Source organism: Oncorhynchus masou, chromosome 1 (genome assembly GCF_036934945.1).
Source record: "Oncorhynchus masou masou isolate Uvic2021 chromosome 1, UVic_Omas_1.1, whole genome shotgun sequence".
Classification (NCBI taxonomy): Eukaryota; Metazoa; Chordata; class Actinopteri; order Salmoniformes; family Salmonidae; genus Oncorhynchus; species Oncorhynchus masou.
The window spans coordinates 29,958,555-30,102,733 of record NC_088212.1 but is presented as its reverse complement, the minus strand read 5'-3'; the positions used below and the strand labels follow the sequence as shown (position 1 = coordinate 30,102,733).

At 42.3% G+C, this 144,179-nt stretch overlaps 4 protein-coding genes and 2 long non-coding RNA genes across 9 annotated transcripts in view; 3 read left to right on the top strand and 3 right to left on the bottom strand.

The window, feature by feature from the left end:
- The window catches only part of LOC135541758 (uncharacterized), a 10,605-nt gene extending 687 nt beyond the window's left edge, over nt 1-9,918 (bottom strand). The window contains exons 1-4 of the long non-coding RNA XR_010455992.1: nt 9,504-9,918; nt 9,277-9,381; nt 7,957-8,594; nt 1-3,885 (exon numbers count right to left, since the gene is read on the bottom strand). The exon at nt 1-3,885 is cut by the window's left edge and continues 687 nt beyond it. This is a non-coding gene — a long non-coding RNA (uncharacterized LOC135541758). The remainder of the gene's footprint in view (nt 3,886-7,956; nt 8,595-9,276; nt 9,382-9,503) is intronic.
- An 846-nt stretch (nt 9,919-10,764) lies between these two features.
- On the top strand, nt 10,765-14,202 carry zgc:153044 (uncharacterized protein LOC751678 homolog). 2 transcript variants are annotated; one of them, XM_064968083.1, is made up of 2 exons: nt 10,765-10,833; nt 13,310-14,202. In XM_064968083.1, exon 2 carries the CDS (start codon nt 13,389-13,391, stop codon nt 13,929-13,931), a length of 543 nt encoding a protein of 180 aa, XP_064824155.1. In that variant the 5' UTR covers nt 10,765-10,833; nt 13,310-13,388; the 3' UTR covers nt 13,932-14,202. The 2 variants fall into 2 exon arrangements, with proteins under 2 accessions (XP_064824155.1, XP_064824163.1); XM_064968091.1 differs by lacking the exon at nt 10,765-10,833 and adding an exon at nt 10,899-11,234.
- LOC135541756 (uncharacterized) lies at nt 14,195-18,305 on the bottom strand. The gene is made up of 3 exons (XR_010455991.1): nt 17,841-18,305; nt 16,767-16,850; nt 14,195-16,579 (listed from the first exon to the last, which is right to left on the bottom strand). It is a non-coding gene; the product is annotated as an uncharacterized LOC135541756 (long non-coding RNA).
- A 13,760-nt stretch (nt 18,306-32,065) lies between these two features.
- LOC135541733 (transcription factor 7-like 1-B) lies at nt 32,066-83,323 on the bottom strand. Of its 2 annotated transcripts, none has more exons than XM_064968062.1 (12): nt 82,403-83,323; nt 82,147-82,219; nt 81,903-82,030; nt 54,733-54,816; nt 38,707-38,842; nt 38,406-38,508; nt 36,411-36,494; nt 34,626-34,772; nt 34,212-34,374; nt 33,982-34,089; nt 33,700-33,751; nt 32,066-32,999 (listed from the first exon to the last, which is right to left on the bottom strand). In XM_064968062.1, the coding sequence occupies exons 1-12, from the start codon at nt 82,586-82,588 to the stop codon at nt 32,512-32,514; spliced, it is 1,752 nt and encodes a 583-aa protein (XP_064824134.1). In that variant the 5' UTR covers nt 82,589-83,323; the 3' UTR covers nt 32,066-32,511. The 2 variants fall into 2 exon arrangements, with proteins under 2 accessions (XP_064824134.1, XP_064824143.1); XM_064968071.1 differs by having other exon boundaries at nt 34,212-34,371.
- Nucleotides 83,324-103,691: 20,368 nt separating this feature from the next.
- Nucleotides 103,692-116,233, top strand: LOC135541725 (ubiquitin-conjugating enzyme E2 D4). Its single transcript, XM_064968051.1, has 7 exons — nt 103,692-103,931; nt 111,134-111,197; nt 111,422-111,453; nt 111,562-111,639; nt 111,738-111,843; nt 113,029-113,122; nt 113,350-116,233. The coding sequence occupies exons 1-7, from the start codon at nt 103,908-103,910 to the stop codon at nt 113,393-113,395; spliced, it is 444 nt and encodes a 147-aa protein (XP_064824123.1). The 5' UTR covers nt 103,692-103,907; the 3' UTR covers nt 113,396-116,233.
- Nucleotides 116,234-123,450: 7,217 nt separating this feature from the next.
- LOC135541717 (drebrin-like protein B) lies at nt 123,451-140,734 on the top strand. 2 transcript variants are annotated; one of them, XM_064968027.1, is made up of 14 exons: nt 123,452-123,638; nt 124,561-124,616; nt 125,055-125,167; nt 125,265-125,339; nt 126,026-126,172; nt 129,736-129,813; nt 129,981-130,132; nt 130,243-130,297; nt 130,566-130,640; nt 134,707-134,815; nt 136,650-136,763; nt 136,951-137,030; nt 137,244-137,328; nt 137,555-140,734. In XM_064968027.1, exons 1-14 carry the CDS (start codon nt 123,556-123,558, stop codon nt 137,689-137,691), a joined length of 1,359 nt encoding a protein of 452 aa, XP_064824099.1. In that variant the 5' UTR covers nt 123,452-123,555; the 3' UTR covers nt 137,692-140,734. The 2 variants fall into 2 exon arrangements, with proteins under 2 accessions (XP_064824109.1, XP_064824099.1); XM_064968037.1 differs by lacking the exon at nt 136,650-136,763 and having other exon boundaries at nt 123,451-123,638.
- Nucleotides 140,735-144,179: the final 3,445 nt, after the last annotated feature.

Genomic DNA, 144,179 nt, shown 5'->3' with positions numbered 1-144,179 from the left:
AGTATACTACAAAAGTATATAGTAAGCACTACACGATCAAGGGATACTACAGTGTGCAGTATACTATTCTACATTTTAGACATTTAGCAGACACTTTATCCAGAGCGACTTACAGGAGCAATTAGGATTAAGTGTTTTACCTTGTCGACTCAGGGATTCGAACCAGTGTCTTTTCGGTTATTGTATACCGAAATGATATAGTAATTTCTACACATGATCCAGGGATACTACAGAGTGTACTATAGTAAAATGTAGCATTGTTTTATGTGGGAAGATGCAGTATGTTAGTAAGAGCAATGAATCAATGGCCACATTGTTAGGCCTCATATGGGGTGGTTAGTATACCAGTCAGTTAGTAGTAAAGCAGGGAAGGGTTGCTATTTCCTTTGGTTTATCTTATCAGATAATACACATCAGTGTCTATGCAGACAGCAAACCAAGCACTGAGCTGCAACACCTTTGAGGTTGGCCACACAATGGACAGAGGGACAAACATTTGTCAGCAATTTAAGATGGAATACTTCAGCTTTAATGAAATACAATTCTTTAGCATAGTTACTGTATGATTTGTAATATATATATATATATTTTTTTTTTAATCAATCGTCACCCTGAGCAGAAGTGTGTAGTCGACCCACTTTTTCTTTAAAATCTATTGGTTGATCCAGCTTTCCATCCCAGATCCTGGAATCACTCACCATTGTGCTTTAGGGTGCCAAAAGTAACATGTCTCAAGAAACATATCACACTTAAGGTTATAACAGATTGATAAATACATAGTTCTTGTATATGATTTTGGGTGATCTGTGTCTGGCGGAGAAGGGATTCAGGAAAATGTGAGAGGACTGTCTCAGACTCAGGGCACAAAGCAAAGGGTTAGTGAGTGTGTTAGAAATTACAAGTCCAGCCAACATCATCCATAGTAGAGTTGAGTATTAGTAACAATAGGCCTGTTAGCAGACATTAGTACTGTTAGGTATTAGAGTGTTATTGTTAGTGTATTTATTAAGGAATGACAAGAGAGCTGTTGGCAGTTGGGGGTTTGGTTTCAGAGTGTAAGAATATTAATGACAGTAACAGCCCCACTCTTAAACACACAATGTACACCCACACACACACACAGTGGTTTTAACAGACCATTAGGTTAAGGATGGTTTTAACCAGTCAGACAAGGCACTTCTCCAGTGCTTGGGTTTCAGTTTGGTTGATTAGTGAATGTTAGACTGTTAGTCCAGGTTAGTAAACCAGGATTACCCCAGTGTTGGTTAGTTCTTTACGACTCCAGCTAAGGTTACTCAGAGTTACCAGTACATGCAGCAATCACAAGACAAACCAGGCCTCGGGAAACCATCTAAAAACTAGGGTGGTAAGATTGAGAGATAGCTACACACACTGACAACTAACATCCTCAGCACTCCTGTAACGTTAGGGTAGACTAATGTTACCAAACCATCCGCACAAGCTTGTCATGGGTATGCTCCCTGCTAGCTTGGTTAGGAGCACATCATTGAAATTAACAGCAAGGCCATCCCAGCAGACTCAATCTTGTTAGTCATGTTAGACGTCAGAGATCGGAGGTGAGTAAGGCGTTAGTGTTGCCAAGGTTACAGAGAAGAGAAAGGACAGTGCTGACAGCATGAGGAGAAGCAGGCATCAGAGAGAGGTGTTAGTCAACTGCAGTGTCAGTGCTTTGATCAGCTGAACAGTGTGGAAGGGGATCAGAACGTGTTAAGAGTTATTTTACAAAGGAGGGGAGAGAAAGCATCCCTCAGTTAAACAGTATTTCAGGGAAGGAAATGCGAAGCACCAAAGTGTCAGACACACAACACTACAACCCCACCCCTTATGAGTCTCTTATGGCATGAAATGTGGTCCTATCCAATAAAGTCCTGAGCAATGTGGCATAAGATGACAAGTAGCCCTTTCCTGCAGTCAAATGACCAAATCTCCATCTAAATGGACTCATGGGTGGAATGTTATTCATATCTTTTATCATTAATAAACATTATTTCAAAAACCCGCCGACAATTCTGTGTTTCTATGATGTTGTAATGTTTGTCTTCTTTGATGTATATAAACTGTAATATTGGGATGCAAACTCAAAATTGAATACAATTCAAATGTATTTCTAATATGGTACAGGTATTTTTTAAAGCCCATAACCATGTGTGTGAGGTGTATACTCTTGTTTCATAGTAGATTTGTTTAACTTCTTGGTGACAGGGGGGGCAGTATTGAGTAGCTTGGATGAATAAGGTGCCCAGAGTAAACTGCCTGCTACTCTGGCCCAGATGCTAATATATGCATATTATTAGTAGTATTGGATAGAAAACACTGAAGTTTCTAAAACTGTTTGAATGATGTCTGTGAGTATAACAGAACTCATATGGCAGGCGAAAACCTGAGAAAAATCCAACCAGGAAGTGGGAAATCTGAGGTTTGTAGTTTTTCAACTCTGCCATTCCAATATACAGTGTAAATGGAGTCATATTACACTTCCTAAGGCTTCCACTAGATGTCAACAGTCCTTAGAACGTCGTTTCAGGCTTCTACTGTGAAGTGGGGGTGAATGAGAGCTGATTGAGACAGTTGTCTGCCAGAGTGCCACAGGCTCCGAGGCACGGTCACGAGAGAGTTAGCTCTCGTTTTATTGCTTTTCTACAGACATAGGAGTTCTCCGGTTGGAACATTTATGATAAAAACATCCTAAAGATTGATTCTATACTTAGTTTGACAAGTTTCTACGGGATGTAATATAACTTTTTGTCCACCATTCGGTTGGACCTGAACGCGCGTTTGGATTTGTTTACCAAACGCGCTAACAAAAGAAGCTATTTGGACATAAATGGACATTATCGAACAAATCAAACATTTATCGTGGGACTGGGATTCCTGGGTGGCATTCTGATGAAGATCAAAGGTAAGTGAATATTTATAATGCTATTTCTGACTAATGTTGACGACACAATATGGAGGATATATTTTTGCTGCTTTGTTGTCTGAACGCTGTACTCAGATTATTGCATGGTTTGCTTTTTCCTTAACGTTTAAAAACAAAAAAAATCTGACAGTGGTTGCATTAAGGAGAAGTATCTCAAATTCCATGTATAACACTTGTATTTTCATCAACATTTATAATGAGTATTTCTGTAAATAGATGTGGCTCTCTGCACAATCACCGCATGTTTTACTACTGAACGTAACGCACCAATGTAAAATGAGATTTTTTTTATATAAATATGCACATTATCGAACAAAACATACATGTATTGTGTAACATGAAGTCCTATGAGTGTCATCTGATGAAGCTCAACGGTTAGTGATTAATTTTATCTTGTGCTTTTTGTGACTACTCTCTTTGTCTGGAAAAATGGCTGTGTTTTTCTGTGAGTTGGTGGGACCTAACATAATCGTTTGTGGTACTTTCGCTGTAAAGCATTTTTTAAATCCGACACTGTGGCTGGATTAACGAGAATGTTATCTTTAAAATGGTGTAAAATACTTGTATGCTTGAGGAATTATAATTGAGATTTGTTGTTTTGAATTTGGCGCCCTGCACTGTCACTGGCTGTTGGCGAGGTGGGACGCTACACATCTCCCAGAGAGGTTAAGACAACGAAGAAACACTGATTTTGCTCATTGCAGTAAAAGGTTAAAGGGGAACCAGCAATGTGCCAATGATAATCCCATTTTAAGTAGGCAAAGTAAAATATCCAAATAATCACAGCAAGGTGATACACTTCTAACACATATTGATAACTAAAGAAGTGTGGCTGTGCCCCATCAGCAGTGGGTGAATGCCAATGTTGTGCCCCTTTCTCAGTGGGTGAAAGCCATAGGTCCCAGTTCCCGTCCCAGTTCGGTAAGGATGAACCACGTTGACAACTGCAGGGGGAATGACATGACAACACAGTCACTGAGTTCTGTTTTACACAATACTGTAAGATGTGTAGAAAACTGAGCAACAGAGAAAGATGAAGACGAACTGAGTAGTACAGTTTGACAGGCTCTGAGAAATAGTCATTGTGGCAGTTTTATTGAGGACACCTCAACTAAGACAAATGGAGGGAGCAGAAAAGCTGGCATTGGTTCTGGTGAAGAGGACAACAGACATTTAGTCTGCACATGAAATGTCACTAATTTTGTCACAAACAAGAGGGCTTGTGTGTGTGCAATCAGGTTTTTGCCAATTGGCGGGATTCTAAGAATTACTACAGTTCCAGGACATGTGTTTTACCTTGGTAAACCACATATGTAGGTTACACTTCCAAATGCAGCCTCTATTTCTCTCTAGCCCTTAGTTGACCTGACACAACCAAACATTTTATAGGCCGATCTGGCATATGTCAGACATTAATTTATCAGCCATGAAAGCAGATTAGACTAATCTGATTTAGTTATGGTTCTGCTTTCAGGTTGCTTTGTTCTCCACCTTTTTTCTCTGGCAGTATAGGTTGACTGCTCTGTTAAAATGTGGTGGATTTATATACAGTTGAATTCGGAAGGTTACATTCACCTTAGCCAACTACATTTAAACTCAGTTATTCACAATTCTTGACATTTAATCCTAGTAGAAATTCCCTGTTTTAGGTAATTTAGGAACACCACTTTATTTTAAGAATGTGAAATGTCAGAATAATAGTAGAGAATAATTTATTTCAGCTTTTATTTCTTTCATCACATTCCTAGTGGGTCAGATGTTTACATACACTCAATTAGTATTTGGTAGCATTGCCTTTAAATTGTTTAACTTGGGTCAAGCATTTTGGGTAGCCTTTCACAAGTCTCCCACAATAAGTTGGGTGAATTTTGGCCCCGTCCTCCTGACAGAGCTGGTGTAACTGAGTCAGGTTTGTAGGCCTCCTTGCTCACAAACGCTTGTTCAGTTCTGCCCACAGATTTTCTATAGGATTGAGGTCACGGCTTTCTGATGGCCACTCCAATACCTTGACTTTGTTGTCCTTAAGTCATTTTGCTACAACTTTGGATGCATGCTTGGAGTCATTATCCATTTGGAAGACCCATTTGCAACCAAGCTTAAACTTCCTGACTGATGTCTTGAGATATTGCTTCAATATATCCACGTACTTTTCCTCCTCATGATGCCATCTTTTTTGTGAAGTGCACCAGTCCCTCCTGGAGCAAATCACCACCACAACATGATGCTGCCACCCACGTGCTTCACGGTTGGGATGGTGTTCTTCAGCTTGCAAGCCTCCCCTTTTTCCTCCAAACATAACGATGATCATTATGGCAAAACTGTTCCATTTTTGTGTCATCAGACCAGAGGACATTTCTCCAAAAAGTACAATCTTTGTCCCCATGTGCAGTTGCAAACCGTAGTCTGGCTTTTTTATGGCGGTTTTGGAGCAGTGGCTTCTTCCTTGCTGAGCGGCATTTCAGGTTATGTCGATATAGGACTCGTTTTACTGTGGATATACAGTGGGGCAAAAAGTATTTAGTCAGCCACCAATTGTGCAAGTTCTCCCACTTAAAAAAGATGAGGCCTGTAATTTATCATAGGTACACTTCAACTATGATAGACAAAATGAGAGGAAGAAAAATCCAGAAAATCACATCGTAGGATTTTTTATGAATTTATTTGCAAATTATGGTGGAAAATAAGTATTTGGTCACTTACAAACAAGCAAGATTTCTGGCTCTCACAGACCTGTAACGTCTTTAAGAGGCTCCTCTGTCCTCCACTCGTTACCTGTATAAAAAACACCTGTCCACAACCTCAAACAGTCACACTCCAAACTCCACTATGGCCAAGACCAAAGAGCTGTCAAAGGACACCAGAAACAAAATTGTAGACCTGCACCAGGCTGGGAAGACTGAATCTGCAATATGTAAGCAGCTTGGTTTGAAGAAATCAACTGTGGGAGCAATTATTAGGAAATGGAAGACATACAAGACCACTGATAATCTCCCTCGATCTGGGGCTCCACGCAAGATCTCATCCCGTGGGGTCACAATGATCACAAGAACGTTGAGCAAAAATCCCAGAACCACACGGGAGGACCTAGTGATTGACCTGCAGAGAGCTGGGACCAAAGTAACACACTACGCCGCCAGGGACTCAAATCCTGCAGTGCCAAACGTGTCCCCCTGCTTAAGCCAGAACATGTCCATCTGAAGTTTGCGAGAGAGCATTTGGATGATCCAGAAGAAGATTGGGAGAATGTCATATGGTCAGATGAAACCAAAATATAACTTTGGTAAAAACTCAACTCGTCGTGTTGAGGACAAAGAATGCCGAGTTGCATCAAAAGAACACCATACCTACAGTGAAGCATGGGGGTGGAAACATCATGCTTTGGGGCTGTTTTTCTGCAAAGGGACCAGGATGACTAATCCGTGTAAAAGAAAGAATGAATGGGGCCATGTATCATGAGATTGAGTGAAAACCTCCTTCCATCAGCAAGGGCATTGAAGATGAAACGTGGCTGGATCTTTCAGCATGACAATGATCCCAAACACACCGCCCGGGCAACGAAGGAGTGGCTTCGTAAGAAGCATTTCAAGGTCCTGGAGTGGCCTAGCCAGTCTCCAGATCTCAACCCCATAGAGAATCTTGGGAGGGAGTTGAAAGTCCGTGTTGCCCAGCAACAGCCTCAACACATCACTGCTCTAGAGGAGATCTGCATGGAGGAATGGGCCAAAATACCAGCAACAGTGTGAGAACCTTGTGAAGACTTACAGAAAACATTTGACCTCTGTATATAACAAGGGTATATAAAGTATTGAGATAAACTTTTGTTATTGAGAGCATTTATTTTCCACCATAATTTGCAAATAAATTCATTAAAAATCCTACAATGTGATTTTCTGGATTTTTTTTTCTCATTTTGTCTGTCATAGTTGAAGTGTACCTATGATAAATTACAGGCCTCATCTTTTTAAGTGGGAGAACTTGCACAATTGGTGGCTGACTAAATACTTTTTTGCCCCACTGTAGATACTTTTGTACCTGTTTCCTCCAGCATCTTCTTAAGGTCTTTTGCTGTTCTGGAATTTATTTGCACTTTTTGCACCAAATTAAATTTATCTCTAGGAGACACAACGCGTCTCCTTCCTGAGCGATATGACGGCTGTGTGGTCCCGTGGTGTTTATACTTGTTCGTCTGTACAAACAATAGTACACGTGGTACCTTCAGGCGTTTGGAAATTGCTCCCAAGAATGAACCAGACTTGTGGAGGTCTACAATTGTTTTAATGAAGTCTTGGCTGATTTTTTTTATTTTTCCATGTCAAACAAAGAGGCACTGCGTTTGAAGGTCGGCCTTGAAATACATCCACAGGTACACCTCCAATTGACTCAAATGATGTCATTTAGCCTATAAGAATCTTCTAAAGCCATGACATCATTTTCTGGAATTTCCCAAGCTGTTTAAAGGCACAGTCAACTTAGTGTATGTAAACTTCTGACCCACTGGAATTGTGATACAGTGAATTATAAGTGAAATAATCTGTCTGTAAACAATTGTTGGAAAAATTACTTGCGTCATGCACAAAGTAGAGGTCCTAATCGACTTGCCAAAACTAGTATATTAACAAGAAATTTGTGGAGTTGTTGAAAAACAAGTTAATGACTCCAACCTAAGTGTATGTAAACTTCCGACTTCAACTGTATAAACACACTAAACTAATCCCTTACTTTGTCTCACCCTCCCTTTCATATTCCCCCTCAGCACGAGGAGATACTGTACAGCACAATGGTAGCACTGTTCTTTGTGTGAGTATAAGGCCCTTGAACCAGTGTGTAACGAGATGTCTCATTGCTCAAACGCCTAGCAAAGCCTCAGTCATATCTAGAGAACAGAGAAAACAGTCTACCTCAATGTAGGTTACCAGATGGTCTCCTTAATTAACAAGGTCATTTAGCAAAAAAATGGTGCCGTCTTAGTCAATGACTTCAATGGAAATCTACATTAGCTTGATAAATAGTGTTACCTGTTTAAAAACAGCTTTGTTGACAGCCTTGTCAGTCAGGACATGTTGTGGACTCATCTAAATAGGCTCTGAGGGCTGGCACCTTCCCAGCATCTTCCTCAGGATATATCTGGAGATAAACACAGAGCAGAGAGCAGCAGAAAGTGGAACGCAACCCCCTGGAACACCTGTCCCCAAAACCCTACCAAGGACGTACTGGACCATTGGCCTTGACCACTGCCAATAGATACTATGAACTGCAGTAGGCCTGAGTTACTAAATTAATCTGCAAAATCACCAAGAATCATAGGCATTGAGGAACAGTATCTAATGGACCTGAATAACCTTTTTATCTAACTTATTTGACATGTTTTACCTTGAACTAACCTAATTTAAATGAATAACTTGTTACGGCAGCCCCCACTAATACCAACAAGTCAATAAAAAAATATCAAGGAATGGAGCACACAAAACAGAATTACCATCAATAACGGCTGTTAAACCTCTGTTAAACAAGAACCCCCTCCACAGTATGAGGATATACTGGACACATACCCATCTGTCTCTCCCTACTCCTGTCACCAGGCCGTCAGGGACACCAGGGCACCCCAGTCCTCATGGGGACTTGCATCCTGCCAGCTGGGCTGTGAGTTTGGCCACTGTATACAGAGGGCATCCATTAGCACCATTTAAACATCAGCAGTGGAGGTGGACAGGGTGAAATAAGAACTGTTTGTAATAAAACTAGATTGATGCACACTACCCCTGCATCATCACATGCTGATGCCATAGAGGGGCGGCAAGCATGAATGTCTGCCCAAAGAAAAATACATGTTGATTATTCCTATCCTATGATTACATTTTTTAAACTCCATCGTGGAACAGCAGATTGCCAAAACGGACAAGGCACATGATGCTGTGGTGGCTCACACACACTCACTGCGCTGTTGCTGCATTCAAATGTCTCAAATATTAATGTAGGGTTAGACTAGTTGGTCCTGCGGAGCTTTGTGTGTGCGTGTCTGCTTGTATTAAGTGTTTGCCTTTAAATTTCACTGAAATTGGTGTTGAAAGGGTATTTAGCTCTTATAAATCTGTCGTGCTACACGAGCGCATCATAAAACATAATTTCAAAATGCACCTCGCAATGACGATTTGTCAAACCCAGCTTGAATGATTAAACACCATACATTATGATTGTTTTAATGTTCTCCTGCGCATGATGTAAATGGGACAACAATTGTATGTCTGAGGCTACGGTCTTGGAAGCTAATCACATATTAAAATGTAGAAGGAAATGTTATTTAACGAATATCAGAAAATCGGTCAATGGTCTCCCACCTTTTGCAATTATGTAAATTTGACCGCCGGTCCACAATGCACCAGTCTCGCAGCATCTGTTTCAGTCAGTAAGGGTGCGATGAAGCCCTCGAGCTGTCCGATCCTCTTCAGGTAGGATGAGAGATGTGCAAAATTATCACTCATATAGTGGAGATATTCTAAATTAAAAGCGAATCCTTACCAATTGTTTTGTGAAGCACAATGCACAAAAACCAATTCCAACTTACCCATGCGTCGATCTCCTCTAAAATGAGGACGTGCTATGGAGCGCGTCACGTTGCTTGAGCAGAGGTCTGGTAAATGGCGAGCAGCTGCCTCTGATGGGCGGTTAAAAGAGAGTAAATAAAAAGACTGGACAAAGGAGTGCTTGGATGGCATGAGGAATTACTAGTATGCAGATGTCTGTATGTTGTATGCAAGCGCGTGTAGGCTACGGACTCCAGCTGCCATAAATATACGTCCTATTGTTACTGCAAACTCGTAACAGAATGCCCGTAGGTCTCCTCCACCATCTGCGTCCCCTCTAATCGAAACGTGTCAATGCGCATACCCAACCTTTTCAAATGGGCTACAACAACAACAATCTCTGCGGTGAGATAGAATATAATGAAGCATACTGTAAATATGGGGCCTATCCTATGCCACAATGTAATCCGTGTCCAGTTTTTTTTTTAAAGAAATAAATCACATTTAATAGCCTTGCCTGCACAACGACATTGAGAAATTAAATGTAAGCACACTCCTGTCTGTGACCACCTATAACCTAATCTCAATAAGAACTTAATCTCATACAGAAAGCAATTATATGCACATACACTACAAGTCAAAGTTTGGTATACAGAAGTTACCAAATAGGGCTAAAACCAAGTCCATATTGTGGTAAGAACAGCTGAAATAAGCAAAGAGAAATAACAGTACATCATTACTTTAAGACATGAAGGTCAGTCAATACAGAAAATGTCAAGAATTTTGCAAGTTTCTTCAAGTGCAGTCGCAAAAACCATCAAGTGGTATGATGACTCTCATGAGGACCGCCACAGGAAAGGAAGACCCAGAGTTAACTCTGCTGCAGAGTATAAATTCAAGTCAAAAAGGCAAAGGGTGGGTACTTAACACTTTTTTTGGTTACTACACGATTCCATGTGTTATTTCATAGTTTGTCTTCACGATTATTCTACAATGGAGAAAATAGTAAAAAATAAAAACCCTTGAGTGGGTGTGACCAAGCTTTTGACTGGTACTGTATATACATACACACAGCACCTGTTGCTACCAGACTTAACTATTGCTAATACTGTACAATTTAAAACACTTGCCCCCCAATCCCCCTTCCCTGATACATGTGTAAATATTATACTATAAATTGGACCTTTCTGAATTATACTTATGCTAAAATGTCTACTTCATTCATCGCACACAGCACTTTGTAATTTCGGTAAACTATCCCTTTAAAAGAAACGCGTTGTAAAATGGTCACTTCTGGATTCCGTAGCTGAGAAATTAACAGACGTCACTTTACTTCTTCCTGAAAAGAATGTGAGCCCGCGAACTGAAGAGGTAGTTTATTTATTTTTTCAATGTTTATAATTGGTAAATTATATTTTGGCAAAAGTATTGAACTATTTTAATAAACAGAGCTATGTAGAAGTTGCTGTTGATTAGCCGCTTCCTAGCAACTGGCTGGCTATGTTAGCTGCATGGAGATATTTTTACATCCCCCCCGGCTGCTCCCCATTAAAGCGCGTTAAAGGGGCACCCGACGCCCTTGCAATTGAATGGAGCATGTTTAATGCAGAGCCGGTCGCCGGGGGGGACGTGTGTGTGTGTGTGTGTGTGTGTGTGTGTGTGTGTGTGTAGCCGGCTGCATTTGTTCCAATCGGACGCAGATGAATCGACGTAAAAAAAGAATCACGCAGTCACCTGGTCGGTTGAGGATAGAGATTCTGGCTACGTTCCAGGTAGTTAGCTAAATATTTCAGACTCGTTGCACAAATGATTACGAGGTTAGTCATACAGAGAACTGATCATACATTTTAGTATTTGGGATGCAAGGTCAGGGGACTTGTTTTAGTGATTCTGCTCCGTTCAATCCCCTCGAACGTGGTGATAAAATCAGTTAAAGCTCATTTCCTGAAATTCTACACTTGCCTTGTTAATGATATCTGATATGAGTGACTAAATCAATGGGGTTCCCAAGCCCGGTCGTTATTCGGCCATAATTACTTCAAGTTTAGGTAGATGACTAATTTACCAATCTAAAATATTGTTGAATGACTGACATAAGACCATAACCACATCTCGAAATTGCACCTTGTGAAGTCTATTCTAACTCAATAAGTTGAGCCCCTGACTGAGTTCCTAAATATTGTTTCAAAAGCTGCAACATATATACTTTAAGGCCAACTTACACAGCTCTAGCACAATATTAACTAGTGCCCCAAAGCCTGTTTTAGCATGGTCAGTGCCATTGAACACTTGTCAAAGTTAGTGGATAAATGTCTTACTCAGGCTGCTTACCATTGAAAATACATACACTTGTCTGCTCAAAGCAGAGTTTTCCAACCCTCTCCTTTGGGCCCCCCCATCCCCAGATCTTTCACATTTTGGTTTAAACCCTAAAAACTGGCACACCTGATTCAATTAGCCAACTAATCATCAAGCCATTGAGTCAGGTCTGCCAGTTTAGGGTTAAAGCACAAATGTGAAAGTCTGCGGGGGCCAGGGGAGAGGGTTGGGAAACCCTCTCTTAAGGGGCTACTGTCCAATACGATTGCAGCTGGGTCTGGTCTGCTTAATTCAGGGGTGTCAAACTCATTCAACAGAGGGCCCAGTATCTGCGGGTATATGTTTTCTCTTTCGATGAAGCCCTAGACCACCAGGTGTGGGCGTTCCTTACTAATTAGTGACCTTAATTCATTAATCAAGTACAAGGGAGGAGCAAAAAACCCACAGACACTCGGCCCTCCATGGAATGAGTTTGCCACGTGCTGTATATGAACCAGAAAAAAGTGAGTGAGATGTCTCTTCTGTCTCTGGACTTGACTTTCACCATTTTGAAGTAGTCAACTGGATGGGACTTCCTATGGGTTAAGGAATAATCACATAATTCCCTCTAAGGTCATCAGGAGAGATCGGCCAATAAATTATACTCCAGAGTAAACGTTCCATAATTGTAGAGGGCAGTAAATCAGCAACCTTGTCTTTTATACCTGTTCAGACAACACACTTCAGGTGGCAGTACACACACTTGACTACTTTAAAAATGGAGAAAGCCCTCAATGGTGCTGCTCATTTTAAGGCATAGCTGCAAAGAAAGGCCCCCTATGTGGTAGGCCTACCTGTGATGTTCAACACCTGGCACATATTCATTACGCCGTTGCAAAAAGTTTCTTAAACGAAACTGAGGAATCTACTTGAATTAGCAAGCTGCGTGACGAATGGCGCTTTGACTCCGATCTGCAGTTGCTCTCAGCTCAACGCTAGGATTGCTGTGGAGTAAGTTTGAGGGGTGAATGTAGCACATGGGGATGTCCACATGCACTGCAGAATAACTAGCTTTATTGCGTGGCATAACTGGTAAGACACTTTGTGCGAGCGGTCACATGTGCTAACAAGGCAGAGGTCATGGTGTGAGCCTAATCAGGAGTAGGGGGTACTTGCTAAGCAGGCATCGTGATGTCCGCTACATATGGCCATGACACACTTATTTACTTCCCTTCAATAATTTGAAAGGAAATGACTGGTCTAAGAAATATAGTGGAAACACCCCCCTAGCCCAGCCCATGTGTGCGTCCCAAATGGCACCCTATTAGCTGCCTTTTATAGGTAGCTACTTTTGACAGGAGCCTTATGGGCATTGATCAAAGTAGTGCACTACATAGGGAGATTTGTGAAAGATGGAACCCATGTCTCCACCAAGCCAATGCTTTTAGATTTGTGTTAAGTAGTCTGCAGGTGCTTGGAATGCAGCCAGATTATTCTATCAATTCATGTGTTGTTGTCTAACAAGTATCTTTCTCCCATCTATTTTAAGTGTCATCTTGTCTGCCAGTCAGCTATCTGTGGTCCACACACAACACTGCCTACGTACTTCCTTTGGTTAACCTGTTTCCATGCATCAGTCTGGTGAACAGAGACTTGCAGGTTTGTGTCAAATTACCGAACACCTTTTCCTCAGCAATGGCAGAGCTGCAAATGATAAGGCTGTCATATCTCGTTTCAACATCACCTGCATCATCAATGCCACACAAAACATCACAAACACTTCCACTGCAGAGGTGGAATATGTCCATATACCTGTTACAGACTCTCCATCTTCTCCTCTAAGCGACTTCTTTGATGAGGTAGCGGATAAAATCCAGCTCGTTGGGGAGCAGTGTGGACGCACATTGGTTCACTGCAATGCAGGTGTGAGTCGCTCAGCTACATTATGCTTGGTGTATCTAATGAAGTACCATGGAATTACACTTTTGGAGGCACACAAAAAGGTCAAATCTTGTCGACCTATTATTAGACCAAACAGTGGATTCTGGAAGCAACTCATCCGGTATGAACGCAAGCTCCGTGGTTGTGCCACGGTCACAATGATCACATCCCCCATGGGTGAAATACCTGACATTTATGAAGAGGAGACCAAAGATATGCTTCCTCTTTGACATGCACTGTTTGTTAACCCCATTGTGAAAATGCATTAGTACTCGTTTTATATCCAGTATGTTGAGTTGGAAGTGGTCCTCTCAAATGTATTTGTAAACTTTGATTCAGAAATAAAAATTACAATTGTACAATGTCACTTTACGATTTACAACTAAACAAAGGTTTGTCTGTTTTGTAAAGGCTACAACTTCAATAGTGTCATCCAATGTAAGAAGTGTCCACGGGTAGAAAAGTTCAAAATAAATAAATTCAAACAACAATGAATTGTTAAATACATTTTATTCATTTCAACTCCCACCAAAAAAGAAAAACATTTGCATTGTTGTGACAGTGACAAAACCACGGCAAGTATAGTATAAAATGTAATTTCTAATCCAATTTAGCTTAAATTGGTCCAGCATACAAAAAGGATCTGTGCAAAATGACTACTTCCATTTGCCATATACTCAACTGACTATTGAAAAGCACATTGTACGGAAAGATCTCTCTGAAACAAGGCCCTGGGTAGAAATATAGTGATCATTTAGGACGCAGCCACAGGAGAGAAATATACACTGGCTCAGTCTTACATATTCTTCAATTGGATAATATTTTTATCTTCTACATTCCTTGGAATGTTCATCAATACTCTTAATTTTGCCAAAATGTCTACCCTACCAAAAGCCCTCAAAGGACAGCTTTGTTGAGACCATGAAAAGTTTGGGATAGATCAGCTATTTTTGGGTCCTGAGTGGCGCAGCGGTCTAAGGCATTGCACCTCAGTGCAAGAGGCATCACTACAGTCCCTGGTTCAAATCCAGACTGAATCACATCTGGCCATGATTGGAAGTCCCATAGGGCTGCGCACAATTGGCCCAGCATCGTCCGGGTTTGGCTGGGGTAGGGGGTAGTCATTGTAAATAAGAATTTGTTCATAAACTGACTTGCCTAGTTAAATAAATAAAAATGTCCCTCTTTAGAAAGAACAAATTACATAATGCCCCCCTTCGCATGCAAGATAGCTCAAATCCCGGGGAGAGCCCTGCACGTGCATGAATTTTAGCACTAGCCTACCCAGTCCCAATTACTTCTGCCAAATTTAAAGGCCCAGCCCTGCCCGAAACCAGAAATAACTAAATAGTAAATCCATTAGCTGCTCCTCTCTGTCAGTCTCGCGCAAGCAGCACGCTCTGCATGCACTATGCTAATAGCGGCTCAGTTTGTGTAACCATAGCAACGGCTCCGTTGGGCTGCTCTGCTCAATGACAAGACATGCGAGAAGTGTTAAAGCCGTTGATCAATCATGTCAATGCAGAGCTATAGGGAGCCCTCCGCATGGATACAAAATCTGGGAGGCGATGCGGCTTCCGCAAGAGCTGCATCACACCCTCTGTATAGAGCCTCCGGAGGCCGCATGTAACAATGCTGGGAGCTCCGTACCACTCCACATTGACATGATTGGTTGATGGTAGGTGGGGGCGGTACATCCCGTATAAACACAAACGCACTTCCTTGACAACAACTCTGCTCTGCTCCTCAAGAATTATGAATGCCCTGACTTCTGCAGAGACCGCATCGCAGTAAAAGCTCTACGGCCAATTCAGATGCCAGATTAACCATACATTGGCTTTTAGCTACTTTTTGTCACTCTAAACTTCTACAAAACTCAAGGAACATTATTTGTGAAATAAGCTCTCCCGTTATATTTGAAGCACTTCTGGCACCATGTTATGATCTTAGATATGACTGTACGGAGCAGAAAAGCACAAGCAAATGGCTCAGCTTCAACATGTTACTGATCAATTTAGTGATACCCGAGCCCTGTCCGTACCCTAGTTATTGATGGGGGTAAAAACAGGCCTACCAGGCTCTAACCGATGTATAATGTTAGGGCCCATCAGGCTTGGGTCAGGTAGCAGAGCTCTAATTCAGATTCTGACAGCTAGGAAATATAACACATTTTACGTGTGGCCTTCCGAACTTCGTGAAGATAATGCGTTTTGACACCCCTGCCTCTAATATATTTGGAACTTAGGCTTAGGTTAACTTCAGTATCATTCATCCACATGCATTATCAATCACACAATCACCTTCACTGTTTTTCCACTTACTCCACTCCAACCAACACAACGCAACTAAAACGTCCCTTTCCTCTGCCATCTCAGAAGGGATCAAGCTAAAAAGAAAATACAACACTCCAAAACATACAAGAAGTACAATTACATTCATCTGGCCAACATTGTGGTCATCATATCAGGTGTCAAACTACTGTCCAATATTACTTGCAAACACTAAGGGACCAGTTGGAATCCTCACAATACAACTTCTTCTGTGACAAACAAAATCATCCTGAGTCAGTACATCAAGGTATTATCTCAGTCAGTTGGACTGACTGAGAACACAAAGGACGCCCCAAAGTACCACAATAACACAGGAGTGCAAACACAAGCATGCTTATCAGCAACAGTATCCTCTGCATAGTCATGCAATAAGCATCGAAAGGCAAACATCTATTAAGTAATACCCATTTGTAAAAAAAAAAAAAAAACTTTTTTTTTTGATTAAACCAAGCAAGTCTTCTTTCCCCAGGAATCAGTTTGGTGCCTTATTTCATCTTAACACCTATATCCACAGTTTTCTGGCAATGACTTCATGACATACTTCACTACTGAAGAAGAAAATAAACAAAATTAGTGCCAGACAGGGAAAGAACCTACAATCTGCTTCTGAAACCCTACAACACACATAGGGAGCGTCATATCTTTATTCAGAACCCTCCATGTATGGACAGAGCAATAAATAAAACAATAAAAAGGGATTGAATTGACTTTGGAATCCATATTTGTCATACTTACATTCTGTTCCAGCTTGGTGTACTCTGTGCCTTTGGGCCGACGTCCCGATCTCGACCTCTTTCCCTCCACGCAGTAGGCAATGATCTGACAAAAACGGACAATAATAGGCCTGAGTCACAACTTGTTTAATTGACTGTTCTCTTACATGTTTTTAGCTAACACATTCATATCACTAGTGTCTTGGATGTGCTTGTTCTGGAGGTATCTTTTTATGGACTAATTCATATACTGAAGAAAAATATAAAAACGCAACATGCAACAATTTCCGAGATTTGACTGAGTTACTGTTCATGTAAGGAAATCAGTAAATTGAAATGCATGAATTAGGCCCTAATCTATGGATTTCACATGACTGGGCAGGTGAGCAACCATTGGCCCACTCACTCAGGAGTCAAGCCCAGCCAATCAGATTTAGTTTTTCCCCCACAAAAGGGCATTATGACAGACAGAAATGCTTCAGGTTTATCAGCTGCAGGTGGCTGGTCTCAGATAATCCTGCAGGTGAAGGAGCCGGATGTGGAGGTCCTGGGCCGGTTACACATGGTCTGTGGTTATGAGGCCGAGTGGACGTATGGCGGCTTATGGTAGAGAAATAAACATTAAATTCTCTGGCAACAGCTCTGGTGGACATTCCTGCAGTCAGCATGCCACTTGCAAATTTCCCTCAAAATGGAGACATCTGTGGCATTGTGTTGTGTGACAACACTGCACATTTTAGTGGCCTTTTATTGTCCCCAGCACAATAAGTGCACCTGTGTAATTATCGTGCTGTTTAATAAGCTTCTTGATATGCCACATCTGTTAGGTGGATGTATTATCTTGGCAAAGGAGAAAAGCTCACTAACTGGGATGTATACAAATTTGTGCACAACATTTGAGAGAAATGTGTTTTGTGCATATGGAAAATTTCTTGGGTATTTTATTTCAGCTCATGAAACATGGGACCAAAACTTTACAGGTTACGTTTATATTTAGGTTCAGTATAATAATGAATGTATTTTATATAGAATCTCAGACGGTCATTATGACCAAGAATCGAAAGCTGTAATGTGTAAATCGATATTAGCCAAGTACCTTCCGCTTGTTGTGGTAGCTAATGTAGAGCACTGCCACCAACACAGCTGAACACACAAGATAAGCAAAGAAGTGACTGCTCTCTGCCTCATCACGTGTGCCGTGGGTTTCCTTTCCAGCCGGGTCTACTGGTGCCGTTTCCTTTCCAGCCGGGTCTACTGGTGCCGTTTCCTTTCCAGCCGGGTCTACTGGTGCCGTTTCCTTTCCAGCCGGGTCTACTGGTGCCGTTTCCTTTCCAGCCGGGTCTACTGGTGCCGTTTCCTTTCCAGCCGGGTCTACTGGTGCCGTTTCCTTTCCAGCCGGGTCTACTGGTGCCGTTTCCTTTCCAGCCGGGTCTACTGGTGCCGTTTCCTTTCCAGCCGGGTCTACTGGTGCCGTTTCCTTTCCAGCCGGGTCTACTGGTGCCGTTTCCTTTCCAGCCGGGTCTACTGGAGCCGTTTCCTTTCCAGCCGGGTCTACTGGAGCCGGGTCTACTGGTGCCGTTTCCTTTCCAGCCGGGTCTACTGGAGCCGTTTCCTTTCCAGCCGGGTCTACTGGTGCCGATGTCGTTTCCTTTTCCTTTCCAGTAGATACTCCTGCTTCTGGATTATTTCCAGTAGATACTCCTGCTTCTGGATTATTTCCAGTAGATACTCCTGGTGCTGTTATGTCCTTTGCAGGAATGTTCTGTGATGGCATATCGCTTACAGGTAGAGAATTTGGTGACATATCCTTTGAGTCTCCTTGAAGAGGACATATAGATTTAAAAGATTAAATGAACATTTTGAGCTGATTTCAAATGTTTTGAAAAACATTTGCTGGACTGCTTAGTGAAAACTAAACTGACCGCAGCACTTATTTATAGTAAAACCTGGAGCGACCCCACACCCGAATACATATGGGGAAGAAATCTGCAGCAGAGTACAGTGTGTTTAAACCAAAATGTGAATTTAAAAAACTTATGTGGCACTGGCAGTATAGTGTCTGATTTTAGCTAGCTCCCACCATTCAACAATTATTTGATGATGAATTAGCCAGTTCAGTATAACATTAGGACACTAGCAAATCTAGCTTTCAAAAACACTTCTCCGCAGGGTTTTCAGCAGTTAGCGTTGCCCACAGTTGCCTGTGTTTGAACTACAATTCAGACGCTGTGTTTTAATGTTTAGAAACGTTTTTTTAAAAACTTGCGAAACATGTGCTGATATGCCCCTTATCTTTCATATCAGTGAGAAAGATACTTTCAAATTTAAAAAAATATACACTTCATGTAGCAGTTTTGTACAGATCCACAAACTGTGTGCCTCCAGTTGACAAACCACACTTCCTCCCCAGTTATGCTTACACACAGGTGTTCGGAGCACACTAGATAGTACAGGTGAGCACCTCTTGTGAATCGCAGACTACTACCTTGCCCAAGTCTCTCATAGGGCCCTCTGTCGTCACCTGTTGCTGATGAAACTGAGGGTAACTTCCAGAGAAGGGTGGGGGATCAATAAACCCATGACACACTCTTGACTTAAATGTTGCAATTCCTGTTCCACTTTTAAATAATAAAACAAGCATAAAACTCAAATGAACAAATATCCTGTCGTTTTACAAAATGTAAACCTCAGTAACAGTTAAACATTTAATTTGGGAGGTATTTATCTTTTACGTGTCAAGTCTCGACATCAGATGTAAACAAAGCAGGTGTCATAATTAGGCACGACCTCTCCATTATTTTGCATCAAGTTGCGCAAACTCGCGGGATTCAACTTTACTAAGAAGCCGGCAGCATTGCAGGCTCAGTCAAAGTTCATACCGGAGGGGCTAATTAGTCCTTGCACCCTCAATCATTTCCGCTCCCTCAGCTTTCGCAGATGCCTGAGTGAATGTGCAAATGGAGGGGCGGAGGTGATTTGGGATTCAGCCACCGTCTTCAGTCTGTCCACGGTAAACAAGCACTGTAACATATGGCCAGTGTGGGAACAAAACCCTATAGAAAGGGGCCTCCTGAGTGGCGCAGCGGTCTAAGGCACTGCATCACAGTGCTAGAGGCGTCACTACAGACACACTACAGTTTACTCCTGAGTGGCGCAGCGGTCTAAGGCACTGCATCACAGTGCTAGAGGCGTCACTACAGACACACTACAGTTTACTCCTGAGTGGCGCAGCGGTCTAAGGCACTGCATCACAGTGCTAGAGGCGTCACTACAGACACACTACAGTTTACTCCTGAGTGTTGCAGCGGTCTAAGGCACTGCATCACAGTGCTAGAGGCGTCACTACAGACACACTACAGTTTACTCCTGAGTGGCGCAGCGGTCTAAGGCACTGCATCACAGTGCTAGAGGCGTCACTACAGACACACTACAGTTTACTCCTGAGTGTTGCAGCGGTCTAAGGCACTGCATCACAGTGCTAGAGGCGTCACTACAGACACACTACAGTTTACTCCTGAGTGTTGCAGCGGTCTAAGGCACTGCATCGCAGTGCTAGAGGCGTCACTAGACCCGGGTTTGTATCACAACCGGCCGTTATCAGAGTCCCATAGAGGTCGGCGCACAATTGGCCCAGGGTCATCCGGGTTAGGGGAGGGCTTTACCTGGCTCACCACGCTCTAGCGACTCCTTGTAGCGGGCCGAGCACCTGTAGGCTAACCTTGGGCGCCTGTAGGCTAACCTTGGTCGTCAGTTGAACAGTGTTTCCTCTGACACATTGGTGTGGCTGGCTTCCGGGTTAAGCGGGCGGGTGTTAAGAAGCGTGGCTTGGCATGTTTCGGAGGACGCATGGCTTGATCTTCGCCTCCCAAGCCTGTTGGGGATTTGCAATGATAAGACAAGATCGAAATTGGGGCGAAAAAAGGGGATAAAATATAAAAAATATATATCTAATACAAAAAAATATATATAAAGACGTATTAATTTTAGCTTTTTCAAAATTGTTGATATGCAAGATACATTCCTTAATGTTTCCAAAACCGTTCCGCAAGCGATGCGTTTTAACGTTCAGAAGGAGTGTCTGGGCTGTTAAGAAATTTACACTGGACAGAAGATACTACAGATGGGCTGGCTGACATCACAAAAACGATGTGCGCTTCCATCGGACAGAAGTCAGCGTGTTGTTGTTATTCTGGTTGGCCAGATTACTAGCAAGAATGACAGGAAACTCATGTGGGAAATCGTAAACTGCTCGTTTCAGCTCGTTATTGCTATCATGTCTTCTTTTGACTGATTTCATGTCAAAGCTAATATGGCTAAAATTCACTAGCTTGCTAACTAACAACTGTAAATGTATTTTAGAGATATGCTTATTGTGAAAATGTATTTATGTTTTCAATAAACATTGGAGAAGAAATATATAGCTTACATGTTGTCAACAGTCTAAGGGTGTGTTTGTAAATTCACTCTGTAGAGCCAGAGTGCGCTCTGGGCGTTCGTAAATTCAGAGTGTTTCGCTTTAACACACTGGACGCTCTGGCCGAGGAGTAGGGTTGATCGAGGGTTTTAACCTCAGGCAGTGTATCTCGTTGTCATCAAACGCTAGTCCAGAAATAGTCAGAAGTTACCATTTTTTTCCTACTTCCTCGTTATGCAGACAAGCACACTTGGCACCATTGAGGTGCGGAGGTTTACTTTCTACACAAGTTCTTATTTTTCAGTTTCATCCTAGAAACAGATTGTCGTGGTGAAAAGAAAAGGGATACATGTTTTGGTGCCATTTAGACTAAATGGAATTCTAAGCTTCACTCCAGTCAAAACAGGCTCTGCGAACGTTCGATTCCATTCATTTGCTATGGGCTGGCACTAGTTGTTCCAGCTTAGCCAACGTTCTAAAGCCAATGTTCAGCCTTGGGTGAATTTTGACTCGTTCTATTGTCCAGCCTTAACTCAAGCTTCATGTCCAGCAGATGCATTCGACTTTTTGCGTTCCTGCGGAAGTCACGCCTCAATCACCCCAACAGTGTTTTTGCATTTTGGTACACCAGAGGTACATTCATTTTCAATTGGACATTACATTTGCCTTGCAGAAGCAGTTGTCCCGTGTGGTGCATACGTTGGATTTATCAAACATATGCATCAAACGGCTTGACAGAAATGGTAGAAGGTAAATGTCGAACTTTTGTTGCACACATATCCAGATGATGCTGTGTACCATTTTGCGTAAGGATGCTGTCGGTGTGATCAAGGCGTCATTAATTGTCAATGGAGCAGTCTGCAGCGCTACGTTTGGGATGCCGCACTAGGGTGCGGTGTATTCCGTGTACCGCGTGCAATCAATATTTTCAACTTGTGCACTGCATGACTCTGCGGTGGTACAAACGCAATATCATAAAAGTTCCCATGGCGGGGGTGACAACATACAGTTCCAAATGATGATGACTATTGTGTAGTTAGAGAAGAGACCGGCTGAACGACTAGAAAGTTGTCTCAGGTAAGAATGACACAGACAATTCATCATTACTACACTTGGGTAGTGCGCCCTGTTGGCTAGTTTTCAGGAAACCAGCAAACAGAATGGTGTGCAAAATTAATTACGCACAGAACAGTTCTGTGCACAATTTAGCCTGCCATCATGCAGGACAAGCTAGTGATTTGAAATCACTACTCTATATGTGAACAACCAATTCAATTTATTGATGTCTCTAGTAATAAGTGACAGAAGAATAGAAACAAACTAGATGAATTGTTGCAATGCACCCTTCTGTTTACCAGCCTGTTGGTAGCTCTGCCAGCCTAATAAAAAACTAGGTGAATAGGATAATAACTTTAATCTGTTCAAATTATTAGCTTTGGTCGAACAGGGCGAAAATTATTTTATCCCATGCTTCAAACCGCTATGAAGCCTTGTGAAGCACATGTGCAGCAAATACACATCTGGCAAAAACACACAGCAAAACGCATGTGCCTCTGGTGGGCATAAGGCATCAGACGAGAGTGCTCTGAAATCAGAGTAGATAGCCAGAGTCAATTTAAGAACGCACCCTAAGCTAACCCAGTCTGTTTGGCCCCAACCGGTGTTTTGTCAAAAGGCGCTAAAAAGTAGTTAGCGTCTATTAATGGGTTCTAGCAAAACTATGTAAATTGGCCCACGTCATTGGGGTAGCTAGCTAACGTAAACTCACCCCATTCTGTACAAATGTGCACAACCGCAACATTCAAACGAGGCTACAAAGAAAACTAATGGGACTGTGTTGACTTCAAAATCAGGGGTGTGAACTAGGTTTCTATTCAAGCGTTGATCGACATGGTAACGGCTCTATAGTATTGGAGAAAAGTTGAAAAAAACTGACCCTCTGTTACATCTTGACGTGTCATGTCGTAACGTACAGCACGTATAAAGCGACTATTTATGTCTTACAATCTCTCTCCACCAGGTGTAGCACTTCTCTCATCCTTTAAAAACAAGAAATGGACAGTGACGGGGTAAGGGAAGGATACCTAGTCATTTTTTGCGTCATTGCATGCAATCATCATTCTCAAAGCCGCTGTTTACTTCTAAGATCACTTTAGCACCGCCCTAAAAACCAGATTAAACACAAGTTCGACACAAACCTTCAAATAGGTATGTAATGACACATTATATAAACTCTTTAGTGTTTTATTTACATTTTAGAGGTGATAAATTGGACAGCTCAAGTGAAAAAAAAGCAATTTTCCCACACATATCCTCTTTTCACTATCACGCATTAGTTTCGCTTCCCCACCTGACATTTAAAAAAAAAGACCCAATGGGGCTCATTGCCTGCTTGAATTATGCAGAAACGGGCAGCGTTTAGGTCATGTAATTGATTCTGTTGGCAAGGGGAGAAATTGTGCTTTACAATGGTATTAACAATACAGTTGATCTGGAAGTATTACGTTTTGGGGGCGCTAAAATAAGGGCAATTGTACTGATCAAGGCGATGTACGAGTTTACGTGAGTTTACTATAGCTGTCTCATGTTCAAATATCCCTCAGATCAAATCGATTATCTAATGTATAGCCAGTCTCGGTACACAACACACATAAAAACAAAGATTGACTGTTCAAAGTTATTGTAACGTTACTTGAAGTAAAGCATTTGTTTAAGTAGCGTTATATAGTAGGTATGGCAAATTAAGATTAGCAGATTGAGCGCTAAATTAGCTAGCTATCTTTTAAAAATATTTTACAAAAACTCTCACCTCTGACACCACCAGACAAATAAACCAGCACGATAAACAACATAGATATTGTTCTCATTGTAGCTTTGAGGCAAAACAAACCTAGTCAGATATAAGAAATTTCTACGAAAATAGTTCCCAATAATGCTTGGCTCAAAGGTGATGACTCAAATCCTGATATAAACACTTCCTTCTTCCTCCTACTGTTCAAGTCTGCCAAAACCAAGAGTGTAATCATTAGTCCAAACAGTTCCGTTTTGCGAGTAAAACGACAGTTTCTATTGGACAAATTCAGCTAGATCCCGCCCCGTTTCTTTCCGTTTGCTTCCGTCTAAGAAACGTTTTGCAACAGAATAGGCGTAATGAATAAAACTCTGATTTTACGTCACAGATTGAATCATTGTCAAATAAAACAGATGATAAACTCACGATTTCCAATATCCGATTTTTGTACATTAAAAGTTAGCTATGCAACTGAATGTGATGTGCGTTCACACAACTCCAAGCGCTCCAAAATGTAGATTTTTTTTTGTCTGCCAATTGCAATATTTAAAGGAATCCAGCAGAGATCAGTACAGGCCTACTGATGATATGATAAACCTTGAAGTTGATCACCAGTATCATAGAATATTTACATTTACATTTAAGTCATTTAGCAGACGCTCTTATCCAGAGCGACTATCACATTAAACCATGTTTTCCAATATGTCTTAGAAGTGGTTTATATTTATACCGGTCTGTTTAGACGCCTATATATATACAGATTCATATTACATTTGTGAAACATTTCCAATAAGCATAGGCCTGCTAGCCTGTCACAATCTGTATAGGAGAAAGGCCAGTTTGCAGCTAAGGTCTAATGGGAGATGTTTACAGAACAAAATGCTACCTGGTCTCAGAGCATTTCGTATTATTCTGTATGTAAATCTGAGACACTCCATTTAGTATAAAATGTTACATAAGACAGATGGTTACTTGGTCAGCATGGATGGATGGGTGGGTGTATAACGCAAATGTATAGTAACGCAAATGTATAGTAACCCAAAGGTTGTGAGTTCAAATTTCATCACAAACAACTTTCCCAACTACTTTTTAGCTACTTTGCAAGTTAGCTAACCCTAACCTTAACCCTTTTAGCTAACCCTTCACTTTTAATGTTTTTAATGTAACCTTTATTTAACTAGGCAAGTCAGTTAAGAACAAATTCTTATTTTCACTGACGGCCTAGGAACAGTGGGTTAACTGCCTTGTTCAGGGGTAGAACGACAAAATGTCTTAACTTGTCAACTCGGGGATTTGAACTTGCAACCTTTTGGTTACTCTAACCACTAGGCTACCCTGCCGCCCCACATTGATTCTGTACCGGCATCCCCTTTATATAGCCCCGCTATTGTTATTTACTGCTGCTCTTTAATGATTTGTTATTCTTATCTCTTACTTTTTTTTGTCTTTTTTTTAAACTGCATTGTTGGTTTAAGGGCTTGTAAGTAAGCATTTCACTGTAATTTCACCTGTTGTATTTGGCGCATGTGACAAATAAAATTTGATATATGAGTCATAATAACAGTCAGAATGAGTAAGTAATCCACATTCTACATGGGCTCTCTAGGAGGGGTAGGGCTGCAAAAAAATAAATGTAGTGCTGCTTATCTCAAATTTCAATTATGTTACTGTCTACAGACAGAATGGAAAGAGTCTACCAGATTATCAAATAAAGTAATACATGCATACAGGGTTCAAATATAGGGTCAAATATGTCATTATTTCTGTACTTATACAATCACGCCTGCTTTTTCCTTTGCTATCATTATCTTGGTGCCCATATCGATAGATATCAGGATGTTGGAAGTGTCTGGAAGGTTCCAGTGTGTTTGTTTCTACCCTGCTTTCTCAACATGATATCAATTGATTGTTTCCCCCCCAGTTTGACAAGACTCAGCTGGCACCTCTATGAAGACAGGTATCACTTGCTGTGAGCTTAAGAACCCCATTCTTAATGTATTATTCATACCCATTTGACCTTAAAGAAGGGAATGCAAATGTAACTCAAGAATGAGATAGATGATCCAACTTTCTAAATGTCAAACACCATAATGAAGACACATTCATGACAAGAATCCACAGGTCTCTCGTTTCCAGCTGAGATGTAAAATACCTCTCATTAACATTTGGATGATTATCACTCCCACAATCTCAGGTTGTGTGCTCAAACAAGTTGCATTTTATTGATGATTCCGTAAGGAAGATTATCTCAAGGCTTTTGCACATATTGAATGTTTACTTTGAATGTTTACTTTTCTGCACCTAGGAGGATCTAGAGCTTTTTATCGCACAAATTGACAAACAGCTCCATGGTAGTAGTCAGACCCCACTGAATCTCTCTGCATTTGCATATGAATGTGTTCACAGTAAGATCGGCATGGATCCCAATGTAATTTAATATGACACCATAAAATGATTATTATATTTGTCCTATTTCACGCAACTAGCAACTTTTCGTTCACTGGCCCAACACTCCAACTGCTAGGCTCTGCTGACAAAATACATAAGAAACCTTTACTTAATAGAAACAATGGATTTCTTAAACCAAACCACCTTGAAGGATAAAAAAATGCTCCTTATGGGATTTGAACCAACAACATTGTGAAACCTGGTCTCAGCACATTTCATATGATTCTGTACGTAAATCCGGGACACCCATTTAGTATGATATTTACATTTCGTATGGTATGTATTAAATTGTATGATATGTTACGAACAACAATTTGTGTTATATATTATGAATTTGCAAAACTTGATATACACTGAACAAAAATATAAAACGCAACATGTGAAATGTTGGTCCCATGTTTCATGAGCTGAAATAAAAGATCCCAGAAATGTTTAATACACACAAAAAGCTTCTCTCAAATTGTGTGCACACATTTGTTTACATCCCTGTTAGTGAGCATTTCTCCTTTGCCAAGATAATCCATCCACTTGACAGGTGTGGCATATCAAGAAGCTGATTAAACAGCGTGATAATTACACAGGTGCACCTTGTGCTGGGGACAATAAAAGGCTACTCTAAAATGTGCAGTTTTGTCATACAATACAATGACACAGATGTCTCAGGTTTTCAGGAAACGTGCAATTGGCATGCTGACTTAAGAAATGTCCATCAGAGCTTTTGTCAGATGATTGAATATTCATTTTTCTACCATAAGCCGCCTCCAACATCATTTTATGGATTTTGGCAGTACGTCCAATCGGCCTCACAACTGCAGACCACGTGTATGGCATTGTGTGGGCAAACGGTTTGCTGATGTCAATGTTGTGAACAGGGTGCCCCATGGTGGTGGTGGGGTTATGGTATGGGCAGGCAGGCAGGCAGGCATAAGCAACGGACATCGAAACCAATTGCATTTTATCAATGGCAATTTGAATGCACAGAAATACCGTGGTGAGATCCTGAGGCCCATTGTTGTGCCATTCATCCGCTGCCATCACCTCATGTTTCAGCATGATAATCCAAGGCCCCATGTCACAAGGATCTGTACACAATTCCTGTAAGATGAAAATGTACCAGTTCTTCCATGGCCTGCATATTCACCAAATATGTCAACCATTACACATGTTTGGGATGTTCAGGATAAACGTGTACAACAACGTGTTCCAGTTCCCACCAAAATCCAGCAACTAATGCACAGCCATTGGAGAGGAGTGGGACAACATTCCAGAGGCCAAAATCAACAGCCTGATCAACTCTAAGAGAAGGAGATGTCGCGCTACATGAGGCAAATGGTGGTCACACCAGATACTTACTGTTTTTCTGATCCACACCACTACCTTTTTTAAGGTATCTGTGGCAAACAGATGCATATCCTTATTCCCAGACATGTGAAATCTATAGATATAGGGCCTAATTTATTTATTTCAATTGATTGATTTCCTTATACGCATGTTGCGTTTATATTTTTGATCAGTATAGATTTGTACAATATGTTACGAATTTGTTAAATGTATGGTATGTTACGAATTCTACCTAGGTGGCTAATGTTAGCTTGCTTGTTAACGTTAGCTAGGGTTTAGGGTTAGTGGTTAGGGTTAAGTTTAGGAGTTAGGTTAAAGGGTTAGGTTTTGGGCTCCCGAGTGGCACAGCAGTCTAAGGCACTGCATCTCAGTGCAAGAGGTGTCACTACAGTCCCTGGTTTGAATCCAGGCTGTATCACATCTGGCCGTGATTGGGAGTACTATAGAACGCACAATTGGCCGGGGTAGGCCGTCATTGTAAATAATAATTTGTTCTTAACGGACTTGCCTAGTTAAATAAAGGTTCAATGTGCTAGCCAGACCTGAATATTGTAGCCTATAAGCTAGGATTTTATGTCCATGCTACCTGCATATAATAACAGGATGTTACAGTGTCTCCTGAATACCAATCTGAATGGATCCTCTATAATCAAATAGTATTATTTATTGAATTCAAGAATGAACCACTGATGTTCTAACCTGAGAGGAGTCATATTAACTCCTCTGTCTAATGGGGTACTTATTTGGGTCTCTACAGTGGAGACTTGTCTATGCAATGTCTCCATGTCATGCATTTGAAATATCAAAGGGTTAACCTGGAATGAATTTGAGATCAAAGGAGGGCCCAAAAAAGAATCTCGACAAGAGACTGCAAGAATTTAATGAGCAAAATTAACATGTATTAAATCTGACCTTGTGCACATGGCAGATATCTAGTAGAGGCAACCAAATACAATACTTATTATTCGATAAACAGTGACAAGTAAGGGCTAGGGATGCACACTTACAAGGGGTGACAATACCCCCCCCCCTTTCAATACATATACAGTACTAATATCTGTTATTTTCAAATGGGATCAGGAAAATGTTTATAGGTAGAACGCTATTACAACATTTTTAGTTCCATCATAAGATTTTAATTGCCATTCTATTATAGTTAATCAACGACGAGGGGCTAAGGATTCAGACTCTACAATGTTGTGCAAATAAAAACCTAAAATACTAATATCAAGAAAAATACATTCAGTTTCTGGCCTGTATGTATGAAGCAACAAATAGGATAGCATTTGTTCAAATATGAATTTTATACATTGCAGCTACATGCACTACATGACCAAAAGTATGTGGACAGCTGCTCGTCGAACAACTCATTCCAAAATCATGGGCATTAATATGGAGTTGGTCCCCCCTTTGCTGCTATAACAGCCTCCACTCTTCTGGGAAGGCTTTCAGCTAAATGTTGGAATATTGCTGCGGGGATTCAGCCACAAGAGCATTAGTGAGGTTGTGCACTGATGTTGGGCAATTAGGCCTGGCTCACAGTCAGTGTTCCAATTCATCCCAAAGGTGTTGGATGGGGTTGAGGTCAGGGCTCTGTGCAGGCCAGTCAAGTTCTTCCACACCAATCTCAACAAACCATTTCTGTATGGACCTTGCTTTGTGCATGGGGGCAATGTCATACTGAAACAGAAAAAGGCCTTCCCCAAACAGTTCCCACAAAAATGGAAGCACAGAATCCTCTAGAATGTCATTGTAGGCTGTAGCATTAAGATTTCTCTTCACCTAAACTAAGGGGCCTAGCCCGAACCATGGAAAACAGCCACAGACCATTATTCCTCCTCCACCAAACTTTACAGTTGGCACTAGGCATTTGGGTAGGTAGCGTTCTCCTGGCAACCGCCAAACCCAGATTTGCCTGTTGGAATGCCAAATAGTGAAGCGTGATTCATCACTCCAGAGTCCAAAGGCGGTGAGCTTTACACCACTCTAGCAGACGCTGGGCATTGCTCATGGTGATCGTAGGCTAATGTGTGGCTGCTCGGTCAAGGAACCCATTTCATGAAGCTCCAGACGAACTGTTGTGTTGACGTTGCTTCCAGAGGCAGTATGGAACTCAGTAGTGAGTGCTGCAACCGGGACACACAATTTTTACGCGCTACTCACTGGTCCCTTTCTGTGAGCTTGTGTGGCCTACCACTTCGCGGCTGAGCCGTTGTTGCACCTTGACGTTTCCACTTCACAATAACAGCACTTTCAGTTGACCTGGGCAGTTTTAGCAGGGCAGAAATATGACGAACTGACTTGTTGGAAAGGTGGCATCCTATGACGGCTCCACGTTGAAAGTCACTGAGCTCTTCAGTAAGGCCATTCTACTGTCAATGTTTGTCCATGGAGATTGCATGACTGTGTGCTCGATTTTATACACCTGTCAGCAATGGGTGTGGCTGAAATAGCCAAATCCACTAATTTAAAGGGGTGTCCACATACCGTTGTATATATAGTGTATGAAACAAGGTACATCGAATACTATTGCCTCATCACAAAATCTGCACCTGTATTCCTATGATAATTTTTAAACAATAATGCAGTGATGGATATTGACTGAAATTCATTGACATTGCTTGTAGCAGCCATGTTTTGAAGCAGTATTACATGGGTTGGAGCCAGCCTGAAATAGCCAGCATATTTTAAGTCATTCACCTGGAGTCTCTCAGTTTTATGTGTTACTGACTATAGAGACTGCAACATTACAATAGATGTATAGCCTTGAGGAGACAGTTTCATCGGCTGTTTTTGACAACTCATTACCTGTCATTTCAGTGATGGATTGGAGAAGTAGCTGAGGGTAGGCGGGCATGGCACCAGAGACCACAGCCTCTGCCTGTGGTGACATAAACAAGCAGAGACTAATAATTAGTTAAAACATTGCTGGGAGACTGACATCTCAGTATCTCACCGCAGGGCAAAAATTTAAACAAATCCTCTGTGTGCACACGTCCGTCAGTCTGTCGTTCGCAGTTCAGGCCATAAAGAACCCTTGTCTGAGGGTATTGTCCTACAGCTGTGTTTAGGAAAGGGTTCAAGTTATCGATTATGGATAACACTAATGAATGACAGCTATTGGTTGCATACATATAGAATTAGAATAAAACTCATAATTTTGTGTACAGAGCCATATTATTTTACTCTGCTCAATCAGAACTAGGTTAATCTGTATGTTCATAGCCTCTCAATCAGAGCTGATAAGGATGCTGAGCATGGTAAGCAAATGAGTGTGCATGTTGTCAACTATCGTTAGTGTGACACAGGAGGGGATACCCTGGGGAAACCAAAGAGGAGTGGATTTGGGACAGGAAGGCTGGTCAGTCTCCTACCATCTGGATGTTGCAGGAATACAATGACTAATTGCTTACTTCTTCCATTTGATTTTTAGAATACCCAAACTACCAATTATCTCAATGGCAATCTAACTGTAGCTCTCCTCTCTCTCTTCTTTGTGAGAAGTGTGGTTAAGGACAAGGTAAGGTCTAAAACAGAGTCACAGGGCGAAGGAACTTAAATGTGCTCTTCCAGGCTAGTACCAGAGCTCGAGGCTAATTGGACCATCCCTGGCACTGGTCCTCATCTCCAAAGCCGCCAAAGACTGTAACCTACCGTGTGTATTTTTGACTAACTGAATATCCTAATTAGGTCCCAGGAGCTACATCCCATTACCTCAGAGTTAAGTAAGCCTCAGCACTGTGCCAAACGGTGAATAAAGATGCAGTAAAACTGTGCGAGGGAAAGGGGTTTGGTGTGCTGGGGAGGAGGCTGACCTGCTTGTTTGTCGTTGTTATGGAACTCTACATTCCAGTATGTCTTTTATTTTTATTTATATTTGGCTTAAAATGTTGTTACCTTTGCACAGGTTCTCATTTTCCAGCATGGTTAGCCTAAATTCACCCTATTAAAGATGAACTAGTGATTCGTCCCCCACAATCGTCATGATATATTTATTATCCACAACTAAAGTGCCCAAAATACAACATATCTGTTACTAACCGATGAATGACCACTTCCAATATTTATCTTGAAGAACTTCATAGTGCCTCCATCAGCTGTTGATAAGTTTTAAAACTCCCAGCAAATAGGCTCCTTCCAACTTAGCATCTGCACCTGTATTTACATCTACCGGTTTGAATCTGTAGGAAATGTGTACATTGTTTCAAAATTCATAGAAATGTAACAATTATGTTATTGATTCATATTCAAAGGAATGTGCATGATCAGAGAGTGATGAAAATAACACTCATCTTGCAGAGTGCATGGAAGAAAAGAGAAGCAGGCATTTCTAAGAAACAATCTCAAAGGTTTATTTAACATGTCAAAAGGAAGGTCACACACTTGGGAATTTAAAAGGGATTGTTGAAATTACTGAAATAATTGGCAAAAACTATGAATTAAACTCAATACTAACATTAAATCAGGTTTTGGTTAAAAGGAGAGAGTTTTTTTCTTTTCCTTGTTTTTTCTTAAAGAAACATTTTATACATGGGTTATTTTATACAACTGGTTCATTGGATAAATGCATCAAAAAGAGAAACCAGTTCTGTAGTAAACTTTACAAAAAAATACACTTTGTTTCATTGAGAGTAGAAAAGGACGGGATCAAATATTGACCAATAATATTTCTTCCTTTTCATCATTTAAAAAAAAGTTGTTCTAATATCTATTTTTTGAAAAGTAAAAGCAATATACAGCACAATAAAAGAGAAAGGAATTGCTTTTGTAGATTTAATCAGACGATTTGGTTACCAAGGAGAGGGGCTGTGACTGGAACAGGGCATGATGGGAATGCAGGGCTGCTTGATGGAAAGGAGAGGGCGGGGAGAGCATCGAGTGGTGTAGGGAGCTGAATGGGATTGGCCGAGAGAAAATTGGTGCGGAGTGGCTGGAGTGGCTGCCTGAAGTACCAATAGGGATAGAGATGCTTGGGTGGGACGAGGAGGAAGAGGAAGAAGATGAAGATGACGAAGAAGAAGCAGATCCAGAGGGCTTGCCAGTTAGGAAATGATGGTGCAGGCGTCCCTCTGGTTTGGTGGTGAGGGACAGTGGCTGGGCCTGCTCTGAGTGGGTGGCGGCTGGCGCAGCCGGTGAGGCCAGAGCTGCAGAGGGTGTGGCTGGAGAATCCAGCATGCTGCCGTGAGACGAGGCAGGGCTGTCACACATCTTCTCTGAGGGTAGGTACTGCACACACTGATTCTTGTTCCTGATTGAGAAGTCTGAGTAAACAAAAGGAAGGGGCTTCGTCAATATTGCTGTTAAAAAAGCCGACAATCGTGTCCTTCAACAGTGCCCATTTTCTTGTACACATGATAGCTGGCCAAAAAATACAAAACATTCACAGACAATGTACAGAACATGGAAAACCAAAAGGTCTCGGACAAACAGATAAACTTGAATTAATTTATTTAAAAAAAGGTGAAGTTGCAGAAGTGAAATTAACAACAAAATGGCATATGCATTTCTAAATAAAACTAATCGGGCGGAAAAACATCTGTGATCATATAAACAAAGTCGATGACACGTTAAATGCCTGCATGTAAATGAGGTTTGAGTGTTGTGCTGCAACAGACCAAACCACTGCGGGTGGAGTGGAGAGCAGTGGCCTGCAGTTCAGCCACACTGGTTCATAACAGCAGACATACCTGCCACAACGTCACTATTAGCACTGAACCTCATATGCTGCTTGTCAAAGTATAGAGGGAAGAGAGGAGTTAGTAAAGAAGGAAAAAACTGAAGTCAAAAACATAAAAGGTGTTATTTTGCATATTGCATGTTGTATTGGACCACTGTCAAGTCACATGACCAGCAAAGTGAAGCTTGAGGTACTATTTCACACAGGCCTATAGATGGAGTTCTTTCTGCCCTAAATCGAGAAGTACGGTCCAAGAGAAGGACAGAGAGAAAAGGGCCCCTTACCCTCTGGTGTTGAGTCTGGCTTATTATCTCTCTTCCTCTTTTTCCGCTTTCCCTGAGCAGATAAACAAAACAATGTGTTTAGAAAAAAACTGGTCTCTATCCAAGTGACAGCAACATGCTTCAGCACTACCTCATACAACTTCAGTGTATGAGAACAACAGTACAGCTATTATTACAGATACAGTATTGAATCATTTTTAAACCAAGTGGAAATGAGGGGGCGCTTAAGCAACCCACATTTCCCTCATTGTTAAAAGATCCATGGAAAGATGTCCTACTCACATAGTTATCTCGTGCTGACCAGCCTGGGTAGAGTTGGGAGTGGAGTTGCCTCTCTTTCCTTGCCAGCTCATAGTATTTCGCTTGCTCTTCTCTCGAAAGTGAGTGCCACTGAACACAAACATGACAAAAGTCAGAGAACTAGTTGAAGCATGTACAGAATTTACATCCACAAACACATTCCCAAACTGTTGTGTGTGTGTTTGTGTGGTCAGGCAGTGTGCTGTGCTCACCCTTCGACCCAGTATCTGGTTGATGGCAGCGCTCTCCTTCAGAGTGCACTCAGCCACCACCTTGGCCCTCATCTCCTTCATGTACAGCATGAAGGCATTCAGAGGCTTCTTGATATGGGGCTTCTTGTCCTCCTCCTTCTTCGCTGGGCCCGGAGACTTCCTGCTGAGACAACAAAACACACATTCAAATGTCACTTAAAATAGTCCTTTTGTGTGAGGTCTGATTCCCTTCCAGAAGACCTGGCTGACCCATTACAACGGTCAGGATATTCTTGAATCCTGGCCCCTTAAATGGAACTATGAATAGAGACTGGATACTCAGTCAATCATCCATTTGAATAAGATCAGAGTATAAAGAGTTTATATGTTTGGCAATAAGTAAATGTGAAGAATCTGTTAGTTAATGGTCCTTACGAATGCATAGAGGGGCTCATGTGTTCATGACTGTTGGGCTCCTGCTTGATGGCTGGTGATACGATAGCAGGATGAGGGATGCCAGTCTGGTGCATGCCGTGAGGGTGGTGGGGCATCATGTGGGGGGAGAAACGGCTAGACACCAAGCTGGAAAACAACAAAGACAAACACCTGTTAAACTTTTCACAGGCACTTTTTGTCTGGCCTGTCAAGTCAACTTCGACTGCTTTGACTGTCTGGAGTCTAGACTAAAGTAATGTCCAAAGTTAGCTACATATTTTTTTTCTTCTTCAAATAAAGGCTCAAAAACCCCTTTATCCGACCATGCCACCGTGGAGTGTGTGGTAACCATGGTGACCAAGGGGCCCTGACACCTGAAACCACTTTCCTCCCTGTGTTCCAAACCATGGAGGGACTTCCACAGCTACCAGAACAGAACATTCAGATAACTGTCGGAAAATGAGAGTGGTGCTAACACAACACAATGGTACATTGTACATGGACAAAGGGGGAAATTAAGGTCCGTGCTCCTCTGCCACGCATTCCTGTTAAATACATGATTGAATGGAAAATCCTTTAATGCTTCATAAAAATCTCCTAACATTTAAGACAGATATGGTCCATGATTGACTATAGCCTTGTACCGTAAGTTTGTGAGTGTGCAGACACTTTCCTTGCTTTACTTCCCCAGAGTCAGGTGAACTTGTGGATACCATTTTTATGTCTCTGAGTCCAGTATGAAGGACGTTCGAGGTAGTTTTCCGAGCGGTTCCCATAGACTTCCAGTCATTGTGATAATGCTAGTTAGCAATTGTGCAAACGTTAGTTAGCAACTTCCATCAAACTGCACCCAGACAAAATGGTATCCACAAGTTCATCTGTCTCCAGGGAAGTAGATAAAGGGCTTCATTGCCAAAATTCTGAAGTATCCCTGCAACAGTAACAAGTCAAATTGAGGATAACCCCATAGGGTAAATTTTATGAAAATAATCTCTCCAATATTTTTTGACTTAAAACTATAATCTCATACGTAAGAGGGGCGGGCCTCTTTCAACCATTACCATCCCAGCAGCCCAAAAAAACAATGAGGAAAATAAAATATAAAACATAAAAAGTCAAGCAGACATTTTGCTACATACTGTATGAGATACCGTACATAAAGTAATATAGTTATGACGAAACTGTCAAGTATTACCTGACACACGTATCAAGTCTTGTTCAAGGGGGGTGGATGGTAAGACAAACTTTGTAACAATGTGGCAGGAACTGAGAGTACTATTGATCCCATTGAGACCCTGATGAATATTTCATCCCATACTAGCACCGGAAGGCTCGCTACAAATCTTTCACATTTTGACAGAGGGCAGAGAGTTAAATCAGATGGGAGTTGTCGGTTCAGATTAGCTTTGATTTGTCCTAATCGATTCTTAGCCCTTTCATCTTTGTGTGTGTGCGTAACAGAGCAACTCAGAACATTGGCCTGAGCGAGAAAAGACAGTGCTGTCTACCGGGTAAGGTTTTGAATGCCAATAGTCTGTTCGCTTTCTCTTTGGAAGGAAGGCTGATCTCATCTTTAAAAGCCCCCACATTCCTTTGTAGTCCCTACCCCACTGGCTGTCCATGGTTGGATACCACTGTCCTAATACTGTTATAAACTAATGAGCAATGACAAGATCAGAAACATGACTACAGAGTGTAATGTAACCACTAGATATTGAATATCTCAATTTTTAGGGAGGTTTAGGGGTGAGACTGGATGACAAAAAAACAGAGAGATCCACTCACCTGGACATGGATGCATTCATTGCGAGGGCGGGATAGGGGTGCCGGAACCCCCCTGGGGGGATAGAGTACATGTGCTGGCCCTGCCTGAGAATGAGAGAACGAGAGGGAGGCAACAGTGAGAAGAGGATCCGACACAGCTGAGAAAGAACGCAGCAGTACTAATCCAGCCCTCATCAACTGCAATCCCCTGCGTGAGGAACAGCACCATTCAAATTGATTACAAGACCCATGGCAAAACCCATCAAATGTAAAGTATGTATCGTAAATATGACAGTGTTTTAATATTTTTAATATCAGAACGTGCTTTAACGTTTAAGAAATGCATCAGATTGTAGTCAATGTTTCTCCTATACTAGAGTTGAAGTTGGAAGTTTACATACACCTTAGCCAAATACATTTAAAATCTTGGTTTTTCACAATTCCTGATATTTAATCCAAGTACAAATTCCCTGTTTTAGGTCAGTTAGGATAACCACTTTATTTTAAGAACGTCAAATGTCAGAATAATAGTAGAGAGAATGATTTAGTTCAGCTTTTATTTCTTTCATCACATTCCCAGTGGGTCAGAAGTTTACATACACTCAATTAGTATTTGGTAGCTTTGCCATTAAATTGTTTCACTTGGGTCAAACGTTTTGGGTAGCCTTCCACAAGCTTCCCAAAATAAGTTGGGTGAATTGTGGCCCATTCCTCCTGACAGAGCTAGTGTAACTGAGTCAGGTTTGTAGGCCTCCTTGCTCGCACACGCTTGTTCAGTTCTGGCCACACATTTTCTATAGGATTGAGGTCAGGGCTTTGTGATGGCCACTCCAATACCTTGACTTTGTTGTCCTTAAGCCATTTTGCCACAACTTTGGAAGTATGCTTGGGGTCATTGTCCATTTGGAAGACCCATTTGCGACCAAGCTTTAACTTCCTGACTGATGTCTTGGGATGTTGCTTCAATATATCAACATAATTTTCCTCCTCATGATGCCATTGATTTTGTGAAGTGCAGCAGTCCATCCTGCAGCAAAGCACCCCCACAACATGATGCTGCCACCCTCGTGCTTCACGGTTGGGATGGTGTTCTTCAGCTTGCAAGTCTCCCCCTTTTCCTCCAAACATAACGATGGTCACTATGGCCAAACAGTTGTTTCATTAGACCAGAGGACATTTCTCCAAAAAGTACAATCGTTGTCCCCATGTGCAGTTGCAAAACGTAGTCTGGCTTTTTTATGGCGGTTTTGGAGCAGTAGCTTTTCCTTGTTAAGCGGCCTTTCAGGTTATGTCGATATAGGACTCATTTTACTGTAGATGTAGATACTTTTGTATCTGTTTCCTCCAGCATCTTCACAAGGTCCTTTGTTGCTGTTCTGGGATTGATTTGCACTTTTCGCACCAACGTACGTTCATCTCTAGGAGAAAGAACACGTCTCCTTCCTGAGCGGTATGACAGCTGCATGGTGTTTATACTTGCATACTACTGTTTGTACAGATGAACATGGTACCTTCAGGCATTTGGAAATTGCTCCCAAGGATGTACCAGACTTGTGGAGGCCTACATTTTTTTCTGAGGTCTTGGCAGATTTCTTTTGATTTACCCATGATGTCAAGGTTTGAAGGTAGCCCTTGAAATACATCCACAGGCACACTCAAATTATGTAAATTAGTCTATCAGAAGCTTCTAAAGCCATGGCATCATTTTCTGGAATTTTCCAAGCGGTTTAAAGGCACAGTCAACTTCGTGTATGTAAACTTCTGACCCACTGGAATTGTGATACAATGAATTTTAAGTGAAATAATCTGTCTGTAAACAATTGTTGGAAAAATGACTTGTGTGATGCACAAAGTAGATGTCCTAACCGCCTGGCAAAACTATAGTTTGTTAACAAGAAATTTGGGGAGTGGTTGAAAAATGAGTTTTAATGACGCCAAACTAAGTGCATGTAAACTTCCGACTTCAACTTCAAGATGAGATTTGGACTGTATGATTTAATGCTGTGTGTTACTCACTGTGGCACTAGCCAGCCCAGAGGATGAGGGATCTGTCCCACTGCACCTGGAGACAGGGGGTAGTATGGAGAGAGCTCTGATGGGTGGGGAGTCCGAGGAATGCCTGAAGGGAACACAAAAGGGGACAGTTTAAGCATTTAGGTCATTATACTAGTTACAGTCAAGGTTCTTTTCTCTAAGAAATTAACCAATGATTAAGTCAGACATACCTCAGTTAAAGTTGAATGCAAGCCATGCAATGCTTTTGGATCAGAGGCGGTATTAGGCAGCAACATGATATTCCATGAGGTTGTGTGAGTACCTGTCTTTGGGTCAAGGATCTCCGGGGAGAGGTGTGAGGGAGGGGTTCCGGGGGAGAAGTGTTCGTTGCTGTAGGTGATGAGGGGGGTCAGCGGGTGGACGTGGTGAGCATGCTGCACCACTGGGACCTTGTTGGACTGTAGGAGAGAAAAGAGGAACACACAGAGGGACTTTAGACATGGGAAAGAGAGGATAGGTTAGAGCAGGGGTTTACTGGTATTCCTGGGTCTCCAAACACTCTCACAGAAATTGGCTCATTCATAACTTACAGATAACACCGTCTGGCATTTGTAACACGTTGTGCATGATGTTTGACATATTCATTGACATATATGTATAGCCTTCTGCATCATAATGTTCCAAATCCATCATGGAGCCAGTGAGCATGAAGGTACAGTGCATTCAGAAAGTATTCAGACCCCTCAACTTTTTCCATATTTTGTTGCGTTACAGCCTTATTCTAAAATGGATTAAATTGTCCCCCCCCCCCAATCTACACAAAATACCTCATAATGGCAAAGCAAAACAGGTTAAGAAATGTTTGTTAATATCTAAAAAATAATAATACAAAATCGTAAATATCACATTTACCTAAGTATTCAGACCCTTTGTTGAAGCGCCTCTGAATGCTATTACAGCCTCGAGTTATCTTGGGTATGACGTTACAAGCTTGGCACAACAGTATTTGTGAGTTTCCCCCATTCCTCTCTATAGATCCTCTCAAGATCTGTCAGGTTGGATGGGGAGCGCTCTGGAGCATTTTCAATAAGGATCTCTCTGTACTTTGCTCCGTTCATCTTTCCCTCTATCCTGACTAGTCTCCCATTCCCTACCGCTGATAAACATCCTCAAAGCATGATGCTGCCACCACCATGCTTCACCGTAGGAATGGTTCCAGGTTTCCTCCAGACGTGACGCTTGGCATTCAGGCCAAAGAGTTCAATCTTGGTTTCATCAGACCAGATAACCTTGCTTTTAATGGTCTAAGAGTCCTTTAGGTGCGTTTTGGCAAACTCCAAGCGGGCTGTCATGTGCCTTTTACAGGGTTCAGTCTGACCACTCTTCCATAAAGGCCTGAATGGTGGAGGGCTGCTGAAATGGTTGTGCTTCTGGGATGTTCTCTTATCTCCACAGAGGAACTCTGGCGCTATGTCAGAGTGACCATCGGGTTCTTGGTCACCTCCCTGACCAAGGTCCTTCTGCCCCGATTGCTCTGTTTGGATGGGCGCCCAGCTCTAGTAAGAGTCTTGGTAGTTCCAAACTTCTTACAATTAAGAATGACGGAGGTCACGGTGTTCTTGGGGACCTTCAACTGCATTTTTTGGTACCCTTCCCCAAATCTATGCCTCGACATAATCCTGTCTTGGAGCACTGTGGGACCTTACATACAGTACCAGTCAAAAGTTTGGACACACCTACTCATTCAAGGGTTTCTCTTTATTTACTATTTTCTACATTGTAGAATAATAGAAGACATCAAAGCTATGAAATAACACATATGGAATGATGTAGTAAACAAAAAAGTGTTTTGTTAAAAGTTAATGCGTTTGAGTTAATCAGTTGTGTTCTGTCAAGGTAGGGGTGGTTTACAGAAGATAACCCTATTTGGTAAAAGACCATGTCCATATTATGGCAAGAACAGCTCAAATAAGCAAAGAGAAATAACAGTCCATCATTACCTTAAGACATGAAGGTCAGACAATCAGGAAAATGTCAAGAACTTTGAAAGTTTCATCAAGTGCTATGATGAAACTGACTCTCATGAGGACCGCCACAGGAAAGGAAGACCCAAAGTTAGCAGAGGATGAGGTCATTAGAGTTACCAGCATCAGAAATTGCAGCCCAAATAAATGCTTCAGAGTTCAAGTAACAGACACATCTCAACATCAACTGTTCAGAGGAGACTACATGAATAAGGCCTTCATGGTTGAATTTCTGCAAAGAAACCACTACTAAAGGACACTAATTAGAAGAAGAGACTTGCTTGGACCAAGAAACACGCACAATGGACATTAGACCGGTGGAAATCTTTCCTTTGGTCTGATGAGTCCAAATTTTAGATTTTTTTGGTTCCAACCACCATGTCTTTGTGAGACACTGAGTAGGTGAGTGGATGATCTCTGCATGTGTGGTACCCACCGTGAAGCATGGAGGAGGAGTGATGGTGCTTTGCTGGTGATCCCGCATGTGATTTATTTAGAATTCAGGGCACACTTAACCAGCATGGCTACCACAGCATTCTGCAGCAATACACCATCCCATCTCGTTTGCGCTTCGTGGGGCTATCATTTGTTTTTCAACAGGACAATGATCCAGCACACCTTCAGGCTGTGTAATGGCTATTTGACCAAGAAGAAGAGTGATGAGTGCTGCATCAGATGACCTGGCCTCCACAATCACCCAACCACAACCCAATTTAGATAATTTGGGATGAGTTGGACTGCAGAGTAAAGGAAAAGCAGCCTTCAAGACGGTTGGAAATGAATTCCAGGTGAAGCTGGTTGAGAGAATGCCAAGAGTGTGCAAAGCTGTCAAGGCAAACGGTGGCTACTTTGAAGAATCTCAAATAGAAAATATATTTTGATTTGTTTAACACTTTAGTTACTACAAGATTCCATATGTGTTATTTCATAGCTTTGATGTCTTCACTATTAATCTACAATGTATAAAATAGTAAAAAAAATAAAGAAAAACCCTTGAATGAGTATGTGTGTCCAAACCTCTGACCGGTACTGTATATTTCCCGAGTTGTATAATATCTCCTAGATATAGGACAGACACTTGTGTTGTTTTCTCTTTGTTATTATGGGGTATTGTGTGTAGATTGATGAGGAAAATAAATAATTTCATTGATTTTAGAATAATGCTGTGACGTAACAAAATGTTGAAAAAGGGTCAATGGGTCTGAATACTTTCTGAATACCCTGTATGTTGTTGGTAGTCACCATGGCACTGAGTCATGTGTGTAAAGGTGATGGTGAGCCCCTATGTCTGTGTCTGCCTGTCGCTCTTCCTCCCTGGTAAACAAAACAGGCTGTGGCAGTGCGCGTGACAGGCCCTATGATGCAATCTGGATCCCCACCAAGGCACAGTAAAAGCCTGCGGATACATGCCAACACCATTACGGCCATTTAGTGGCGGAGAGAACTGTTTGTTCAGCCTAACAGACAAAACAACAGGGCCCAATATCCAAAAGTCACACCTGTAAGTACTCTAGGTACCTTAATGCCCATACACATGACTGGATCCCTTATCTCACGCTAACTCACCCACGTTACGCCTATACACATTTTTAGGATCTCTCATTGATTTGGTCTGAGTACACTACACTGGTATTAGATCGATCTTTATGGTCTATGGGAATAAAATCCTATATACACTCAAAGCACTCACAATACAGCATAAATCACAATGGGAGTTGGGAAATACACTTCAAGAAGTCTTTTGGAGCAGACTCATTGTTATTTCAGCTTTTTTAATAAAGCTGTGTGGTGCCAGAGAAACTCCAGATCCCAATAGTCTGCTAGCTAACTGCACTAGAGCTGGCCAGGACAGCCAGGAGGATGATGATGATGATGATAATAATAACCAGCGTCTCTACTTTCATTAGGCAGCGTTCAGCCTCAGTCATTTCCCCTGGCTGCCCCGCTCAATGGAACGCTTGTTGGCCCAACTCGTCACATGGGAGGGTCAGCGGTGGGGGGGGAGAAAGGAATCTTGTTCCTCCAGACCTAACCTTTCTTCAGTATCCCTCCCCAACTCCTTCTCAACCTCTCGTCTAACCAATGAGGTCCAGGAGGGAACAAGGTTTGCATTGAGATGGCTGTACGCTCTCTTACTTCACGCTGCTTAGAATTGTTCCAAATATCAGGCATGCTTTTTCTGCCCTTTTTTATATCACTTCCAACCTTTCCCCTTTTTAAGTCTTAGCAAACTTGTTTCTCCTGCTCCCAAAGCCTGCTTTGATTTCAGAAATGCCAGTTGTGTGATGAGGATAATATGCAAAGCAAAACGAGATAAAATTAACTTAAAATGTTTAACGCCTTGTAAAAGGTGAAGTATACATTTATTCAAAGTGCACATTAGGTGTAAACAAACAAAGAACCCATGATACGGATAAAGCTTTCATATTATATGATGGTTGCATAAAGCATTATGTAGAAAACCCAGTGCTCAAATGTCATGTATACTTTAGGCAGGCTTTGTTGTTCTACTTCATGTACAATGTGATAAAATGTATCCTATATTGTGGATGCTGTTTGAGACCTCTGGACCTGAGTGCCAACACATTTTGGGAAGCACTTCAGTGAGAATTGGAAATGATCGGCATTAATAATTTGTACTTTGGAATACACCAATCGCGTGTTCACTTCGAACGGATTTTTAAGTTTAACAGCGCCAGCTTCAACATGGATACCAGACTCTGCATTTTAGTAAAGTGTTGCCAAATAATGCGTGGAACAGAAATATGTACTGTAGGTGTGGGCTGTTCACATGCAAAACCATTTTGGCCAGCAGCCTACCTGCTTAAACCATCTCCAGAGGAGAGGTCCCTCTTTGGTCTACCTTAAGGGACATAGATGGTTACCTCATCAACTTCTACTGGCTTATTAGGTACTGACTGAAAAGTAAGTAAGTCCCTCCCACTAGATCTGAATATTATGAGTGGCCATAATTAAATAAGAAAACTTTTACAAATGAAGGCAATGGTATTACACTTCTTCAGCCTGTCACCTGAACGTTCAGCTGGAATGCAGTTCAACAGTAATTACCAGTTAGTAAATGTGAAATTCCCACAACAAGTCATCTTAACATGTAAAAGTGATTTTTTTTTAAATACTGATTAAGTTAGTTTAAGATGTTGGGGGGGGGAGGTTCTAAGCTGACATATGGAATTGTTTTATGAAGGTCATACCATGGATCATTTAGCCATTTGATTTTGAATTTTAGGACCCCTTTACGTAGGCCTCAAAAACATTAAATTTGATAAAATATTGAATTTGGCCTTTACTATTATAGCCCATAGATTAATACATTAATGAATTGAAATATAGACAGTCAAAATAATACATCATAAAGAAAAAGGTTTTGAAGTGTCTGTCCTATATCTAGGAGATATTATAAAACTCAGGAAAAATACAGTACCAGTCAGAAGTTTGGACACACCTACCTATTAAAGGGTTTTTCTTTATTTTTTTACTATTTTATACATTGTAGAATAATAGAAAACATCAAAGCTGTGAAATAACACATATGGATTCATGTAGTAACCAAAACCGTGTTAAACAATTCAAAATATATTTTCTATTTGAGATTCTTCAAAGTAGCCACCCTTTGCCTTGATGACAGCTTTGCACACTCTTGGCATTCTCTCAACCAGCTTCATGAGGGATGCTTTTCCAACCGTCTTGAAGGAGTTCCCACATATATTGAGCACTTGTTGGCTGCTTTTCCTTTCCTCTGCAGTCCAACTCATCCCAAACCATCTCAATTGGGTTGAGGTCAGGTGATTGTGAAGGCCAGGTCATCTGATGCAGCACTCCATCACTCTCCTTCTTGGTAAAATAGTCCTTACACCGCCTGTTTTGGGTCATTGTACTGTTGCAAAACAAATGATTAACCCCACGAAGCGCAAACCAGATGGGATGGCGTATCGCTGTAGAATGCTGTGGTAGCCATGCTGGTTAAGTGTGCCTTGAATTCTAAATAAATCACAGACAGTGTCACCAGCAAAGCACCCCCACACCATCACAAATCCTCATGAGAGCCAGTTTCATCATAGCACTTGGTGGTTTTTGCGACTGCACTTGAAGGAACTTGAAGTTCTTGACATTTTACATATTGACTGACCTTCATGTCCTAAGGTAATGATGGACTGTTATTTCTCTTTGCTTATTTGAGCTGTTCTTGCCATAATATGGACTTGGTCTTTTACCAAATAGGACTATCTTCTGTATACCACCCCTAACTTGTCACAACACAGCTGATTGGCTCAAACGCATTAACTTTTAACAGGGCACACCTGATAATTGAAATGCATTCCAGGTGACTACCTCATGAAGCTGGTTGAAAGAATGCCAAGAATGTGTAAAGCTGTCATCAAGGCAAAGGGTGGCTACTTTGAAGAATCTCAAATAGAAAATATATTTTGAATTGTTTAACACAGTTTTGGTTACTACACCATTGTGTCCAAGAGTGTCTCCCCTTTCTACAGTGGTGTCATATTAGTTTGTAGCCCAAACGGTTTGGAAGCAACAGACAAATGTTGGGACATCAACATTAGCATCTTCAGATGAGTCCCGTGGGGCTTGTAAGAGCAAAACAGAGAACACCACCGTGTTTGTGAGAGTCTTCCCTTTCGATAGAGTGATCATATCAGTTTGCTGACCAAACTGTTTAGATGCTACAGTGCTGTTTGTGAGAAGACCAAGACGTCTCCTGGTCTGACAAACAGTAGCTCTGCCACTTTCCACCGCAGGGCGACGTGGGGATGCAGCTGATTGAGACGCAGCCCATTCAAAAAGCTAGACACTGTATTTCTCGCTTAAACGGACAGATTTTGATGGGGATTTTTTTTCTTCTTATGCTGCGTTTAGATGGTACGAGGTAGACAGCAAACCAGATGTCATTCTTTTCAATGAGACCCCGAATGTAAATGCTGTAGAGGATGGCGGCGGAAGACGAGACTTGCCGCCAGAGTTCAAATATTTAAAGCTTTGCCGTCTGCTGCAGCATTTGTTTTCTACCGGATGTTGATTTGCACTGTTTGTTTACTGAAATCTCCGTAGCAACACATACTGTCGTGCTGGCTTGCTTTTGCTGTCACCCTCTTTCATGCTTTCTTGTCCCGCTTTGCCAACAGGTAGTTTTTGCATCCCTCGTCTAAACGCAGCATTAGATTCCAGGTGTGTCAATAGACACGAGGTCAATAGACTCTAGCCCATCAATACCTCTATTCATCCTCGAATAACCCTCCTACCCATGACAGCTTCACATGCTTGGCTTCATGATCTCACGGGCAAGGAACATAAGATATGTTTCAAATATAAACATCTACATGACGGCCCGGGACAGAGAAAGTGCAATCTGGAGCCAGATGGGCACTGCATTGACCTGCCTACATGTTGACAACTGCCCAATCCACTGTACCAAAACACAATGCCTTCACAAATGGCGTGTGGCAACACTGACTGACTAATGATATTAGATTTGAGTCGACACGGTAACAGGAAGAAAAGTTGCTGAGCCAGTGCAGAGACAAGGTCGCTGTCTGTTAAGCGGTATGAGGTGAAGTAGGCCGAGGTGGCAGTACCTCACTGGGCCATTAAACTTGGAACACTGCAAAGAAAACCACACTCCTTGGTCAATGTGGGTGTAGGGGTGGATTTCATTCAAGCAAACATGTTTTTGGATCCTGCACATCTGAATTGAATTACTACGCAAACAGCCGATGGGGAAAGAGAGCACAGAACAAACTTTGTGTATGCCTTTCTACTACGCAATCCCTTCAGGGTGGGAAGCTCAGTGGCCTTTCAAAACTCCAGGAAAGAAAGAGTAAAAAGATCACATGGCATGCTGAGAAATCCAAGCCTTGTTTGTCAATGACAAAAGGAAACAGACGTAAGAGTTGACTGACCGTGACACATGATTTTAGAATCAACCCACCAAAAACTATGCCATTAATCACAGAGGCGCTACGCCACTTTGTCTGACCAGTCATCCCCTCTGAAAGGGTCAATTGCAAGAATGTTTAAGGTTAAGAAAATGACTGTGTCACTTTTCAGTGGCACGACTCAGCACCATACTCTACGGACCAGTGATGCATAACCAAATCAGAGCTGCACTATCCTTATATGCAAATAGACCATTGCCATATATGGATGTGTGCAATTCACTTTTAACCGGACTGTCTTTACAGCATTAATGGTGGCGAGTAGATGCGCTTGTTTTGAGATCAAAGCGAGAGCAGCATGTAGCCACGCATGCACATTTGTTCATATAATTTGCTAGTTAGTAAGTTATTAGCACAGTTATAGCTCATTTCTAAATCAGCAATGAGAGAGTGGTTGCTTCCTACAAGAGCACAAAAAGTATGCATTTCTATCCATCTTTGAAAAGCGAGTCAGGTAAAGATAATTTTTTTTCTGTCTTAAAGGGACAGTGTTGTACTTTGAGACTAAAGAAGCCAATAGGCAGAAGCTAGCATAATTGTCTGATTTTCTGTAAAAATGGTATGGGAATAATAATTCACTTTTTTTGTAAAGTCTTGCATTAAACAGCACATTTTCAGTCACCTCCTTGTGTCACTTTCTGACCTTAGTTCCTTTGTTATATCTTTGTTTTAGGTTGGTCAGGGCGTGAATTGGGGTGGGGAGTCTATGTTCTTTTTTCCATGTGTTTGGCCTAGTATGGTTCTCAATCAGAGGCAAGTGCTGTTTGTTGTCTAGGATTGAGAATCATACTTAGGTAGCCTGTTTTCCCCATTTTAGTTGTGGGTGGTTGTTTTCCCGGACAGAACTGTGCGCTTTCATTTTCTCCGTTTTGTCATTTTGTTTGAGTGTTTTTTTGTAAACATTAAATATGAACAACTTCCATGCTGTGCTTTGGTCTCATTCCAACGACGATCGTTACAGAATCACCCACCAACCAAGGATCTCCAGACTCATGGATATGGGAGGAGATTTTGGACGGAAAAGGACCCTGGGCACAGGCTGGGGAAAAATCGCCGCCCCAAAGCAGAGCTGGAGGCAGCGAAAGCAGAGTCAGGTTGGAGACCTGAGCCCACTCCTCGTGCTTACCGTAAGAAGCGCAGTACTGGCGCAGTACTGGTCAGGCACCGTGTTATGCGGTCAAGCGCACGGTGTCGCCAGTACGCGCTCATAGCCCGGTGGGCTATAGGCCAGCCCCCCGCAAGTGCCAAGCGAGAGTGGGCATCCAGCCAGGGCGTGTTGTGCCAGCCCAGCGTGTTTGGTCTCCGGTACGCCGTTTCGGCCCATGGTATCCTGCGCCGGCTCTGCGTGCTGTGTCTCCGAGGCGCTGGGAGGTTGCAGTGCGTTCTATGCCTGCGCTCCGCCTATGCTGGGCGAATGTGGGTATTGAGCCTAAGGGAGAGGTGCGAGTGGTATGCACCAGATCTCCAGTGCTCACCCACAACCCAGTTCAACCTGTGCCTGCACTCTGGATGGTCCGGGCTAAAATGGTGATCCAGCCGGGTGGAGTGGTGCCAAGGCTGCACACCAGGGCTCCAGTGCTCCCCCACAGCCCGGTCCATCCGGTGCCTCTTCTAAGCACCAGGACTCCTGTAGGTCTCCCCAGCCTGGTGGGTCCTGTGGCAGCCCCACGCACCAGGCTGTCTCTCCGTCTCCTCCCTCCAGGTTCTGCCGTCTGTTAGGAGCTGCCAGAATCTCCCGTCCATTTGGGACCCACAGCTAGGGTCCCCAGTCCAAGTTCGGCGGCGAGGGTCGCTGCTCCCAAGGCGCCACTTAAGTGGACCGAGACTATGGTGGAGTGGGGTCCACATCCCACGCCAGAGCTGCCACCGCGGACAGACACCCACCCAGACCCTCCCCTATTGGTTCAGGTTTTGCGGCCGGGGTCCGCACCTTTAGGGGGGGGGGGGGGTACTGTCACGTTCTGACCTTAGTTCCTTTGTTATGTCTTTGTTTTAGATTGGTCAGGGCGTGAGTTGGGGTGGGTAGTCTATGTTCTTTTTTCTATGTGTTAGGCCTAGTATGGTTCTCAATCAGAGGCAGGTGTCGTTCGTTGTCTCTGATTAAGAATCATACTTAGGTAGCCTGTTTTTCCCATTTTAGTTGTGGGTGATTGTTTTCCGTTGGTCTCATTCCAACGACGATCGTTACACCTTGTCTGAAGGACAAGTGGATAAACAGGTTAATGTCAAGCCCTGCATATTTTTTTCCAAAAGTCTTAAGGAATGTTTGCCTACAATGAACACCCCACATTGGCTGCTACTGTAGGCTGAATGATAGAACAGCTATTTCCATGTTAAAATGTTATGGGATGCATTTTCTCTATTGTTTTTGATGGTAGGCCACTTGATAGGCCTACATTATGATCACAAAGCCACAGTAGTCTACTTGGCCACTGTTATAACTGTAACTTAAAGCAAGTACAGCCTCAGTGTTCACAATAAACGCATCCCAGAAGTTGCACGGAATTTTTACAATGTTCAAGTTTGCACTCAGCAGACCTGAAATTTGCTCAGTGCCCCCAAAAATTGAGGGAACAAGTGCACTTTATTGTTTATTAGTGGCTATGTACTTGGATATTGGGACCTGATTCCTATTAGTGTGTGTCTATAAAAGCAGTGTTTCTGCAGAGCCATGGAAGGACTGCAGCCTTTCCATCAGTATTCAGTTCAGGCTTCCCAAAGCCTTTGATTTCATGATGGACTCTGGTTGTTCAATGCGTAATGCAACACTGGCAAATCTCAGAGGACACCCAGTCAAAGGTCTTTCAAACTATTTTGGACTGCGAGCTAGCAGAAAGTATCTTTGGCAACACCCAACCTGTACCATTCTCTGTCGTCTTTACAAAAACTTCTACTCAGTCTAATGTGCTGAAAAATGCACGGGCACTTCATGGAGCAGCCATCTTTGGAATGGAAATCCATGTCAGTGCTGAGGTCTTACCACTTCAATTCAATTAACAAGCAACCAGGTGACTGCCATACTCCACTAAGTGAATTATGACATGCTGCTGACACACGGGGAACCAAGACAGCGCTCCTGTCATCATGATTGCGCTGTAATGGGGTATTGAAACATTCAGAACAGGAGGCCATATTTGAGCTGAGAGTACTGATCATCTGATGACTGAACTGGGCAGATAGACACTGAAGTCAGGACTATCAGACCTCGTTAGGAAGTCACATTACTTCGTAAACTTGCTTAACAGTGAGTCACTTGTTACCAATGACATGTCTAACATGGAAAAATCAGTAGGAATGGTAGAATGACTTGAATGAGCGGAAGTGTGTGCTATTGACACAGCTTGATCACCATGGTGATGATTAGGCAGAGTTAGTCTAGTTTGAGGAGTGTGTTATTGCTGCTGTGATCTGAGGAGGCAGAAGGCAGGCAGCTCTCTCCCTGTCCAGTCTAGTCCGATGGCATACCGCTACTGGTGACTGACAAGGCTGAGGCTGACACCCACAATGCATCACCTGGCCTTGCATCGCCTTTGATGTATAATACATGAATAGGCAGCTCTCTGAACACAGGGTGTGATATTGGGGCGGTGGGGTGGTATTCACAGACAAGCTTGTTCCCTTCTCCATATCCAGCCCCCCACCCCCACCCCAACTCCAAACCCCACCCCCATACTACCAAAAGCAATACCAACTGAATGCTAAATAAACCTGTCGTCTCGTGAATAATTGAGGATCTCGGCCGGAGCAGGCTCTGATTAGCATACGGGCCTTATGGACCCAATCTGCACAGCAGCGACAGGACAGACAGCCTTCCCTGTTTCCGGGCTTCTCAAATGCACAGAAGGGTTTCATTTCTATTTCAGACTCCTCTCACTCCTGGTCCACTAACACAACGAGAGACCAGCTCCATCATTCATTATAATGCACATTGTCTGCTGCAGGCCAGGCACTGTGAGGGACAATTGGTGATCTGAGGCACCAGGAATATGATCATAACCAATGGCATCACCATCTCATCACTGTTGTAGTGATGCAGCTAAATATTAAATCAGCAAAGACACTAAGGGGGAGAAGGGCTTTCAACAAACACATTTGAGGGCAGATAAGTCGTATCAACAGTGGAAGATACTTGACGGTCATCCCCAGAAGTCCCACATAATCAATACCAGACAAAAACTCATCTCCACACCAGCCGTCATGAATATACAATTATAACATGTAATGAGTGCTTGCAGAAGAGAGCAGGAATACATAAATATGCTGCTGTCCCCTGGATCCCTCTCCTCAGGTCCCTCTGACTGGCTGGCCCTGGCCCCTGGGCAGTAATCCCTGGACCCCCACGGACCCCATCCGCTCCCCCTGCTCTCATTAGTGCAGTGCTGGGGCCCTGCAGGCCTTATGGAGCCTGCCTCCTGCTCCCCCTCTCTACTGCTGGGGTAATGAGCACATAATCAGCCAGGCTCCCTGGCAGCAGCTCACCAGAGGGGCATGTGGGCATATGGCCATGGTGTGTGTGTGTGGGTGGGAGGTGGTGGATGGTGGGGGTAAGGGCACAGTGGGGTGTTTCAGACTGAATGGGTATCAGAGGACGCTTCTGCTCACACATCTGATGACCTTGTCTCTCAGATCACCTGATTTTCTCTTGGCTACATCCTCTTCTGGTTAACATGACCACTCTAAAATACTCTGTGGACCGAAGAGATTGAGCTGAAGGGCAAGAAAATATAAACGAGAAAGGAGACAGTGACTTGAAATGGGAACAAGCAAACTGTCCACTACAAAATTGAAAGTTAGGCAATTAAAATAAGTAAAATATTCTCCTTCAAAATCAACTAAATCCTTCACATCTGAATGTCAAAGTCGTGGTCCTCATTCACTATAAGTCTCTCACTATCAACCTTCCTGGTTCAATGGACATTCAATAAAGATGAAGGTCGCACAAATATAGAAGGCTCGTCACAGAGAAACATTAGTAGGTTTCTTTCATGCGAATCTTGAGTTCAGCCAAGGTAGGGCAGCATGGAACCAAGCCAAAGACCTCAGGTTCCTCGTCAAGTCTTCAATAGCCCCTTTCATTTCCTCCTAATTCAATTGCAATTACCCTGCTCCTTATTCACATTTTTTTGCTGCCCTAAAATACAGGCCCGTGCATTTCATAATGTCATATATTAAGTAAATAAAATAAAATCCATCGGCAGGAACAAAACAGGGCACAGCGAGCCCTGTGTCCCACAGACAAACGAGCCATACTCACAGAGAGTCACTGACAGGTCAGCAATGACAGGTCAGCACTCTAATAAAATATATTTAATTGGCTTCCAATTGAGAGGGAAGTCAGCCACAGAGAAGCTCTGGATTCCCCAGGGCAAGGCCTGCACTGCACCCACTGACAACAGCTTCCCATTGACGCCACTCAATGAAGACTTTGTCAAGTGCATCATTGTGTTTATGCGATCCGACAAACACACCAAACTAAACAGACCCGTCTAGCCGGAATCACTAAGGTCACAGGCTGAGTCACTGTGATTATTTAACCACAGTGTGGTAACCATGGGTGGCTCGTTGAGCACAACTACCAGATCACTTCCCTAACCCCAGATCACCCAGATATGAGGTACAATACTGGGAGCCGTTACTAGACACAGTGAGTGGCTGGATGGATGGTATGGTGTACTCACTAGGTGTCCTGGGGTGGGGAAGCGGGGGTGGCTGGATGGTGTACTCACTAGGTGTCCTGCGGTGGGGAAGTGGGGGTGGCTGGATGGTGTACTCACTAGGTGTCCTGGGGTGGGGAAGCTGGCTGGATGGTGTACTCACTAGGTGTCCTGGGGTGGGGAAGTGGGGGTGGCTGGATGGTGTACTCACTAGGTGTCCTGGGGTGGGGAAGCGGGGGTGGCTGGATGGTGTACTCACTAGGTGTCCTGGGGTGGGGAAGCGGGGGTGGCTGGATGGTGTACTCACTAGGTGTCCTGGGGTGGGGAAGCGGGGGTGGCTGGATGGTGTACTCACTAGGTGTCCTGGGGTGGGGGAGCGGGGATGGCTGGATGGTGTACTCATTAGGTGTCCTGCGGTGGGGGAGCGGGGGTGGCTGGATGGTGTACTCATTAAGTGTCCTGGGGTGGGGAAGCGGGGGTGGCTGGATGGTGTACTCATTAGGTGTGCGGGGGTGGCTGGATGGATGGTGTTGTGTACTCACTATGTGTCCTGGGATGGGGGAGCGGGGGTGGCTGGATGGATGGTATGGTGTACTCACTATGTGTCCTGGGGTGGGGAAGCAGGGGTGGCTGGATGGTGTACTCACTAGGTGTCCTGGGGTGGGGGGAGCGGGGATGGCTGGACGGTGTACTCATTAGGTGTCCTGGGGTGGGGAAGCGGGGGTGGCTGGATGGTGTACTCATTAGGTGTCCTGGGGTGGGGAAGCGGGGGTGGCTGGATGGTGTACTCATTAGGTGTCCTGGGGTGGGGGAGCGGGGATGGCTGGACGGTGTACTCATTAGGTGTCCTGGGGTGGGGAGCGGGGGTGGCTGGATGGTGTACTCATTAGGTGTGCGGGGGTGGCTGGATGGATGGTGTTGTGTACTCACTATGTGTCCTGGGATGGGGGAGCGGGGGTGGCTGGATGGATGGTATGGTGTACTCACTATGTGTCCTGGGGTGGGGAAGCAGGGGTGGCTGGATGGTGTACTCACTAGGTGTCCTGGGGTGGGGGAGCGGGGATGGCTGGACGGTGTACTCATTAGGTGTCCTGGGGTGGGGGAGCGGGGATGGCTGGACGGTGTACTCATTAGGTGTCCTGGGGTGGGGAAGCGGGGGTGGCTGGATGGTGTACTCATTAGGTGTCCTGGGGTGGGGAAGCGGGGGTGGCTGGATGGTGTACTCATTAGGTGTCCTGGGGTGGGGGAGCGGGGATGGCTGGACGGTGTACTCATTAGGTGTCCTGGGGTGGGGAAGCGGGGGTGGCTGGATGGTGTACTCATTAGGTGTCCTGGGGTGGGGGAGCGGGGATGGCTGGACGGTGTACTCATTAGGTGTCCTGGGGTGGGGAAGCGGGGGTGGCTGGATGGTGTACTCATTAGGTGTCCTGGGGTGGGGGAGCGGGGGAGCGGGGGAGCGGGGGTGGCTGGATGGTGTACTCATTAGGTGTCCTGCGGTGGGGGAGCGGGAGTGGCTGGATGGTGTACTCATTAGGTGTCCTGCGGTGGGGGAGCGGGGGAGGCTGGATGGTGTACTCATTAGGTGTCCTGCGGTGGGGGAGCGGGAGTGGCTGGATGGTGTATTCATTAGGTGTCCTGCGGTGGGGGAGCGGGGTGGCTGGATGGATGGTATGGTGTACTCACTAGGTGTCCTGGGGTGGGAGAGCGGGGGTGGCTGGATGGATGGTATGGTGTACTCACTAGGTGTCCTGGGGTGGGAGAGAACGGGGGTGGCTGTATGGTGTACTCATTAGGTGTGCGGGGGTGGCTGGATGGATGGTGTTGTGTACTCACTAGGTGTCCTGGGGTGGGGGGGGGTGCGGGGGTGGCTGGATGGATGGTGTTGTGTACTCACTAGGTGTCCTGGGGTGGGGGAGCAGGGGTGGCTGGATGGATGGTGTTGTGTACTCACTATGTGTCCTGGGGTGGGGGAGCGGGGGTGGCTGGATGGTTGGTATGGTGTACTCACTAGGTGTCCTGGGGTGGGGGAGCGGGGGTGGCTGGATGGTGTACTCATTAGGTGTCCTGGGGTGGGGAAGCGGGAGTGGCTGGATGGTGTACTCATTAGGTGTCCTGGGGTGGGGGAGCGGGGATGGCTGGATGGTGTACTCATTAGGTGTCCTGGGATGGGGGAGCGGGGGTGGCTGGATGGATGGTATGGTGTACTCATTAGGTGTCCTGGGGTGGGGAAGCGGGGGTGGCTGGATGGATGGTATGGTGTACTCACTAGGTGTCCTGGGGTGGGGGAGAACGGGGGTGGCTGTATGGTGTACTCATTAGGTGTGCGGGGGTGGCTGGATGGATGGTGTTGTGTACTCACTAGGTGTCCTGGGGTGGGGGAGCGGGGGTGGCTGGATGGATGGTATGGTGTACTCACTAGGTGTCCTGGGGTGGGGGAGCGGGGGTGGCTGGATGGATGGTATGGTGTACTCACTAGGTGTCCTGGGGTGGGGGAGCGGAGGTGGCTGGATGGATGGTATGGTGTACTCACTAGGTGTCCTGGGGTGGGGGAGCGGGGGTGGCTGGATGGATGGTTTGGTGTACTCACTAGGTGTCCTGGGGTGGGGGAGCGGGGGTGGCTGGATGGATGGTGTTGTGTACTCACTAGGTGTCCTGGGGTGGGGGAGCGGGGGTGGCTGGATGGATGGTTTGGTGTACTCACTAGGTGTCCTGGGGTGGGGGAGCGGGGGTCTTTGAGTCCGGCAGCTCCAGGAACATCCAGTAGAGGCCATTTCATCTGCAGGTACTGTGGGGTGAAGAATAGGTAACATGAAACACACATGTCTGGACACTGAAATAATACAGTAAGGACAAGCATACAAAAACACGTGGGGCGGGTGAAAAGAGTGAAAAGGAATGTATTTCTTATACAATGATACCAAATATGCTTGGTGCACACTCAAATGTACCACTCACACATTTTTACACCACATGCTATTATCGAACTTGCTATAATGTGTTTAGACCAGTCCTTCTCAAATAGGGGGCGCACCCGTGTGACCCCCGGGGAACTTTTTTCTGCTGCAGGGAGTAGTTTTTTTTATTTCACTGAACAAGAGCACACAGCACAGAGCAGGAGGTATGAAGTGCAGATAACAAACCCTTAAGAGACACCATGGAAAAATATTTAACAGGGATGAAAAGAAAGGTGGAGAGGGACGGAGATAATGAGACAAACGTAAGTCTCCCGAAAGCTAAGACGAAGCGTATGTAGCGCTTGGCTTCACTGTGACTGCGGTGGGAGACGAGGAAAGACCGGTATGTTTACTGCGTCTAGAAATGTTGGCAGCGGACAGCATGAAGCCAAATAAATTAAGACGTCACTTAAAGACATTACACCTCAATCACGCTGATAAGCCGCTTGAGCAGAATACTGCCAACAATCGTCCCGCTTTGTGAACGCTACTTCAGTAAACCAGCACTGTTAGCATCATATTAGGTGAGGTACCAAATTGCTCAGTGAAAAAAAAACCCACTCCACAGCAGAGGAGCTGATACTGCCTGCAGCATTAGACAGGGTCTCTGTCATGCTGGATGACTCAAGTGCTGCAAAAATAAAAGTACTTCCCTGAAAACAGTTCCCAATATGACTGGGTGAGCGATCCTTTCAATGCACCAACTCCAACTGGTTTCAGCTCCTCAGTTCCCAATATGACTGGGTGAGCGATCCTTTCAATGCACCAACTCCAACTAGTTTCAGCTCTGCAGAGGAGGACCAGTTCATTGATATGACGTCTGACTCCACATTGAGACTGAGGTTCACATCGCAGACACTGAGTGAATTCTGTCTGAGTGTAGAGAGGCAGTATCCACTCTTAGGGCAGAGGGCCATGGGCATTCTTCTTCCTTTTGCAACATCTTATCTTTGTGAGACTGGCTTCTCTGCTGTTGCTGCACTGAAGACAAAGTACAGATCCCAGCTAAACATTGAGCAGGAGCTGAGAGTTGCAGTATCATGCTTCAAACCCCGCTTTGAAAAGCTGTGCTCTGCAAAACGTGCTCCTTGTAGCCATTAATCCTGACTTCCTCATTTTGATTTTAAAAAAAATCTGCAAATTGTTTTATTCATTTTTGTTTTATAGGTCAAAGTGTTTCATATATTGTGCTCCTGGGTTAATGTTGCTGATCAATTTTAATGTATTATTTATTGATTATATTTCATTTTATTTATTTTTCAGTATCAAATACAATGGATACAATGTTATGCAGAGGTGTACTTATAACAATTTTATAGACAAATTATACTATTTACAGTCGCGGCGGAGAGTTGGGGGGCGCGAAATGTTTACTTCTTCCTAGTGGGGGGGTAACAGAAAAGAATTGAGAAGCACTGGTTTAGACCAACTCGCTAATACTTGTTGAGACTGAACTGCATGAAATATGGTTGAGCTATTCCAGAGCAGATGTCATAAATGGTGTGAGAGCCAGCAGAAAGACAGAACTCTGACAGACACCTGTATGAGACTCACATGTTGTTGGAGTCAGACACTGGCTTTTGGCAGAGCGGGGGAGAGGGAAGTGAACACAGCAGACTGGAGGGGGACTGTGAAATCTCCGTTTGTCAGAGAAAAAAAACAAGCGTCCAGCTGTGGGCGCCCATCGACTAGCGGGTGGGAAGGGACAGCTGGAAGGAAGCTCCATCAGAACGGGCGGGAAAGGCAGGGGTGGGGTCTCAACACTAAGCCTATGGCATCCTGGTGAATTGTTTTGGCCTTTTGACCCAAACCAAACTAATCCACTTTCCTTGTTAGCATTTTTCATCTTGTTATCATAGTCATCATTATATGGAGCATTAGTGTTTTCCTTTAATTTTGAGGGGGGGGCACTAATTGTTATTTTATGGCAGCCCAGCCCATGCATCCTCACTTTGGAACAGGATCATGTATACAGGAGTTGTTCTATCTCCTCCTGAAAGCAACACGTTTCAAATATATTTTCCCTATCAGTCTGGGGCTGTGTGGAGCTGCTGATCTGTTCCATGCAGAGCTCCACCATCTGCTTTGTGAATCTGTTTAAATACCGGATACAGCAGATTGTCATGCATGTGGATTTTCTCCATGGTATCCAACGACTTCAAATTCATTAAAAGGGTTTTCATTTCAGTTTATAATGCATTTGTGCGAGCACACATAGACATGTGGTATCAAAGTTCATCTGAATACCAACATGATTCCAACACCTCTGCATGTGTCATTAGTAATGTAACAGCATTGCTGTTTAGTAATGGATCCACTAGTTGCGAGAAGTTTAGCACATTACTCAGTAGTTTAATTTATGTTGTGTATGGCACTCCCCAAAATGGCTAGGTCGGAAGCAGGCTTTATAGAGAGAGAATGATGGTCCCTGTAACCAACCTCAGCCACCTATGCTTAGGCCTTATCAGTGGACCTTTGACTGTTTCACTGCACTGATCAAAAGGTTAAGACCATTTTAACAGCTCAGCTGTTTCAGGGGCTAGTGCACTTAAACATACATGTTCTCTCTCTCTCACACACACACACACACACACACACACATTTGACTCGTACCGTAATTGTGTCCTGCTGTTCAACTTCTCAAATCCACATCCCAGAATCAAACAAATGAAAGAGTATTTTGCATGGGGAAAGGCCATCTTGTACAATAAGACACGTTTCTCATATTACATAAACCAAGGCAATGGTGGGGAAAACTCACTGCACGCATGTGAAAGATGACAAAAGCCTATTCAAGGCTTAAAAGACTTATCAATCATCTGTGCAGGATTTGATTTTTAAAGCTTCATTCATCACTCTGAGTTTGTAGAGAGGAAGGAAACTTGGATGACTGCGGGTTAAAAATGGAAAAGACATTATAGCAGCAGGGGGAAAGGGAGAGAGGGGAAAAAAACATTCAGGAATGAGTTTGTCAGAGCAGGCAGAGGGTATTGTTTCCTGACAGCTGGGGTCCAATAGAGTACTGAGGGAGGAGGGGGGACCCTTATTCCCATCTAAAAGGGGGGGAATTCTTGGAGTTGACATCAGCCCTTTTCATTTTCACCACACTGCTCAAGGCTGAATCGCAGGTTCCAACTAATGGGCCCAAGTCCATACAACTGTCAGAAGGCCCTTGCTTTTAGAGGCTGCTCGCTCCCCATTGAACATGTATTATGCGCTGTGCATACTGCCTAATGAATGCTGCTTTCTGGGGGGAGAAAACAAAACAATACAGTTTTCACTGTCTAATCTATGTCATTCACGAGTCCCTCCACAAATGAAACAAGCCCTATTGTGAGCATTTGGTCTACCCTGACCATGCCTACCCCCAGCTCCCTCCCCCCCCCCCGTTCCCTTATTTGACCGCTTCTGGCAGGACTGGGGAACATGCCCTAGGGCACTTTTATATTCAGAAGAGTCAGCCTCCTTTAAATAATTGCCACTGTACACGATGGAGCGGCTGGTCAGAGAAAGAAACCCTCAAACTACCATCTTCCACTACCCTCCCTACAAATGTCTACTCAACCTTACACACCCTACCTCACTGTAGTCAACTACACACAACTCACTCACTCACTAACAAGAGAGAGAGAACAGTCCAGTGGGCTGTGGTAGGGGAGACAAGGAGAGCAAGAGGGAGAAAAACAACTCAGGAATCAACTCAGAGGAGCCTAAGTTATTCAAATGCTTCTTATAAATCTTTCCTGACACAGTCTTACACACACACACACACACACACACACACACGGAAAGTATTCAGACCGCTTAACTTTTTCCACATTTTGTTACGTTGCAGCCTTATTTGAAAATGGATTCAAATAAAAAAATAGCACATTTACATAAGTATTTAGACCCCCTGTACTTTGTTGAAGCACCTTTGCCAGTGATTACAGACTCGACTCTTCCTGGGTATGACGTTTCAAGCATGGCACACCTGTATTTGGGGAGTTTGTCCCATTCTCCTCTGCAGATGCTCTCAAGCTCTGTCAGGTTGGATGGGGAGCGTTTTCCGGTCTCTCCAGAGATGTTCGATCGGGTTCAAGTCAGGGCTCTGGCTGAGCCACTCAAGGACATTCAGAGACTTGTTCAGAAGCTGCGTTGTCTTGGCTGTGTGCTTAGAGTCGTTATCATGTTGGAAGGTAAACCTTCGCTCCAGTCTGAGGTCCTGAGCACTCCATTGCTCCATTCATCTTTGCCTCGATCCGGACTAGTCTCCCAGTCCCTGCCGCTGAAAAACATCCCCACAGCTTGATGCTGCCACCACCATAGGGATGGTGCCAGGTTTCCTCCAGACGTGACACTTGACATACAGGCCAAAGAGTTCAACCTTGGTCAGACCAGAGAATCTTGTTTATCATGGTCTGAGAGTCTCCAAGCGAGCCGTCATGTGCCTTTTACTGAGGAGTGGCTTCCGTCTGACCACTCACAATAAAGGCCTGATTGGTGGAGTCCTGCAGAGATGTTTGTCCTTCTGGAAGGTTTTCCCATCTCCACAGAGGAACTCTGGAGCTCTCATCGGGTTCTTGGTCACCTCCTTGACCAAGGCCCTTCTCCCCCGATTGCTTGGCTTGGACGGGCAGCCAGCTTAGGAAAAGTCTTGGTGGTTCCAAACTTCTTCCATTTAAAAATGACAGAGGCTGCAGACATTGCTGCAGACATTTTTTGGTACCCTTCCCCAGATCTGGACCTCAACACAAGCCTGTCTCTGAGTTGTATGGACAATTCCTTCGACCTCATGTTTTTTATTTGTATTTATTTTTTGCTTTGACCTGCACTGTCAACTGTAGGACCTTACATGGACAGGTGTGTGCCTTTCCAAAACATGTCCAATCATTTGAATGTACCACAGGTGGACTACAACTAAGTTGTAGAAACATCAAGGATGATCAATGGAAACAGGATGCACCGGAGCTCAATTTCAAGTCTCATAGCAACAGGTCTGAATACTTAAAATAAAAAAATTATTTGTTGCAAACATTTCGAAAAACCTTATTCGCTTTGTCATTTTGAGGTATTGTGTGTAGATTGTGTGTAAAGTAATCAATTTGAGAATAAGGCTGTAACGTAACAAAATGTGGAAAGGGGAAAGGGGTCTGAATACTTTCCAAATGAGCTGTATATTGGCAAAAGATCAGTGTTCCTCATGAAGAACTTTACTTTACTCTAAGTACGGGGAGGAAGCTTCAAATCCAAATGGGAATGGCATGTTCTCTCTGCAAAATAACAGAACAATTAGGCCAGAGGTTGCTAAAATTACCAGGAATTCTGTTAAAAATGTGTTTCATTTAGAAAATTGGTTCTCCAAGTATTCCCATGAGAAAAAAATAAAAAGAGACAAGTGATCATGTCTCAATGTAATCTAGTTATGAAATGATTCTTATGTTCAAAACAATCTATTTTTGGACTAAGACGTGGTCAATTTGCAGTGAACAAATTATTAGAATTATGTTCCTGCCCCCTGACCATCCACTCCGGAAAACAATCAGCCCGTGGCTGAATCTAGTGTCCCTCCCTCATTCAATCAAAATCAAATCCAAATGGTGTTTTTGACTAGAACACAGAAACCTGGTTAGGAGACTTCATTAAATCCCCCCCAAATAAAAAAGGTACTTGAAAGGATGACACGGTAAATAGGAAGATACTATTGAAAAGGAGGTTCCCATGGCTGCAGTCTTATTGAATAGTCTGTAATAGATTGAAAACACTGCTAAACTAAAATCAGCAATTACATTTTACAGTAAACTTCAGGCAGTCCTGTAATGCTTGACAGATGTCCTTAATTTCATTAGAAACAATTTGAGCAGGCCTATGTTTGGCCTCCATCGAGACGCTGGTTTCACTGTAGAGACTGCTCTAGAGAAGAGTGTCAGATAAAAAGCTGTGAGAGCTGTGCAAATAGTCAACTTCTGCAAATATCTGATCCATTTCCATGCCTCTCTGTCTTCCAGCCTCCAGAACTCAAAATAGACATCAGTAGAATACTGTGCTACATGTCAGGGACCCAGATGCAACAAAGGTGGCAAAGTCGCCACAGAAAATTTCCAAAAAGCCAAGATTAACTCTTTGGTTTTTCGAACAGAGAGAATACAGCATATGCTCTGGGGCATGCGGACTGCCAGAGTTGGGTTCTAATTGTTCAATTTCTCTCACAGAGCAGGGGGGGGGGAACATGGCCAAGTGTCTTTGTCATCTCTGAAGTGTGTGGTGCCATACTGCTGGCCAGGCAACATCAGAGCATGGAGGAGAGGAGAGGCAGATGTCTGGACATTTGTTGTCAAAGTAAAATCAGACACTGCCAGAGAGAGAATTAAACAGGCCAAACTTTTCCACCAACTATCTGCAGACTGGAGTGTTTTAAAAAGTGTTATCAATCTGATGTCAATCACACCCTCAAGAGTCTTCTGTTCTAGTCAAACAAAACTACAAAAATGTGTCTTTGGAGTGTCTACAATGTCTATTACAAAGAGCAATCTTGCCTAAAAACCCTATTGTAGACCCATGTTTTATGGTTACAAATTACTAACCAAATGACTTTAAAATGTTAATACACTGTTCTAAGATTTCAATGGCAACAGATTAATTGACAGTGACACTCCAGCTCAGACCTGCCCTAAAGCTGCCTTGCACTGTGGCATCAAGCCCCCTCGCACCCCTCTCCTCTCCAAACAGCAGGGCCAGAGGAATGCTTCCAGGGATTGCTCCAGTAGATAATGTCAATCACCTACTGTGTGGAGAGCCCCTCCCTATGGTTTCCTTTTGCCCTCCAACAGAAAACAAATGGGCCACACAGCTTGGGCCACACAGCTTGCTGTTAGAGTGAGGTGTTAATGATCCTCTACCCATATGAATAGCAGCTCCACACATTTGCCACATTTGTCAACCTTACACCATAGTCTTCCCCTCCCGTTTCTCTCCGCTCAAATCACCTGCTTATGCGAGCCATTGACACTTCCACTTGATCTATGCATGACTTACAATTATAACCTTGCAGAGCAAAGACAATTGCTGTAAGTAGTCCCACCTTGTCACCGAGTTTGAATTAAGACCCATTGTTTGCAGACATTGCGGGCAATTACATAGACATAGGCCAAGTCCAGCCCTCATTGTGCTAATTAGTGGTTAATTGATGGGGAAATGACAAGCAGTTCCGCTGGTCAGCTTGGCTGCTACTGGGCACAGAAATAGTTGTTAGTGGGTCGTTCCACCTCATAAAGCACAAAGAGGACCCACAATCTCAGATTGTTCTGAAATTGTTTCATTATTTTGTTGAAATATAATTTGATCTGAGAAGCTAATTTATTGCACCCAAATTGTCCATTTAAATGTATAGGATTTGTTTAATTTTAATTCAATATAGTACCTAACATCTGATTTGGACCCTTTTCTAACAATGAGTTAGACATGAGGAATCCAAAGAAAGGGGGACAAAAGCCACCCATGGACACTCCGCACCCCACCCCAACAACGAGTATATAATATCAGTTCTGAGTTCTCTATGTCTCACATGTAGTATGGTGATGTTTATTTCCCCTGTTCAGAGAATTAGTCATTTAAGTTAGGTTTATGTCCCATCTTACATCCTGATATTACCAGGTTCTGGCCACTAGATGGTGCTGTTCTAGGTCTTTTCAAAGAATCCCCACACCTCAATGTTAAAGGGATAGATCACCCAAATTCCAAAAAGACATTGGTTTCCATACCATGTACGCATCCTATGGTCAAGGTATGACAGAAATCCATGCGTTGGTTTTGTTGCCCATTGTTTCAAATCCAATTAAGGTAAATTGTACCTAAATTACAATTTTCACGCTTCATGTCCAAATTAAGATGTAAAAAATTAAAATGTATTGTGTAACTCGAGAATTTTACTTATAGAGGATTTGGAAATGGAGCACGCAAATGCCAATATAGGTACCATTGATTTTTTTTGTGCCACAAATACTAAAGTATTAGCATTTGAAACAAAGGCCAGTTAAACAAAACCAAAGCATGGGTTGCTGTCATACCTTGTCCATAGACTGCACATAGAAACCAATATGTCATTTTAGAATTTGGGTGAAATATCCCTTTAACATTTGGACCAAACACTGGGGTGTGGGGGGGATTAAAAAAATGTTATAAAAATCACCTGGAACAAAACCATCTAGTGGTCAGAACCTGGTAACATCAGGATGAAGGATGGGACATAAACCCAATAACTTAAATGAGTAATTATCTGAACAGGGGAAAAAAACGAAATACATTACATAGGATAAATAAATAATACTCCGAGATGCCTCTACACTGAACAAAAATATAAACGCAATTTGTAAAGTGTTGGTTCCATGTCATACGCACAAAATGCTTATTCCTCTCACAAATTTGTTTACATCCCTGTTAGTGAGCATTTCTCCTTTGCCAAGATAATCCATCCACCTGGCAGGTGTGGCATATCAAGAAGCTGATTAAACAGCATGATCATTACACAGGTGCACCTTGTACACAGATGCAAAATAAAAGGCCACTAAAATGTGCAGTTGTCACACAACACAATGCCACAGATCATATCTCAAGTTGAGGGAGCATGCAATTGGTATGCTCACTGCAGGAATGTCCACCAGCGCTATTGGCAGAGAATAGAATGTTCTGAAACAGAGCTGAAAATGTCCCAGTTCTCTGGCCTGCATACTCACCAGACATGTCACCCATTGAGCATGTTTGGAATGCTCTGGGTTGACATGTACGACAGCGTGTTCCAGTTCCTGCAAATATCCAGCAATTTCACACAGCCATTGAAGAGGAGTTGAACAACATTCCACAGCCTGATCAACTCTATGTGAAGGAGATGATTTGCATTGCATGGTCACACCAGATACTGACTGGTTTTCTGATCCACACCCCTACCTTTTTTTAAGTATCTGTGACCAACATATGCATGTCTCTTTCCCCCAGTTGTGAAATCCATAGATTAGGGCCTAATGCATTTACTTAAATTGACTAATTTCCTTATATATAACTTATATCTAACTCAATACAATTTTGCATGTTGCGTTTAGATTTCTGTTCAGTAAACATACTACTTGTCAAACATAGAAAACTGATATTGTATACTTCTTATTAGAGATAAAATTACGCTTCAACAAAATAATGTTGCGGGAATGGTAATATCTGTTTCTAACTACAGAAATGATTTCAGAAAAATCGGAGATGGTGGGTGTCATGGCTTGCTGAAATAACATGGAACGATCCTTGTGGAAAAACAGCCCATTATCCAGTCTGACTCTCTGCAGTAAAGTGGATTATCTTGGGAGGAAGTTGTCAATGAAAACAATCCTGAGGAAAACTAAGGAACTTACAAGGAGAAATAAAACATGGAGAAAATATTATGGTACGTACATAATTGATGGAAATAACAATTATTTACTGTGAATATATCCACACACTGTATTTATCATGTCATACCTAAACATAGATATACACTGGCCACCTTTATAGGGTTGTCAGTAAATAACAAGATGCTCTTCACATTAAAAGACAAATATTGCCTTAAAGAGTTATATTCTTACACTAAACAATGTAGTGTTTACATTTATCTTGGTGTCTCCTACAAATGTATGAACTACTCCAAGGCAATACAAAGAGACATTATCAAATCACTTTCAACACTTTCAGTGTTGGTACCATAATCCCCCCCAAAAAAACAGTATTTTCAGGAAAAACTTTGTTCCAAATGCACATGCCATAAAATGGATACAATACCAACTACGCCATTTTGAATATGAGTACATCAAAAACTATAGATGTGTGTGGTAGGATATGTGAATAACAGAATGATATTGCTCAATGCCCCCCAGCCCAGAGCAAACATCCAGTTTATGTGTGGGGCTAACCCTGAGAAGGTCGCTGTTTCCAGCAGTGTCACTAGCATCCTGCTAATGGCTAGCACATTTGAAGTATCCATTAGTAAGTAGAGGAGTGAAGTTAAGTGACTGTGACAGGGGCACTCCCTCCGCTCGTTGGGCCTCTATTGTGACCCGGTTGGTCGCCCTGCTCTCTTATTCACAGCCGGGGAAAATGGGTCAAAGGTCAGCCATCCAGAGTGCACTGGTTTCTATGGTAACGTGGCCTATGAAGGCCAAGCTCATTTGCCTCTTAACATGCTCTTGTACACAAAATAACTATTAGTGCAAAGCTGGAGAGAGGAGAGTGAAGAGGGAAGGCAGGCTGAGGGAGGTCTTAAAAACACATTGGAGGGGCTTTTCGAAGATTCCCCAACAGACTGTGCCAAAGAGTCCCAGATAAATCCAACATAACATCCATCGATGCTTTCTCACAACTATCAATCTTAGTCCAATACAGAGCTGACATCATTGCCACAGTCGCTACAAAGTGGAGGTTTAAGACACAGACAAACAACTTGCTAATTCATCCACACTTTTGGTATTGGTTTGATACTCAACAGGGAAAATACTTCTAAATATTTCACAAACATACCAGAGATTCAATTTCATTTAACTCAATGAGCTTTCGTGTCATATGACTAGCTCATGCATATTTTGAAAAGCGCCAAACTGGTCTTCAAGCCCTGAGTTATTTAGGATGCAAACATTAGGTTTTGTTTGTAAAGTCCCACTAATGAATTTAGACTTCAGTCTCAAAACACAATCTTTTTTTACATGAACATGAAGTGCAAGCCCAAGTTATGTGTTGGATTTTGCTTACTCTTATGTTGGCCTTTCTGAATAGTGCCTTGGGGGTTTTACTAGAGAGGAAAATACAATGGCTTTAGTGAGACTATGCATTTTTACAGCTCACGCAGTTATTTCAGGGTTAATTTTGGGGGTTTTGATGTGATCCTGAATTATTGCTTCCTGTAGCCAGAGCCTAAAGTGTGTTGCTACGGCAGCAGAGTGAATGCCTTTTTTAAAGGAAGCACAGTATAGTTTTTATTCTATTTAATTGACTTTAAGACAATTTCTATAAAATGTGGTTAAGGAAAATAAGCATTTGTGAGGCCTTGTTGGGGCGAAAGTTTGTAATAAGTGAGCAATTGTATTACAGAACACAACAACAGGCAGGTCAAATAAAACAGAATGTATAATTAGAGCCACAAGAAAAGAATGATGTGTCTGGCATGAGAGGACAGGAGGCTGCCATGCTGTTGTAGTCAGTTATGTGGTTTTCCATACCTGGGGTATCTGGTTTCTGATAGGCTTCTCTGTTAAGCCTAGTGTAAATGCAGTCCAATATCAAACCATGCTACACCAATAACGAAGAAGACGTCGTCTGTCTTTCGCATCATTTCTACTGGCATTGTTTGTCCAGTGTGTGCAGGAACACAACATTTTATTGTTTGGGGAGCAGCCTACTTTCATTGAAATGCACGGCCGTAAACCTCTGTGTAATTAACACCAGAACATGTGGTGGTTAACAGTGATTGGCTGGATGTTTACTGTAAAGCGCAACAGAGAAATCAAATGAACTCTATGTGCATGTGTGTGTGCATGTGTGTGCGTGTATGTGCATGTATGTGTGTATGTACGTGTGTGTGCGTGTATGTATGTGCATGTATGTGTGTGTGTGTGTGTGTGTGTGTGCGTGTGCATGTATGTATGTGCATGTATGTGTGTGTGCATGTGTGTGCGTGTATGTGCATGTATGTGTGTATGTATGTGTGTGTGCATGTGTGTGCGTGTATGTGCATGTATGTGTGTATGTATGTGTGTGTGCATGTATGTGTGTGTGTGTGTGTGTGTGTGTGTGTGTGTGTGTGTGTGTGTGTGTGTGTGTGTGCGTGTGTGTGTATGTGTGTGCATGTGTGTGTGTATGTGCGTGTGTGTGTATGTGCATGTATGTGCATGTATGTGTGTATGTGCATGTATGTGTGTATGTGCATGTATGTGTGCATGTGCGTGTGCGAGAGCGAGGGACAGAAACAAAAGTGCAACATCTAAACAAATTGCACATCATTGAAACCTGCATTTTTCATGTTTAACCAAAACACAGACTAAAAGGGACAGCATGGGTTACCAATATAATGGGGAGTGTGGTGCCTGCCAAGCTGATTAAGACGCAATAATAAGTCCACCATGCACCCTCACACGACAGGGAAAAAGTCCACTACACAGTAATCACTTCTAAACTGAAGGAGAAACATAGGAATACACTTTTTACAGAAAATGTAGATAAATATTTACACCTCAGAGTAAATTTGATCTTAAATCGATGATAAGTCTGCCAACTTTTCTATAAGTGCTTTCTGACAGAGCAAACCAGGCCGATTTTGTCTAGTCTTTTAAAACTTCCACAGAGCAGCGGACAGAGGTAGGAGGCCATGAAGCATCTTTTAGAAAAAGCACGTTTGAAAAAGTGGGGTCAGTGGGTGGGGTGCTGGGGAGAAGGGGAGAGAGAAAAAGGGCCTAAATTAAACACATTTGTTTCTGCTCTCACATACCACAAGTCTTATGAAAACAGAGGGATGATTGTGTTCTCTCTGCAGCCCCCCCCCCAATGCCACCCAGCCTCCTCCACCAGCTCCACCCTCACCACACACACACACACACACACACACACACACACACACACACACACACACACACACACACACACACACACACACACACACACACACACACACACACACACACACACACACACACACACACACACACAGCTGCCTGCAGATGCCTCCAGTGTTTGCACTGCTAGCAGGCCCAAATCTCAGGGCCTGAAGTCTCAGCCCTGCCTCGTCTCAGTTTTACTGCCTGACATCCCTCTCACCCCACTGCTAACTCTCTCTCCCTCACACACACACACACCACACACACACACACAGCGGGTATGTATGCCTGAACACTATGTTTGTCTTGCGGTACTTCAGCCCATACATCCAAGTCACATTGTTCAAGTTCAATTTTAATATGGCAGGATTTTGGACATTGTATTCATGTAAAAAGTATTAATCAAACAAAGTTAGACTGTGTTGCTGACTTATCTTTCAAGACGAAAATGTTAAAATGGGCTAAACAACGGTTACCATATAAAATCATTCAAATGTTCACTAGTACAATTGTAAATAAAATGACACTTTCTTAAGAAAGTCAATTTAAACCCAGAGCAAGCAGTCAGCACATACTCCTGCTTGCCAGTTCCCTAATTCCAGAAACATCCGCCTTAAGGAGGAACACAGAGCAAAACGAGCCTGGGTCATAAGGTCATTAAACCTCTTCAAGGATCACCAAGTCGCCTGACAGCTAAACAATGGAGTAGTAAACATGTGCAGGGGAATCTTCACCTTCCTAAGCACACATTAACCTCTCAGTCCCTGTCAATACTTAGGAAAAACCTCTTGAACAAATCATTTTGAAAGGGTTTGGAGGAAAAGGGAGGCGGATGAAATTCAGTGATTTTAAAGAAATCAAATCTTTACAGATAATAAATGCCATGTCAAATGAAATAAAATGATCTGTATCTGAGAGGAATGACGGGAAGTCCCAAAGGCACAATGTTAGCCAGTAGTCTTGATGAATGCCAATGATATCATGGAGGCTTTTATCAGGGAGAATAGAGGGCCACTAAATGCCAATGATATCATGGAGGCTTTTATCAGGGAGAATGGAGGGCCACTAAATGCCAATGGCAAGATATTGAGATCCATAAAGATGCTGTAACTACACCAACATCAACTAAAGGCTGACCTTGCATTTTGCAAGAAAATTCCAGTCGCTGCATATTACTATAATTCGGAACCGTATACATTCTTATGAGAGGGGCAAGGTGGTTATGTTCAGGGGCTGTATATTACTATAATTCAGATCGGTATACATTCTTATGAGAGGGGCAAGGTGATTATGTTCAGGGGCTGTATATTACTATAATTCAGATCGGTATACATTCTTATGAGAGGGGCAAGGTGGTTATGTTCAGGGGCTGTATATTACTATAATTCAGATCGGTATACATTCTTATGAGAGGGGCAAGGTGGTTATGTTCAGGGGCTGTATATTACTATAATTCAGATCGGTATACATTCTTATGAGAGGGGCAAGGTGGTTATGTTCAGGGGCTGCATATTACTATAATTCAGATCGGTATACATTCTTATGAGAGGAGCAAGGTGATTACGTTCAGGGGCTGCAGCAAATATCAGATTCCCAGGCAGGAACAGGGCAGTGTACCAATTACACTGAGAGTGTTGGGGAATGTAGAGCCAAGACCACGCAGCCACAGACCTGAACACGGACCACTCTCCACAATCACCACTGGCCATAGCAATACCGCACATGCTGTTTAGCTCACGTAGTAGTTTTGTTGATGGAGAGTGGAAGAAAATATATTTATTTCCAGATATATTCTTTCCAAAAAAACTAAACCTATCCTACTTTACAGTGTAACAAACTTCTTCCAAATCCAAAGTGCTCACTCCTGCAAAAAAACATGGAGATGACCCAAGCACTGTAAGCTGTGTCTCAGAGTGAGACAGAGACAGAAAGAGAGAGGGGGGGGGGAGCTGATGGAGGAAAGAAGGGGGAGGGTGGAGAGAAGGGAGAGGGGAGCTTGTGCACAATTACAGTAGGGATTTATGGCCTGAGAAACAATTTATAAATCACATCGCCTGAGATAATGTGATCCAGATTGCTCTCCATGCAGCTGCAATTTTGGTCTGCGTGAAACTGCATAATAAACCTGACTGGAGGACATTTTGGGGGTGGGGGAGGTGGGACGGAAAGAGGCTGGAGTTGTTGGTGGGGGCTGACGAGAGAGGTCTTTGGCTCACAAACTTTGGAGGTGTTATGGACAAAAAGGCTGAGAGTCTTTTATATGTGTGGTGTGAAATTTTGCTGAGGTGCAAAACAAGATTGTTGATTTGGAGACGGAGAGTCCTTGAGTAAACCTCACAATATGACTTTTCACATGCAAATAATAAGTCAGACGTTTATGAAAAGCTCAATCAATCTAAATGCCATTATGTATGGAGGTGAAGGGTAATTATTGAGGGAGAACCACAAAGTAGGCCTCCAGCAAAAATACAAATAACAGTTATACAATGGCACTAGCGTAGCCTGCAATAAGACACCATATCCATATCTCAAGTTCTAAGCCAATGTCCTTACATCCATGTGAAAGTATTTAACCACCATGATCACATTAATGGATTAGAGTGAACCCAAACATTTATTTGAAATAAATCATTGTGATATAATTGTTTTTTTAAACAATAGAGTGGCTTTTTCCCTCTCTTTTCACAGCTTAGAGCTGGTCCGAAAAAGGGAACGGATGTGCTCGGTGGGGTTTGGTGCCCACTCAGCCAAGTGGCCCTGAACCTTGACCTCTCACCCTTCACCTTTGGGGGGCAAACAAAGCTCTGAGTGACATCTGAAACAGGAGACCCTATGGGGAGAGAGTGTCTGGACAGGGCTGAACTGACCCATTAACGCTGCTGATAAGATTGTGCCTTTTTCTTCTTATGAGCATCTTAAACCATAGGTTAGCAAGCACACTGCTCAATCAAAATAACGAAGCAAACAACTAATTTGAGGTCAAAGTCTTCATCTCATTTAATCTAATTTATTTGCCAACACCTCCGTATTATCCGAGAGCAAACAAAACTGTTCCCTAATGAACAACTTCACCCGCCTGACGCCAAGCAAAGCTGTGGTTACCAACAACAAGCGAGAGAGAGGTTCCATGGAGCTAGTTATACATGTTTAACGAGGGGCTTTGCTAAGCCAAAACTAATATGAGTTATAGCAAAGAAGGAGAAAAGAAATGGAATAACATAGCAAAACATATTATCGAAAAATAGATTAAACAAACCAATAATAACCAGTCTGTTTAAAAGGAATTCACTGAGGCATATGCACTGCTCTTCCAAAGATTCAACACAATGTCTCACGTAAATAGCCTCCAAGCAGTAGCATGTTGTAAACAAAAACACTGGAGAGTGTTGATAGCAAATGTGGCATATAGAAGTGGATCTAAGCCTTGGTCTCCAGAAAGCTTAAAGCCACTGTAGTATTTAAATCAGGCAAGGAGAGAGGAACATTGGGCGAAGGCAGCATTCTGTAGCTCAGCTGTGAGGCTCGAAGTAGTTGCCCTGGGGTCTTTGTCCTGCTTTTTAGGGCAAGTCTGAGGTAGTCAAAGACCCTATTCATGACCAGCGCTCTCGCTGCCAACACATCCATACAGCCCCAGTCAACTCAGCCCACAGCTATAGATCCTTCCCATTTCACACGAGAATCAGACCTGCCCCCCAAAGCCTGCTTCAGGGATTTCCAATAGCAGGCCTTTCCAGCCCATGTACAAATCAAACAAAAGGACTCCTTGGCTTACTCCATGTCATATAGGCTTGATTAGAGATTTTTTAATGTAGCTAACTGGTCTAACTATGCAGCAAAAAAGTCATTCACGTTTGTAAGGATTTTGTATCAAACCATGTAAATGGATGAGAAATTATACCAATGGAAGGTGTGGAGGAGTTGGCATCTTATCATTCCAACTCGCCATATTGCAACTGCACCTATAAAGACCCCTCTCTTAAACATGTTTAATTCTGGACATTTTTCCAGAATAAATTTGAAGTCTTATCTTTTATTATAGTATTGATCATGCTAGGGGACAACTGTTTCAAAGTTTTGAAAACATCTTTAAGCCAAATAAGGACAAGCGTCAAATGAACAAATCACAAGGATAATCTAAAGAATCAAAAACACAGAGAATCTCACTTCCGCTAGGTATTTATCACAGTAGGAAGCCATTTCTACTCTTGCTAGAACAAAAGTGGTACCTGCTGCGTGCCGACATGGTAGTGGCCAATCTGACGTTCCCACTTGTAGAATCGCAATGCTAGTCAGTGGCCAACAACTTGACTTTGAGTCAATCAGTGAGCACAACCCCCCATGTGGGGGAGCCAACAAAAAAAGAAGAGGGAATTCTCAGTACATTCACGGTTAAATGTCATGATCCAGTCAAACTTCATATTTGACATTTTAGTAATTTAGCAGACGCTCTTATCCAGAGCGACTTACAAGAGCATTTCGAGGTAAGTGCTTTGCTCAAGGGCACAGACTGATCTTTCACCTAGTCGGCTCTGGGATTTGAACCAGCGACCGTTCGGTTACTGGCCAGCTAGGCTACCTGTCGCCCCATATGAAATGTAGGCTATGGGATGGTAGCTAGCTGAGTGCACAGACGCATTGCAAACAACAATAAATACTTCCTCCAAGCTAGATAACCACAGTAGCTAGTATTGCCATTATAATTAAATCACAGTGTATTAGTTTCCTGGAAACAACTGCCTTTGTTAGCTGCCGAGTTGGTGCAATGTCCTTAGCTAGCTAACCAGCTATGTTGTGCTAACTAATGAATATGCTAACATTAGCTAGCTAAACATTTGGCTATGGGCTGGCACTGGCAGTATGTGATTATGGAAAGTGAATTAAATAGTTTCTTCGTCATCTTGGTAGGTAATTATCTAGCTTGTATCAACAAGGGCTTTCTACAAAATAGCAATATTAGTGCAGCTAGCAAACTAACATTTGAATCTAGACCATAAACTAAGCAACACAAACGGACAAGCATTGCCAAACAATGCTACAGCCACCTTCTGGTTCAGAGTACTTTAACCAGGCTGAGTGACTGACGACCAAGGTCTTTGCTGTGTGAACACAAAAGAGAGTGACTGCTGATACTGTTCAGAGGTGCTATTTATTTGCGGCTGGCGAACGTTAGACAATCCTATGTGCATGTCCCTGCTAAAAGGCAGGAGGAGGGGAAATCCCAAAATCACCTGAAACCAAAGCTTGACGATCTCAGCTGGAATTCATCAGCGTGTATTATTCATGGTAATCAAGTACATTGCATAATGGTTTGAAATATTCCATGAAAGGCCATAAAAACTACAAATCAAAACAATTAAAAGCTGTGACCATTTTACAACTCGTCTGACTAACTAGATCCACAAGTGGAGACAACGAAGCTACACATTTCAGGTGAATTGTGTCTTTGCTTTAATCAAATGTGATGCTCTGCAGAACATTGTGACTCCTTAACAAGTACAATTGGTTATACAGGGGTTACATGGAGGCAGCTAAGGCAACCAGAGGCAAATGGGGAATTTAAATGTTAGGACAACATCCACATCAACAAGCTGAATGATAACTAAATAACCATTTCAGTTATGGCATTACACTGAAAGCCCTGTCACAGGTCCAAAAGTGATGTTCCACCTACATGCCTTATCCAAAGAACCTTGTTTGAAAGTCTTGCATCTTCCCCAGACATCCTCCACTGAACAAGTTAATCCTTATCTCCAGAAGCTTAAAGTGATTTAACAAATGTTGACATTCAGTAAAATGGGTAGCAGCTACTCTCTTCCAGGAAACATTCCAATACATCCATCTGCTGCTTGTAAATGTATGCAAGCTTACATTACACTAGTGTACTATAAACACTAGTGTTATTACACTGTAAATATGTATGAAATTGAATAAGAGTTGAAATGGGAGTAGCACACCAGTTCACACTTTAGTGAACTTGTTTGACATTGTATTGATTACATGGACTGCATGTTCATTAACACATGTTTCTCACAAATCTTTCAAAGTGTCATGTAATCACCAAGTACGTAGGTCTTATGACAGAGGGACACTATGTCCAATGTCCATGTATGTCCAAGAAAATATGTCCTCATCTTACTGTGTTACGGTGGTATCTAGGACCTTTAGAATGCATGCAGGTGCAACGTGATGGCTCTACAGCCCTTCACCAGGAGACTTAAGCCAGGACCAGCAGTGCTGGAATGAGACACACTGATTTACATCTTCAACATGAACAACAGCTGCTCCGCTCACTGACAACTAAACTCATGCTGGAAAGATACCCAGCCATTTCTTTATATAGTATAGATTGGAGAGTCTAATCTGGCCATACTAGTATATACACTTCACAATTAACCTATGGTAACCTACCAGTAGTTACTTTACTTACTTTATCCTGCGTTCCTGAGAGTAAAAATTGCAGAGTAAGCCTTAAAAAATTATTTCCATGGCCGTTATATGAATTTAAGTGAGACCAGATTAAGATCTAAGTACTAAGTACCAGTGAATCTAGATCTGTAGGATCTGACAGTGTCCTGCAGCTCTCTGATTGGCCTGTGAGGAAAGGGCAATGCATTCTGGTCCATAGCAGAGTAGTGCAGCTCTGTGGGGGAGAGAATCCCTCAAATGAGAGCCTCAAGGTCTGGAAGCTGGCCGACCTCAGGATAACAAGCAAAGGAATAGTGAGGCCTATATCTGCCCCAGTTTATGCTCCCACCACCACATCTCATCAACAATCTCTCCTCTTACCTTCTCTGCTCCCCTCTCCCTCTTCTGCTGCATGCACAACTTAAACTGAAAACAGCTGTTTGTAATACCAGACTGATAAAACCTATTTAGATTAGATTTTGTTTGCTGTACAATCAGGTTTTATTAGCATGGAATGAAAACTTTAGTGTACACTTTGAGAGCTAACCTTAGTTAATATAATATAAACAAGTCTCTGCAAAGTGCGGGGCCACGTACAAGGAACCCCAAAGCTGTGAGTAGTGGTGTCATCACTGTGCCCCCTTCCCCATCAATCAGCCATTGGCCTAATCACCTGTGAGTCAGATTGATTACTCAGATCCCCTGTTAAAACTAGGGAGAAATACTCCCTCCTAAACGGAGGCTTACTCCTAATAACGGAGACCATAGACATTAGTGAGCTTGAGACATGCTGGCATTCATATGATATATGATCCAACCCCCACAACCTCCTGCTCATGTCATGGCAACCTTTCTACTTTCAATACAGTTAACAGCTGTATGGCCTTGCTGGGAGCTCCGTTGTTTAGTGGGAGAATTCCACATATCACACATGGCTTAGCCCTTACCTTCATGCCAAAGATGACAGGTTTGTCAATGAGAATCATATTGCATTTCCACTACCTTGACTCCTCTGACTCTCTGAACCCCATCATGGCCTATCCTAAAGACAGTAGAAAATAGGAGAATCTGCTACAAGAGGGCTGCAAATATCAACACGTCCATGTACATCAAACAGTGCTGTGCTGTCTTTCTTTTCAGGCATGGAGAGGGTCAGGAAACTGCCTACACAGTAACAATGTTCAAGATATTAGGTGAAATGAGTGATAGACAGGTATATATGATCAACATGTGGTTTCTTGAAACCTGCTGCTGGGGTTTGATGTTGCACAACATTACATTGACTCAAGCCATTGACTCATGGTCATAAAGACTTACTAAGATGCCTTCTAACCTGCTCCTAACGTAAACCTGGAAAACTAGGCCAGGTGACTTGTTTCACAAATAACATATACATTTCTACTTACTGTATCAAGTAAAACAGATGCTATCAAATTGGATTTGAAAGGTATCCATGCTTTGGTTGGCAAAATATCTATCAGGTTTGACAAAAAGTAGTCCCAATTTTTTTTCATGAAGACAAGTACTGTACTACATCTCAAACTCTGCAGTAGTTCTGGTTAGACCAAAACACATATCTGGAATAAATTGATAAAAACACATTTGCACACATTCATATGGGCACTTCAAAAGGATTCATTGATGTCACAGAACGTAGGGAGTCTGCGGCTGAGGGGGGGGTTATCCTTTCCTCAAAGGGTGCCGAGATGCTCCTGATGGGCCCTGCTCTTGAGAAGCCAGCGAGTGCTATAAACAGAATTTCTAATGGCAGGCGGGAGGGAGGGTATGTAGGTGGTGAGCTCGTAGGCGAGGGGATGGCGGTAGGATTTGACGCCAGCTCATGCTTTCCACAGAGACCAAAGAGGGAGGAATAGAGACCAGGACTGGCACCATTTCACACACTTCAATACAAGTGCTGTTATGAACTGAACATGAACAACCCTGAGTCCGAAAGATGAAATACGGAGAAATATCCATCCTCCCCGAGACACAGGAAGATATTTGAGCTGAGAATTCAGAGCAAAGACCTAAGTAGCACCTTCACCACTGCATGAAGTAATCAGTAGAAAACCAAAATCTAAAAAAGTGTAAAACATGGTTTATACTCTATTCATTCAATTAATATGGGTGGGTACTAGAGAAAGGTTTTCAAACCGTCTTTAAGACATATCAGAACTTAATCTGGGTTAGAGCTGTATATTCAAGGGTTAGTAGAACACCGTTCTTCAGATCTGTAGTTTACTTCAGTTTAGCCAAATAATAATGCTTTTTGAGCATTTAATTTCCCCCCATTGCAAACAATAAGACCATTTATGACAAATAAATCATTTTAGTTGTGAGATGTTAGCTGGTCTTGACGTCCCTGAGGGCGCGTGCAATCTTTTTTTAATCAAAAAGCTGCTACTAAATTGATGTAGACTTGTTTGCCTTTGAATAATTTTTTTTTTCTAAAACATAAACCTAGTAAAAAAAATGTTAGCTCTGTTTACACAGTCCTTGTAAAAAAATATTTGCCAGCTAACATTGAGATGACTTTCAGCAGTTGCACAGTGTCGAGGCTTGTCAGAATGAGCGTCCTGGACACTGTCCCCTCTGTAGCAGAGCAGCCACAGAACCTCCCCTGATGCTCGTCTCCTCAACCGCCCCTCAATCATTGGGACTGCAAGGTTAGTGGAAAAGGCAGTGTCTTACCTGATGAAAAGACTGCTCCACACAAACACTGTTTGCTTATACAAGGAGAGGTCTGTTTATTCAATAGGACAATGCCACTGTTTACTTGTCTTTGTCTGCCCATTTTTAAACACCAAAACCATCAGCAAGGCTGGAAAAATGAAGACCTCAGTGAAGCATGCAATTGTAGGAACTGACATGTTCAGACATAGTAACACCCCTATTTCAAAGCCCATGATTGACTAGCATACATGCATTTGATTTAGTTGTATTCAACTGACTTTAGCCGAAATGACAGACACCTCTCACATGAGGTAAATCACTGTTACTGACAACATTGTACAAAGGGTGTCCCTTTAAAAAAGAAAACAATCTTGACTAAAATATAATAGGGCCGATGAACATCGTAGTCTGGAACACCTCCCCCAGCACTCGTCACTGAGAGTTCTTAATTACATCTACACTAGGCCTAAAAGCAACACCGTCTGACATTGTACCTCACAGGGGACAGCCTCCTTGGCCCTCCACCCATGACAAAAGTCTAGTGAAACGGAATTCCAAAAGCAAAGTTCTTCCTGAACCCTCAGCGGATTACAGTGGAATGTCAGCTCAGAACAGCCACTAAATCAGTTATGCTTCTCCATCTAGGGACTTGTGTTGTGCTGAGCCAAAGTGTCTTACCATTGCTCACGTTAGGGTTGTCATATCCACATTCTCAATTTGTGCCTCAAAACAATTGACATACAATACTAGATTAAACCAGAAACACTAAAAGAAACCAGGCGTATTCTGAGAAATCATGGTGGTCTCTTGAGAAGCCTCTGTCCCTGCTCTCTTCGTCTGGACATTACACTGCTTCTTCTACAACATGGCATATCAATTTACTGAAAATGCCCATGTATTATCATAGTATCTATATTACTGGGGGAGGCCAGAAGGGGGAGTTGTCGACAGCATTGTCCCAGAGACAGAGAGAATGCACCTTGGGGAGAAAAAGCAAGACTTCCCAAACAATTCCACATAAAGGTTAGAGATATGAAGCATTCACTAATTACTACTAAAGTTATGATACATCCATTACGCTTGTTATCAATTGGTTGATTCAAAGCAAGGAAGACCGTGTTGTCAATGTACCTTTACTACTCCAATATCTGTGTTGACATTCCTTATTCTGAACTCTGTTTTAACTGAGCTCCAGAACAGAATATTTGCAACACCAAACTACAGTATGAAACTGATTTGAAATTGAAGACATGCTCCGGTACTTTGGTAACTAGTAAATCTTGTTTTAAACCTCCCGATTTAGGCTGGGATGTGCCAATGTGTAGTTCATACATGCATAATCTAGGTGCAGAATTACAGTTTTACCTCAATTAGCCACAAAATCCCTAGTTTGAAAGCAACATTTACTCCCCCAACGTGGGTCTGCCCCCTGGCAATTCGAGTTTCAGCCAATGAGCTTCAGCCGTCGCCATTTGAGTGACAGCTAATAAGATGCACACACAGTAGAGAGAGAAAAATGATGTGGTGCACATATCTGCACATTTGTGACGTAGTACGCAATTTCCGGGGATCACTTTTGGCTTGTGGGCGCTACTTTTAGAACTAATGGATAAAAAGTATACAAAAGTACTGTAGAATATCTTTATGCCCTTAATTCATTTCTGCCCAAATCTGGAGCAATTCTGTCAAACTCAACAAGACTAATTATCTACTCTATGAGCCTGTATAGAGACCTCAGTCACACTCTCCAGCTAACTAACCAATTAGGAAACCTTGAAGGTATGTACAGAGCAAATGTTACTGTGGAACTCATTAGTTTAACAAACTTGTTAACCCAATGTTTGAGTGGAGACCAGTAACAAGTATTCTCTATTAAATGCAGCTGTATCCAACTTGGCATAACGGTTCAATATCTGTCATTGTAGTCTTAAAAGATGATAAATTATCAGATTATTCGAATTCAGAGCATTTTTTGTTAGATCCCAGGCAATGAGTTTTATTCAGCTCAATGGGGCAATACCAGTAAATGTGCCGTTTAGGACTACTTGTTCAGTAAATATCCTGAGTATTCCAGCCAGCCATTGTCTCACTGTAGTTTCTCTACCATGGTTGTGCTGATTGACAGAGTGGGCTCAATACATCCCATTGACCTGATTCTGTCCTCCCCATGTCATTAAGGGGATATAGCTCCAAATTGGAAAGGCTTAGAAGGAATGTGGATCCCTCCCTAAAGCGTATAACATTGAGAAAGAAAACTGACAGCTATCCTAACTAACTTTTTGTTTAAGAGTTTGTTTTTCTAAAACAAATCAAAACCATGCGGAGGTGGAGCTCTAGGTCCCAGCATGCTTTGTGTGAGGGATCATGGAGGAACAACGCGAGTTCAAGACAGGGTTAAGTAAAATGTACTTACTTATTATTTTGCTAACGAAACATAATAAATAGGCTATTTGATCACAAGTTCTGCTAAAATACCAAGTGCTGCAAGGAACACAACATGGAAGGTTAGTAGTAAATAGGGCCTGGCACATTTGCAAAAAATAGCTATATTCTTTTCTGATATCACTGACCTTGGATAGGATTGACATTTTGGTCAACTCACACAAAAAAAAGAGAAAGTGATGAAAAACATCAATAAGGAAGCAGTGAGAAGGAAAATATTGTATATTTGTCCACACAATTCATATTTTTGTGACGTGAGAGAGCAGCATGGATTGCTTGCACAAACATGGACCATACAACATTTTGTAAAGAAAATTATCTTAATTTGAAAAACTTTTTTAATCTCATTGCCAAATTCAGGCAAGGAGTGTACAAAAAAAATGGTATGGTTCAAACCATACATTTACATTTACATTTAAGTCATTTAGCAGACGCTCTTATCCAGAGCGACTTACAAATTGGTGAATTCACCTTCTGACATCCAGTGGAACAGCCACTTTACATCGATTAAAGCAAGAATTGGAATAGATCTAGATAATGTCCATCAGATTGAAATTTAAACATGGAAAAAACACAGGCATGCTAATTAAATGCAACATTTATGCTAATTGCCTATCCCTACAAATGGCTTGAGGAACAAAATAGGATCTCCACAGTGGTATGCAACTTGTGTGTAGAGAGTAGCCATTTAGTTAATGAGCCCCAATGGAGACCTCCAATGAAGCCATCAAGCGCCTGCTCAGAATAACAATGGTCAACAAACGCCTCCCTAATTGAATGGAAGGTACAGGGAGGCAGGGAGAGTTGGTATGGAACAGTGAAAAGGAGGCAGGGAGAGTTGGTATGGAACAGTGAAAAGGAGGCAGGGAGAGTTGGTATGGAACAGTGAAAAGGAGGCAGGGAGAGTTGGTATGGAACAGTGAAAAGGAGGCAGGGAGTTGGTATGGAACAGTGAAAAGTTGGTATGGAACAGTGAAAAGGAGGCAGGGAGAGTTGGTATGGAACAGTGAAAAGGAGGCAGGGAGAGTTGGTTTGCAACAGTGAAAAGGAGGCAGGGAGAGTTGGTATGGAACAGTGAAAAGGAGGCAGGGAGAGTTGGTATGGAACAGTGAAAAGGAGGCAGGGAGAGTTGGTATGGAACAGTGAAAAGGAGGCAGGGAGAGTTGGTATAGAACAGTGAAAAGGAGGCAGGGAGAGTTGGTTTGGAACAGTGAAAAGGAGGCAGGGAGAGTTGGTATGGAACAGTGAAAAGGAGGCAGGGAGAGTTGGTATGGAACAGTGAAAAGGAGGCAGGGAGAGTTGGTATGGAACAGTGAAAAGGAGGCAGGGAGAGTTGGTATGGAACAGTGAAAAGGAGGCAGGAAGAGTTGGTATGGAACAGTGAAAAGGAGGCAGGGAGAGTTGGTTTGCAACAGTGAAAAGGAGGCAGGGAGAGTTGGTTTGGAACAGTGAAAAGGAGGCAGGGAGAGTTGGTATGGAACAGTGAAAAGGAGGCAGGGAGAGTTGGTTTGGAACAGTGAAAAGGAGGCAGGGAGAGTTGGTTTGGAACAGTGAAAAGGAGGCAGGGAGAGTTGGTTTGGAACAGTGAAAAGGAGGCAGGGAGAGTTGGTTTGGAACAGTGAAAAGGAGGCAGGGAGAGTTGGTTTGCAACAGTGAAAAGGGGGCAGGGAGAGTTGGTTTGGAACAGTGAAAAGGAGGCAGGGAGAGTTGGTTTGGAACAGTGAAAAGGAGGCAGGGAAAAGCAGAGGAAGAAAGGGGATAATTGCTTTTCACTGAAATGCTTGACTGGTCCCATCCAAATCATTTGCTTTTTAGAGTGAGAAGGACTGGGGGATGGAAATGCTCTTAACAACAACATTACTTCATTGGGTGGTATGTTAATGACGTTTACACTATTATTTAATTGATAATGATGCACATTATTTAATTGTGAATTACATACACAATGGATAACATTATCTACATGAAATGCATACAGATATCTAAGGTGATAAGTTATATTATTTCTTAAAAATATATATTTTATGCAGAAAACTAGAATTTACCTGAACAAGCAGGTCTCAGTAGTTTTACAGTGGGCATTATTTTAAAGAAGAAAATGACTTTCTAAGTCATGTGCATATGATTTTGGGTAAATAACTGGGCTAAAACTAATTTTGACAGGACAGTCAACTCCTGAAAATAAGCACATTCAGAATGACAGGTTATTGGACACTACTGTGGCCTACTACATCATGTTTTGCTCAGGTCTCTTTGACTGCAACATCTGATGCCCTGTGCATAAAGTGTCTGTTTGTAAGAGTACATGTTGGCTATCACCCACAAGTTATCATTATTGCAAAGTTTTCCTTCATACTTATTGTTGAATTTGGGCTCTATGGAACATTAGATGGACTTTGGAATTCATGGTTCTCAATGTAGTATGTACTTAGTACCTAATAAGTTGTTAACCACCCGAATGCCACAGCTTCCGTTGAAGAATCACATTTACAAAACACTTAACTGCTCATATTTATCATAATCACTTCTGCCTCGAAATAAATAGACCAACACATAGATAATCATGGACTTCATCTGAATTAGAGATTGAGCCTAAAAATGTGAAGTTAGTACCCTACAGAAGGCTGACAGGAGGAAAAAAATCCCAGAAGAACAAAGAACTAGTTAGCCTACTCCTTGAGAGGCCACTCGAAGGGAATATGGCGGTCTGGTTGTGCATAACCAATTTTTACACATGCCTTCAGTGGAAAGCAACGCGGATAACTGTCAACACTAAAGAGTAGCCTACATTGTAGATTAATTTTGTTATGGTCACTCACCGTTCTTGCGCTAGGGGAGAGGGCCCCATTGGATAGGTAGGGGTTGGTAAGATCTGGGATCATAAGAAACGGGTACCCAGGATAATGGGGACTTTTGAAAAAGCCACCATCTTGCTGTCTTCTGAGGGCTGCAAGGACAGAGCATGAATATCAGTAAATAGAAGGGACATCACATACATATGAAATGCATTAAACAATAGCAAAGCAAATGTAACAATGTAGCATTGCAAGTGACAGATTTTACCTTCACTAAAGTAATCCCTGGTTTTCTCGTAACTGTCCAAGTCTGGTCTTGGTTGAGGGCGCCGCTCTGCTTGCTGACAAGGACAGAGGCGCACACAGAACAAAAAGGAGAAAACATGTATTAGTAGTCTACTTCAGCAATAGGCTATACCTAAAAAAAAAAATGTTTTTTAAATGGGCATGTAGTATAAAGCCTATAGGCTATAGACACGCGTTTGCAATAGATCAGACTTCAGATCAGCATACAACGGCCTTACCTCGGAGTCTGACGAGCTACTGTTGTTTTCCGATTCGTTCACTAACGAAGACTTCAGATCATCCAAATCCCTCTCCGCTGATACATTTTCGGATATTTTTTCATCTTGCTCGCCTTCATCTTTGAATGATATCATTTCATCATTCGCCCCCAAATCATCACCACCACCTCCGTTAAGTTGTGGCATTTTGCTGATGAAAAAGTTTCTCCCTGATAAAGTTGACAAGAATGCACGATCGCTCCAACAAACCGAAATAAATCGACTATCTGCAAAGGGGGGGGGACCGTCCAGTTTACGCACTAGAATAAACCCAAAATTGACAGTGTGAAAACAAAGTGCCACGTTTTCACATCTCCATTTTGATATACTGAATAATCTCCAACTTTTCCATGATGATGAACTCCCCAATAATCCACCAAATGCAACTGTTTTAATTTCGGCGTCAATAGCCGGATAAAGCAACTTCCCTGAAGTGTCTTCTTCACTCTACCCAGTGGGCTAGTTGCAACCCACTCTCCCTCCGTATGGGTGCTGAAGAATGCAACTTCGATATTCTTCCCGAGACGCTCACAGGCAAACAAACTGGGCACGAACCAATTTAAATTCAAGGATGACGTCCCATTTCACTTCCTAATATCATATGTGAGTTTCAATTCGACAGGCAAAAGATGAGTCTTATTATAAGCATGGAAATCGAACCACATCTATTGCTTTCTTCACAGGACACTCGTTCAGTCAAGAGTTTCGATCAAAACTATATTTACTTCGATGAAGTTTACCTTTAATAACCGACCTTCGTATGTTCTTATATTAACTGTCAAGTGATATCCGGTGCCAAATCTATATTTTCGGGTAGGTAAAAAAAAAAAACCTCTTTCCCTCCACATTAGCTAACGGGGAATGCGCTTAGAAACTACTTGGTTGTTCAAGTGTAAGAAACAGCGCAACTTGTTCAGAATGCAAAGGAGGAGTTAACGCTGAAAAACGACACTTCATTCACCATGTAGACGGGTATGCTTAAAGGAACAGTTTGACCATATTATACATTACAACGTTACCATTCATATGGTAATTGTATCCTGTTGTTTCAACATCAGCAAGATAGCAATGGTTATTATGTGACTAACAATGCTTCCAAGATCCATGACAATGTCAACTAATAGGTCTATACTTTAATTTAAATCTTTAAAATTAACGTAGCCTGCCTGCAGTAGTTACTTTTTGTTGTATCTTGTTTTTAGGTAAATTGTTCTACGAAATAGAGAAAGTAATATTCATAAACTTTTGTTCCAGTGGGCACTTACAGACAGAACTTCACTTTCTGACAGAGAAGTTGGAGTTTCTATCAAGCAGACCAAATATTCTGATATGATAATACTATACAGTTTATTTCCTTCATGCTGCTGTATCCATCAGCAGCACTATCTCTCATGCTCATGTCATCCCATGTATCCCTGTCTCCTGTCCAAGCTGTGAACCCAGCAGCAGCACTATCTCTCATGCTCATGTCATCCCATGTATCCCTGTCTCCTGTCCAAGCTGTGAACCCAGCAGCAGCACTATCTCTCATGCTCATGTCATCCCATGCATCCCTGTCTCCTGTCCAAGCTGTGAACCCAGCAGCAGCACTATCTCTCATGCTCATGTCATCCCATGCATCCCTGTCTCCTGTCCAAGCTGTGAACCCAGCAGCAGCACTATCTCTCATGCTCATGTCATCCCATGCATCCCTGTCTCCTGTCCAAGCTGTGAACCCAGCAGCAGCACTATCTCTCATGCTCATGTCATCCCATGCATCCCTGTCTCCTGTCCAAGCTGTGAACCCAGCAGCAGCACTATCTCTCATGCTCATGTCATCCCATGTATCCCTGTCTCCTGTCCAAGCTGTGAACCCAGCAGCAGCACTATCTCTCATGCTCATGTCATCCCATGTATCCCTGTCTCCTGTCCAAGCTGTGAACCCAGCAGCAGCATGCAGGAACCATGTTGGGCTAAAGCCATGTGATAATGATAGGCTCAGAGAAAAGAGTCTTAATTACATGCCGCCATGCTAATTGTGTGTTGGTGTGTTCCTGGAACAATACACTTGGAAAGGCAAGGCTCAGCAGCATGGGATAAGCATGGTCTGTTAGCAGAGCTTAGGTTTAGTTTGGTAATGAAATCCTCTTGTTATGAGGTTGGATCTCCAGCCCTCCCACCTAGACAGGACTGTCCTGGCCATTGCACTAACCCCAGCTGCATGATGCCCTCTGCAGTGAGTTGGGGCTTTTGTAGGTACCATCGAGGGGAATCTACATGTGTGATGTTGACTAAACAGGGACGACGCCAACACGTATACCCACTCCAGCTAATATAAGGAGAAATAAATGATTAAATACATTTTTCTACGATACTTATATATTTCCAAAGAGGTGTGCTATATTCTCAAAGATAAATAGATTACTTCTTTTAAATGCACCTCCCCCTCTGACCATCACCTATTACGAATCATGTCTACCGCTGTGACTATCAGATGAGTTCAGAAATGTGGCAAAAGAAGAAAAATTGTCAAATGATACCTGTCACTGTGCATTAATATTCTAGTACCTGTCTGTCGCATGCGATCTTTTCCTAACCCTGGAAATTGTGCATTTTTCTATGCTCAGCATTATATACTGGTGTAGCCTAGTGCATTTAAGTGCACAGCTGTGAAGCTGAAGCTGACCAATGAAAACTTTATATATTGATTTCAACTCTATATAGTCATTTTTTCCCTGTATGGAATCTATGTACAGCATCTATTGATCTGTACTGAAAATAAAAATGGCGAAGTATCATTGAGGAAGGGCATAAATGATTATAACTGTCAGAAAGGGATCTGTCTGATCATCTAGTTGAAGTCAGAAGCAAGTTTCCCTCAACTGAGTCACATACTTCACTCTCTTGCACTGTCTCTATGCACACTCACTGGACTCTACCCACACACATACTACACTGACACTCCAACACACACACACTACATTCGCTCACACACACAAAACACACACATGCATATTGACGCCACACTCACATAAACACACTTTCACACGGTTTATTATCTATCCTGATTACCTAGTCACTTTTACCCCCACCTATATTGTATGTACTGTACAAATGACATCAATCACATCAATTACCTCGTATCCCTGCAGATTGACTAGGTACCGGTACTCCTTGTATATTGGCTCCCGAGTGGCGCAGCGGTCACAATCGGCAGTGATTGGCAGTCCCATAGGGCAGCTCACAATTGGCCCAGAATCATCCAGGTTAGGGTTTGGCCTGGGTAGGCCGTCATTGTAAATAAGAATTTGTTCTTATCTTACTTGCCTAGTTAAATAAATATAGCCTCGTTAATTTATTGTGATACTGTTTCCTTTTTTTATTTATCTACTTTTTATTACTTTTTAACTGCTTTGTTGGTTAAGGGCTGGTAAGCATTTTACCGTTAAGTCTACACCTGTTGTGTTTGGTGCATGTGAGAAATACAATTAGATTTGATTTACTGAATGATTCATAGTAAAGAGATCTACAACATTATTCTGGAGGAGTGGCACAACAGAAAATACACTACATGACGAAAAGTAATGGACACCTGCTTGTCGAACATCTCCTTCCAAAATTATGGGCATTAATATGGAGTTGATCCCCTTTGCTGCTATAACAGCCTCCACTCTTCTGTGAAGGCTTTCCACTAGTTGTTGGAACTTGCTTCCATTCAGCCACAAGAGCATTAGTGAGGCCGGGCACTGATGTTGGGTGATTAGGCCTGGCTCGCAGTTGGTGTTTCAATTAATCCCAAAGGTGTTCAATGGGGTTGAGGTCAGAGCTCTGTACAGGCCAGTCAAGTTCTTCCACACCGATCTCGACAAACCATTTCTGTATGGACTTCGCTTTGTGCATGGGGGCATTGTCATGCTGAAACAGGAAAGGGTATTCCCTAAACTATTGCCACAAAGTTGGAGGTACAGAATCCTCTTGAACAGGCCTGGGCAACTCCAGTCCCCGGGGGCCTGATTGGTGTCACACTTTTCACCCATCCCTAGCAAACACACCTGATTGAAACTAATTGCATTTTTAACTGAGGGTCATGAATAGTTGATTATTTGAGTCAGGTGTGTTAGATGGGGCTGGGACAAAAGTATAACACCAATCAGGCCCCTGAGGACTGGAGTTGCCCAGGCCTGCTCTAGAATGTCCTTGTACGCTGTATTATTAAGATTTCCTTTCACTGGAACTAAGGGGCCTAGCCCGAACCATGAAATACAGCCCCAGACCATTATTCTTCCTCCACCAAACTTTACAGTTGGTATTATACATTGGGGCAGGTAGCGTTTTCCTGGAATCCGCCAAACCCAGATTCGTCCGTCGAACTGCAAGATGGTGAAGCGTGATTCATCACTCCAGAAAACGCATTTTTCCTGCTCCAGAGTCCAATGGCAGCAAGCTTTACACCACTCCAGCCAACGGTTGGCATTGCGCATGGTGATCTTAGGCTTGTGTGCTGCTGCTCGGCCATGGAAACCCATTTCATGAAGCTCCCGACGAACAGTTATTGTGCTGACATTGCTTCCAGAGGCAGTTTGTAACTCAGTAGTGAGTGTTACAACTGAGGACAGACGATTTTAACACGCTACACGCAGCACTCAACGGTCCCGTTCTGTGATCTTGTGTGGCCTAGCACTTCATAGCTGAGCCGTTGTTGCTCCTAGATGTTTCCACTTCACAATAACAGCACTTATAGTTGACCGGGGGCAGCTCTACTGACTCGTTGGAAGGGTGGCATACTATGACGGTGCCACGTTGATAGTCACTGAGCTCTTCAGTAACGCCATTCTACTGCCAATGTTTGTCTATGGCGATTACATGGCTGTGTGGAGATTTTATACACCAATCATCAATGGGTGTGACTGAAATAGCCGAATCCACTAATTTGAACGGGTGTCCACATACTTTTTGCTATACTGTATAGTGTACATTTGGAGGGAAGAAAAGTTTCACCATCATCTTCTCTTCCATGCCCACAATTTCTTTCTCTCTGGCTTTTCATTCATTTTCTTCTCTTCTTCTTTTTTTACTCTTGCCCTCTTTCCTTTTGCTTTTACTCTTCTTTCCTCATGTCCTCCCTCAGCCCTCCCTCTTCGTCTTTCTCACTGAAACTCCTATGGACTTCTGATCCCCTTCTCTTCTGATGCAATCTGACAGGCTTTTATCTGTTTGGGAAAAATATCATTGATGTTGTCGACCGCATGTCAGCATGCAGAGGCTTGATTGACAATCCAGCAGTCTCCAAGGGCCTCATTAGAGCCCCACTCCCCTGTGTGTGTGTGTGTGTGTGTGTGTGTGTGTGTGTGTGTGTGTGTGTGTGTGTGTGTGTGTGTGTGTGTGTGTGTGTGTGTGTGTGTGTGTGTGTGTGTGTGTGTGTGTGTGTGTGTGTGTGTGTGTGTGTGTGTGTGTGTGTGGTTCGCACATGCGTACCATATCACTATGAATTGCAGGTATGGTGATCATGAACAATAGACTCAGCTTAGAGTTCCACACATGCAGATTAATTTTTGCTCCAAGGGCTACATCCCAGTGTCTTCTTGCCCTACCGCATGCCCAGCACATAACACAAAACCCTTTCCCCATGATGCACAGGAAACTCTTGCTCTATTGTATGTCAAAATGGAAAACCTAACCACAACCCCAATACTTACTCCAACCGATTGTTGGCGCTTACACAATTTTTCAGGCATAGATTTATTTTAGACAAGTCAATTATCATGAGGAAAGGTACAAATTATTTTCTATGTTTTATCCAATTGTTTTCAAGGATTTCAATTTCTAATTGAAGGGCACCTTGCATCACATTACATAATAGTCCTTTGACTCCTTCCAGAGTGTGTGGTGTGTAGTGTGTGTGTGTGTGTGGTGTGTAGTGTGTGTGTGTGTGGTGGTTGAGCAAGCGTGAATGAATGTGTGTATGTGATTTTGATCCTGTGTCCCAGTAGATATAACCACACACTTATGAAGGATTTACCCAATCAAATATTTAATTAATTAATTACAACGACATAGATTTTAGGTCTTAGATCCTCCTGAGCCAAAAATCTCCAACACACTGACAATTCTCATGGATGCATTAATGTCACTGAGCTATGAAGTACTACTGATGAAAAACATGCTGTTATACACGTAAGAACCAAAAGCAACACACTTATACCTGAACGATGAAGTGAATACTCAAGGGAGTATACAGCAAGGTAATGATTAATACAGTAGTGCTTCATTAATATGTACTATATATTCTTGAATAAAATTGAAGGCTCTTTAACCCATTACAGCACTTCTACAGTTGATAATAGAATCCCTCTCTCTTCTAAATATCCACTCTTATCATGTTTTTCATCTCTCATTTTCTCCATGTCTTCCTTGTCCGTGAGGGATTCGTTTTAACTGGGAGCTCATGAGGGGTCAGGAGAGATGCGAACAGCCACAATCTTAGCCTGAGGGCAGATCGACTGGTGGCCAGAAAATGTATTCAGATGGTGCTGTCCCTGCATATGCCTTACTTTGAAGTTGTTCTCTAAACTCTGGCTTGTCTTACGTGACTTTATGCCCATTTTTCCTTTCTGAAGAGAGAGAGAGAGAGAGAGAGAGAGAGAGAGAGAGAGAGAGCAAAAAGAGAGAAATAGAATGTGTGTGTGTGTGTGTGTGTGTGTGTGTGTGTGTGTGTGTGTGTGTGTGTGTGTGTGTGTGTGTGTGTGTGTGTGTGTGTGTGTGTGTGTGTGTGTGTGTGTGTGTGTGTGTGTGTGTGTGTGTGTGTGTGTGTGTGCGAGAGAGGAAGAGAGAGAAGGGGTGGGATACTCTGTGCCTATCCATCCTTGCTTAAGCAAATTCAAGGTCATTCTATTAGGTTTTGCCGATGTTCACTCAATCAGTTTTCCATCAAAGTAATGTTTAATTCAGAGCTAATTCCGGCCTCCCAGTCACGAATTTGCCTCACTGTTTTCTAGGTGCTCTGATCTGCAGTGTTATGTTGAGCACATTATGGAATGCAGAGCCCACCTAGTCACTGTGACATGTATGTATGGCTGGATAGAGACATGTCAGACTCCACTTTGGCTGTCCCCTCTGTCTCAGTCCTTACAGGCTCAAGTCTCACGCCACTGTCCACAACTTCAAAGCTTTCCTAAATGTACATGTTGATCCACACATGAACATGACACATGTTTTATTAACCCTTAGGGCCATTCAGTGTGTCACAAATTGAACAATGAAGCCAGTTAGCAACTGTGAATATAAAGCAGGTTGAACTTATTCAACTGGTTTCACAGGTGGAAAAATGAATAAGTTGTTCTTTCTGTCATACTGATCTTTGATTTGATTTACTTCAGAACGTACAAGTTCTCTCTTCAAGTGGGATTTTTCCATAACACCTTTATTGTTATTCAAAGACCTTGTTTATTAGAATTGTTGCTGGAAGTTACTCAAGCATTTTCCCTTAGTTATTCAGAGGAAACCACATATTTTTTCCACTTCATTGAGAATGTTTTCTGATGTTTTGTTGATTGACAGGGCTACCCGCAACTCATACAGCCATGTCCCCATGTTTATTTATTTGTCTAACTCCCCCTCCTATCTCCTTCACAGACAGCACTCTGACTTTTAGTGGGAGTGCCTCATGCAATCATATGTTTTATTAAATAACTTCATATCCGTTTTCTCTAAAGAAAGGCCCCTTTTTCAAGCTAGTAAGGGCGTACGTGGTAGTTAAGACTGTATGATGACACTATATTAGATGACAGTTTTTACTGCCAAGAGGGTGTAACTGAAACACTAAACTGTGCAGAGAAGAGAAAATAAAATACTGTTTCAGCGTTTTATTAATTCAGTTTCTCTTGTGTTGCCCTTAAAGTATTCATTTTCAAAAGCTATATTTTTCAAGATACAGTAAGGTGTTTATTTCTACATTGATTCAAGCTATGTTTTGTTCACACGCAAGATTCACATTATCTCTGTCTAAAAACAGTGAATCTTAACACTGAATATAATCCCAATTTAGCCGCTTTTAAAGCTCACATGAGCACGTTTTAATTGTTCATACTGATAATCCTGTCATACATTATACAGTTTTGCTTTATAAGACTCCCCAAAAACACAGTCAAAAGGAAAAAGAGGAAAAATGTATCAGTGCATCTTCCATTGTGTGTTTACGGTTTACATGGCTCCCTAAAATTGTGCCCGGTCCTTTGATTGAAATACCTTTTTGTGTTCTCTGTAATGCAGAGGTTTCTTTTAAAGTGCATTATTGCCAAGAACTTCAAAGCCTGCCAAATGCACTCTCCTCTCCTCTTAAAAACATCCTTATATTTTCCAAATGGACAGGAAGAGGCACTCGCTGGTATTGAGGTAATGTTAATGCAGTGCAGCACTTGTTTTCCACATATCCCTGTTTGTCCCCGGTGACTGAGCCAGTACTGTACTCTGCACTATTAAGATCATTCATGTACAACTCTAGATTAACCCTATTTTCACTCTAATGAAAACTGAAATGGGAAGAGTTCCATACATGACAACAATTTTACTAAATTGCTTGAAGCAATTCAATATTTTAAAAACTGAAAAAAGCTCTGGTACACAATGTTAAGTTTTACAATCCAGTACAAAATGTAAAGTTACGGTAATATTAACTATACCCTCTGGCTAGTTTATTCCCAATTAGTGCAGTTGGCATCCCAACGCAAGATTACTGTAATTTACCTAAATCACTGTTAAAAATGTAATATACTCTACTGTCCCCTGTATTGAACTGTGCAAAATAAATTTAGTCTCTCTCCAGATATGGGACTCTCCCATTCTGCCATCACACATTTTATTGATCCAGTTAGCAAGGCAAGCACTTCTGAACTGTCTGGTGTTTTGTCAGCTGAGGATGCACAGCAGAGCTCCTTGGAGGATTGGAGGACCTTTCCTGTGATGTAAACCCTATACAAGTGAAAGAATGTTGACTCCATTTAATATGTCCTCCAGATTTGAGGAGTTGTATGTGTATGAGATGGTTTTCATTATGCATGAACCATACGTTGAGCAGAGGCATGCATAGCTGTAGACAGCTGGAAGTAACTCGAGACTCTCAGTCACTTATCAGTACTGGCATCCCTGCCATTTCCCATAGCCATCCTCAACCACGAAGAATCCACCCATTGTTTTCATCTCTGTGGGCCCTGTGTTAACCCAGCAATGCCTTGCTGATTGTTGCAGAGATATTTAAGAAAATGGCTTTGTCCACATAAACCCGCATCTTGTGACATTCAAGCTGTGTGTGCATGTGTGTGTGTCAGTGTGTGTGTGTGTGTGTGTGTGTGTGTGTGTGTGTGTGTGTGTGTGTGTGTGTGTGTGTGTGTGTGTGCGTGTGCGTGTATTGAGGGGGGTTAGTTGATAGGGTTTGAGGGAGCAGCTGCACCTGTCCTGTATGTCAACACAGGGGACTGGAGCAGACACTGAAGTAGAGAGATGGTTTTCACACCACTGCCCTCACTAAAGTTGCTTACTTTGCAAAGACAACAATAACCATGGTGCTCTGCTGTAGAATGGCCAAGGCCATACAACAACACCATTAACTGGGCGCCTGGTCTGTGTGGGCCACGGATTATCTCTTGACTGAGCCCTGCTATGTACAGGCTTACTGGCCTTCCTCATGTCCCCTGATTCTTTTGGGTTTAGAGTTTCCAGGATGCTTTTTGACTGTCTGTTTTACACATAGAGACAGGATCCCCCGTGGGGGTTGTTTAGAGGTTACAGGGGTAGTAAAGAGGTCAGGGAGAAACTGTCAGACTATTTCCTTTCTCTGTCCTTGGGAAACAGCACCACAAGTCGTTTGCATATTTTTAGTGTCCGAGCTGTTTTTCTCAGAATGAATCCACAGGAGAAGTTGCAGTTATTCCCAGTTTATAGGATCTTTCATTTCTCTCATGGATTACTTTTTATAGTTTTTTCTTTCTTTCCCTTTTTCACATAAGATCCTGTCCAATATAATGGACAGTCTGGAAGCCATCATTTTTATGTGTTAGTGTGTAAAACTCTGGACCATAAAATTACTACACAACCTTCTACAGGCATTTGCCTCGTGCTCCTGGGTACCAACCATGTGTCTACAGCTGTGATTTGGGTGTGGAAGGAATGAATGTTGTGGAAAAATAGGCCTGTGTTATTTCTAGGCTTTTCTCTCCACCTTTGGTGAGACTATACTAATGGGCACAGGAAAAATCTCTGTATGCTGATCTACGATAATACAGTATCTTTATTTATTAGCTCAGAGAGAAAACACTCTAGGTGAAAAATAGATACAGGGGTTATTTTCTGGTGATGTGGAATTATACTGAAGGCTCTCTTCAAATGTCGAGGTCATCATGTTTGAATGGACAACTTGTTTTTATTTTTCAGCGTTTAAAGGCTGGCATAGATATTATGTTTTGGTAAAGAGCAAACCAGGATATTCAGTGAAAGGCTGACCCCCTTTCCCTCTGTGATGGATCAGTCCTTCCCAAGGCCTTGCCAAGTATTGAGAGGGTGCATTCAGATGTGAAGGTACTCATAAACCTGCTGAGCGGTCATGCTCATTCACATTCAACCTGTCAGAACCGTCTGACCAATCGCATGGAAGATAGTCCTACCTGCTGCTCCACATTCCTTCTTTGTGTTTAGGAATCACACATGCATCACAATACCTCCCACAACTTCATCACGTTCTGTCTTTATCTGATGATGGACACACTGACCAATCACCCCACAGTAATAGTTGATAGTGTTAAAAAAGAGTAGTTGATTGTGTTAAAAAGAGCTACTGTAAAAGAAACACACAAAAAAACATATATATATATTTATTTATATTTAAATGTATATATTTATTTACTAACAGCATAAAATACTCCAAAACACCCCAAAACAGAAGACATATTTGCGCACATTAAAATTGTCTTAGCCAGACTGTTGTTCTTTTCTCCACTAATTTTGCAACACAATTATCACTTAGTGAAAGGGATCGTACGTGCCAATAAAAACAAGTAATTTCTGCTTAGCACTGGCCTACTTACTTTTAAATGCTTGGCTGTGCAGCTGCACCGTGCTCTGAAAAACAAACAGCGCCGTGCAGCTGGGCTCTTCAAGACACAGCAAAAGGGGAATTTTAATCCCATGTTTTTTTTTGTTCTTTGGCACCGGTCAGATTTATTTGGTCATAAAGAGAGTAAAAGCAGCCCACCATCTGAAGGGGCTGGGGAAGTGGGAAACCAAGTCATGCCAGACCCAGTTGTAGACAAAGAAACACAACGGGCCAGGAAATGTATTCTGAGGGGTCAAAGTGCACCCAGAATATTCAAACCATACATAGACTAATCAGCTCAGATAGTGGCACATTACTAGCATACCTGGAGATTTTAGGCAGATAGCCCAGACCACTCATGATGATGAATACTACTCTGGGTTTGTTATCAGTGTAGAACAGATAACATGCAGAAATACAGGTTTTATAATAGTGACATCAATGACAGTGTTGTTTGTCTCATTAAACATTTGACAAAGTACTGAAACCAATAGTTACATGTCCCTAAGATCCATTTCCTGCAGCCTGATATGAAAATAAACTATCCATGTATCCCCCCCCCCCAAAAAAAAAGCAGGGTGAGGGCAAGAAGGGGTGAGGGTTGGAGACTCGAGGAAAATACAGGATATGTAACTCAAACTACAAGTACTATGCTCCGAATCGCTGTTGGATGAAAACAAGCCAAGTGTAACACATAAACTGAATCATATTTCAGTTGCATATAACTTTAAGCCTTCACACAGATACAACTACAAAGCACAGAATCATTTTCTGTATGCAAAAAGTTTGAATGCTTGTTCAAAGTAGAATTTCAATCTATTGAGTAGCAATTAGTTCATAGCAGTCAGAGCTTTAAGGACTTTGAGAGCTGCATTATTATTACACAAATACTGTTAACAAACTATTTTGCATCTTTATAATTTACTGTAATGTACCATAACAACCTGTGTGTTGATGACACAACAGATAACATGTCAAGATAAACATGAAGTAACCTGACAATATCTTGACCAAAGAGCATCTGGAATATCACAGAAAGCTCAAGTCCTAGTACCATAAAAAAATATGGATGTGTCTCTGAGAATGTCCAGAGACCGCACATAGACTCATCCAAATCCCTCAAGACAAGGTTTGAGGACAGACTGGAGGTCTTAAATCTCTCTTTGGTTAAAGTGCACTAAGCTCAAGGGCAAGAGCATGTGTACACTGAGCAATAGAGTAATAATTCACCTATTCCCCTGTAAATCAAGAAGGGCATTTGAATCCCACATCAAACTAATTTTAGATTAGGATATGCACAAAAATTTATGATAAACAATTTAAACATTGTACTCTACTGATTTAGATGTATTCTTAAACCTCTGCACCACAACCACTCTGGCTGTCATACACTTCTGCCACTTCTGTCTCTCTTTAGAAAATGACTCTTACCCTTGTATATTTGGCTTCCATTATTCTGATTTTACCCGAGGTACCCACAGGTACCCACTGTGGCTAAAAAAGCGCCTATGCACTTCTATCCCCCTGTACACTTCAGTTGAGTGCAAGCATAATAGCGTTGGCATACGCCTCAGCTTGAAGAAAGGTCTGGGAGGATGATGTGTTATTGTTTAGATAAATGCAAATTATTGGGAGAGATCATTACATTATCATACTGTATATAGGGATGCATGACCGCAAGCAGTTACAGTCAGCTGCTGTGCATCAACCTTCATTTTGCAAAGCATAGCAGTTTCAAGAGAGAGCAAGTCTGAGACATTTCTCCCATTTTTGTAATGGTTGTCTGCTTCTTCTTTGTATGTACAATTCCAAGTCATACTACGAGATTCAAAAACGAGCTTTGTATACACAATGTCACACATTGTATTTAATATTCTGTTGATAAAGCTGTTAATTTATCAACGATTCAGCATGATTTTCAGACAGAACCTTCCAGTATAGACTTTGCCAGGCCTGTCGTTCTGTAGCTGAGGTATAAGCAGCATTGTATGCTAGAAAACCCAAGACACAAGCAGTCCTTTCTTAGTTGTTTTTTCTATTTAATGATCTGCATTACCTCCAATTTGGTCAAAATGTAATTCCCATACTTTTGTGGGAAAGCATGTATACTATGTCCCCCTTTGAAGGAAATCACTATATTGAAGTACCTAATTAAGACATACATAGAACGCGAAGAGGGAAGAGTGGTCTACTCAGATGAGAAAATAACTAAAGGCAGTAAAGTCAGGAAGTTTATTAAGAAATGGTCGGACGTTCTATTCTAGCCAGAAACTCTACTTTAGTTCGAACAAAACTCTTGAAATAACGGTGTTTCAGAATAAAAGAGAGAAAGACAAGAGAGCAAGAAGAGTACATTTTAATGTTTTCTTTTCTCTAGAGGGGAAGGCTCTTTATCATGCTTCACATCCAACCTCTCACCTCCCCCTTTGGGCCTTTAGAAGCATCCTGTGACCCCTGACCCCTGGACAATAGAGGCCAGGACGTTTCCCAGTGATCAGCGACGTAGCCAACAACAGGAACATGAGGGGTGCTCCTGGGAAACAAACTGTTTATTGTGCGACAGGATGGACAGGGCCCTCACTTACTTTCACACAAACCCGTACACATACACACACACTCACAAATGCCTCCTGTTGATTCATAAAATGCAAGAACAGCTCCACACGTCTTGTCAGCTGATGTATGCACCGTCCAAACCTGCTGCTCTGAAATTAGCTATAGATTACTTAATGTTTGGATGTGCTATTGTTACACTAAATAGGGACACGCCCGTCACTTATCTGTGGGCTTCAGTGTCTGCTCATGTGGGGGATGGTCCCTGGTAAGGAGTGTGTGGGGGGTAGGGGTTATGGGGACAGAGAGAGAGAGAGAAGAGAAAGAGAGAGAGTAATAGATGAGGACATGGCTAGGGAAGACATGTTGTCTCTACTCACAAAAGATTGCATCCGTCAGAGTGCATCATCTAAACAAGTTTAAGGATTTTAGTTATTTTCTTTTTTGTTTGCCTTTTGCCTTTCTTTTTGTATAGGTTGACTGTGCCCTTTTTTTTAAGGTTGACTCATGAAGTAATTGGACTTTCTATCTTTTGTTGTTTTTATTCAACAAGACATAAAAAGCCCTCTGTCATGGACACAGTGAATAGAGAGGGTACTTATTTTGTGGAGAAATAAAGCGCCTTTTCTTACCAACCCCCCTGGTTCATATAGAATATATCCAGTTGAGAACTACATTTGTCCAAGCACTACATTTGAATAAGTTGACGAATACGACGGCCAATTCATATATCAAAAATTCTGTCCACCCTTTTGAAAAAATATAAACATCATCAATAGGAAATACGAGTAAAGAAGTAAATCAAATCTTCCAAATTCCACACTTGTGTGGTGGTAGTATTCAGAAACAGATCTTCTACTCAGAATGGAAGGCGAGAGCGGCAGCATGGTGTCAATAAGCACACGGAAAAGTGTACTAGTACCGCCTTCTTTCTGCCTAGCACCAAAACATGCCTGAGAAAACGAAGATGAGATGTACTCTGGTCTCATGTTACTGATTTTTTTATTATCACGTGGCTGGGTTGGCTCAGGTAGTCAACCGTTTACATCTCTGACTGATGTTTTTTCTGATTAGACTAGTACCAGGAGTACTTGGTACTGCCACCGTCTGTCTGTTTAAGAGGAAATCCCTTCTTTGTTTCTCAAGGAAGCTTAGCGAAATGAAAACCTGAATAAGACATCAGAAGTCAAACGGCTGGAAAGCATTTACTAATGCTCAGGCTGTGATGGTTCCAGATACAGTAACAACTGTGTTAGTTAATGCAAAGGACTATACCTTACCTAAGGCTCTGGAGACTACTCATAGCAATGGCAGTGTAGTAAAACAACTTTTCCAGCAGGCACGTTGTCAGCTTTGCAGTTAAAGACAGACAGAAAGACAGACACAGGGGGTACAAGGCTCCTCCCTAAAATGCTTACCCCCCAAGGATCACTGGCTATGGTTGAGTGTGATTAAAGTTGTCCTCCTTTCTCAACATGCTCAAAGTCTGCATGTGGTGGGTTGAATATCAACATTAACTACCGTTCAAAAGTTTGGGGTCACTTAGAAATGTCTTTGTTTTTAAAAAATAAAAACACATTTCTATCCATTAAAATAACATAAAATTGATCAGAAATACAGTGTAGACATTGTTAATGTTGTAAATGACTATTGTAGCTATAAATGGCAGATTTTTTCATGGAATATCTACATAGCCGTACAGAGGCCCATTATCAGCAACTGTCACTCCTGTGTTCCAATAGCACATTGTGTTAGCCAATCCAAGTTAATACAGACGCCTCACAAGTCCTCAACTGGCAGCTTCATTAAATAGTTCCCGCAAAACACCAATCTCAGCATCAACAGTGAAGAGGCAAGCATCCCGGAGTCGCCTCTCCACTGTTGATGTTGCCAGTTGAGGACTTGTGAGGAGTCTGTTCCTCAAACTAGACATTCTAATGTACTTGTCCTCTTGCTCAGTTGTTCACCGGGGCCTCCCACTCCTCTTTCTATTCTGGTTAGTGCCAGTTTGCGCTGTTCTGTGAAGGGAGTAGTACACTGCGTTGTACGAGATCTTCAGTTTCTTGGCAATTTCTTGCATGGAATAGCCTTAATTTCTCAGATACTCAGATACTCAACTAGTCTAAAGAAGACAAGTTTTATTGCTTCTTTAATCACCACAACAGTTTTCAGCTGTGCTAACATACTTGCTAAATGGTTTTCTACTGATCAATTAGCCTTTTAAAATTATAAACTTGGATTAGCCAACACAACGTGCCATTGGAACACAGGAGTGAAGGTTGCTGATAATGGGCCTCTGTACGTCTATGTAGATATTCCATAAAAAATCAGCCGTTTCCAGCTACAATAGTCATTTACAACATTAACAATGTCTACACTGTATTTCTGATCAATTTTATGTTATTTTAATGGACATTAAATGTGTTTTTCTTCAAAAAACAAGGACATTTGTAAGTGACCCCAAACTTTTCAACTATAGTGTATATAGAATAGGATTTGGCTCCCTCTCTCCTCATCCAGTGTCTAGGAGGTCTGTGTAGGGCCGTAATGTGCATAGCTCCTTGGGGGGGATGGGTACTCATGTCTGTCTGAGACTATGAGGGTCTGTCAAATAATCTTCGGGGAGGGTGGGGCGGCTGACTGCTCTTATTGTTGCTACAATGGTCTCCCTGATGAACATGCTGATGTAATCCTGTAGAGGACAATGGGCTCTTATTTAACAAAAAGGTGCTAAAATTGTTTCTGATGGCCTTGTTTGACTTGGCCCACCTCCTCTTTTGCACATCCCCTTCTTCACTTTGTATTAGTCAGTTATGGTGTTATAGATTATACCTTTCAAGCAAGCGGTGTGTAGGCTAGTTGTTTTTTGCATAACATATTTGTAACACTTTTACCAATGTGTAATGCATTGCCATATTATAAAAGCCAATGAGTTGTTATGATTTGTTATAAGAAGTCTTACATTGTAGTGCAATATGGGTGCAGTAGAACGCAATATAGATTCATTAAACAAAGGCGGTTGGAAGAAAGTGTTACTTTAAAAAGTTATCGGAATGCTTTTGATTGATCCAATTATGAACTTGTAAGCACAAGAATGAATGAAAAGCCTTCTTAAGAAATGTCCATATTGGAATCTCCAAAGTAAATAATATACCCCCACTTCTACAGGGGGGAGCGGTCCCGCTGAAACTATGAAAATACCAGGGGCAGATAGCGGGTCTCACCCCTGAGTTGTGTCTATAAATGGCATGTCTGGGATCATGGGCTTTTAACTATGTTAATAAGGTAAACAAATAAATGAGGCGTTATTGGGCAAGGACCCCTGCTTCTAAATGAGACACCCCCTCAACTGTTCACCAATTAATCCAATTAAACACGGCAGAGTTCACTCTGGTAACTGTTAAAGCAAATAATGCCATTTAATGAGTACATCCCTGAGGCCATAAATGTTTACACCACTGTATCATAACAAGATTTGAGCATGCCCCTCACACAACAAACCAATGCAGGCTAATGCTTAGTGCTGCACCAGCTGGTTTGAATTTCCATTGTCTAAGATAGGGAGTAACTTCTGTAGACTTTTATATTGCACCATTAAAATGGATATATGAAAATATATACAGTGCCACAAAAGTTGTCATCTATGCCTTGGAAGTATTTGTTCTATTGTTTTGTAATTTTCATACTTCACAGTAATGTGTGGTATGATGTCCCATGGTCTTTAGTAATATATCTGCTTTGTCAAAAAAAAAACTATTGTGTGGATTGCTGGTCTGAGTCCATGTGGTTTATTGAGGTCAGAACCAGGCTCAATAAAGACCTGTCCTATTCATTATATTTCTATGCATTTAATCCTATCCGATAGATGAAATTTGGATAGGTAACTTTTGAAAAACTGTGCCCATGGAACTCTTGCTAGTCAGTCTGGTCTACCTGTCAGAACCTTTATAGATCAGGGAGGTTTAGTCAATCTGAGAAGGATTTGGTGTCAGATTGGTAGGTTGTGGCAAACATCATCCACACGAGTGCTTACACTGTCATGAGGAATAGTTGTGGGCTGATTCAGACCTCCTTTAGACTGGGTCAATGGGCCATCATCTGCCACCTAAACGTTAACAAACCAAATCAAATCAGAGTCAAGGAAATTGACCATGAATCAGTGATTGCACTGCACATAATTCCCTTTTTCAATAGCCTAGTCAAAGAAGGATGGGATTGTGCCCAAAGATGCTGACTTCGCTGCAAACATGAGAATTGACTGCACACAATTGAGAGTGTATAATCAAATCAAGAACATTAATACAGGGAGTGTACAAATATCTCTCTGTAAGTAGGAATTATGGATCTTTGTTCCATATAAGAACCTCTGAGAACAGCCATGGACTTGATTAAGGTAGAGTACCTCGAGGGGCTCTCAGAGGCTGAGCTCAACTTTAACTGGTTGAGCGTTTATTGGATCATTCAGACATAAGCAGGACCTATTTGGAATTATTGTGAAAATGATTGTGAACCTATATGCATTGTTAGCTTGGGGTTCTGGCGGAGACTAACTCAATAAAGGAACATGTTAAAATATAGCTTGGGTATGAGAAATGAAATGACAAGAACCCTTCGTTCCTGATAGTGGGACAATCCTCTGATGAATCCTCTGACTCTTGGTCCGAGAGAGACATGTCATAAGAAACAGACACCACCATGCACTCAAATTACACCACTTTATTACATTGTCTTCAGTTGAGAGAGTTCAGCCATCCCACCACCCTACCCATATCATACCTGTCCCCAGGGCATCCACACCAAGACACATACATAACTTTAGGACTGGGGACACCAACGTGTAACTAAAAACTCCCCACTACAAGGGATAGGTGGGGATTTCCCTAACCCATTGGTAATGGGTTACCCAAGAAACAAGCAAACTGTACTTGCTCTCTGCCAAGAAAGTTATTTTTTAAATCCATATCACCCTGACAGACCGTACTAGACTCTTAGAAAAAATGGATCCAAAAAGGTTCTTCAGCTGTCCCCATAGGAGAACCCTTTTTGGTTCCAAGTACAACCCTTTTTTGGTTCCAGGTAGAACCCTTTTGAGTTAAATGCAAATCAATTATTTAAAAATCATGCAATGTGATTTTCTGGATTTTTGTTTTAGATTCCGTCTCTCACAGTTGAAGTGTACCTATGATAAAAATGACAGACCTCTACATACTTTGGAAAACCTGCAAAATCGGCAGTGTATCAAATACTTGTTCTCCCCACTGTAAATGTAAAACCCTTTGTGGGAAGGGTTCTACCTGGGACAAAAAATAGTTCTTCAAAGGGTTTCCCCTATGGGGACAGTCAGAGAAACATTTTAGGTTCTAGATACTGTAGGTACGTTTTTTTTTAAAGAATGTAGATCTGCTATTGGTGCAGGATGTATGATGGGTTAGGGCTCTCTAGTGGTAGTCACCCAGATGATCTAAGTTTAAAGTCCACAGTAGCCAAACAGTGCACATTTCAATTTCTAAGAGGGAAACAGTGGTGGAATGACTGTGGGAAGTTTTTCGAGCTCAGGCTTGAGGCCAACAGAGAGTGTGGGGGAAACTCCATGCTGAATGTTCTTAGCAAGTAGGCAGAGTCAGCACACAAGGCCCCTGCTGCACAAGGCCTGAACTGCTACTTCTACTGCTGGGCTGGCTGAATCTGATTATAGGCAGGCCCTGAGGACAGGCAGGTCATTGAGAGCGCAGAGATGAGCAAACAATAGATATTATCTTAAGGAATCGCTAGCTTTCCAAAGGAAAATGGTCCTCAGTGTCACATTGACGATGGGATCATCAACCTGACATTGAATCAGCCATTTAAGAAGGATGAACACTGCCACCCATTCATAGATACTCACTAAAATAATGAGAGCTCTTTTTTCACCTTTGTTTAAGACATATAAAGGGAAACTCATAGAGCTTTGCAAGACAAGGCTGTGCAGAAATTGGAGGATGCAGCTGACTCACAGATGAATACGCCTTTACAATGATTGGATATTGACTGAACAATCCCTTGGTCTATCACCATTGTACTTGACAAAGCTATATAGAAAAATCCATTTTAAAGCAAATGTATACATTTAAACGTTTCTGCTAATGAATGTGCGGGACTATGTAGTGTCGCCTATTGTTGGCTAAATGTTTCATACATTTCTTTAGAACCTAACAACTTCCATAACTGTTGTTTTGTATCATGCTGAAGAAATATAATAGAATACATCTAGAATATAGATGCACCGAAAAATAAGAAATTGAGATATATTCTACTACATGGTTATAAATGACAAAAAAAATATCAATCCAAGGTGTTTATGCAAACTCTGCAGAAAAATTACCTGCACAAATTTGGGATCCAAACATATTTTTCTAATCCCAGTCAAAATGTGTGAGAGTGCACCCCTATACTTTTGAAATATACACAAATATTGTTGACAAACTGATATAGCTGCTATGGAGCTTCTTAATAGCACTATCAGTATACTTCTGATAATGGTGGGCATGATTCATCAGCTGAGTGAGTTTACTGCAGGGCCCTTAGATCAGTGGGCCCTGCTTTCCTTGAAGTCAAACAGGGACATCTTGTGGTCAGAGGCTCACATGTGGTTTATGAAGTTTTGTATGTGCTGCTGTGTGCTAAATGGTTGCAGATTGCCCCTGTAAATGTATGCTTAATATGGTAATTTTGTTTGAGCTCTCCATTAAAATGAATTGTAATGTCTTGTATCTACCACATCTTGGCAGGATAAGACTCTTTTTGGAATAACTGTAAATCATGTTGAAAATCTTTGTGGTCCAAACAGGATACCCACTTAGAAACCAAAAAATGTTGGTTCTTCTCATCCAGCTGAAACACAATGATAATCTGCACCACACCTGATATAAATCAAATATGAATAAATATTAACCAAAATATGAGAAGCATATAGATTTTCTTTACTTACAAAAGGGCAGTCAATAAATCGATGCTCATGTCTATAAAATAACTGCCTTCAATGTCAGATAGGTCGCTAGGCCAAAAAGCGTAGGGCTAATAGATTGTAAATGGCTGTAAGGCCACATCTTACGCCCCAAGCCGATATTTCATTTCAGAATGTATAAAAATCTGTTTACGACACAAATATCTTTTAAATTGATCAGATACTTTAGTGGCCACTCTAAGCATGAAAATAAATGTCTTCAAAAATGGAACGGCAGTCGGGAGAATGTAAGACCGAAAGGTACCTACGTTTTTGTATGGAGGTCAATTAGTGTTTAATTTGGTTAACAAAACAATGAAAAGCTTATCTGATCAAATAGACGTTCTGTAATGATTAGGTTGTAAAGAGTGTACCTATATAAGTATTTATCCCGCCAACCTTGAGAAAAAAACACTATATCGGCGTTGTGCCTGGTCGTCACTAGTTATTACAGCCACAAAGTCATAACACCCGCATATTTCTACAATGTATCTTCTTAAAATGTGATTTTAAACATAAACCTAACCACACTGCTAACATTATGCTATCTGGGCCCTGTTATCCCTCTCACTTCGCCTCTTCCGGTCTGGTTAGGGTCAGCTGTCCAATGCATTTCTCGTCTCGCGATATTCAGGAACTCCTCTCCAGCAGCAGTGGAAGGAGAGAGGGGGTGAGAACGTTCTTATATTATACCTCAGTGGATGAGAAAGCTAGCCAACCTTCTACCGTGGAAACTACAGTTATATTCGAAAGATCCCACGATAGTTACATTTTTTATATACACAAAGTAACTGGTTTGAAAAACATCGTAATTTAACCCAAATTATCTGTGCCAGTGTATTAGAGAGACATATTTAATTAAACGAGCAATGGCGTTGAAAAGAATTCAAAAGGTGAGTGTTTGTTATTGTTTGTTTATTTCTTCCTGTCATTCTGCGTTGCAACTATAGGAAACGTTAGTCAACTAAATAGTTATGCTTACAATCAGAAACGTTATAGTTCTTCACATTTCATGTAAAACACACTTATTTGTGCTCCCCTTGAATACTTCACATATAGACAAAGACGAGTAACCAATGGTGGCCCTTTTTGCAATTGACGCATTGCATGCTAGTGAGCTGTTAGCTAGCTAACGTTAGCTTAGCAGGACAGTATTTGTTTTATTTTTTTTGCTAGTTAGCGGTCCTCCCATCTAGTTAACGTTAGATAATACAAAGGGGCCTGTACCAATTGCATTTGGTTGGGGTACAAGTAATATGACTACATTTTGCGTGTATTTGTTATTTTTTTTAATCACTAGTTAGCTAGTCATTTATTTGTCAGACGAACCCGGTAAGAGTACAATTTGGGGCTAGGTTGCTAATGCTAGCTAGCGGTAGCTATCTTTTGCCATCTTTGCTCCATCATGAATGAGTGTGCTGGAAACTAATGCGCACGCGTGACATATGACAGCTGTTTGCAGGTTGCCAAATACTGAACCCCAATGTCAATGTTGCCATATATGGAATGGCAAATGGGGCACTGGGGCAAGCAAGTGTATTTATAACAGAATGGACAGCGTTTGCATAAATAGTTAACTAACTAGTGTACTGATTGCTGTACAACAATAACAGTGATGCCATTCCATATAAACTCAAATGGTACACTGCCAGTAAACACCATAACTACTAACATATGTGACTTTGGTGAACAATTGAAACAGCAGTGGGCTGTTTTTATTTTGTTTGTATTCTCACTGTAATGAAACTTTTCATTAGTGGGGATATTAGTTTTGTGAATTTGGCGAACAATTGAAACAGTGGTCTGTTTTAATTTTGTTTCTATTCTCACTGTAATAAAAGTAATACCATTTGTAGGGTGTAACATTATCATCACTTTTCAGTATGGTACAGACGGGGCCTGTATAGTAATTGGTCATGTTAGCCTAAATTTCAAATTTGAGAAGATGCTTTGATAGTTAATTTGGCTGTTACATCTTTCACCCCCCCAACTCAGTGCTCAACCAGACAACCGTTGTCAAACGATGTGGTGTAGCCTATTTCACAATATCTGAATAATTTTCCACATCAATTTCCTCAGTCAGTGTGTGACTGTGTCTGAATCAGGGTCGTATTCACTAGAAAACAAACAGAAGAGAACAGACTGAAACGGGTATGGACTACCAGTCCAATAATACGACCCTGTGAACTCAACCCAGATGTGACTACCTATGCCAAGTTTTTTTCCAAGATATGCAGAATTGCAGAGACAACAGCAGCCTGTTTAGAAAAAATATACGGTACTTGTCAATAGTTTGGACAACTACTCATTCCAGGGTTTTTCTTTATTCTTACTATTTTCTACATTGTAGAATAATAGTGAAGACATCAAAACTATGAAATAACACACATGGAATCATGTAGTAACCAAAGAAGTGTTAACTTCTTATGGCCAGTCCACTGAAAAGGCAGCGCGTGAAATTAAAAAAATATTTTTTAGAAATATGTAACTTTCACACATTAACAAATGTAATACACCAAATTAAATAAACTTCTTGTTAATCTACCCATCGTGTCCGATTTCAAAAAGGCTTTTCAGCGAAAGCACAACATATGATTGTTAGGTCAGAGCGAAGTCACCAAACAGTCATTTTTCCAGCCAAAGATAGGAGTCACGAAAAGCACAAATATAGATAAAATGAATCACTAACCTTTGATGATCTTCATCAGATGACACTCATAGGACATCATGTTACACAATACATGTATGTTTTGTTCGTAAAAGTGCATATTTATATCCAAAAATCTCAGTTTACATTGGCGCGTTACGTTCAGTAATGTTTTGCTTCCAAAGCATCCGGTGATTTTTGCAGAGCCACATCAATTTCCAGAAATACTCATAATAAACATTGATAAAAGATACAAGTGTTATTCACAGAGTTAAAGATATTCTTCTCCTTAATGCAACCGCTGTGTCAGATTAAAAAAAAAAAACTACAGAAAAAGCACACCATGCAATAATCTGAGTACGGCGCTCAGACGACAAATCAAGCCAAAGAGATATCCGCCATGTTGGAGTCAACAGAAGTCAGAAATAGCATTATAAATATTCACTTACCTTTGATCTTCATCAGAATGCACTCCCAGGAATCCCAGTTCCACAATAAATGTTTGATTTGTTCGATAAAGTTAATAATTTATTTCCAAATTCCTCCTTGTTGTTTGCACATTCAGCTCAGTAATCCATCTTCATGAGGCGCGAGCACTAGGTCCAGACAAAGACCAAAAACGAAGTATAGAATCAATCTTTAGGATGTTTTTAACATAAATCTTTAATAATGTTCCAACCGGAGAATTCCTTTGTCTGTAGAAGCCTCAAACAAGTTTCTAAAGACGGTTGACATCTTGTGGAAGTCTTAGGAAGTGCAATTTGACCCCATAGACTCTGTTTTCGATAGGCCAAAGCTTTGAGAAACTACAAACTTCAGATTTCCCACTTCCTGGTTGGATTTTTCTCAGGTTTTCACCTGCCATATGAGTTCTGTTATACTCACAGACATCATTCAAACAGTTTTAGAAACTTCCGAGTGTTTTCTATTCAAATCTACTAATACTATGCATATATTAGCCACTGAGACTGAGTAGCAGGCAGTTTACGCTGGGCACGCTTTTCATCCAAACGTGAAAATGCCGCCCCCTATCCCAAACAGGTTTTAAACAAATAAAAATTATATTTGAGATTCTTCCAAGTACCCACCCTTTCCTTGATGACAGCTTTGCACACTCTTGGCATTCTCTCAACCAGCTTCATGAGGTAGTCACCTGGAATGCATTTCAATTAACAGGTGTGCCTTGTTAAAAGTTAATTTGTGGAAGGTAGGGGAAGGTAGGGGTGGTATACAGAAGATAGCCCTATTTGGTAAAATACCAAGTCCATATTATGGCAAGAACAGCTCAAATTAGCAAAGAAAAATTACAGTACATTACTTTAAGACATGAAGGTCAGTCAATCTGGAACATTTAAAGAACTTTGCAAGTTTCTTCAAGTACAGTGGCAAAAACCATCAAGCGCTATGATGAAACTGGCTCTCATGAGGAACGCCACAGGAAAGGAAGACCCATAGTTACCTCTGCTGCAGAGGATAAGTTCATTAGATTTACCAGCCTCAGAAATTGCAGCCCAAATAAATGCTTCAGAGTTCAAGTTAGACACATCGTCTACTGTTCAGAGGAGACTGTGTGAATCAGGCCTTCATGGTCATATTGCTTCAAAGAAACCACTACACTACATCCTTTGCACCCCAGTATCTCTACTTGCACGTACATCTTCTGCACATGTATCACTCCAGTGTTTATTTGTGAAATTGTAATTACTTCACCACTACAGCCTATTTATTGCTTTACCTCCCTAATCTTACCTCATTTGCTCACACTGTATATAGATCTTTTCTATTGTGTTATTGACTGTTGGTTTGTCTAACTCTGTTGTTGTTTTTGTCGAACTGCTTTGCATTATTTTGGCCGGGTTGCAGTTGTAAATGAGAACTTGTTCTCTACTGGCCTACCTGGTTAAATAAATGTGAAATATAAAAAATAAACTACTAAAGGACACCAATAAGAATAGACTTGCTTGGGCCAATAAACACGAGCAAATCAAAACACATTTTATTGTTCACATACACATGGTTAGCAGCTGTTAATGCAAGTGCAGTAAAATGCTTATGCTTCTAGTTCCAACAGTGCAGTAATATCTAACAAATTCACAACAGCTTCCTTATACACACAAATATAAAGGGATGAATATGTACATAATATGTGGTTGAGCGATGGCCGTGCGACATAGGCAAGATGCAGTAGATGGTATAGAATATAGTATATACGTATGAGATGAGTAATCTAGGATATGTAAACATTATTGAAGTGGCGTTATTTAAAGTGACTAGTGATACCTTTATTAAATCAATTTATTAAAGTGGCCAGAGATGAGTCTATGTTGCAGCAGCCTCTGTTTGTGAAGGCTGTTTTACAGTCTGATGGCCTTGATAGAAGCTGTTTTTCAGTTTTCTCGGTTCCAGCTTTGATGCACCTGTACTGACCTCGCCTTCTGGATGATAGCGGGGTGAATAGGCAGTGGCTCGGGTGGTTGTTGACCTTGATCTTTTTGACCTTCCTGTGACATCGGGTGCTGTAGGTGTCCTGGAGGGCAGGTAGTTTGCCCCCGGTGATGCGTTGTGCAGACCACACTACCCCCTGGAGAGCCTTGCGGTTGAGGGCGGTGCAGTTGCCGTACCAGGCGGTGATGCAGCCCGACAGGATGCTCTTGATTGTGTATCTGTAGACGTTTGAGTGTTTTAGGTGACAAGCCAAACTTCGGGCTGAGAACGCACCCTTGTGGGGCCCCGGTGGATCTGCAGGGTGGAGTTGTTGTTTCCTACCTTCACCACCTGGAGGCGGCCCATCAGAAAGTCCAGGACCCACTTGCACAGGGTGGGGTCAAAACCCGGGGTCTCAAGCTTAATGACAAGTTTGGAGGGTACTATATGGTGTTAAATTCTGAGCTATAGTCAATGAACAGCATTTTAACATAGGTATTCCTCTTGTCCGGTGTGATGGCGATTACATTGTCTGTGGACCTATTGGGGTGTTAAGCAAATTTGAATTGGGCCTTAGGGTATCAGGTAGGGTGGGCGTGATATGATCCTTGACTAGTCTATCAAAGCACTTCATGATAACAGAAGTGAGTGCTACGGGGCAATAGTCATTTAGTAAAGTTACCTTAGCTTTCTTGGGAACAGGAACAATGGTTGGCCACAGAGGTGCAGATTCAATACATGAGCAGCACAGCCTATGGGTGTGATGTGAGGGTAGGACTCCTCCGCTTTAGACCAAGTAGCCTTCATGTTCCTCCTGGATGATGTATTTGGGGAAAGAGTGGTAAGCAGCCCGAAACTCCTGAAACCAAAAGCAGTAGCCATTGCATGGATTGAGGGAGACAATGCCATCCTATCTGATGTTCAGACTCTGCTTGCAGATGTAAGAGAAGAAATCCATACGGCCCTGCCCACTTCACTGTTACTCCAAGCAGAGGAAACGGCAGTTCCGAAATACATCAAAAAGCGTGAAGACTTCTGCCTGAAGCCCATACACGCCTCCGCGTACATGTTGGATCCCAAGTATGCTGGCAAGAGCATCCTGTCTGGTGCAGAGATCAACAAGGCCTATGGTGTCATCACTACCGTGTCTCGCCTCCTTGGCCTGAATGAGGGCAAGATTCTTGGCAGTCTGGCGAATTACACTTCCAAGCAAGGGCTTTGGGATGGAGATGCAAATGGCAGTCGTGCCAATATATCTCATCAGCCACCTGGTGGAAGGGACTTTGTGGATCTGAGGCTCTTTCCCCTGTTGCCTCCATCCTCCAAATCCCACCAACATCAGCCGCCTCAGAGCGCAACTGCTCCTTGTTTGGGAACACACAAATCTAATTTATTTATATAGCCCTTCGTACATCAGCTGATATCTCAAAGTGCTGTACAGAAACCCAGCCTAAAACCCCAAACAGCAAGCAATGCAGGTGTAGAAGCACGGTGGCTAGGAAAAACTCCCTAGAAAGGCCAAAACCTAGAAAAAACCTAGAGGAACCAGGCTATGAGGGGTGGCCAGTCCTCTTCTGGCTGTGCCGGGTGGAGATTATAACAGAACATGGCCAAGATGTTCAAATGTTCATAAATGACCAGCATGGTCCAATAATAATAATAATAATAATAATAATAAGGCAGAACAGTTGAAACTGGAGCAGCAGCACGGCCAGGTGCACTGGGGAGCAACGAGTCATCATGTCAGGTAGTCCTGAGGCATGGTCCTAGGGCTCAGGTCCTCCTCCGAGAGAGAGAAAGAGAGAATTAGAGAGAGCACACTTAAATTCACACAGGACATCAAATAGGACCGGAGAAGTACTCCAGATATAACAAACTGACCCTAGCCCCCTGACACATAACTACTGCAGCATAAATACTGGAGGCTGAGACAGGAGGGGTCAGGAGACACTGTGGCCCCGTCCGAGGACACCTCCGGACAGGGCCAAACAGGAAGGATATAACCCCACCCACTTTGCCAAAACACAGCCCCCACACCACTAGAGGGATATCTTCAACCACCAACTTACCATCCTGAGACAAGGCCACAAAGATCTCCGCCACGGCACAACCCAAGGGCGGGGGGGGGGCGCGCCAACCCAGACAGGAAGATCACATCAGTGACTCAACCCATTCAAGTGACACACCCCTCCCAGGGACAGTATGAAGGAGCCCCAGTAAGCCAGTGACTCAGCCCCTGTAATAGGGTTAGAGGCAGAGAATCCCAGTGGAAAGAGGGGAACCGGCCAGGCAGAGACAGCACAACAAAGCACGCAACAGGCTGACCAATACAAGGCTTGAAAAATTGGTGGCCATCCGGGCAAATTTGAGGCTTTTTGAGCCTGACTGAGCCATCCTCAACAAGGTTGGAAAGTGACAGTGAAGACGAGGCCTCAGAGTCTGATGTTCAAGAGGTGGACATTGAGGAGGTCCAGGGAGAAGACATGGAAGCCTGAGAGGAAGACAAACAAAGCTTTAGTTTCTAGACTATAATTTTACAGATGTATGTTGAAAACATTTTTCGGGGATGCGATGGATCATTGGGGATCATTCAATATTCCCTTTCTTTTGTTCAGTGAAATCATCCCATGTGAAGAGTCAACTCAACTCAAAGTCCAATTCATAACTAAATAGTTTTTTTTTTCTATTGGAAGGATTCAATCATTTGCAATTGTCTCCATATGATATGGTAAATGTATCCAATGCAAAAAACATCTACATTTTAAATGGTATTAATTTGCATATATTTCTGTTAATTTGCATGTATTCCTGTTAAATCCCACAAAGTTTCCACCTCTGAATATTCCCCAAAATGTGCAACCCTAAACCCTAGAATGAGTATGTGTGTCCATACTTTGACTGGTACTGTATATCTGTAAAATATGACACAGGTATATCCATGACAGAATTTTTTTCCTTATCTGCCACATCAGCTAGAAGTGGACTCCAAAAATGTAATTGATCTATTATTGTTCATCTCTTTAGGAACTGACAGATTTGCAGAGGGATCCGCCTGCACAGTGCTCAGCGGGACCAGTTGGAGATGATTGTAAGTAACTATGGGATAAATCCTAAATATTGATCACATGAAGGACATATTCGTCATGTTTTTAAAAACAGTCTGTGACAGTCTGTTAGACATTCAGTAGTGTGACATGCACACCTACACTATACATACATTTAGGTAACTTTTGAGTGGGACCCATGCAATGGGCTAGGCTATGACATTGCATTGTTCTGTATTAATTGTAACCCATTTGAAATTGTATTTAGTGTTTCACTGGCAGGCGACAATAATGGGTCCGGTATGTGATTTAATTTCCCTTTTCTCTTATTAACATATAGCTTAGCAACAATTAAGCTTTTACGGGTATTCTTCTCCTTCTAAACATGTTTTTCTTCTATTCTTTTAGAATGACAGTCCTTATCAGGGAGGGGTGTTCTTTTTGACTATACACTTCCCTACAGATTACCCATTCAAACCACCAAAGGTGAGTTTTAAAAGCACATAAGATCAGTTTACATTAGGAAACAATTCATAGTGCTAGCAGTATGTGCTGGTTGATAAAATGTTTAAATTCAATTGCAGGTTGCGTTCACGACAAAGATCTACCACCCCAATATCAACAGTAATGGAAGCATTTGTCTGGATATTTTGAGATCTCAATGGTCGCCTGCACTCACTGTATCAAAAGGTAAGCCACTATGAATGTTTGTCTATAGTAGAGCTGGGATGATAAATAGAAAATTGATACCGATCAAACCAATTATTTCAGACATTTTACTGATATCGATGCATACTATAAATGTATTGTTCAATTTATCGTTATTGTGAAAATTCTGTCAATTTATCATGGACTTCTGTCCATATCGCCCAGCTCTAGTCTATAGGATCTGACATGAGGTTGGAATTAAATATTTCCAGGGATTACTTCAATATAACTTATTATGATGAGGGAAAATATATTTAAATATAATGCATAGGACCTTTTCAAATGTTAGCATTGATTTAAGGACAGAGACAGCATATCTCTCCAAACATGCTTATTTTAGAACTGTAGGCTTACACATTTAGTTGGTTTGTTTACAAGGCTTACCATTCTAAGAAACAATTGTTTGACCTAGTCAATGTCTCCAGGTATTTAAGTTTTATTATTCGAATGTAAAGGATACACATGGTATACACCATCCAACAAAATGTTTACTTGCAGGTTCCTTCTCGACAATGCAACAATAAGAAATAATAAAAGATAAGAATATGAATATAAAGTATATGGCTCAGTAGAATATCACTTTTTTTTGTTGCATAAGTATAGTACAGGAAGGCACAATTTATAATCTAATATTTCTATGTGTTTAGGGAAGGGGGTTTTGGAGGGCCAGTGTTTAAATTGTGCAGTATTTAGTAATAATAATAAGTCTGGCAGCAGCAGTTGTGATGTACGGTACATTCATGATACACACATGTACCGTACATGGGTGTGTGTGGTATAATGTACAAGACAATTAGTTCAATTTCAGCAATCCATTGTTATTTTCTACTTCAAATGGTTGTCAGAATAGTAAATATATTATTCTTAGACTTGAAGGGAAATCGTTATCATGTGCCACTTTGTCTCTCCAGTGAAGAGGTGGTCAACACAACAGCTGTCATAGCAATATGGATGAAAGCTGTGTGTAGATGTATTAAAGGCTCTTAGTTCCCCTAAAGACAATGCATGGTTAACGGCCGTTACAGAAGCATTTGGCCTCCTTTTTGCATAATAAAATATTTAAAATAAAAATTTTATTGACGTGTTGTGTGCGTGGGGGTCTGCAGGGTGAGGGGTTTCAGATGTAGTTATTGAATTTTGATGATTTTCTTGTCAATTTTTTTGTAGTTCTCTTGTCAATCTGCTCTCTGCTTTGCGATCCGAACCCAGATGACCCTCTTGTACCAGAGATTGCACACACCTACAAAGCTGACAGGGAAAAGTGAGTGTGCCATAGTGTTTGATTCCTTTGTTTTGAAACTCCAGCATACTAGTATTCCTGAATAGGGCCTACTCCTCAAACAGTTAAATGTATATTTTAATGCCAACATTTTGGTCAATAGACCTTCATTTGATACCAATGTTTGTCAACCCTGGTAAGGGTCTAGAATACCAGTGTGCTAGTTCTGTTTTTCAGGTATAGAGCAAACCTTCCATTTTGTTTTACAGGTACAACAGACTAGCAAGAGAATGGACACAGAAGTATGCAATGTGAGAATGCCTGTGAAATGAAAACACTAAAAGAAGAAACACATGTTTAATATTAACACAAGGCAAACGAACAAGAGGGGAAACATAACTACACACTCTGGTTGGAGAAGGAAGCGATAAAATAAGGGACAGTGCAACCTGGCTGCTAAGTGCCGAGCTGCTGCCATGTGCCATTCTTCATGACTTGTATGGATCAGCTGAGCAAGGCCTAAGGGACTCCTGAAAGCACTCCCTTATGGAATACTGGAACCTCCCATAGTCCAGACCACACCCTGACTTTAACTATTACTACTTCTATTGTGACTATTATTATCAGTGTTACTATTCATATTCTTATGATCACTTGTTATTATAATGATATCATTGTGTTATTCTACTGAATGCTGAAACATTGGGTTTTGAATTTGGAGGGGACTAGTTAGCAGCTTGGTTCACACTCCTTTCAAAGGTACTTTCTTTGCCCCTCTGAATGTCTTGTATTACTGTATGTTTATGTATTCTGTGGCCTTGCTGTATTATTGTAACAACCTCCTCTCAGACGTTAGAAGTGCAATTGAGTTGGAGTGCTAAGCACATAAAGGTGCATGGCTATATGCAGCAGCGTGGTTCAATGGCTCACTAAGACCCTGGAGATGGTTCTACCCAAACTCTCACACCCGGACATAATGTGAGACGATTCAGACAGTCATTCTGTATCCCCCTGAGCCAATTAATTTTATCTGTCAATGTATTTGGAAATGTCCCAAATGCAGTGACAGGTGGTCATTGGAGAGCCTGGGGAGAGGTGCTATCAAGGTGAGCTGCCCTGGGTTGGACTGGCATCTGTGCTCATGGGCAAGAGACCAGGGAGAAAGTTCTGGAACCTCCACGTTTCTCACCTGTGTCGTCTCTGTCCCTGCTTCTTGTCCTAGATCCATCCAGGGCTAGCATCTTACTTCATAAAATCCTACTGTAAGGTAGCACTTAAACCCTGGTAAAGCTCATGTCTTGAGTTTAACTACTCCCAGCCATACAGTTGAGTACACGCATAGCGTAACAGAATGTAAACTTGTGAGATTGGGATGGTTCATGAGGCTGGCGTTAGTGCAACCCTGTAAATACAGTAGCTCAGGTATATATTGAACTCACCTGTCTGAAAGGGCACTGTAGTGACCTGTGATGTGATGAAAATGACCAGATCTGTGTTGCACACTGACATGCTGCTTTAATCCAGAAGTTGTCTTGTGGAGACTTTATCTGACATGGGTCATTCATTAGCTTTCCCTACTCAACTTCTCGCCGTTATCACAGATTGTTTTACTGTACAACACATTGATGTGAATGTTTTCAAACAGTTTTTGTTCATACATGCTATTGCTTTGAATATGCCATTGGTTAAAACTGGAGTCATTTTTAATTTAGATGGGAGTTTGAAAATACGTTCTTTAATGACAACTGTTGCAGATCTATGAATGAACATGTCTTTTTTTTTTTTTTTCTCGAGTAACTTGAACTCATCTTGTTTATTGTGAAGTTTCATTAGGTGTTTCACATGTTTCCCATGCCTTTTACATCTTAACATGAGCTGTAACCTGGATTATGCCAGCTGCATATTTGTTTTAGCACATGTCTTGAGATTTTGTTCTTATCATTGGAACTTTACTTTCTCTTTATTTTTAGAGGGTCCACAATAGTGCACATAGGCAATACATTTGTAACTTAGTATTCTGCAAGCTTGATTGTAGTTTTTTTGTGTCACTAAAATGACCACCGTTGTGATTAATCTTGCATTAGTAATATCAAATTTGAAGTAAACATAATCCAGTGGAGGTGCTGGACTAGTTAGACTGCATCTGTCTTGAGCTATAAATTGTCTGTTGCCATGGAAAGGGAATAAAAAGTATTGGGGGGGGATATGAGAAATTTGGTCATCAAAACACTTAATGGATTTAGTTAAAGATCATTTAGGTTGATTGGGGTGGAAAAGAGGTTGTACTCTAGTCTACACTATACTGTAGCCTGGTTTGATTTATGAGCCCGATGCATACTGTCATTATGAATTACATTTAGAATTGGTCATGAGGCTATGATTTTGACACACTGCTTTTTCACAATTGTTCTACAATTTAGCAGCAACAAATTGAATATCCACTGACTACACTCAGTCATCTGGCAGTCAAACCATTTCTTAAAAAGACTGAGGCAGTGAGTAATGCCACTGGACAAAACTTATTTCTTCAACTTGCTTGATTTTGCTCCATATATTGCTTTGTTTAGTTATTTAGTTTTGTAATCTGTCTTCCAGTTGTCCGTTTTGTATGCAGTCAGCCTCAATCCATCAAATGTTTATTTCAGTATGACATCCTGGTTTGATCCAAAGAGATACAAACCGAATGATCTCATTGGTCCAATGGGTTCTCAATGGAGGTCATGATAGGCAGCTTGGCATGCTTTGCACTCTGGAGAACATTTTCACAACCATTTGTCAGATTTCAGGGATTTCTTTACATTTCATTTGCCTGACACCTCTGACAAAATCTTAGCCTTAACCATCATTTTGTGTATAGATACTGTAAATTGCTATCAGGGCAAGTTTCCCCTAAAGGGAAATCAATTTCATTTTATCACTAGAGACTTGCAATTAATATGTAAATGGGACAACTAATTTTTTTAATGTACAGCCTTGCTAACTTGAAATTCAGGACCAGCCTTCATAAATAAATGCATCTCAATTTTCTAGGTATGTCATTAAGACTTCCCATCCCCATAACAAATTATCTCCCCTTGCATACACATGACAGAAAATAACAATTGGGTTGTCAATTAAAAAAATAAAACTCCTTTTTGTTTTATGTTTCTGAAATTAATTCCATACTCATTTCTTGACTCATCTAAAACTATTGTAAAATATACATTACCTCATCTGTGTAGTTTTCAGTGTATATTTTGTTTATCCATGTCTGGTCTGACAGGCTGTTATCAGGGTTTTATCAACTTTGTAACAAATAATGAAATATCAGAGATTAGGGAGTTCAGGTTTCTACTCCATGGTTGCCTATACTGTGCAGACAAGACGGTTAAGAAAGAGTATGGCCAAAGAGACAACCAGCTGAAGGCCATGTTGAATTGTTAATTTTTTCAGAGACAAGTCAGTGGATTTTACAAAACACAAACAGTATGAAGACTTAGAAAATGTGCTTTGTGTTCTATGGAAAACAATGAATGATGTAGAACTGACCTTCCATGGAGTTGCATTTTCCAGAGAATGTATAGAGTTGATTATGCCTTTTTTACGATGCCTATAATTTAACACATTTGCCACTAGAAATGTGTTAAACATCCACTGAATTAGTTTGCAAGTTTACTAGATACCTACAGTAGTTGTTCATTTAGCTAACCAAACCATCAGTCCTTTCTTGCCGTTATGAAAATCAAATTCAACAATGTGAATCTTTTCAATATGACTTTCTTTCAAAACCATTTAATTCTACCGTGCAAATATACCATGCATTATAGGGAAAGAATGCACTCTAGCATGCCAATCAGAAACAAGTATTCAATAATGCCATGGTATTAAGTTAATTGAGCGAGCTGACCTGTGGCATGGCAGCAGCGGGCAATACTGAGTTTCCAGAAGTCCCACTCAGAGATGACTCTGACCCAGTGGGAGTAACATTCATGGCGAAAGTGGATCCATCCCTTTTGGTCGATCTGTTAGTTGTATCAGGCTGGGTAAAGAAGGAGTTGGGTTCTGTCAATTCAGTCAAAGTATCCAGAGAAGGACTTGTGTAGAGTTATTGCGTATCTGCTGCTCAGTGGGAGAGGACGATGCATGTTTCGAGACTCGGGATGAAAGTGGTGTTATGCTTTGCTCTCCGGAGCAGAGCACTGAAAGGAGTGATGAAGGGTGGGGTTGAGTGTTAAGGTGAATCAAGTGAAATTGGGGATCCCTGCCTTTGGTGCGACGCTGACCCGGTGCGGTGGTGAGCGTGAGACTGAGGAGAACCTGTCTGTTCTTTTAAGTTTTGATGCAGTGTTTTGATGTGCTTGCTGGATAAAGTCATGGTAGGGTATATAACATTGGAGGCTGCTGGGAGGACGGCTCATAATGATGTCTGGAATGGAGTCAATGGAATGGTATCAAACACATGGAAACCTCATCTTTGACGTGTTTGATACCATTCCATTGACTCCATTCCAGACCTTATGAGCCATCCTCCCCTCAGCAGCCTCCACTGTATTTAAGTTATCCCGTGAGAGCTTTTGTTCCGAACCCACCATGGTGTTTCATGTTCCGAGTTCATAGTTATGTTGCAGCAGTATGAAGGAGGGCGATTGCGAGGTTTGTTGGAAAAGGTGGAGCGTTTCAATTGTGGGAGTGACCATGTTGCTGGGGATCAGAAATGTCCTGTGCAAGTAAGACAGATTTACATTTCCCTGGTGAGGGCAGTGCAGAAGGTGTCATATGCTGAGGCAGTAAGGAAAGTATAGGATGGTGGGCAAAGCGTGAGGGAGCCTGAGAAGATCCCTGTGAGAAGTAGGCAAGTACAGAGTGACCTGAAAAGTTTGTGTAAGGTTGGCTTGTTGCCGTTTATTGCTATGGTTATTAATTGTACAGCAAAGATGGAAAGGAAATCCCTGAAGATTGAATTGGTTGCAGCAGCAGATACGTTTTTGGGTATCAGAGATTTTAGTGCAGAAGAACTACAGGTGGTTTGGTTTTGAGAGAAGGGGTTTCAGCCTACTAGGCTTATGGCCTGGAGTAGGTTCTGTTGGGGCCAAAGTAGCGGGAAGGTATGGTGGGATGTATTGGGGATAGTGGAATATGCACTGAGTGTACAAAACATTAGGAGAACCTGCTCTTTCCATGACATCAACTGACCAGGTAAATCCAGATGAAAGCTATGATCCCTTATTGATGTCACCTGTTAAATCCACTTCAGTCAGTGTAGTTGGAGGGGAGGAGACAGGTTAAAGAATGATTTTTAAGCCTTAAAACAATTGCGACATGGATTGTGTATGTGTGCTATTCAGAGGATGAATGGGCAAGATAAACGATGTAAGTGCCTTTGAACGGGTATGGTAGTAGGTGCCAGGCGCACCGGTTTGAGTGTGTCAAGAACTGCAACATGCATATCAAGAATGGTCCACCACCCAACTGGGGGAAGCATTGAAGTTTCCATGGGCCAGCATCCCTGTGGAACGCTTTCGACACTTTGTAGTCCATGCCTGATGAATTGAGGCTGTTCTGAGGACAAAAGGGGGTGCAACACAATATGAGGAAGGAGTTGCTAATGTTTTCTACATTCAGTGGAGACGGAGGTGCAGTATCCTTTTCTCCCCATTTCCCTTTTGCCTTTTTTTGTGAACAAATATGTTATGCACTTTCCAAACTGAAAGGCAGCAATACGCAACATAGCGTCACGTCTGCCGGAAAGCTACAGGAAGAAGATATCCAGTCTGCCTTGGTCCCTATGGCCACATTCACTTCAATCCTCCAGAAGAGGGCGCATAGTCATTGTATTTTTTCTTCATCCCTAATGGGAAGAGTGGAGGATTGGAATGTTCTCTTCATGATGTGGCAAATTGATTACCATTCTCTCAGCAGCAGGATCTTATGCTGGCTGCTCGATCGCAGATAAAAAATAATAGAGTCCCCATACATGCTAAACTTGCTAAACTTTGGGAATATACTTTTTTTTGCCCTCTATTGCAGTACAATTTTTTTTCACAGCATTGCAATCACATCTTTTTTAAATTATGGAAAGTTTGACGTATTTTAATTTTGTATTATTTATACAGCATTTATTTTTAACTTGTGTTGAAAGCTATTGTGTACGCTATATTTGAAGAAATACACTTTTAAGTCTTCAAAACATAAATAGGTCTCTTGTGCTGGGCAATGGGTTTAATACAGAGTACTGGTTACTCCACCCACTCCTTTCAATCAAACGCAATACATGGTACATGGGATACTTATTGGCTTGTAGAGAACTTTTCTACCTGTCTCAGCTAAAGTGGGGTGGGAAATACTCAGTAGGGTCTCTACTGTGACTGTGTTGTACATACCCAGCAACACTTCACCCCCCCCCCCGTAGCGTCCAATGCAAAACACCGTAATAGACTGAACATGGGATACATATTGGCTTGTAGAATCTAACCACTGCCTGCCCCTACCCTGCTGCCTGCCCCAGTCCCTCCACCAACACCAGACCTCAGTGACCAATTCACTCCTCCCACTATCAGCTTTCTGGTATGTGTTAGAAAATTGATTAAATAAATAACAGTTCTCATCAATCTACACACAATACCCGCATAATGACAAAGCAAAACTCTTTTTTCATACATTTTTGGAATTACAGAATTACCTTTTGTAAATAAGTATTCAGACCCTTTGCTATGAGACTCAAAGTTTCCATTGATTATCTTTGAGATGTTGCTGCAACTTGATTGAAGTCCACCTGTGGTAAATTCAATTGATTGGACATTATTTGGAAAGGCACACACCTGTCTATAGAAGGTCCCACAGTTGACAGTGCATGTCAGAGCAAAAACCAAGTCATGATGTCGATGGAATTGTCCATAGAGCTCCAAGACAGGATTGTGTCGAAGCACAGATCTGGGAAAGGGCACCAAAATATTTCTGCAGCATTGAAGGACCCCAAGAACACACATCATTCTTAAATGGAAGAAGTTTGGAACCACTAAGACTCTTCCTAGAGATGGCTGTCCGGCCAAACTTAGCAATCGGGGGAGAAGGACCTTGGTAGGGGGTGACCAAGAACCCGATGATCACTCAGGCAGAGCTCAGAAGTACTTTATGGTAGAGTGGCCAGACGGAAGCCACTACTCAGTTAAAGGCACATGACAGCCCGCTTGGAGTTTGCCAAAAGGCACCATAAGGACTCTCAGACCATGAGAAACAAGAATCAATCAATCAAATGTATTTATGAAGCCCTTTTCACATCAGTAGATGTCACAAAGTGCTACACAGAAATCCAGCCTAAAACCCCAAACGGCAAGCAATGCAGATGTAGAAGCACAGTGGCTAGGAAAAACTCCCGAGAAAGGCAAGAACCTAGGAAGAAACCTAGAGAGGAACCAGGCTCTGAGGGGTGGCCAGTCCTCTTCTGGCTGTGCCAGGTGGAGATTTTAAGAGTATGTGGCCATTAAGACACGATTGTTCTTAAAAATGTTCAAACGTTCAAAGATGACCAGCAGGGTTGTAGATTGTGCAACAGGTCAGTACCTCAGGAGTAAATGTCAGTTGGCTTTTCATAGCCAAGCATTCAGAGGTCGAGACAGCAGGTGCAGTATGGAGAGAGAGGGAGTTGAAAACAGCAGGTCAGGGACCTGGTAGCACGTCCGGTGAACAGATCAGGGTTCCATAGCCGCAGGCAGAACAGTTGAAAATGGAGCAGCAGCACTACCAGGTGGACTGGGACAGCCAGGATTCATCAGAACAGGTAGTCCTGAGGCATTGTCCCAAGGTTCAGATCCTCTGGGAGGGGAGGGGAGGGAGGGAGGATGAGGAGGAGAGAGAGAATTAGAGGGAGCATACTTAAATTCACACAGGACACCAGATATAACAGACTGACTGCAGCACATAGACTATTGCAGCATAGATACTGGAGGCTGAAACGTGGGGTCGGGGGACACTGTGGCCCCTTCTGACGATACCCTGGCCAGGGCCAACCAGGCAGGATGTAACCCCACCCACTTTGCCAAAGCACAGCCCCCACACAACTAGAGCAATATCAACAGACCACCAACTTACTACCCTGAGACAAGGCTGAGTATAGCCCACAATGATCTCCTCCACAGCACAAGCCCGAGGGACCGCAAAACCAGACAGGAAGATCACGTCTGTGACGCAACCCACTGAATTGATGAATCCCTCTTAGGGATGGCATGGAAGAGCACTAGTAAGCCAGTGACTCAGCCCCCATTATTGGGTCAGAGGCAGAGATTCACAGTGGAGGGGAGCTAGCCAGGCAGAGACAGCCAGGGCGGGTTGTCGCTCTAGCGCCTTGCTGTTCACCTTCACACCCCTGGGCCAGACTACACTCAATCATATGACCTACTGAAGAGATGAGTCTTCAATAAAGACTTAAAGGTTGAGACCGAGTCTGCGTCTCTCACATGGATAGGCAGACCATTCCATAAAAATTGAGCTCTATAGGAGAAAGCCCTGACTCCAGCTGTTTGCTTAAAAATTCAAAGGACAATAAGGAGGCCTGCGTCTTGTTACCATAGCGTACGTGTAGGTATGCACGGCAGGACCAAATCGGAGCGATAGGTAGGGGAAAGCCCATGTAATGCTTTGTAGTTTCGCAGTAAAACCTTGAAATCAGCCCTAGCCTTAACAGCTATGTTTAGCACTAACTGAAGTTTATTTAGTGCTTTATCCAGCTAGCCAGAGATTACAGCATTGCAGTAGTCTAATCTAGAAGTGATACAAGCATGAATGAGCTTTTCTGTATAATTTTTGGACAAAAAGTTTCAGATTGTCTCCGGTCTGATGACTTGAATGCCAAGTGTCACATCTGGAGGAAACCTGGCAGCATCCCTACGGTGAAGCATGGTGGTGGCAGCATCATACTGTGGGGATGTTTTTCAGCGGCAGGGACTGGCAGACTAGTCAGGATTGTGGGAAAGATGAACGGAGAAAAGTACAGAGAGATCCTTGATGAAAACCTGCTCCAGGGCGCACAAGACCTCAGACTGCGGCTAAGGTTCACCTTCCAGGGTGAACAGGAGTGGCTTTGGGACCAGTCTCTGAATGTCCATGAGTGGCCCATTCAGAGCCGTGACTTGAACCCGATCGAACATCTCTGGAGAGACCTGAAATAGCTGTTCAGCAACGCTCCCCATCCAACCTGACAGAGCTTGAGAGGATCTGTAGAGAAGAATGGGAGAAACTCCTCAAATACAGGTGTGTGAAGCTTGTAGTGTCATACCCAAGAAAACTCGAGGCTGTAATTGCTGTCAGTGATTCAACAAAGTACTAAGTAAAGGATCTGAATACTTATGTAAATGTAATTTTTCAGTTTTATTTTGTATAAATTTGCTAACATTTCTAAACCAGTTTTTGCTTTGTCATTATGGAGTATAGTGTTAAGTTTGATGACAGGGGGACAATTTAATACATTTTAGAATAAGGCTGTAACGTAACAAAATGTAGAAACAAGTCAATGGGTCTGAATACTTTCCAAATGCACTGTATAAACCAATAGCAACATGATTTTACTAGACTACTGCCTAAAAATGACTTTTTGTCAGGCTAAGCGATTGACCTGATGCATTTTTTTTAATGTGTAAACATGCACCCATTACCATCACCATTAGGTTAATGTACTGTTGTGTTTAATATCAGTTGTAAAGACAAAACACTAATATTTTTTTGCTTACCCTGTTTGCTTCCAGTGTGAAATTAAATGTACACAAAGACATACCCAATGATGGACTGGCATACCTTTCAACCACCTAGATTAATGTATTGTTTTGGAATGACTATAATGTATAGGACTAAATGCATATGTCTATAACACAGTCCCCCTCCAAAACTACACATATTTGGTAAGTAGAGACCCTACTGAGTATTTCCCACCCCACTTTAGCTGAGACAGGTAGAACAGTTTGCTCTCTACAAGCCAAAATGTATCCCATGTACAGTCTATTACAGTATATTGCATTGGGTGCTATTGAGTGGGCTGAGGAAGTGCTGCTGCGTATGTAGGACACAGTCCGCCTCCAAAACCACACATATTTGGTTAGTAGAGACCCTACTGAGTATTTCCGACCTCAATTTAGCTGAACCAGGAATAATTGTTTTCTCTCTACAGCCAAATATTCTCAACATATCAGTGTTAACATTGCATTATTTCATTCATTACTGGGGGTAGAAAAATGTTGTTGTTTTTTTAAACCATATTTTTTATTACATTTTTTATTTTAATATATTTGAATGAGTTATCTACATTGCAATGTTTTGAAATGTGGGCTTTTATTTGGAAGCTTTCTTCATTACCGTACGAGTGACATCATCGTTTGTGCTGCTGGAAGGCGAACTTCCTGTGTGTTGAGATCTCAATCAGAAGTCAATTCGATTCGGTTTTACCGCCTCTCCTCCGAGAGTAGGACGGGCTTATCACGGCAATACACAACTGTTTCCGTGACTGAACGATGGCAGTGAACCTAAGCAAAAACGGCATTGCCCTGACAAATGCCTACAAGGAGGTGGTAGATGAGAAATCCAACACCAATTGGTAAGGACGGTAGCATCGTAGGAAAGCTCGCTAACGTTATCAAGCTATCTAATTGCATCGCCATAAAATGGTGCATCCGCTATTTTTAGTTAGCTAGCTACGTTAGCTCCTTGGTTAACAGCATTTAATTTCTCTTGTCTATCATGTAAGTTAGTTATCTGGCTTGCTTGTTGTGCAATAACGTATTTTGTATCAACGAAACAGTATAATTATTATTGCCATGTTCGCACAGTAGCCAATTATACAAATCGGATGACCATGTCATGTTGTCTGCCAATTTCCTTAGCGTTTTAGCTTGCTAGTTAGCTAAGTAAGGATGATGCTAGATAACATTAGTAGCTACGTCAGCGGTTTGTGGTTTTTATTTTGTTGATTTCTTAGGTTGTCACAATGCCTAAATATTGCATGCACCTAACGTTAACAAGCTAATTTTAGCTAAAGAAAAGTACTTGGAGCAAATGATTTTACTCGTCATTTGAGGTTCAAATGAAACCTGTTGGTGGAAGTGTTTAAAGATCAAGATGACCTGAATTAATTAATTAACCTGGTTTACCTCTCAAGAGGTTTATCAAACCCAGAGGGTTTCATTCTTAGCACACTTCCTATTGCTGAATGGGGACCAGACTCTCAAGTGTTTTTTTTAAACATATAATTACATAGTTCACTATTACAGGATCTCAGTTGCTCACGTTAATGGTCTGCTCCAAAGTTATGCAGTTCAACCCAGTGTCATGTTTTTGTTTGAGCAGGGCACATCACCTAAACAGGATGCTATTCTGCAATAACTTTTTAAGCAGTGGCTAAGTGTTACATGGATGTGAACAATGATGTTGACAGTGTGGTAGCCTAATAAGCAGTGTAAACAACAATCTACTATTTGCAATGCTAGTGTGATCCTGTAACCTGGCATTCTTCTCTGCAGGGCATTGTACACCTACGAGGGGAACACTAATGATATCCGATTGGCAGAGAAGGGAGGTGAGTGTGGTACACAGGAACTTAGAAAGGCTCCAACATTTAAATGTTTTCCGTTTGGAATCGAGTCTGCAATGTTGTCTAAGATTATCATCACCTTAACTTATGGTGTGCTACTGAATTGCTCTCAAAGCACAGTAAGGCAATTTAAAAGATGAAAGCAAAGGTAGTAAGTAGTTTGCAGTAGGTGCGTCTTTTATTGTTTCAATAAGAACAACTTTTATATGTGAAAAGATAGGTAGCAACCAAAGCATGTATAATGCAGGAAGAATCTTACAGCACATACCCTGTCAAAAACGGAACATGTTGAAAGTGCCTACGGGCATTATTGTCTGCCATGTAGCCATATTGTATACAAAATGTAAGCTTCACACAGTAATGCACATTACTTTGCATAGAACATACTTTCTACAATGTGACAACATTATGATACTGTTTCAGATGGTGGACTGGAGGAACTGGTGGAGGAACTTAGCAGCGGGAAAATTATGTACGCGTTCTGTCGTGTCCAGGACCCAAACTCTGGCCTGTGCAAATACGTCCTCATCAACTGGGTGAGTGCTGTGCTACGCTCCCTTTTCTTCTGAAGGTGGCACTCCTCTGTATTTTGAAATTTAAATTGAATAATGCTCATGACTATTTGTGTTTCAGACTGGAGAAGGTGTGAAAGATGCCCGGAAAGGACTATGTGCCAATCATGTCAGCTCCATGGCAAATTTTCTCAAGGTATTTCATTTGGCATGTTATAGACATTTTCTCCACACAGACAACTTGTGTTTAGCTAAGGAAGAAAATCCACTGGATGCAACTTTTTGTGTGTACACTTGTAACACTGGCCTCAACAGGATATGAAATGTATAGCTATTTCAGGAAAGGAATAGACACCTCTGTAAGTGCCTGTAATAGCATGTTGGTGTTTAAGATAGGTCGGTCAAAGTTAATGCGTGACATGTTTATTGGCACATTTTTTGACTGCGTTAAGCTATTAAAACATTCTGATGTAGATCATTTTGTGTTTCCGTCTCTGACAATTAAGGCGTAGTATACACTGTTTTTTAAATGGATAAAGGCCCAAATCGCTATGGCCGAAATTGAGCAAATCCAAACATTTTGATTATCGCGATTAATGCCATTAACTCAATTATTTTAATCGTTTGACAGCCCTAGTTTGAGTTAAGCAGCAGCAGTTGGAGGCTGCTTTGGGTGAAGTTGTGGTTTCTAAATCGGCGCTTGAAGTAGTCCCAGTTATCGGTTGTTATCATGAAAGTCACCTTGCTAACTGCATGTCAACAAAATCTATGGGTGGTGGCTGTCAGAAATCAAATATCCCTCATATGGACAGCCCTTTCATGGCCTTATCTGGAATTTGTGATGCGTGTTATTTGTACCTAAAATGTCTGCTGTAATTCCAGGGCGCCCATGTCACAATAAATGCCCGTGCAGAGGAGGATGTGGAACCTGAGGCTATTATGCAAAAGGTGGGCAAGGCCTCGGGGGCCAACTACAGCTTCCACAAAGAGTCCAACAAGTTCCGAGACGCTGGTCCCCAGGGACCTGTGGTATGTACCAAATACAGCATCTTATCCTTTTAGAGATTAAAACATTTTAGTTGTGGCATTATGAGCTTGTTTCCTCATTTTATCAGGATCTGTGCATACATTATGTTGGAAAGTGAGGCAAGTTGTGTTGTGGTCGAATGATATGCTCTCATATAGCTAATTTGTTTCGGTAATAACTTCTCTGCCTGTGGACGTTTTGGTTACATTTACTGCACAAGCCTGCGGAGGAACAGCCTCTGGTAAGACACGTGGCGGGGGCCTATGTGTATATGTAAACAACAGCTGGTGCACGATATCTAAGGAAGTCTCTAGGTTTTGCCTGCCTGAGGTAGAGTATCTCATGATAAGCTGTAGACCACTATATCTACCTAGAGTTTTCATCTGTATTTTTCGTAGCTGTCTACATACCACCACAGACCGATGCTGGCACTAAAACCGCGCTCAATGAGCGATATACCTCCATAAGTAAACAGGAAAACGCTCATCCAGAGGCGGTGCTTCTCGTGGCCGGGGACTTCAATGCAGGGAAACTTAAATCAGTTTTACCTAATTTCTATCAGCGTGTTAAATGTGCAACCCAGAGGGAAAAAAATTCTAGACCACCTTTACTCCACACACAGAGACGTGTACAAAGCTCTCCCTCGTCCTCTATTTGGCAAATCTGACCATAATTCTATCCTCCTGATTCCTACTTACAAGCAAAAATGTAATCAGGAAGCACCATTGACTCTGTCTATACATTTTTTTTAAGTGTTCAGATGAAGCAGATGCTAAACTACAGGAATGTTTTGCTAGCACAGACTGGAATATGTTCCGGGATTCTTCCGAAGGCATTGGAGTACACCACATCAGTCACTGGCTTTATCAATAAGTGCATCGAGGACTTCGTCCCCACAGTGATTGTACGTACATACCCCAACCAGAAGCCATGAATTACAGGCAACATTCACACTGAGCTAAAGGGTAGAGCTGATGCTTTCAAGGAGTGAGACTTTAACCTGGAAGCTTATAAGAAAACCCGCTATGCCCTCCTCCGAACCATCAAACAGGCAATAACGTCGTCAATATAAAAGGTAAACAAGAAAGGCACTCTCTCTGGTCGCGCGCTTGAAAAAGCTCTGTGACACGGCAGGGTCAACTCATTCAGACTGCTCCTACTCCCTCATTTTTCAGAATACAAGCCTGAAACGATTTCTAAAGACTGTTGACATCTAGTGGAAGGCATAGGAACTGCAATTTGTCCTAAGTCAATGGATACTGTAATGGCATTGAGTAGAAAACTACAACACCAACAACAACAAAGTCCTACTTCCCGAATGGATTTTTCTCAGGTTTTCGTCTGCCAAATTAGTACTGTTATACTCACAGACATTATTTTAACAGTTTTGGAAACTTTAGAGTGTTGTCTATCCACATCTACTAATTATATGCATATCCTATCTTCTGGGCCTGAGTAGAAGGCAGTTTAATTTCGGCATGCTTTTCATCCAAAATTCAAAATGCTGCCCCTACCCTAGAGAAGTTAAAGCTTGGTCGTAACTGGGTCTTCCAAATGGACAATTACCCTAAGCATACTTTCAAAGTTGTGGCAAAATGGCTTAAGGACAACAAAGTATTGGAGTGGCCTTCACAAAGCCCTGACCTCAATCCTATAGAAAATGTATTTGCACAACTGAAAAAGCGTGTGTGAGCAAGGAGGCCTAAAAACCTGACTCAGTTACACCAGCTCTGTCAGGAGGAATGGGCCAAAATTCACCCAACTTATTGTGGGAAGCTGTTGGAAGGCTACCCAAAATGTTTGACCCAAGTTAAACAATTTAAGGCAATGCTACCAAATACTAATTGAGTGTATGTAAACTTCTGACACACTGGGAATGTGATGAAAGAAAGAAATAATTATTTCTACTATTATTCTGACATTTCACATTCTTAAAATAAAGTGGTGATCCTGACTGACCTAGGACAGGGAACTTTTACTAGCTTTAAATGTCAGGAATTGTGAACAACTGAGTTTAAATGTATTTGGCTAAGGTGTATGTAAACTTCCGACTTCAACTATATTTGAGAATGCTATTCACTGACTACAACTCAGTGTTCAACACCATAGTGCCCTCAAAGCTAATCACTAAGCTTAGGACCCTGGGTCTAAACACCTCCGTTTGCAACTGGTTCCTGGACTTTCTGACGGACTGCCCCCGGGTGGTAAGGCACAACCACCATGCTGATCCTCAACACTGGGGCCCCTCAGGGGTGCGTGCTCAGCCCCCTCCTGTACTCCCTGTTCACTCATGACTGCACAGCCAGCCCCGACTCCAACACCGTCATTAAGTTTGCTGATGACACAACAGTGGTAGGCCTGATCACCGACAATTATAAGACTGCCTACAGGGAGGTGGTCAGAGACCTGACCATGTTGTGAAAGGACAACCTCTCCCTCAACGTGATCAAGACAAAGGAGATGATTGTGGACTACAGGAATAGGAGGACTGAGCACGCCTCCATTCTCATCGACGGGGTTGTAGTGGAGCAGGTTGAGAGCTTCAAGTTCCTTGGCATCCACATTGCCAACAAACTAACATGATCCAAGTACACCAAGACAGTCGTGAAAAGGGCATGTCAACTTATTCCCCCTCAGGAGACTGAAAAGATTTGGCGCAGGTCCTCAGATCCTCAAAAGGTTCTACAGCTGCACCATCAAGAGCATCCTGACGGGTTGTATCACTGCTTGGTATGGCAACTGCTCGGCCTCCGACCGCAAGGCACTACGCAGGGTAGTGCATACGGCTCAGTATACCACCGGGGCCAACCCTCCTGCCATCCAGGACCTCTATACCAGGCGGTGTCAGAGGAAGGCCCTAAAAATTCAGACTCCAGGCACCCTAGTCATACTGTTCTCTCCTACCGCATGGCAAGCTGTACCTTTAGCGCCAAGTCTAGGTCCAAGAGGCTTCTAAACAGCTTCTACCCTCCTCCCCCTTCTACGATGTTGCTACTCTCTTATTATCTATGCATAGTCGTTTTAATAACTCTACCTACATGTACATATTATCTAAATTACAACAACGCCGGTGCCCCTGCATAATGGCTCTGTACTGGTACCCCCTGTATATAGCCCCACTATCGTTATTTACTGCTGTTCCTTTATTTGTTATTCTCATCTTACTTTTTATTTTTTTATTTAACTGCATTGTTGTTTAATGGCTTGTAAGTATGCATTTCACTGTTGTATTCAGCGCATATGACAAATAAAATCTGATTTGATGAGTTTTTTTTAGTGTGAGTTTCCAATATGTTGGTTGTTGTGATGGTGCAGCTGGTTGTTTACAATGACTCGTCTGCAGTAGAATTCAGGCGTTTAGTTGGGGCTCATGATTGGTGGCCAGGGCCAGAGCCAGAGAAACCAGGCCAGACAAGGCAGGTTGTTTAAAGCCTGTTAACTCCCCCATAATAAACCAACATGCTGCGTCAGTATTGGATCTGGGTAGGGGTTGGTGTCCAGGAGTGACAACTTGTTTGGAGCATAGGAAATTTTTGTTGTTCTCTAACACATTTTGTTATGACAGGGCTCTGTCTATCAGAAGACCAACGCTATGTCTGAAATCAAACGCACCAATAAAGACAACTTCTGGGCGCAGGCAGAGGTAAGCCAGCTTCAACACCTTTCTTCCACTACAGGGACTCACTGATCCTCTACAGACTGGTTATATTTGTTTGATCATAGCTCAGCGTGTTCTGGTGTCATGCGGCCGTTATGACACATTTTACATTACCCTAACCTTTGTGCTCATTGCCCGTGTGTCTGTCTCAGAAAGATGAGGAGAAGCGGCGACAGGAGGAGCGCTGCAAGGCAGACGAGGAGCGCCAGAAGCTGGAGAAAGACAGGAAGGATCGAGAGGCCAAGGAGGCAACTCTCAGAGAGAAGAGAGACAAGGAAAGGGCCTCTATGATCGACCAGCAGAAGTGAGTAAAACTGTGGTTAACCAACAGCTAAGTGAACTATATAGCTGACCTTATTGACAGACTGGTTTGCATTGTCTACTTCCTTCTTTTAACAACCATTTGTTTAACAGGAAGTACCAGCAGCAGCAGGAAGCTGAGAGCAGAGAAGATGAGAAACAACAATGGGTGAGTTTTTTTTTCTTCTGCTGGCTTACAGCAGGACAGGCCTGCAGTTTGATGAGAATCAGTTCAAACCAGTTCTGTTATGTTTAACTGGTAGTTTATCCTCATGTGGGAGGCAGTAGGTCAGTCTGCAACATGCACCCCACCTCAATTATGTTTTTAAATGTCAAAGCACAAATTTAGGACATAAGATTAGCACAAGAACAAACTAAACAGAACCATTAGGTGTAGCCTCTGAGGTAGTGTTCAATTATGTGTGATGCACCATCAGGAGGAGCAGGAGAAGGACTTCCAGGCAACTCAGAAGAAAGGGATGAAGCGTGGTGAATCTGTGGAGAAAGCCAATGTGAGTTAAATGTGATTGTCCAAATTCTCCCTATACACTGACTCAGAACTGCTTCCCTTTTCAATGACTCAATCAAACCTGTTCTTTGCTTGAATCCAAAGTCTCCACAGTTTAACTTAGTAATTTTCCTGTCTGTACATTCTTTGTATCTTCATTTTCTTTAGACATAATAAAGAAATTGTACATGTTTTTTCATACTGTAGATCAGGGGTAAGCAACTAGTTTTAGCCGGGGGCTGAGTTTTGTTTGAGGGAATGATTTGGGGGATGGAAAATAATTTGTATAAGAATTTGGACACTGCACATTGATCACAACTAAGACCAACAAGATTGTATTTCAAATCAAAGTTTATTTGTCACGTGTGCCGAATACAACGGGTGTACAGTGAAATGCTTACTTACAGCCTCTAACCAACAGTGCAAAAAAGGTATTAGGTGAACAATGGATAAGTAAAAAAATAACACCACAGTAAAGACAGTGAAAAATAAGTTGCAAGTCTATATACAGTAGTGAGGCTATAACAGTAGCGAGGCTACATACAGGCACCAGTTAGTCGGGCTGATTGAGGGAGTATGTACATGTAGATATGGTTAAGGTGACTATGCATATATGATCAAGAGAGAGTAGCAGCAGCGTAAAAGAGTGGTTGGGGGGCATTGGCACACAATGTAAATAGTCCGGGTAGCCATTTGATTACCTGTTCAGGAATATTTTGGTTTGGGGGTAAAAACTGTTGAGAAGCCTTTTTGTTTTAGACTTGGCACTCGGGTACCACTTGCAATGCGGTAGTAGATAGAACAGTCTTTGACTGGGTTGGTTGAGTTCTATGACAATTTTTAGGGCATTCCTCTGACACCGCCTGGCGTAGAGGTCCTAGATGGCAGGCAGCTTAGCCCATGTGATGTACTGGGCCGTACACACTACCCTCTAGTGCCTTGCGGTCGGAGGCCGAGCAATTGCCGTACCAGGCAGGGATGCAACCAGTCAGGATTCTCTCGATGTTGCAGCTGTAGAACCTTTTGAGGATCTGAGGACCCATGCCAAATCTTTTTAGTTTCCTGAGGGGGAATAAGCTTTGTCGTGCCCTCTTCACAATCGTCTTGGTGTGTTTGGACCATTCTAGTTCGTTGATGTGGACACCAAGGAACTTGAAGCTCTCAACCTGCTCTACTACAGCCCTGTCGATGAGAATGGGGTCGTGCTCAGTCCTCCTTTTCCTGTAGTCCACAATCATCTCCTTAGTCTTGGTTATGTTGAGGGATAGGTGATTATTCTGGCATCACCCAGCCAGATCTCTGACCACCTCCCTGTAGGCTGTCTAGTCATTGTTGAACAGGTGAACAGGGAGTACAGGAGGGGACTGAGCACACACCCCTGGGGAGCTCCAGTGTTGAGGATCAGCGTGGCTGATGTGTTGCTACCTACCCTCACCACCTGGGGGTGGCCCATCAGGAAGTCCAGGATACAGTTACAGAGGGAGGTGTTTAGTCCCAGGATCCTTAGCTTAGTGATGAGCTTTGATGGCACTATGTTGTTGAACGCTGAGCTGTATTCAATGAATAGCATTCTCACATAAGTGTTCCTTTTGTCCAGGTTTGAAAGGGTAGTGTGGAGTGCAATAGAGATTGCATCATCTGTTGATCTGTTTGGGCGGTATGCAAATTGGGGTGGGTCTCGGATTTCTGTGATAATGGTGTTAATGTGAGCCATGACCAGCCTTTCAAAGCACTTCATGGCTACAGACATGAGTGCTATGGGTCTGTAGTCATTTAGGCAGGTTGCCTTTGTGTTCTTGGGCACAGGGACTATGGTGGTCTGCTTGAAACATGTTGGTATTACAGGCTCAATCAGGGACATGTTGAAAATGTCAGTGAAGACACCTGCCAATTGGTCAGCACATGCCCGGAGCACACGTCCTGGTAATCCATCTGGCCCTGCATCCTTGTGAATGTTGACCTGTTTTAAAGGTCTTACTCACGTCGGCTATGGAGAGTGTGATCACACAGTCGTCCGGAACAGCTGATGCTCTCATGCATGCCTCAGTGCTGCTTGCCTCGAAGCGAGCAAAGAAGTGATTTAGCTCGTCTGGTAGGCTCATGTCACTGGGCAGCTCGAACTGTGCTTCCCTTTGTAGTCTGTAATTGTTTGCAAGCCCTGCCACATAAGACGAGCGTTGGAGCCAGTGTAGTATGATTCAATCTTAGCCCTGTATTGACTCTTTGCCTGTTTGAATGTTCATTGGAGGGCATTGCCCCTTGAAACGGGCAGCTCTGCCCTTTAGCTCAATGTTGCCTGTAATCCATGGCTTCTGGTTGGGGTATGTACGTACAGTCACTGTTGGGACGACGTCCTCGATGCACTTATTGATAAAGCCAGTGACTGATGTGGTGTACTCCTCAATGCCATCGGAACATGTTCTAGTCTGTGATAGCAAAATAGTCCCGTAGTTTCGCATCTGCTTCATCTGAGCACTTTTTTTATAGAACGAGTGCTTCCTGGTGCTTCCTGCTTTTGTTATTTGAAAATAACATTTAAATAACAGACACTGCATGACCAGAAGTGTGTGGACATCTGCTCGTCGAACATCTCATTCCAAAATCATGGGCATTAATATGGAGTTGGTCCACCACTTTGCTGCTATAACAGCCTCCACTCTTCTGGGAAGACTTTCCACTAGATTTTAGAACATTGCTGCAGGGAGTTAGTGAGGTCAGGCACTTATGCTTTATATACCTGTCAGCAATGGGTGTGGCTGAAATAGCCGAATCCACTTATTTGAACGGGTGTCCATATACTTTTGTGTGTGTATATCACACACACAAATCAGATTACTTCGAGGTAGAAAGGAGTTGGAGCACTCAACAAAAAAAGCAGGATTTGATTTAATTTAGCTCCCTCTAATCCATTGTGCAGGATGTGAACAGGTGACTGAGGTCAAGCTGACGTCATCCTCAGAGTGATCTAACCTTTGCGCTTAGCTCCTATTTATAGCCTAGCGGCCCATTGAGACAATAATGTAAGAAAATAATGATGAAGCTTTGGATTTACCACCTGTTCCCAGGTGGTAAACGTTTTATTATTGGCTGACCAATACTTAAGTTTTTTTACCACCCGAGAACAGGGAAAGAATATAAAATCCAGAGCGTCATTAATTGTAGCACAACAAATGTTTTATACATGCTCAAATGCATCTGCGGTGCTGCTTATATTGGTCAAATTATACGAGCATTAAAACTCTGCATTGCAGAACACAAGGCTGACAATAGGCCGGCCCTCCATGTACTGAGTCTTACACCCCTGGGCTTAACAATGAGTTTTCACTGTCCTCGTTTCCGTAATGTTCTTGCTTAGATTTTTGGTGTCGCTGTGTTTCCGGATTCACAAACAAATATAAATGTATATTTTGACATGGCCTATTTATTAACGAGACACACTATTTCTCTTATTATTTGTAGTTTTTTTTTGTGCTACAATTTGCCATTTACCTTATGTTTCAATTATAATTTTCTTACGTTGTTGTGTCTCAATGGGCCACCAGGCTATAAATGGTCAGGCCACTCTGATGAAGACTTCAGCTTGACCTCTGTCAGTCACCTGTTTGCGTCCTGTACAACGGATTAAAGAGAGCTAAAATATATAAATCTTGTGCTCCAACTAATTTCTACCTAGAATTTTGGATGTTTTTCTTGGTAAGAACGTCTCATGATTTTTGTTGTTGAGCACCCCTCCTTTCCTTTGTTTGCTGAAGCGTGAAAGCCCACCTGAACAAATCTTTGCCTGAATTCCGGGCCAGGTTTTGCTTACCCCTGCTGTAGATTATGCCATTTTGCTTATCAGCAGTGAATTTCACTGGGGTGTTAAACTACTAAGAGTTCTGAGCTGAGAAGGTAAAAATCCCATGAGCCCCTGAGTGATGCAATTAACCCTGGGGTTGGGTTAAATGCCGGAGACACATTTCAGTTGAATGCATTCAGTTGTACAGCTGACTAGGTATCCCCCTTTCCCTTCCCTTTCTATAGCTCTACAGTGGCCAGTGTGCATGTCTGACTCTCACTGTGTGTTTCAGGAGGCAGCCAATCTGATCTCACAGCGCTCTATGAACCCCAGAGAGATGTTCAAGCAGAAAGAGAAGGGCATGGACACCCCTGCCCACACCACTTCCAGCCCCCAGCCAGGTAGGCTACTAATTCAATACAACTGTTTGCTATTAATATGCCAAGTGTAGTTCCTAATGAGGATTTTAGATTATTCTGTAAAATGTTTCTGCCATGGGTGTTTCATAAATGTACCTGCGAGCTATCTGTCAGGTGTGGGGAAGATCAGGGGATTGTCTGGGCCATGTTGAAACATGCAGGAGGAGATTTTTATTGCATTACTCTGCCTTCATCAGCTTTAACTCATTGTCAGACAGACTGTCTCGTATCACATCTTGTCTCTAGACCACATCTGCTTTGTGTTGTCTACTCTGCTGGGTAACCTCTCCGGCCAATGTGTATGTCTGTCTGTCTGCTCTGGTGTGTGTTTCTCAGGGCGTTTGCAAAGCCCTTTTCTCTCTAAGCAACCATGTGAGCCTGAGCCATCCCGCTCGCCCCTGCGCCAAGCCTCCCCACTTTCTGCAGGCTCTGCCTCTCCTGTCCCTGCTGCAGGTCTGAGCTCACTCATACCACTGACACAAACTGACCCTGCCCTATCTCACACACACAGACAGAGAGAGAGAAATACTTCACACATGGGTGACTGTGTGACATACAAGAGATGTTTCGGTCCAATCTTTACCTGATGCTGCTCCCTTTCAATCAATCAGTCCAAATTATTGACCTAATGCTACTCCATTTGCTCTCTTGTTACTGCAATTTAACATCACTCATCATGCCCACATTAGATCACTGTAGCCAAGGCTTCCCGAGCATCGTATTGCTAGCTGTGCCACTAGAGATTCTGGGTTCAAGTCCAGGCTCTGTCCCAGCCGGCCGCGACCGGGAGACCCATGGGGTGGCGCACAATTGGCCCAGCGTCATCCGGGTTAGGGGAGGGTTTGGCAGGCAAGGATGTCCTTGTCCCATCGCGCTAGCGACTCCTGTGGTGGCCCATGTGCAGTGCACGGCCCAAAAGGTATATCTCACTGGTCATCCCCAAAGCCAACACCTCCTTTCAGTTGCCAGCCAGCCTCTCCTTCCAGTTATCTGCTGCCAATGATTGGAACGAGTTGCAAAAGTTGCTGAAGCTGGAGACTTATATTTCCCTCACTAACTTTGAACATCAGCTATCTGAGCAGCTGTACGTATCCCATCTGTAAATAGCCCACCCAATCTACCTACCTCATCCCCATATTGTTTTTATTTACTTTTGATATTTTGCACACCAGTATTTCTACTTCCACATCATCATCTGCACAGCTATCACTCCAGTGTTAAATTGTAATTACTTCGCTATTATTTATTGCCTTACCACCTCATGCCATTTGCACACACTGTATATAGACTTTATTTTTTTCCCCATTGTGTTACTGACTGTACGCTTGTTCATTCCATGTGTAACTGTGTTGTTCTTGTCGTACTGCTTTGCTTTATCTTGGCCAGGTTGCAGTTGTAAATGAACTTGTTCTCAACTAGCCTACCTGGTTAAATAAAGGTGAAATAAATAAAAAAATTAACACCGAATGGTTAAGGTTTAGAATAGGCTTAGAACAAAAATATTAAGCAACTTTCTATCACTGGATTTGAACATGCAACCAATGGAATCAGAGGCAGATGCACCCTAGCAAAACCGAAACCTATTTGAAGGTAACAGTGCTCACTGTTGCCCACAGTGGCTGGTTTCCACGTCATCTCCTGACGTCCTCAGCCATGGATGAATGTTGACTTCTGACTTGTATCACGGGTGACCTGGCTGATATATTCAGTTTCTGAATATTTCTGAGTGCATGCCTTAGTATATGTGTACATTTGTGGCCATCTGTGTGTATCTGTGCTCCTATATCATGTGTGTGTGTGTGTATATCTTAATAAGAACCCAGTGTGGATGAGCTCGTTGTGGATGAGTCATCCCAGTCTGAGTGCTTGGATGAGCAGGATGCAACCCCTGTTCAGGATGCAGTCCCTGAGGAACAGTGGCAAGATGAAGGTGGGCCCTACTCCAAATGCACCTCAGTCTGAACACAGAACAGTCATCTCATCTGTGAATCATCATGACCATTTCTCTGGACACATTTCTAAGTTACTTTGTATTCTGGATCCCTGCTGCTGCTGCCACCTGTTGGTGGAGGGAGATGGTCTTTAAAAAAATACAATTGACCTTTTCCCCTTTTCAGTGAAGGCACCAGCTCCTCCCACTCAGCACAACCATCCCACAGAGCCAGCCCAAAATGATCTCTATGAGGAGCCCCCACAGGTGAATATTTGTCATGGCACATGTGAGAATCATTCCGCAAGGGTGAGGATTTAATTATAAACGGCGACAACATACGTTTTGTAATCTGAAAATACCTTCTCATTATTCAAATGCCATTCATGTCAAAAGAAGATGTAATGGGTAATATTTGCAGTTGAACGTAACACTTGAAGGGCATTCTCAGAGGTACAGCACCCCTTGTTGTTCCCTCAGGTGGAAGAGAACACATTTGAGGTGCCTGCAGGGGAGAAGACGGACCGAGGTGTCTGTGCCAGGGCTCTATACGACTACCAGGCTGGTAAGCATCATCACAGCCCACACAAAAATTTCAGCTGACACTCGGGCCACTGAACTGGTTCTGTATGTGACAAATGTGTAGTAACCGTGACGTTTTGCCCCAAAGCGGAGAATCGATATGGGTGGAACTGGCAGTCTGTGAGGGAATAGACACCGTCAAATAATACCATAAGTATATCTGAATGGGCATAGTGACCTGAGGTATTGCTCCTCTTTTCATTCCACAGCTGATGACACAGAGATCTCCTTCGATCCTGATGACATCATCACTGGCATCGAGATGATTGACGAGGGCTGGTGGCGGGGCTACAGCCCAGACGGGCATTTTGGAATGTTCCCAGCCAATTACGTGGAGGTTATTTAGGTCCATACCTCGCCCACTCACTAGATCAGCATATTGGAGGCAGAATAGAAAAGATCCCCCCCCCCCAGAATAATTTGGCAGTAGGAAAACTGCTTGGTCCAGAACACAGCAGGTCAGAAGTAACTCAACAGTGAACCCTTTAGAATAGTTTGCTGAACTGTATCTGCCACATTATGGACCAATATATGAACAATAACCATGGGACCAGGGGTCGCGCAAATCTATCCCTGTTGAAGGAAGCAATTCAATTATGTTGTTGATGTTGTGAGCCATTAGATGGCATAGTTTAGGTTTTGATGAAAACCCATATACTGGCCAACCCCAAACTGAATCTCTTACCTTCTAATGTGATGCAGTAAATTGTCAGGCTTTTTAGATTTTTCAATTCAAGTTTCCATTGCGAACATTAATAGCACTTGTAGATCACATTCCTTAAAAAGTGAATCCGGTTTTGTTCCAGATATACTATTTTTGTTATTTGTAGCATTCACTCCTGTTGGGTTCAGGATAATATTTCATAGCTCACATAATGGTACCAACTATGATCTTTGGCCTTTTTTTGCCTTTTCCTCAGACTAATATTTTATGTGAGTATTTCTTTGTCAGAAATGATTTTGCTTGAAAGGAATCCTGTGTGAATACTGTTGGTATTGCAGTGGAATTGAATATTAGAAAACCAAAAGGTTCTATATTTGCTATGCTCTCTGGGTGGCTGAACTTGAGGGAAAATAGGGGTGTAAATAATGACAATCATATTCTTGTGACATACTTGTATTTGTATTTTTTTACTACAGCTGAAGTCCATAAGTTTACATACACTTAGGTTGGACTCATTAAAACACAGTTTTGGCAAGTCGGTTAGGACATCTATTTTGTGCATGACACAAGTCATTTTTCCAACAATTGTTTAGACAGATTATTTCACATATAATTCACTGTATTACAATTCCAGTGGGGCAGAAGTTTACATACACTAAGTTGACTGCCTTTTAAACGCCTTGGAAAATTCCAGAAAATGATGTCATGGCTTTAGAAGCTTCTGATAGGCTAATTGACATAATTTGAGTCAATTGGAGGTGTACCTGTGGATGTATTTCAAGACCTTTCTTCAAACTCTGTGCCTCTTTGATTGACATCATGGGAAAATCAAAAGAAATCAGCCAAGAACTCAAACTTGTAGACCTCCAAGTCTGGTTCATCCTTGGGAGCAATTTCCAAACGCCTGAAGGTACCAAGTTCATCTGTACAAACAATAGTATGCAAGTATAAACACCATGGGACCATGCAGCCGTCATACCGCTCAGGAAGGAGACGTGTTCTTTCTCTTAGTGATGAATGCACTTTGGTGCAAAAAGTGCAAATCAATCCCAGAACAACAGCAAAGGACCTTGTGAAGATGCTGGAGGAAACGGGTACAAACTTATCTATATCCACAGTCAAATGAGTCCTATATCGACATAACCTGAAAGGCCGCTCAGCAAGGAAGACGCCACTGCTCCAAAACCACCATAAAAAAGCCAGACTACGGTTTGCAACTGCACATGGGGACAAAGATTGTACTTTTTGTCATCTGGTCTGATGAAACATAAATAGAACAGTTTGGCCATAATGACCATCGTTATGTTTGGAGGAAGGGGGATGCTTGCAAGCCGAAGAACACCATCCCAACTGTGACGCACGGGGGTGGCAGCATCATGTTGTGCGGGTGCTTTGCTGCAGGAGGGACTGGTGCACTTCACAAAATGGATGGCATCATGAGAAAGAAATTATGTGGATATATTGAAGCAACATCTCAAGGCATCAGTTAAAGCTTGGTCGCAAATGGGTCTTCCAAATGGACAATGACCCCCAGCATACTTCCAAAGTTTTTTGCAAAATGGCTTAAGGACAAGAAAGTCAAGGTATTGGAGTGGCCATCAGAAAGCCCTGACCTCAATCATATAGAAAATTTGTGGGCAAAACTGGAAAAAGTGTGTACAATCAAGGAGGAATGGGCCAAAGTTCACCCAACTTATTGTGGAAGGCTACCCAAAACATTTGACCCAAGTTAAACAATTTAATGGCAACGCTACCAAATATTGAATATCTCACCCCCTGGGAATGTGATGAAAGAAATAATTCTCTACTATTATTCTGACATTTCACAATCTTAAAATTAAAGTGGTGATCCTAACTGACCTAAGACAGGGAATTCTAACTACGATTATATGTCAGGAATTGTAAAAAACTGAGTTTTATGTATTTGGCTAAGGTGTATGTAAACTTCTGACTTCAACTGTATATGATGGTTATGCTAAAGAGCTCATCCCCATATCCTCCCTGCTCTCTTCAGCCCCTGGAGAATTTGTTTAATGGACTATTTCAGGGACCAGTTACACAAAACAAAGCAGAAGTCATATTTCCTCTCTCGTGCTGTTGCCGTTTTCATATGTATCCTGGGTAGGGTTGCAGAATTCTGGAAACTTTCAATAAATTCCCTGGTTTTCCTGAAATCGTGGTTGGAGGAATCCTGGAATCAGGAAGGGCATAAACAGGAAATCTGGAATCTTCCAAACAGGATTTCTGGAAAATCTGGAAATTCATTGAAAGTTCCCAGAATTTTGCAACCCTGGTCCTGTGTACAACTAGTCTCTGCTTAAGCAGTCTTTCACAGCCAGGTCCAGCTTCCATCAAAATACAGGTCTGTGATTGGCTTAACCTAGCAGAAGAGCCTTGATCAGATGCTGTTATCTTGTGACAGTGCCAAAGGAGGGGAACAGGATGACGTCGTCCTCTGGAAAGTGCTTTCTCTCATTTTTCAACTGTGTTGAAACTCCATAACCATTAGGCTATGCAACGTCACTGCTTTTTAATTTATAATGAAATCGTTGTGGAAGAAAAAGTTTGAGACATTGTCACTTTAATTAATGATAAAGGAATTAATGAATGATTTAAAACCGGTCATGGTCATTTCAAGGTGTGATGTATCCATGTTTTTGTTTTTCAAGAGTATATTGTAATGCAAATATGTTCATCATAATTAAAAGAGTTAAAGTAAAATGTGTTCCTGTCTTATAGCATCTTTTGTAAATGTTGGTTGTTGTGGCAGCAGTAAGTTGATTTAAACATACGAGGGCGGTATGAGCTAGCTGATAGAATAGGAACAGAATTGTTTAAGGTGGCATATTGATTATTCTGAAATCTGTTTGGAGTGAAAGCTTTGGAGACTTTCAAAGAGCAGTAACTGTTTGATATTGACGGCACAGTTATGAGTACCCCTTTGTCTCGTACAGTGCATTTGGAGAGTATTCAGCCCCCTTCACTTTTTCCACATTGTTACGTTAGACTTATTCTAAAATTGATCAAATTGTCCCCCCACCCCCCTCAATCTACACACAATACCCCATAATGACAAATCAAATAACTTTTAGCTAAGTATTCAGACCCTTTAATCTACTTTGTTGAAGCACCTTGGGCAGTAATTACAGCCTTGAATCTTATTGGGTATGACGCTACAAGCTTTGGACTTTCTCCCATTCTTCTCTGCAGATCCTCTCAAGCTCTCAGGTTGGATGGGGAGTGTCGCTGCACATCTATTGTCAGGTCTCTTCTGAGATGTTCGATTGGGTTCAAATCCAGGCTCCGGCTGGGCCACTCAAGGACATTGAGACTTGTCCTGAAGCCACTCCTTCGTTGTCTTGGCTGTGTGCTTAGGGTTGTTTTGATATTGGAAGTTGAACATTCGCCTCAGTCTGAGGTTCTGAGCACTCTGGAGCAGGTTTTCTTCAAGGATCTCTGTACTTTGCTCTGTTCATCTTTCCTTCAATCCTGACTAGTCTCCCAGTCCCTGCCGCTGAAAAACATCCCTACAGCATAATGTTGCCACAACCATGCTGCCAGGTTTCCTCCAGATGTGACGCTTGGTATTCAGGCCAATGAGTTGAATCTTGGTTTATTCAGATCAGAGAATCTTGTTGTGCATGGTCAGTCCTTTTAAGTGACTTTTGGCAAACCCGAAGCGGGATGTCATGTCTTTTACTAAGGAGTGACTTCTGTCTGACCACCCTACCGTAAAGGCCTAATTGGTGGAGTGCTACAGAGATCGTTGTCCATCTGGGAGGTTCTTTCTTCTCCACAAAGGAACTCTGGAGCTCAGAGTGACCATTGAGTTCTTGATGACCTCCCTGACCAAGGCCCTTCACCCCCGATTGCTCAGTTTAGCTGGGTGGCCAGCTCTAGGAAGAGTCTTGGTGGTTCCAAACTTCTTCTATTTAAGAATAATCGAGGCCACTGTGTTCGTGGGGACCTTCAATGCTGCAGACATTTTTGGTACCCTTCTCCAGATCCGTGCATCGACCCAATCCTGTCTTCGAGATCTACAGACAATTTCTTCGAACTCGTGGATTTTGTTCTGCCATGTGACCTTGTATAGACAGGTGGGTGCCTTTCCAAATCATCTCCAATCAATTGAATTTACCACAGGTGGACTCCCATCAAGTTGTAGAAACCGCTCAAGGATGATCAAACAGGATGCACCTGAGCTCAATTTCGAGTCTCATAGCAAAGGGTCTGAATACTTATGTAAATAAGGTATTTAAAAAATTAAAATATTTAAAAATGTCTAAACCTGTTAGCCTTGTTCTAAAATTGATTTTTTTTAAAGCAAACGTAACAAAGTGGAAAAAGTGAAGGGGTCTGAATACTTTCCGAATGCGCTGTACATGAACCTCAGCTGTGATGTGTTCTATAAGCAGTTTCCTGGAATGAGAGCATAAAGGTAACGGCTGGGGATTTTTATTGTTATTACCTCTGTTTCAGTTTCACAAGAACAGCAAGATTTAACATTTCCCCATCCTGTAAGATAAGATCTCACTTAATTTTCCCTCAACTAAAAAAACATGCCTAAAAGCCTTCCATAGTCCCCTTTTTAAAAAGTAATTTAATTGTGTTACTGAAAATGGTTGAAACTTACAAGAAACCCAAAGTCACAAAAATTGACAAAGAAATAGAAAAAATGTAGGCCTATAGTGGTTTTCTAATGGTAGTATGCAAACTGACTAGAAGGCCATTAGATGATACGTTCCCAGGATTGTGAGTCAAACCTGTTCTGATTGGAATGACAACATTTCTTTTGAACTGGTTCAGTTTACAGTCTGCTGACCTCATCACAACCCCCTCTGTCACTGGAAGACTGAGATGAATAGCAGGGGGTTTTCTTTACATCGCATTTCTCATCTATTCTCAATGCTCAGTTTATCTTGGTATTAACTTAAAGGTGTCATGAATTATAGATCTTTGATATTTACGTATACCTATTTGAATTGCAATTCCGTAAGTTTCCAATTTCAGGGATAGATTGACAAATGCAATGTTTGAATATGTTTTGTAAAGAAACAGTTAATCTGGTGGTTTGTAGAATAATTTTGCATTCTGTAAAGATTCACTATGACTCAGTGTGAACAGAACCCTCCTGCGAGGTCCAATGTATACTGAACAAAAATACAAACGCAACATGTAAAGTGTTGGTCCTGTCTTTCATGAGCTGAAATTAAAGTTCCCAGACATTTTCCATATGAACAATAAGTTTATTTCTTTCAAATGTTTTGCACAAATTTGTTTACATCCCTGTTAGTGAACATTTCACTTTTGGCAAGGTAATCCATCCACCTGACAGGTGTGGCATATCAAGAAGCTGATTAAACAGCATGTACATAACACAGGTGCACACTGTGCTGGGGACAATAAAAGGCCACTAAAATGTGCAGTTTTGTCACACAACACAATGCCACAGATGTCTCAAGTTTTGAGGGAGCATGCACTTGGCATGTGGACTGCAGGAATGTCCACCAGAGCTGTTGCCAGATAATTTTATGTTCATTTCTTTACAATATGCCTCCTCCAACATAGTTTTAGAGAATTTGGCAGTACGTCCAACCGGCCTCACAACCGCAGTCCACGTGTATGGCGTGGTTTTGGCTAGGGGTTTGCTGATGTCAACGTTGAGAACAGAGTGCCCCATGGTGGTGGTGGGGTTATGGTATCGACAATGAACACAATTGCATTTTATCGATGGCAATTTGAATGTACAGAGATACCGTGATGAGATTCTGAGACCCATTAGGTCATTCATCTGCCTCATGTTTCAGAAAATGTTTCATGTCGAAAAGATCTGTATACAATTCCTGGAAGCTGAAAATGTCCCAGTAATGTCATGACTTGCATACTCACCAGACATGTCACCCATTGAGCATGTTTTGGATACTCTGGATTGATGTTTATGACCGTGTGTTCCAGTTCCTGCCAATATCAACCAACTTCGTACAGCCATTGAATTTTACCTTTATTTAACCAGGCAAGTCAGTTAAGAACAAATTCTTATTTTCAATGACGGCCTGGGAACAGTGGGTTAGCTGCCTGTTCAGGGGCAGAACGACAGATTTGTACCTTGTCAGCTCGGGGGTTTGAACTCACAACCTTTCGGTTACGAGTCCAACGCTCTAACCACTAGG

Bases quoted from the DNA above. Each gene is read 5' to 3' on its own strand.
- zgc:153044 (XM_064968083.1), top strand. From the start codon at position 13,389: ATGCATCAGTCTGGTGAACAGAGACTTGCAGGTTTGTGTCAAATTACC.
- LOC135541717 (XM_064968027.1), top strand. From the start codon at position 123,556: ATGGCAGTGAACCTAAGCAAAAACGGCATTGCCCTGACAAATGCCTAC. The intron at 126,173-129,735 runs GTATGTACCAAA...TTGTTATGACAG, and splicing joins CTGGTCCCCAGGGACCTGTG to GGCTCTGTCTATCAGAAGAC. The intron at 130,133-130,242 runs GTGAGTAAAACT...TTTGTTTAACAG, and splicing joins TCTATGATCGACCAGCAGAA to GAAGTACCAGCAGCAGCAGG.
- LOC135541733 (XM_064968062.1), bottom strand. From the start codon at position 82,588: ATGCCACAACTTAACGGAGGTGGTGGTGATGATTTGGGGGCGAATGAT. The intron at 82,031-82,146 runs GTAAAATCTGTC...CTGTCCTTGCAG, and splicing joins CAGGGATTACTTTAGTGAAG to CCCTCAGAAGACAGCAAGAT. The intron at 34,375-34,625 runs GTAAGGACCATT...TTGTTGTCTCAG, and splicing joins ATGAGCCCCTCTATGCATTC to CAGGAAGTCTCCGGGCCCAG.
- LOC135541725 (XM_064968051.1), top strand. From the start codon at position 103,908: ATGGCGTTGAAAAGAATTCAAAAG. The intron at 111,198-111,421 runs GTAAGTAACTAT...AATTGTATTTAG, and splicing joins GGGACCAGTTGGAGATGATT to TGTTTCACTGGCAGGCGACA. The intron at 113,123-113,349 runs GTGAGTGTGCCA...TTTGTTTTACAG, and splicing joins TACAAAGCTGACAGGGAAAA to GTACAACAGACTAGCAAGAG.